The sequence below is a fragment of the Streptopelia decaocto genome (genome assembly GCF_964273445.1).
Source record: "Streptopelia decaocto genome assembly, chromosome: 7".
In the NCBI taxonomy this organism is placed as follows: domain Eukaryota; kingdom Metazoa; phylum Chordata; class Aves; order Columbiformes; family Columbidae; genus Streptopelia; species Streptopelia decaocto.
The window spans coordinates 3,917,961-4,059,542 of record NC_138661.1 but is presented as its reverse complement, the minus strand read 5'-3'; the positions used below and the strand labels follow the sequence as shown (position 1 = coordinate 4,059,542).

General features: G+C 46.0%; 3 protein-coding genes across 8 annotated transcripts in view; 1 reads left to right on the top strand and 2 right to left on the bottom strand.

Annotated features, from left to right (window-relative positions):
• The window catches only part of ATG14 (autophagy related 14), a 22,272-nt gene extending 4,249 nt beyond the window's left edge, over positions 1-18,023 (bottom strand). The window contains exons 1-9 of the mRNA XM_082057650.1: positions 17,776-18,023; positions 11,800-11,862; positions 11,624-11,666; positions 11,127-11,208; positions 6,047-6,284; positions 4,768-4,997; positions 4,226-4,347; positions 3,023-3,109; positions 2,827-2,912 (exon numbers count right to left, since the gene is read on the bottom strand). Coding sequence (XP_081913776.1) covers positions 2,827-2,912; positions 3,023-3,109; positions 4,226-4,347; positions 4,768-4,997; positions 6,047-6,284; positions 11,127-11,208; positions 11,624-11,666; positions 11,800-11,862; positions 17,776-17,993 — 1,169 coding nt within the window. The 5' untranslated portion in view covers positions 17,994-18,023. The remainder of the gene's footprint in view (positions 1-2,826; positions 2,913-3,022; positions 3,110-4,225; positions 4,348-4,767; positions 4,998-6,046; positions 6,285-11,126; positions 11,209-11,623; positions 11,667-11,799; positions 11,863-17,775) is intronic.
• A 4,805-nt stretch (positions 18,024-22,828) lies between these two features.
• Positions 22,829-33,246, bottom strand: TBPL2 (TATA-box binding protein like 2; the record flags this gene model as incomplete). The annotated part of the gene is made up of 7 exons (XM_082059076.1): positions 22,829-23,142; positions 24,585-24,679; positions 26,446-26,613; positions 27,853-27,944; positions 28,619-28,706; positions 29,713-30,119; positions 33,196-33,246. 7 exons carry the CDS (start codon positions 33,244-33,246, stop codon positions 23,063-23,065), a joined length of 981 nt encoding a protein of 326 aa, XP_081915202.1. The 3' UTR covers positions 22,829-23,062.
• Positions 33,247-46,953: 13,707 nt separating this feature from the next.
• Positions 46,954-130,664, top strand: KTN1 (kinectin 1). Of its 6 annotated transcripts, XM_082059359.1 has the most exons (44): positions 46,954-47,041; positions 72,010-72,560; positions 74,128-74,265; positions 76,733-76,900; positions 79,460-79,590; positions 81,500-81,616; positions 84,720-84,860; positions 87,573-87,679; positions 88,879-89,011; positions 89,952-90,039; positions 90,349-90,515; positions 91,539-91,607; positions 93,411-93,448; positions 94,044-94,134; positions 94,447-94,515; positions 94,940-94,977; positions 95,095-95,185; positions 98,466-98,534; positions 99,790-99,824; positions 99,951-100,041; positions 100,927-100,995; positions 101,827-101,864; positions 102,533-102,623; positions 102,788-102,856; positions 104,389-104,426; positions 105,096-105,186; positions 105,291-105,368; positions 106,870-106,907; positions 107,901-107,991; positions 108,075-108,143; positions 108,539-108,576; positions 109,496-109,586; positions 111,575-111,661; positions 113,451-113,540; positions 114,096-114,176; positions 114,685-114,774; positions 114,873-114,965; positions 116,272-116,343; positions 116,782-116,865; positions 117,077-117,160; positions 119,885-119,968; positions 121,220-121,312; positions 129,003-129,126; positions 130,153-130,664. In XM_082059359.1, exons 2-44 carry the CDS (start codon positions 72,044-72,046, stop codon positions 130,155-130,157), a joined length of 4,086 nt encoding a protein of 1,361 aa, XP_081915485.1. In that variant the 5' UTR covers positions 46,954-47,041; positions 72,010-72,043; the 3' UTR covers positions 130,158-130,664. The 6 variants fall into 6 exon arrangements, with proteins under 6 accessions (XP_081915485.1, XP_081915486.1, XP_081915487.1 ...); XM_082059360.1 differs by lacking the exon at positions 91,539-91,607; XM_082059361.1 differs by lacking the exon at positions 102,788-102,856.
• Positions 130,665-141,582: the final 10,918 nt, after the last annotated feature.

The following is a 141,582-nucleotide window of genomic DNA, read 5'->3' as shown; positions in this document are numbered from 1 at the left end:
AATCTCCCTCCTTTAGTTTAAAACCATCACCCCTTGTCCTGTCACAACAGGCCCTGCTAAAACATCTGTCCCCCGTCTGCCAACATGCTCCAGTCAGTTCTGCTTTGAGGGGGGCGATGGGCTGGATCTCCGGAGGTTCTGGCCAAACCCACCGGTGCTGTGACTCTCTGTTACCTGCTGCCACTGCCTGGTGGGAGAAGCAATTGCATCCGCCCCATCCCGCTGCTTTGCACTCAAGTACAGGCAGCCAAAATCCAAAATATCCTTACTGAGTCAAAGCAGGTGGTTTCAGAGGCTGGTGACCCCATGTGAGGTTTTCAGGGAGGTGGTGAAACACAGAGGACTCTGCATAGCAATTAAAGCTTGGTAAAATTATATCTGTCTGAAAACAGTAGCTTATACAAGCAACTCTAAGCCTAGATATCTAAAGGAAAATAAAGAGAGCCGGTTGCTGCAAACCCTGCGGACAGCTGAGAAATTAAACACTCCTCTTTCATAATGCGGAAAGGAATGGGAGCACTGCCTTCTGGCAAAGCGTTCTGCTTAACAAGGCAACCTGAGAAGAGAGTCATCAGGTTTAAGGCCAGAAGGGATCATTAGATCATCCAGAGTGACCTGCTCTATAACAAAGGCCATTAAAAAAGAGCTGAGTGGTGCAGCTGACACACTTGAGGGACAGGATGTCATGCAGAGGGACCTGGACAAGCTGGAGAAGTGGGCCCATGTGAACCTCATGAGGTTCAACAAGGCCAAGTGCAAGGTCCTGCACCTGGGTCAGGGCAGGTCTCAGTATCAGTCCAAGCCGGGGATGAACAGATGGAGAGCAGACCCAGGAGAAGGACTTGGGACTGCTGGGGGTTGAAAGGTTGGACATGAGCCAGCAACATGCACTTGCAGCCCAGAAACCAATTGTATCTTGGGCTGCATCCCCAGCCCCGGGGGCAGCAGGTGGAGGGAGGGGATTCTGCCCCTTTGCCCCGCTCTGGTGAGACCCCCCTGCAGTGCTGGTCCAGCTCTGGGTCCTCAGCACAGGACACACATGGACCTGCTGGAGAGGGGCCAGAGGAGCCACAGGAATGATCCGAGGCTGGAACAGCTCTGCTGGGAGGACAGGCTGAGAGAGTTGGGGTGTTCAGCTGGAGAAGAGAAGCTCCGGGGAGACCTTATTGTGGTCTTTCTGTGCTTAAAAGGGGCCGATAAGAAAGATGGGGACAGACTTTTCAGCGGGGCCTGTTATGATAGGACAAGGGGTGATGGTTCTAAACTAAAGGAGGGAGATTCAGGCTGGACATGAGGAAGAAATTGTTGTCCCTGAGGGTGGTGAGAGCCTGGCCCAGGTTGCCCAGAGAGGTGGTGGCTGAACCATCCCTGGAGACATCCCAGGCCAGGCTGGACGGGGCTCTGAGCAACCTGAGCTGGTGAAGATGTCCCTGCTCATGGCAGGGGGGGCACCGGGGGAGCTGGGAAGGTCCCTTCAACCCAAACTATCCTGCGATTCTATGATTACATTCCAGACGTTCCCCCTGTCCTGAGCCCAGTAACCTCTGCCTGATGAAAATATCCATTCCAGAAATGCATCCAGCCTTGACAGCATAAGCAAACAGAGAACCCCCACTTTCATTCTTGCTTGTAATTAATGTGTTAAACGCATGTGCCTCATTTCAACCTAGCTCAGACTCTTCACTTCCAATGGTGTCTGTAAAGCCATCCAATAGCCTGTATTTTTTCCCCGTGAAGGTGTGGAAATCAAGTCATCTCTCAATCTCACCTCTAGCGAGCTGAGACTGTTTCATACAGACTGAATCTTCTCTGACTCTATCCTGTAACCTCTTTTACTACATGGACCAACTGATGCATTTGAAGCTCTGTAACGTTTGTACAGAGAGACGAGACCCACTGTGGCACCTTTACAGCAGCTGCTTTCCAGGACACAGCTCTTCACTCTCTGGTATTTCCTACACTCTCCTGGTTTGCAGAGAAGCAGCAAAAGCAGATCATTTTTTTCCAAACTGAGCTGTTACAAAGATTTGGCTCCCTGTATCTTTGGGTTGAATCAGTAGGGATGTACTCAAAGAACAGAAGGGAAGTGGTTAGAGACGTGTACGCGAGTCCTGTTTTTTTAAATAAAACTAGATCTGTACATGAGAACAAAGTGGAAAAGTAGGTTTCAGAACATTAATGTGTTTAAGGGGCAATAAAGCACTAGTCAGATTAAACAAATAATTGCAGACTGCCTCAGACACAAGTGACTTGTGACTGGATTATCCCAACAGGAAATCAATATCATTGGCTTTCTTATATTTAAATTGTAAAAAAATATATATATAATTATTAAATCTGGTGCATGTAGCCCACAGGAACTGATGTTCTTTTCATCACGTACTAAGTTAACTGAAAAATTGTCCTTAATCTTAATTTACATATAAATTAAATGTATTTGAAGTGTTGGCTTTGGTCTAGGGTGTTCATTGACTGGAAGTATTTTGGGAAAGGTTTACCCAGTATTTGTTTTAGGGTTGACATTGCTGGATTCTCTTAGGTATTTACATGTTGGCAAGATGCTGGTAGGGTCATATTTGGAGCAGAGTGAGACTGCCTGGCATCATCAGCTACAAAGCTGAGCCTACTAGAAGCACATCACACATCTCTGACATCTAAATTCCTACTCAGGACTCCCTTTTTCTGTCCTCTCCTTGTAAATACCCTGATTTCTGTTGTGCTGAGGGCTCGTTTATAGGTATAGCAGAAGAGATTTCCTCAGAAGTAACAAGACAAATGTGTAGCTTCAAAAGGGTCACAGGAGAGCTGAGGTACCGCTCTTCTTACCTGCCCAAGTTCTCCGTGTCCGGGCTGACCAGGTACATGAGGTTCCTGAGCGTATGCAGCGGGTGCAACAGGTCTAAATTGACGTGCTACCGAGGGGGGGGTAAGAAAAATACACCATCAGTTACAGGAGGAAACCTGCAGGCACAGCTGATACTTTAAAAGCTGTTGAAAGAATCCCAATGCGCATTCCCCCTACCTGAGAGAAGCAAAGGTGAAGGATATTCGCATTCAGCTTCTTCACTGCCCGCATGAACCTGTGTCTGCTGAGATTCTCTCCACAGAACTCGCTGTTGAAACATCAAACCCATGTATATATATATATTTAAAGAAGGCAAAATGCTGTGAAAATACACCTACTGGAGACATCAGCATTATGTGCCCTGGCTTCCTAACAAATCCCAGAGTAAAAATCCTCACAGCGAGCGCTTGTTTAAACTGTACAGCCAGTTTTAGAGTGCTCAAGAGATCAATTTTTCACCCAGCAAGACCATTAGCGTTTCATCGCCGAGCGCTGCTTGCCCCAGTCTCACCGGTTTCAGCAGGACAAGTGATGTAAACTGGAGGAAACTCAAGGATCCACTGTAGCCAACCTACTTCAGCTCTCATTTTACATCTTGCATCACTTCCCATTCCCAACCTTTCCCTTCTGCGGAGACCGAGCGCCCAAATAATAGTAATAAAAAATGCAGAGACCCCACACAACTGTTGTGCCCTCGCTTTGGCAGCCACTACCTTAAACACTTAAAGAATCTCAACAACATAACTAAGACCTTGGAAGACGGAGCAGGTCCAAGCTCCATCAGTTCTACTTCTGCACAGATCCCATCAGCTCCACATAGACATATAAAAATAAAAATCTAACAGTGTTTTTCACCACAAATGGGGTTTGCGCAATACACTCCCAGACGTTTGGTAGCCAGGTGTGTTCTGCATAGGTGTTTTATCCCCAAAAGAATTACACAGCTTTCATGCCACATTATAAGGACTTGTTCTACAGCGCTTGACGTAGCGGAGTTATTCAAGATGACTAAGAGCTGCTGAATTGGGCTGGGATTTTGTAAAGCACAGTAGGGTCTCATAAAATGAAAAGTGCTGTTCATGGACAGTCGTATTTCATTTCTAATTTGAGGACGCTGACTTAAGTCAGTTAGAAAGCTGTTATTTTTAACTGTGATGGTTGGTCTACACTCTCAGGAGGTAAAAAAGGAGGGAGGGACTATAAACTGTGGTCTAAAATCCTACAAGCTCTCTGTCCAAAATTAAACAACACAAAAACCCATGAGCCATCAACCGCCACCACAAAAGCTGTTGCAGGTAATGACTTTGTTCCCAAAACCAAACCAATTTAAGATCAGCCAAAACTGGTCACTGATTCACCTCCTCAGAGACTTGCATTTACTTGCCTGTTGCAGAGCTTCTTGGGAAGATTTACGTCAAGTATGAGAGACAAAGTGTTAACGAGCTGAGTTGCATAGCACAAAGCAGCACTGATGGTATAAGCAGGGTTATTATGTTCCATGTCTGAAAGAAATAAAAACATCATGAAAAGTCTCATTTGAAATGAAGCCTCAGTGGGTGTGTTAATGCGTTACTCAAGTCTACTCTGGAAAATGTCATTTCTAAGTATTGAGAACAGCCTGAATCCAGCAATCATTTACAGTGAAATCTGTCAGAAGTTGGTAGAAAATAGTAATTCTTGGAATTCCTGTTAAAACGACGGCATGTGAACCATGTCAAAACTGTGAATAATTAACTTTATCTATTACACTGCGCTGTGTCCCAGGGAGCGTTTCCTGCAAAAGGGGATTTTCAGTGGACTAATCCCTGTCCTGGTGTTTATTTCTGACTCAGGTTTGTCTGGATGAGAACAAACGGACCAGGCTGCTGCTCCTCAGCATCTTCTGGAGTAACCCAGACATCTAATGCGACCTTGCTCCTTACCTGGCCCTTGCGTCGTCTTCTTCTCTTCCATCCAGTTGTAATACGCTGAATAATCTCCGTTATTAGGAAGGGTTATCCAAGGGCCTGTGATACCGATGCTGGTGTCCCCGTTGTGATCATCGCACACCCATCTCCCCGAGAGATACGTGGTTCTCCTGGCTTCCGCGAGCTTGCTCACAGTGCTCGAGGTCATGGCGTTGTCGCTCTCAGAAGACACGTCTGCAGGATCTCTGTAGCACCCGAAGAAGAACCACGTGTTTTTACAGAAGTTTTAAAATATATAATAGATTATAGCTTGGACAGATTTCATGGAGAGCAAAACTCCTGCAAAACTCCCTGTTCCCAAAACTAGTTTCCTTTCTTCTGAGGTTTTCAATTATCTATTTTAAGAAAGTTTAACATTGGACACACACCTCAGATCTCTCGGTGGGGAGATGCCAGCACCTCCAGATTGTTCTACTCTGGACCTCTATCTTTGGGTGTCCTGGTTTTGTTAAAAACAAGTTTCTCTTTTAGTGAATTTGCCTGTCAGCTAAAGCTTCATATCAGCTGCATTTTCCTGGAGAACCAGACACGTTTTGGTGAACATAGCAATGGAATGCGAACTTATTGATAAGCATGGATGGACATCTCGGGAGAGGGGCAACGAGAAACAAGTGACCGAGAAACTGCCCAACTGTGTATAACATCCCATTCACGTGATACTTCATATAAAAGTGGGAGATCACGAGGATCTCGTCCTTCTTTTCCCTTTGCCTTTTTTTCCTTTCTGCTTATGGCCGACATTAGGAGAGGACCTTGCTAGTCGTCTCTGCGAACCGAGGCCTAGTGAGAGACTGAATCCAGCTCCGGTTGGCTGCAGAGTCCAGTCCAGGACTTTGGCTGCCGGCTCTGCAGTTGCTGAGACTTTCAAGATTGGTTTTGTATATTTTGTATTATTTTCTCTATTCTTATCAGTAGCATTAGTAAAACATTGTTAATTTTTCCAACTCTCTTCTCTCTGTCCTTCTTTCCCTCCCGATCGCCTGTGCTGAGCGGGAAGGGGGAGAGTGGGTGGCAAAAAGGGGAAGGGGGGGGGAGAGGGGGTTAACAATACATCTGCCAGGGTTTTATTGTCACCCCACAATCTAAACCCTCGACACTGGGTCAGACGCTTCGTTTTTGGGAAACATCTTCTTCCCACAGATACTAAGGGAGCCAGAGCATCTGGCTTTGACTTACATGACTCACTTCTGGGTGTCTAAAGCAAAACGAGTCCAAAGGGATAAGCCTCCTGTACCTCATGCTTGTCTTTACTTCTTCAATGGGAAATATGACTGATGTCAGCTCCAGGATATGCGTCCGACGAAGGTTTGCCAGGTGCTCGTACTGGGTTTTCAAGTCGTAGGTTTTTTTCTCCACCAGGTCTCCCAGCTTGCGGTTATGCCTCTGGATCTTCTCTTTCTTCTCCTGATGCCGCTGAGCCCTGCGATAATGCTTCTGGTTCTCCTCTTTAATTCTCAGAAGCCCCTCGGCGTCTGTGAAAACAGCAGCAGATGTTAGTCCTGGAAAAGGAGCCGTGAGGTGCTTGTAGTAAGCCTGAGAAAAGCGTTATTAATCTTTATAGAAAACAAGATCTACAGCAGCTTAAAACACAAAACCCTGCTAAACTCTTAACATTTTCCACCTGACAAGTGGTACAAGTTTCTGATATTTTCTGAAGGTCTCCAAACAGACTGAAATTGGGATTAATCCTTCCCCAGCTATTTTTGGATTTGAAGCTGAAGCCAAGATTTCATAGTTTAATTAAACTTCTGAGGTAATCAGCATGACAGAAATAACTTGACAGTACGCATTTGCGTGGTGCTGGCCAAAAAGACACGCATCGCTTGCGGCCAGAATCCAGTGCAGACAGCATCTTCAGTCACCATTTCTGGCACCACAGCTGCTCTCTGTGTATATTATTTGGGCTTCACACTCAACGTATGTGCTCTTAAAGCGCATGGATCCCAACGGCGCAGACTCCTTGTTACCACATGGGAACGCTGACAATCTCCCTTTCCAGTCACAAAAAGAGAAATGTGCTTATTTGCTGAAGTGCTGCATCTGCCTGAATTTACTCCATGCGTCAGGCACACTGAGGCTTGGAAAAATCTCCTTCAGGAGCATCTGCTGATTCTCCTCTAAAATAATTGACTGCGGTGATGCTCCCATAACCATTTGGTGCTAAGGAGAGCGAGTTAACTATCTCTGTCTTTAAGAAGCATAGGAAAGTATTTCTTCTACACACTCTCCAAATACACGTCTAAAACTTAATGAAGCTCAGTGTGAATGAGAGCCCCCCATTTACGAGTCCCTCACTTTCCATTTTTACGGCTGAAAAGACACAGTGTTAGTCAGGTTCTCTGACAGCATCTCTTTCTTGTAATGAAGACATGGGGTAACTGTCCCTTGGACAGAAAGGAAGTGCTAAGCCCTGACATCGTTTCATTGATATATTTTGATTGCAAGGCACAGATGAGACCAGAGCTACAATAAGAACGCTCAAAGAAGCTGCATTATATACTACTGAAAATCAAGAAAACTTCTATGCAGCTCTAGCTACCTCAAACAACACATTTAGACGGTCAGTATTCCCAACAGAGGTGCACAAAAAGGCTTCGTCCCAAGAATGGGACTCAAGACTGATTCCCATCTGTGGGTCTGTGCAAACTGTCCTGCTAGTCCTGGTCTGACCTGCAGAGCTGGAGCTGCCCAGACCTCAGCTGGTCCGTGCTCTCCCTGAACGGCAGGAATTATTAATTATAAGGCTTCTTACCAGGGCCTGTTGCGATAGGACAAGGGGTGATGGGTTTAAACTAAAGGAGGGAGATTCAGGCCGGACATGAGGAAGAAACTGTTGTCCCTGAGGGTGGTGAGAGTCTGGCCCAGGTTGGCCAGAGAGGTGGTGGATGAACCATCCCTGGAGACATCCCAGGCCAGGCTGGACGGGGCTCTGAGCAACCTGAGCTGGTGAAGATGTCCCTGCTCATGGCAGGGGGGGCACTGGATGAGCTTGGAAGGTCCCTTCAACCCAAACTGTTCTGTGATTCTATGATTCTATTTCTAGTCATCTAACTGATCTGTTGCGATCCACAACGTGTTTGGTAGGAAGGAAGATCTGAAACCTGGGGGATGCAAAGTCCCAAATTAAAGAAGTTGAGAGTAGTTTCCCTGTGCAGAACAGAACTAATAACAGAATCATAGAATTGTTCTGGTTGGAAAATACCTTTAAGATCATTGAGTCCAACTGTTAACTTAGCACTGTCAAGTCCATCTCTAAACTATGTCCCTGAGAACTTTAGTCATGTTTATAAAACAAGTGACCCCCTGCTAGAGTAACTGCAGAAAAATCAGCTTTAATCTGAGTGATACCAAGAACCTTTACGTGCCAGCCAGTAATCCAGTTTCCTTTAAGCACTCCCTGCAACATCAACACAAAAATCAAATAATGCTTGAATTCATATCCCCAAACTCTCCCTTTGCATAAAGAATAAGAGACAGAGGAGGAGTCAAATGTCCATCTGTTCAATTTTCACATTCATCTTGTACTTCAAAGGCTCCATTTTCACAGAGTCAACTCCCTTTTCTGCAGGTCCAACAGCAATTATTTGAGAAGCAGAGAACACTGCACACACATTTCCTCTTTAGCAGTCCCGGTGCAGAAACAACTGTCCTTTTTTTTTGGCATAGCACCTCTGCTTTATGACCCGGTTTATGAGGTGATTACAATTTGTCCCCAGCAGTATTTCAGGACACCATTATGTCCCACACATCTATGCTACCTGACAAATGCAAGCGCAGGCACACCGATCTCTGCCAGACATTTGCAAGATTGTCTCCTTGAATTGTTTTCCACAGACACAGGGCAAACACACACATTTTAAAACCTTATTTTAAGAAGCACCAATTACTGAGTTATCCACTCAACTGCAAAAGCAGGAGACCAAGGTTCTAGAAATTGTTCTTATTTCAGAAAAATGAACTATGCCACATCCAAGAGAAGAGAAAGAGTGAATCAAGTTCCTGATCTACTGGCTACTCACAGCAAAAGTTGATTTGGGGTCTATCTGCAAGGGCAGTTTTGAGGTAACTCAGCTAACAACAATTTGGTTGGGCCACAGGTCAGTTAACAGGTTAAATCTAATCAAGTTGAGTGTGAATCAGAGAAGCTGCAGATAATACACTTTACAGAAGAGCAGGAAAGTGGAAGAACTTCACTCCCCAGTTGGTCCTGACATTTTGCCACCTTCAGAGCTGCTTTTGCAGAAAAGGTGACAAAGTTGCCCAAAGTCTCATTGATTTCTTCTTCTCCTTTCTTCACAGGCTAAAGGCAAAAAGTAGTTATTATCTTCTTCCTAATAATCTTCTACCTACTGAAAAGCTTTTACCTTCCTCTTCTCTAAACCAAACCATTTCTTGACCATTCCTTGTGTGTTATTCCTAATATTCTCTTCCAGACTTTGTCCAGTTGATTTGTACCTTTCTTAAATTGCTCAAACTGGACTCCAGATTTCCACTGAGGTAGCAACAATACTGGGAACAGCAGGATAATTGTTTCCACCTTCAATACAATGCTCATGTAAGTAAAACCCAGAATAAGGTCTGAACCTTTCTGGAGCAGCGTTAGATTCATTTTTTATTTAATTTGTAAATCCCCACATCCTTTCCTGTCCAATCTCACCATCATCCCCCACTTTGGGTTTTGATTATATTTATTTCTCTTTCCTAAACATCGTGCACTCGACTTTGTTCTTTTCAGATGATATTGTCAACTTATCTGTACAATTTTGAATGTGATCCCGCTCTCCACAGAAGTCGTATCATCGTCCACCTTGGCTTCCTCCATCCCACCTTCTATTCTACCACACAATCCATTATGGAAAATGCTGAATAAAACTGGGCCAAGAGCTGGTTTCTGCTGAGCTCCACCTGTCTCAGCTCCTCAGTTTGACAAGTATCACCCCCTTTTGAGCCTTTGCTGTCAACTTCACAGTTATTACACCCAGAGAAAATGTCTTTTCTTGCTTGTGAGCCAGTCTGGGGTAGTGCCCAGTGATAAGGTGTGTTGCATCTTCATCCTCCACTTGACCCCCAGACAAGGGAGTTGATTTGATATGGCCTTTTCTTAACAAAGCGACGCCTGTTTTTCATTTCCTTACCTTCTAACTACCTACAAGGCAGTCAGAGGCTTATAATAGGATGACTGTGTCACCAGTTCTTCCTCTACCCTTGGAAAAAAGATGCTGTTTTCAGCCTGTTTCCTGGGACATCTTCTCTCCTTCATGTGTTCCCAAGTGCTCCACGGACTCCTTCAGCTTCTTCCTTAAGTTCCCTAAGGCGAATCTTGATTTCGAGGCTGTACGATCAACATAATATTTAGCTGGCTGTCATCTTTCCTTAGTCTGCAGCCCTCTCATGATGTAAAATTTAATCTGGCTAAGCAGCTGATCACATTTTCTTCATGCGAGGACGAAGCAAAGAAGGAGCTGAATGCTTCAGACTTCTCTGCACTGTTATTTGCTCTTTCCTATTAGCTAATAGGCTTGCATATTCTCTCATCTTTTTCTTATTATACATTTGTTAACATCCATCCTCCTTATTAGTTGAAAATCATTTCGCATCTCAGCCTTTCTGGTGTTATCACCGCAAGCTTGCGGCTATTCCTTTATAACTATTCCCTGTGCTTCCACTCCTTCTGTGGCTCCTCTTGAATTTCAAGTCATAAAAGCGTTCCTGACAATCAATATGCTTCTGAATATGCTCCCTATTTTTCCTTTGCATGTAGGTTGTCAGGAGTGCTGCATATTCTCTTCTGAGAAATGACCCTATAAATCTCTCGTGCATAAAATATTTAATGAGTTGCAAAACTGAAGCTGCTGAATGGTAACAACTCCCCAGCCTATGCCATATTTCAGTCTTGCTCAAGCAGGAATTTAGAATTTCTAGACAGGTGAGGGTTAAAATTCATCAGTGACATGAAATTTGTAACAGCTGCAGAGCTGTTTGCTCCTCTTTTTTGAGAGGAAGCAATCAGAAACGCTATACTGAATAAGGTCATCTCTAGGGACAAAGCCAGAGTCATCGCCTGCTAAGCATTTAGTTTTAAAGCTGCTGCAAAACCATCTCCATCCAGCTGAATAATGTCTACTGTTCGCTAATTAAAACCCAAGCATAAAAAGGCTAAACTCCACTCACCGATTTGCCTTTGAGCTGATTTAAGAAGTGACGGTTTCGGAAATCCACCATTTTTTAAAACTAACACTCAAATTCGCATCGATTGATTTTTCACTCCAAAGCACAGAGTTTTGCACATTCACAAAAGCACAGGCATTACTCACATCTTGTCATTTCATCATTTTCTTTGCAAATGGTCTGTTTCAGCTGCTCAATCCTCATCTTGCAAGACATTATTTTCCATCTCTGAAAACCAAAAAAAGAACATTCAGCAGCTCTAGGGCACAAACGACTTCAAGCACCCTGACTAATGATTAACAACAAAGCCAGCAGCTTTAGCGCAAAAGTAGCGGGATGCTTTTAATTGCATCAGACGAACAAATAAATATTTCATTTGCCGTTTTGTGCGCAGAATGCCACCAAAAAATTGAATGCTTAGTATAAAGTCAATCAGTATAATAAGTTATTGAGCAAATATCTAGGAAGAAATGAAAAATATTGACGGTTTGGAGCACTCTGCTCGCAGAGCCTATTTCAGTTTTGGTTACAATGGGTTTTTGGGGAAAGCAACACAACGCCTTCAAGGTAGATTTTAATTTTAAACTGTATGATCTAGGAATTCAGAGAGTTTAAAAACCCATGGGGCACATGAACAACTCACCAGCTGATCAGTTATCTCCTTCCCTTCCATGGCCTTCAAAACACTAGAAGAAAAAACATGATTGAAAATTTAATGACTATCTGGACTACATCTGCCTCCAACAATAGCGCATTAGAGAGACTTGTATGTTTCTGAGAGTTCTTATAGTTTATTTTCATTTAATAACTACAACTTACTGTTTTTGGAATTCCCTCTGTTTGGCTTTAAGATGCATCAGCCTTTCTTTCTTGTCTGAAAACCTGGAAGAGATTAGATGGGCTTTATTGATATTTCGCACAACATGGCATTGTAAGTTGTTTGAAAACAATAAAGGGATCGGAGCTTGTGGGAGTCTCTAAACCTCAACTATCTGTCTTAATCTTGGGAAGCAATGGCTAAACATATAAAACTCTTGCAGAATTCTAGAGCATCTGTCTCACAGGAATTGCAACAGAACCTCTAAGCTGAGGAAACATCAGCTTGTCAGAACTTGTAAGCAAATAACTTGCTATTTTGAGAAGACTTATAGCTTAGCAATATCATTATTTTGTGTACAAAGAAAAATAGTACTCTAAAAACCTTTAGTGGCTGGAGAAATTAAAGAACTACCTCACATACCACAGTGAGTCTGAACTGTGTTATTTCACAAGCTGTGATGGTTTGAGCTGGGTCCGCTCTGGCGGTGGGAAACACAGATTTTCACACGCTACACACTGTATTTTCTCCCATTGTGTGTCTCACACTTTATTCATTAATGGGTCCAAACAGGACAGCGCTCTCTCAAGCCTTTTACACGACAGCCAAAGCTTTCTTGTATTTGCAACAGCAATAAGTTGCATTGTCTTCTCTTTATTTCTGAGGCACTTGCGGCTTTCATGAGCCCATGACTCAAGTGTCTGAGTTCAGCTTCACCCGATGTCTCAGGTAAGGGGACTGCAAAGAGCTGACCACTGTTTCAACCCTTTGAACATGCAGCAACCACGTTCTGCTCCCCTCCACGCTCCACAACGCATTGAGAAATACAGCTAAAGTAAGTATGAACAACGCATATTGAGTGTCCTGGTTTTGTTGAAAACAAGTTTCTCTTTTAGTGATTTTGCCTGTCAGCTAAAGCCTTCATATTAACTGCATTTTCCTGGAGAACCAGACACATGTTTTGGTAAACCTAGCAATGGAATGCAAACTTATTGGTAAGCATGGATGGACATCTCGCGAGAGGGGCAACGAGAAACAAGTGACCAAGAAACCGACCAACTGTGTATAACATCCCATTCACGTGATACTTCATATAAAAGTGGGAGATCACGAGGATCTCGTCCCTTTTCCCTTTTCCTTATGGCGACATTAGGAGAGGACCTTGCGAGTCGTCCCTGCGAACTGAGGCCAGTGACAGACTGAATCCAGCTCCGGTTGGCTGCAGAGTCCAGTCCAGGACTTCGGCTGCCGGCTCTGCAGTTGCTGGGACTTTCAAGATTGGTTTTGTATATTTTGTATTATCTTCTCTATTCTTATTAGTAGCATTAGTAAAACATTGTTAATTTTTCCAACTCTCTTCTCTCTGTCCTTCTTTCCCTCCCGATCGCCTGTGCTGAGTGGGAAGGGGGAGAGGGAGGGGCAAAAAGGGGGAAGTGGCGGGGGAGAGGAGGTTAACAATACATCTGCCAGGGTTTTATTGTCACCCCGCTATCTTAACCCTCGACATTGAGAAATTACAATGAAGCATGAAGTGACAAAGCTGACAGAAAGAGCAAACAGCAGAGTCAGCCAAGAGGTTTAGACCAAAAAAAAATAGCAACTGTGCTTTGTCTTCTGCCAGCATATGGCTTCCCAGCTCTCTCTGTGCTTGCCATGTTGCAGCACTGTCCCGCTCTCCGCCTCAACAGTGCATCTTGGGTTAAGTCCATGTATGGAGAAACAATTCACTAATTTCCCTCCAAATCACGTAGAATTGACAATTTCATCCTAACAAAAAAATCTAATATTTCGCATAAAACCCACTAAGTCCTTTATTCCAGGGATATCTAAGCGTTATTTAGAAAAAATTATAAAGTAAGGCTTGACAGGATGGCACCTTGGGCCTCTTTCTGTCTGCTCAACTCTGTGGGTTTGATTTCAGGTGAACCTTTAAAACTCATGTTTTTTCCTTGAATTGCTGCAATCTGAAAGCTTGGGCACTAACCTTGGGTTCAGAAAGTGTGTAATCACCCTTCCAGATGACAGTAGCATTAAAACAACAACAAAACCACCGGCTGCTGCCTTTGTAGCCGACCAAAAACTACCTGTTTTCCTTCCAAAACAAACCAAACGCAGGTGCTTGGTGTAAAAGCCGGAGGCCACGCGTGAGCCGGAGGAATGTGGCGCAACCAGAGCCCGTTCGTTCCTCCTGCATGTCCTCACCCCACCAGTCATCGTGGAAATTGCAAAGAGCACCTTGTACCAGGCTCCTGTTTACCACGGTCACACACACCTACTGTAGCCCTGACCTTTGGCTGCAACCAAAAATAACCTGGCGCAGAAACGCGCCGCCGGGCACCGACACAGGGAGCGGGAGCTGCGGCGCTTTGGCAATCCTTGTTTTCAAAGCCGGGTTGACGGGCACAGAGTCTGACTCAATGCAGCTGCCCAAATCACGTCCGTTGCATCGGCGAAAAGTTGAACGATCTGTCAAGAATCTGAGACTTAATTTTGGGGAGGGAAGACAGAAATATTTGGGAAAGCCCTGTAAAAATTACCGCTCACCACGCGCTTCGGCAACTGCCTCAAACAGCTCCTACAAACTTCTTCAGCAGGTTTCTCCTAAGCAAGCATTTCCATTTCTTTATATAGCCCTAATTTTAATTGCATTGCATAGTATAACTAATTTTTCTCTATGTGTCTACAGCCTCCCAATTTGGAAAAGAAACAACATGTTGGATGAACTATTATAGGAACTCCCATAAAATGTAAACTGAGAGAAGCAGAGAACTCAACATCTCAAGTTATCCATTAAATGCTTCTCTTTCCTCAAGTCTTATCATGTTAAGCTGAGATTTTCTATGGTTACCTGGCTTATTTCCACATGTTCATAATTACAGAGAAGCAACAAGAAAGGAGGAATTCTTAATCTATAGGAATACATTAATGCTGAAGGAGTCGAGGACAGCAACAGATGCAGTCATTACTGTACTTATTCACTATAATAAAACATAATTGCTGCAAAAAGTCACCATTCCTAATCATAACCCCCAGCTTAGAGAAGCCAGACAGGCTTAGACGTCACAATTATTATATTGTCTTTGGCTTTTGCCATCTGCAGATGTGTAAAGCAAAGCAATTTGGGTTGCTTGTAAAATACACGCTGTGAATTTATGCGTATGACAGGCTGGAGTAAAGTCCTGGGAGGAAGAAGAGACCCTGAGTTGGAGTCAACACCAAGATGCCGGCTTAGCTTTCGGATATACAACACATTACTAATGAAAAGAACGTCAGTGATTATTTTACAGAAGGACTTCCGGATTACTCATCCTTAATTGTAGCTGCGCTTCAATAATTAATCTTAACAGCTCCTCAGTCTCTCCCCCTCACAGATGCAGGGTGTGATTTTTGCCAGACGTATGAACGACTTCGATCTTACTGTAGCTATTATAAAAGATTGCACACAAAGTAGTCCAATGAAAAGGAATCTGAAATAAATCTCGCTGCTCGAACGTGAAATTATTTCTCTTCTTATTAGGAAAAATCATGAGGAATTTCTAAAAATAAACCACCATTGGATACAAGGAGTAACACTCGTTCTCTTTACTTTCATAAGAGAGAGAACAATCCTTTTCCCCAACCTGCCACACTTCAAAAAGACAAACAGGAGGCTCAAGCGACCCCACGCGCTTCCACATTCTCAATTACTCGCACCGCGCTTATAACCGAGTCACACAGAAAAGCCCTTGTCACGATCCTGTCGGCCTCCTTGCCGCTCTAAAATTAACCCAGCTACTACTAGAAGGCGTAAAACAAACAAATAAATAACGACGACAGCAAACGCAGCCTGAAATCCCGCCAGTTCACTGCACCTGTCCCCACATGACTTCGCCATGCTGTGCGGTCACCGTCGCAAAAGTCGCTCCCTCTCTCCGCTCACATCGCAAGAAATTCATAGACACCCGCTCGCTGCTTACGGAGAAACGAAGAAAGCCGACCTCTGAAATCACAGGCTCTTTCTCACTTTTGTATCCATCGTTTTAAGTATTACAGAACACGGACAAAATATTTTAAGTACAGTTTAAATAAGTGCTTCCATTATCCTCAAAAGAACAAGAAACCCGAGCTTTACATGGTTCTGCCCCTGCTGCAACCAAGCACGCTTATGTTATTGTGTTATTGTGTTATTCATATATGTTATGCTGTTCCTTTAATTTATTAACGTGAAGTTGCTGTTTCAAGGAAAGTTTCTGAATGGGAGCTGTAGAGGCAGATGGGACCGTGATGTCCAGGCAGAGGGGCACAACAGAAAAAAAAGACAAAAAAGGCAAAAATATGTCCCGCATTCAAAAAACGCAGCATAAATATACTGAATGTCTTCTAGCCATAGATAAATGGGACAGTTAAATCTTAGGAGGGTACAGTGAAAACTGGCAGACTGAAAAGCTGATCTTGTCTTACATGAGAATACACGAGGAAGATATAAAGGGTGGCGGGTTTTTTGTGTGTTTGGGGTTTTTTGTGTGTTTGCTTTGTTTTGTGTTTTGTTTTTCCAACAAGCTGTTGCTTCTGGTACTTTGGCTAAAGCTGCTTCTTTATGGTTTCATTTTTCTGGTGGGTAAAGAAATTCCTTAAGCCTTGGTTAGCAGAGAACGACAGTGGTTCCACTGTAACGAAGACTACAGTTGAACTTCTATAATTAAGCTAGATGTTTACCCAAAATCTTAAGGCTACAAAAGGGGCAGGACGAAAAAAGTTGGTTTTTGTTCCGAACTCCAAACCAAATTTTTTCACGGAAGTTGCGGATAACCCTGAGCAGTCTCACACAAACACAAGTTTTCCATCTATTTTAGAAAGACTAAATACAGTTTGTGGTTCCATGCCACAATCTTTCATGTAAAAAACAAAGAAAACCCATCCAGCGGCAGACTAAGGTCTTAATTTTGCAGGTTGATGCACACGGGCTTGACGTTTTCTGCCCACTCCCACTGATGTTAATGGAATAAAGACACCTCCATCCCCTCGGCTGTTCTCGTGTTTAGCAGAAGGACACAAAGAGCCTTTAGTGCGAGGACCACACGCTGCTCACCGTCCTCCCAAAATAGTTCAAGAAATCACTCCCAACAGCTGCTAACAAAGCTACAAACGAAGAACCACAAACATGGCATCAGCCAGAAATCAGAGTTATTCCGGAGACGGTGCTGGGTGTAGTTTTTTTAGGAGCTGGGATGGACACGTTGTGAACCACAGCTATGGGGGGACGAACTGCATCTGAGTCATATAATGAGAATATTTGCTTATTGGCGTATTGCTCATTCAGCCGCCCTCCCGCAGAGCCAGCGCTTCGCAAAAAGGAGCGTGATTAACTCAAGTGGCGTATTTTTTGTAATTCCAAAATGGGGCTTATGATTAGGACTATTTAAATAGACAAGATTTTAAAAGGTGCTGTTTTCCTGCACCCCTTCCTGATTTTATTTAACGATTTAAAACACAACGCGTGCTGCCGAAAAACAGACAACGCGTTTCAAGTATCCCACCGCACAGCTCCTTTTGCCCTGAACTGTCTGGAGCTTCTACCAAATACATCGAACACGGGTTGACGGCTGCACCTCAGTGAGGGCGTTATATTATTATTAGTATTAGCATGGTTATTGTTAGCATTGTTATTATTAGAAAGGTGCTGTGGGTCCTGCTCAGCCTGTATAGGGTCTGAACAGTCCCAGGACCGTTCCCCAGAACCCCGGTTACCACCCCCCGGCCCGGGGCAGCTGTTGAATGGCGGGGAAGGGGATACAAGGGGCAGGGAAGAGGGGACAAGGGGGGACAAGGGGAAGAAGGGGGACAAACCGTCCCCCCCATCCCGAGAGGAGTGGGGGGAGGGGCAGCCGGCAGCCGCGGTGCGAGGTGAGGCGGAGCGGCCCCCCTGCGGCGGGGCAGGCCCGGGGGAGGGTGTCCCGCTCTCTCGCCTCCCGCCCCATCCCCTCAGGGCCGCTCGGTACCTCTCGGAGTCGCGGCCGTCGAAGAAGACGAAGTCGCCGCTCTGGACGCACTTGGCGCAGGTGAGGCGGCGGCGGGTGGTGTTACAAAGCGGGCACCGCTCCACCGCCACGTACAGCCCTTCGGCGTCCTCCTCGGCGCCCCGCAGAGCCGCCGGCCCGGGCCCGGCCCCGCCGCCCTGCCCGCCGGGCTGGGGCCGGCAGCCGCTGGGAGACGCCATGATGGGCTCCGCGCGCCGCCGGTCACGTGGGACTTTGTGTTGGCGCCGGGCATTGTGGGAAGCGGTGGGAGGGCGGGAAGGAGGCGGCGGGCGGGGTAGCGGTGTCCTCACAGAACCGGAGACCGCTGGAGGTCAGCCGGTCCGACCCACATAACGCAGGGTCACTAGAGCACATCACACAGGTGGGTAGAGGCGGGTTTGAATGTCTCAGAGAAGGAGACTCCACACCCGCTCTGGGCAGCCTGGGCCAGGCTCTGGCACCTCCCAGCAAACAAGTTTCTCCTCATGTTCAGATGGACCCTCCTGTGTTTCAGTCTGTGCCCGTTGCCCCTCACCCTGTCATTGGGCACCACTGAACAGAGTCTGGTCCATCCTCTGACACCCACCCTGAGATATTCACAGTATCACATTATGTTTGGGATTGGAAGGAACCTCAAAAGATCATCCAGTCCAATCCCCCCATGGAGCAGGGACACACAGGTGAGGTCGCACAGGAAGGTGTCCAGGCGGGTTGGAATGTCTGCACAGAAGGAGACTCCACAACCTCCCTGGGCAGCCTGGGCCAGTGCTCTGTCACCCTTACTGAGAAGAAATTTTTCCTCAAATTTAAGTGGAACCTCTTGTGTTCCTGCTTGGTCCCATTACCCCTTGTCCTATCATTGTTTGCCACTGAGAAGAGCCTGGCTCCATCCTCCTGACACTCACCCTTTATATATTTACAAACATTAATAAGGTCACCCCTCAGTCTCCTCTTCTATATTGATCCCATTGATCAGATCCCTCTCAGCTTCTCTTCTCCAGCTCAACAGCCCCAGCTCTCTCTGTCTCCTCACCACAAAGATGCTCCAGACCCCTCATCAGCACCTTTGTGTCCCTCCCATGGACTCTCTCCAGTAATTCCTTGTTCTTAAACTGGGGAGCCCAGAATTAGACTCAGTCATGGCCTTAAAAATAAACATTTTGGTTTTTCTTCTCCCAGCCTCACAGTCTGTCTGCAGCACCCGCTGAAGGAATCTTAGAATCATTTTGATTCAAAAAGACCTTTAAGATCATGCCCAAACATTAACAATCTCAATACGCAGTTGCTAGTGGTATGATGCCTGATCAACAGAAAATGGTGGCTTTTGTCTAGAAAGCTTTTGATAACATTCCACACAAAATTAAAGTCAAATGCTAGCATGTCCACTGGTGTGAAATTTTAGAACCCCTATTACACAGAATATTTAAATGCCTTTTAGCTTTGTAATGCCAAGAACATTTGGAAGTATATTAATGAATATGAACTTCAGCATAGGTAAGACTACATTTATCCACATTCAAGTTGAAATTAATTAGGACAAAAAAAGGAGACCAATAAGGACTTTGTGCTAACAGTACGATACAAACCCAGGGATTAAGCTGGGGTTTTTTTTTGTTCTTTTATTATGAATACAGTGTAGTAAAAAAGAACCTATGGATTCTGTGGAGGAGGGAGGGATGACTCGGGTAAGGAAATTGTGCTGTTTTCTTGCATTTGCAAAAGATCAAAATATGAATTAAGTAAAGGTAGACAGCATCCACTGTTTTGTATTTGGGTTTGTTTGTTTTTTTCTCCCTATACTGCTTCATCCTAGGAAAGGGATGCTCCACCCCACCGAGTCAGAAACAAAAGGTCAGCAATAAGCCACAAGCATCAGCTCCTTTAAAACATTTGCAAACTGACAGGCTTAATTTGGACAAGGTTGTATAAACTAGAGAGGCTCAGCAAAAGGAAAGGTCTTGCACAGAAATTCATATGCCACTTTCCATAAAGGATTATTGACCTCAGACTTACTCAATACTGTTCCTCCTGGACAACTGCACATGTCTCTTCAGACTATGTGTTGCCTCCTGGCCTTGATTTATCTATTCGCTTATGAAGGTACCTGGTGGACTCTCTCCTTAGGGAGAGAAGAGGCACTTTTATAGCGCAAAGGAAGGATTTTAAAAGGCTCCTCCTTTGTGTCTAAGCAAATAGAAAGCATTTTATTTTTATTTTAAGCTTTTCTGAATTAAGCATTTTTCAATATAACTATCCAAGAGGTAACGATGCTTCATTTCTACAAAAAGGACACCTAAAATCAGGGTACCAGTGCCCGTCTCTGAGCACTCATTGTATCAGCCTACTCAGTAGGACACACACAGAATAGAACATACCTGGCTGAGCTGTTAACAGAAAGGTCCACATAGAAGCAGCATCTCTGCAAGAACAGGCAGAAAAGGTACTAAAACCCACAATAAGCAGTGTGGTTGGGTTCTGCTGCCATTCACATGAACATCATGCAGGTCTGTAACCCAGGAGAGGCAGCACTGCAGGGGGTTAGACTAGATGACCTTAAAAAGTAAATTAATTTCAGCTGGAAGGGACAATTCCATGACACCCTGACCAGTGGTGGGGCCCCAGCTGCAATTGTCCTCCCTGCTGTCCCAGAATGGACATCTTGCACCGTAGCCAGGCGATAGCACTGCCACGTGGATTACATATACCTGCCAATCATATTTTTCAATAACACCAAGAACAATTTGTACAAGGGGTAATTGTTGATACATCCTCAAGAGTGACAGGCCGGTTGGTTTCCTCACCCCAGCCTCAAGGTTGGAGCCAGAATCAAGGGTTAAATGGATATGAGATCAGCTTTTACAATATCTTGAAGCCAGTCCTGTGTGCAAGGGTAGAGCAGCAAACACCAGGCAATTAGAAGAGAAACAGAGTTTGCGTAAACCAGAATAACTTAAAACAATACCCCTTAAGAAAACACAAAACACAACAAAAAAAAAAAAACTCCACAAGAGCAAAACACCCCAAAATGTTCCAGTTAAAAAAAATAATCCCAACCTATATTATTTCCCCTTCCTAGTATATCTAAGTGCTACAAAACACTACTGTGACCAGCACTACTAAGGTAGAAGCAAGACTGTCTCTTTTAAGTCAAGAGTTACCATAGCGAACATTATCAGTATCTCAGTGAAAAGGCACAGAGCCCATTTCTTATCTCTAAGACTTAAAAAGCATTAACTTTACTCATGAAATTATGTGGCAAGTTCTCAAGTAAAATGCAATTTCTTGGAGAAGGCTCATCTCAAACTTCTCCCAGCATCCCAGTAAGCACAGGTTGGTTTTCACTTGCTGAAGATTATTGTAACTCAAGCTTATCAGCAATTACACCTACAGCGCAAATAAAAGTCCCACCCGTAGCCATGGAAAGTCTACAGCATTAGAGAACAAACAGAAAAGTAAGCCTGTGTTTAAAATAGATTTGAGTGTGGAAATCCACAGTTTGACTGTGACAAAGAAACTGATAACATAGTTAGGACCAGTTTATCATAAGGAAGCGCATGAAGTTTTTCAAACTTTTTTCCAGAGGAGCAGATAGTTATAAAAGTGCTTGTGAGACATATTACAGACACAGAGGTTGAAATCACATCCTCACTGAATCAGAAATAAACTTGCAACAGCAAAACTAAGCCCAGCAAGACTGTGACACCCTGTTCTAGATGAAGCCATTGCCCAATATTGTGCATTTCCATCCAGGAGAGAGGTGGCTTTTGCCCTGGGTTGAGCTTAAGTCATCTAACAGCAGCCTCTAGTGGCTCAGGGACATTCCTGACACATCTGTCCCCTCTTCAGCAGGGGACAAGGGGAGGACAGCAGACAAATGCCAGCAGCACCATAACCCTGTTCTGGGAGGAAAACAAAACGAAACCCCCAACAACAAACCAACCAAAACAGTAACAAAAAACCCAAACAAAAAAACCCCAACTAACACACAAAAACCCCACACAACCAAAACCAACAACACTCAAACACACCACACACCACCACAAACAACAAAAATAGACACACAAAACACTAAATATCTCCCCCCCCAAAAAACAAAAAAAACCCCAAAACACAACAACCCACAAACAACAACAGCAGAAAACAACCCCCACAAACAGCAAAGAAACAAAACCCCACCCAACAAAACCAGAAAGTTGCTTCCACAGAATCACAGAAGGTACCAGAAGAGTTGAGGGATACTCTTCACACTGTTCCCAGTCACATCACCAGTCTGAGCGCGACACCTTTCACAAAGGAAGCCTTGAGGTCACTCAGATTAAAATAAGTACAAGAACCCTATTGTTTTAGCTCCAACATTACTAAGTTGGGCAGAATTCCGATTAAATAACCTGGATAATCAAGTCTTGAACATCCAAGACTCCTTATATTTTCCTCAAGTGTATTTTAAAGGCAGTTCCTAAGCAGCATATTTTTGTCTGGGCCAAACAACAAACCCCCATCATCTGAGGGGACCTCAGTAACACAAACGGTATAATTTTGTTAAAATCCAATTTAAATTAGGTAACTTGATTAGTTACCCCCTCCACCCACACACATTCTAGGTATGTTCAGAGGCCTTGAATGTCTCCACCATTATATATAAGAGTTTATCCAACTGGTAGGATCAGAGGGATTAAGTTTGTCCTCTACAATGAGTCTTCAGTCTTCAAAACACTGAAATCAGCTCATGCTGGATTTTGTAAGCTATATTGTAGACAAAAATATATTTTGAGTTTCAACATGAAAATACAACACAGCAGGAGCAAGGTTTGGTACACTTAAAATTGGGGTTTGAATAAAGCTGGTTTGAAGTGCAACTTTTCAGGGGAAAACACAAAAGTATTTTGTAATAGAAACCATGTAAGTGCTACCTTAATATACATTCTATTAAAAGTACATTCATTTGGCAACTTTTTTCCAGTTGGACAGAAGTTGTCAGAACTCAAGTGGACTACAAATAATTAATCTGAAAGTAAAAAGAGAACAAACCCACACAGCAAAACAATCAAACCATAACACACACCACACACACAAAACAACAAAAAAAAAAACACAAGCAAAACAACTCCTTACACTTCACAAACTACAGAAAGCATCAGCATTTATAACATTCAGAGCATCATTTACTTAATAATCCACAATGGTACAACTGGGTCCAGGAACACCCATCTCTGTTCCACATGTAATGACACAAACTCACATGTTACTCCAAGTCGCTTTATTGGCCACATTATAATGCTTTCTTGAAACCTTTTAGAATGGGGTAGATGTTCTCAAATGCCTCATAGATTTCAGAACGTTCTTTTGCTCCTAGAAAGACATTTGGGAAAAAAAAAAACAACAAACCAAAGCAAACAAATAAACCAGCCCCCCATCACCAAACAGGTTAATTCTTAACAGTGTTGATAACTGATTGCAACTCAAACTTAATGATAAGATCACAAACCATGAAGAAACACAAGAGCTCAAAAGCAACTTTAAAAGTGAGTTAATATTTTAAGGCAGAATTCCCCTGCCTCACAGGGAACAATTTCCAGCTTGCTTTGCTTTAGGACTAGACCAGCTTTATTCAATCTGTGGAAGCAAACCAGCAGTTGGCTCCTCTTAACCAGTGCAAAACATTGAATCTGAGGAAAAAAGCCACTGAGATAAACCACGGGGTTATCTGCTTAACAGATATCAGCTCTGCCTGTTGATAAACTGGAAAGACAGAAACAAGCCATGAGAGGCATTTATTCCAACAGTGGACGCTAATCTGCAGTTTGATATTTCCCCTCTTCCAGTTCTAAGCAGTTTTTAAAAAAATATAGATATATATATATTTTTCAACTGTCAATGCACATGTGATTTCAAAGCAGCTGAGATCAGGTTTAGTGGGTGATGGGAAGAAGGGCAAGAACTTACCTTAGTCCTGCTGCACTCAAGGGTGTTACAATTAGTGCACCCAAAAATGCAAGTGCAGCCCAGTATGATTTTACTGGACCTAATGAGGTGGGGGGGGGACATATTTAAGCTTTGTACTGCGGGCCCCATTCTTCAGTTATTATTGTAAATCCCTGGCTAAAGGCAGGTGCTTCATCTTTTGCGTCTCAGAGCTGTGTTGTGAATATACATCTAGCATTCAAGTCCTCTGGGAATAAGTACCATTTACCTTTCAATATATCTGAATACAAGTATTTTAAGGAGCTTTACAAAAAGTATTAGGTGCATACGCTCAGGAATTAACATTTTTGATATGGGATCGGAGGTACAGGTATCTGGGCACACTTAGCAAGGCTTTTGTCTCACGAGCATTTTGCCAAACAGTCTAGAACAAGTTCTTAGATCTCCACCCTTTCCTCTAATAATCCCTGCTAAATGTTGTCAGTGAAGCGTTTTAAGAAGTTTGCTTCCTGTCCAAGCAATTTTAAATTGCTTATTGTGATATTCACATTTAAGTGACTGAGGAGTTACTGGCACGTCAGCATCCTGTTGGGATTCTGTACATTGAAAACGCAATGCCATGTGTCAACAAAACAAAAATACTCAAGTTTAACAACATGGAAATCTGTGACACTATATCAAGCAATATGAAAATCTAGTGCAACTATACTAATATTTTTATCTGCAGAAAACAGATTAGCAGCAGTAAGGATAAAAAAAAGAGTGGCTTTACTGTGGCAAGATATCAGTTTAGCTAATGTTCAATTTAAATCCTTTCTTAGAAGATGTGGTAGCACTTAATTACAGATACACAGAGGGACACCACTTACCAGTCAGTACAACTTTTCCAGACACAAAGATAAGCAGCACTATTCTTGGTTTGACCATCCTATAAATAAGGCCAGGAAACAGTTCAGGTTCGTAGCTGTTTCAAAGCAAGCAGGTAAGATTAGTGAAGTGCAATTATCGTTTCAGTGTTGTATGCATAAAGTGCTTTTTAATCATACTAACAATAGAGTAATTAAATGGATTTTTAGCTACCTAACCAGAGAAAGACAGGTCAGGTTTTAGACATCAAGGGAAACCTGGTAATCCCAGCTGGAGCTGGTGGGAGTTCTTCATGCTTATTTATAAATATTTCTGAGCCACATCTGAATCTCATTTTCCAAAGCATCAAAACCATTCTTGTAGCCTTCAAACAATCCTTCTTAGTCTGCAAAGAGCCCATACCAGGAAGCATCTTGTGCAACTAAGACAAGATGACAGCCAAATGAATCTTTAATATATATTCAGTCCCCAAATTAAATGCAAAATATATTAAACACAGTGCTAATAAAAGATACAACTGAATTTAGATTTTTGTCAGTGCCAAAATCTTCCTCCTTTCCTCTGTGCTGGCAATAACTAGTTCTGAACAAGCCCATCGTGCAGGCACAGCTCACCCACTACTCAGCTGCAGGTTTATTGAACTCAATGGCTAATAAGTCATCCAGACAGACAAAACTGAGGTGATATCCCAGGAACAAACCATATTTTCAGTTCTCTATTTTGCAGCTGGAGTCTGGCTTCATGCCCACAGCTTAGAAACCTTTTCCTTGCAGATAGGCAGCTGGTTTGATAGGAGTTAAGAAGCCCACTTAGTATTAAAGGTTCAAAATGAAGCACAGGCATAGACCAGGCTCAAGTAGCTTAGGATCTGCTCCAATTAAACCTGAAGTGTTTAATCAAGGGTGGTTATTTTCCTATTGACACAGTCTGCAGTGAAGAAAAATACCCACTAAGATTTGATATCGCATTTGGAAGTAACAGGAGAGGAGTAAAATTGTGATCACTAACATGCTCAGATTAATGCACATCTCCAGTGCGCATTGCTGACATGCAGCAACAGCGAAGATTGCATGAACTATAAAGAAATAAAATATTTGAGCTTTTTTACAAGATAATATCTTCATTAACCTATTGAACAAATAAACCAGGTGATCCTTGCAGTCTTTCAGCCCTTCATCTTCACCAGATCTAACGTGCATCCAATTTGTCCTAGAAGTGACTGAACACTTGCATAGTATGCTATTGGTTGCAAGAGTTCTATAATTGATATTTATCATAGAATCATACAAAAGTTTGGTTGGAAGGGACCTTCAAAGCTCATCTAGTCCAACCCCCAATGGTTTAGGGATAAATGTAGGAGTAGTTACATTTATCCAGTCCTAAAATTACATTTGGCTCTCTGAAGGCAACCAGGAGGCCGATGCAACCCCCAGTGAAAATGAGTTTGACACCCCTGGTTTATGGTGTCCCTGCAAGGAGAAGACAGTAAATATGACAGTGGAGGGCAGTTTATTCACAATTCACCCTTGAATTGTGTCAGTTGCAGTTTTTAGTGCTGGAAGCTTTGCTGTTTGTTGCTGTACATCATCCTTGCAATTAAAAAAAGGGTCATTTTGGCCTGTGCCCCACTCTGAATAGGAGTTATTGCAGAAGATGAACCTTTATTGTCTTTAACACATGGCATCTGCAGCCACTCTGTGCTTGCTGAACCAGTGAGCACATCTTTTGCTTGATATTCAATATCTAATTATTGTTTTATTTTCTTTTCCCAGACTTGCACAGCCTCAGGATTTGAGTCTTGTTTCCGTCTTACAAAGACACCACTCCAAGTCACAGGGGGTTGTAACTCTGCCTTCCACCTACCTGCTGAACTGCTGGTGAGTGAGAACCAAACCTTCCAGCCAGATGGGGAACCTCACGTCACAGCTCCCAACCATGTTCTGGATCTTGAAGTCCAGGAACTTGGCAGGGAACCCAAGCTTCTGCACCACGCGTGCATATTTTCTGGCTGCAAGCCGTGATTGCTCCTCACTGAAGGAAGAGCAGAAGGGGAAAAGCAGCTTCAATTAGTGCTTTCCTCTGCTGTCAAGCTGGAAGTCAGTTTAGAGCCACCACCATGCTAATCTATCCTCCAGAAAAAGATCTGCTACTGCTCAAAATAGCAAACGTGTCTCCCTAGAACCACTTCACTGAGCTAAAAGGAAAACGACACTTTGTCATTCGCTTTCCTGTGGTCTGTTTGGACACACTGGAACATGTTGCATCACTCAGGAGTTCCCCTCTTCAGAGGTTTCTTTCTCAGTTCCTTACAACAGCTTCTCAAAGCTGATCCAAGAGATGGACCACAAACACCAGTACAATCATCTGGCTAGTTGGGGATGATGGTAGGGGTTGGAGAAGAAGTTTCCTAAGCTGTAAGTTAATGCATTATCTCATTGACACTTCAGAAACACAAAAAACAAGGCAGCTGCTTGGAGAAGAGGAGACTGAGGGGTGAGCTCATTAATGTTTACAGATATATAAAGGGTGAGTGTCAGGAGGATGGAGCCAGGCTCTTCTTGGTGACAACCAATGATAGGACAAGGGGTAATGGGTACAAACTGGAACACAAAAGGTTCCACTTAAATATGAGAAGAAACTTGTTCCCAGTGAGGGTGGCAGAGCCTGGCCCAGGCTGCCCAGGGAGGTTGTGGAGTCTCCTTCTGTGCAGACATTCCAACCCACCTGGACACCTTCCTGTGTAACCTCATCTGGGTGTTCCTGCTCCATGGGGGGATTGCACTGGATGAGCTTTTGAGGTCCCTTCCAATCCCTCACATTCTGTAATTCTGCTGAACTTGGGGGAAAGACCTTCCAAGTACAGAAATAATCTCTGCTTTTCTCCAATTCCCCTTTTCTCTAGCAGCAGATGTACTGACTAGTGAACACAGACACTGAACAGAGACTTGACAGACACAAGTTACATCCCAACTTGCTTTAAAGTCAGTGAGAAATGCAAGTAGCCTCTTAACAATTCCTGGGCATTTTAGCAGCTTTTCCACCAGTGCCCGCTCAGCTCAATCTGTGTTCAGGTACAGAAGCAGACAGTTTGGTAATTACTAAGCTGCCATCATTAAGCTAGACTTTTTCAATACCAGTGCTGCTTTTTTTCTTGCAATTATGACAGCCCTTTGCTAGATAATTTAAACAAGTTTTCCTAACTTGTTTCATAAGAATGTAGGCATAACTGCAAGATCCAGACTTTTAGAGAGAAGGAAAAAACCAACCAACCTTTTAGCTCCTGTGCAGACCATTTTTCCTGAACTGAAGATGAGGGCTGTTGTTCGTGGTTCCCTGATTCTCATGATGACTGCAGCAAACCTCTACAAATTCAAAGGAAGACGTCGCAGTCCAGCTGAGGGATTTAGCCGGTACCGTATCACTGTTCATTCTTTCAAGAATTGTTCACTTTTAAAGCTCAACGCAGCATGCACTTACTTTGTCTAAGTGGGTTTTTTCACCACCCCAAATTATTTTTCACCCCTCCTAGGACAAGGGGGCTTAAGCCTACAGTCACAGGACCACTGCTTTGTCCCTTGTATTTTGCTGAGCAGTCTGAAATCACTTACAGAAACCCAATCTGTTCCCAGTAAGTTTCTACAGTCTAGGTCACTTGCTAGAATTATCATGTAAAAGTCTGAATCCAATAATGTTCTTCAATTCAGGCATGAGTTTTAACCCGCTCAGTGAGGGCTGCTTGAGCCCTTTCAGCTGTAGGCAGCTGGCCACAAGTGGGAGAATTCATCTCCTTCCTTAAATAGCTTAGTAACATCCCATTGCTAGGGTTTTATTCCAAGAAAAATAAATAACATCCTTGTGGTCCCCTGTATTTCTTTTAATGTAAAAGGCCCCAGCTGCAGAATTCTGTGTTTTTCCCCTATGGGCCAAGACATTGCAATTAGAAAAGGGACAAAGCTCATGGTGAGTCTATATGTTAGAACCCAGCAGCACTGAGAAAAGGGGGACACAGGTAAAGCTTTGAGTCTTTAAGACTTACCTTTGGGTTATACTCTGCATTTCTGGCATGCAGAGCTATGTTCTTCAGATCTAGTTTACAAGCCAAGTTTACGGTCGACACTATATTCCTGAGGAATAAGAGAGGAATTCTCTTATTGCAAAAGCAAGTCACTGCAGAGCCCACCCCCAATGTTAATAGCTTAATGTGAAGTCACACTCCAATTAATAATTGCCATCAAATAATTTCCTGCCTACCTCTTTCCCACTCTAGTATTAAGCTACTTTTGGCAAAACTTAAGTAATTCAATACCAAAATTACAGTTTCTCACAGGAGGAGATATAACAAGGTATGAAATTATTAGTCCCCGAATACTAAAGTTTGTGTGTCTTCCAAGAACTACATCACTGAGGTCTTTTACAGCTTTGAATCAAACCATTACCAAGTGTTGACAGAGTTACTATAGCACTTCGAGGTAGGAAAAGGTATTTTATTCTCTACAGGTATCAACTACTCCATAAATGCTCTAGCCTAGACAGGACAGGATCTACCAAGGCCAGGATTACTATCACTTCTTTCCATGCCCCTTTCTCTTGCTCAGTTCAGACTGACATCTGTAAAGCCCTGGAGTCTGCTGTCATCCTTAACATCCTCCTTGCTGGATTAAATCCTCCTTTTCAAGCATTTTTGTCTTTTTGTCCTGCAGACTGAGGTAAGCAGCAGCACATACTGAACATAAATAATTTCTGTCAAACACTTCTCCCATGGGGAGACTTCACCTCCTGTCTCCCAGAAGAGACTTTTCCCCCTTAAGCAGCCAGAGGCATTTCAGATACTCACCCAGAGTATTTATCAAGCTCACTCTCCCCTGTTTTGCTAAGCTGGGTATTGTTCTGTGCCACTTTCTGTTTATATGTTGCACTGATCAGCACAATATCTAGTTGCCTTCTGATATTATCAGTTCATTTGCTCCACCTCTTCTCAAAGAGGAATAGCTGCACCTCTACTTTTTTTTTGAGTGGACTTATTTAAGACCAAACCATGATTGCTACAATCTCCAAATGAGAAGTCAGAACAGTGCTTAAGTGAAACTATGACTATTTCATATGTATAGCATATACAATACGTAAACTTACTGTAACTGAGGAACTATGCCAGAGCTTTCTGACGCAGATGTCACTGGGGTCATCGGAGTCATTGGTGTCAAAGGACACGAGTCAGATGCTTCAGGAGATGGTTGAGTTGCATCTGGGTATGACAAGCTGCTTTCATCCATGCCACTGCTGTCCTCCTTTCTTGGTATTGACTCATCAAGTTCTTCTTGCATTTCACTACCATCTTCGGAGAGATTTTGTTCTTTGTTATCTTGGGTGATATCTGCAAGAAAGCTGAGATCCACAGTGGAGAAGTCTGTAGGAAGCTCTTTGGGCTGGTTAAATTGAGAACTGAACAACACATCTTCAGTTGCTTGAATTGGAAGGTCTACATCGTAAGGGCTCATGGGAGTAAACAGCTGAAGACTGGTGGAGAGGTCATCCTTGAATTAAAAAAAGCATCATTAAGGATCTTGTATTAAAACATTAATTGGGAGACTAAATTAAGATCAATCTTCTATTCACTTAGGAGTTTCAGTCGTCTTTCCCCATACATATTATAGCAAAGGATAGTCTTAAGATTTGAGAGTGTGCCATTTGCTTGTCTATCAGCATATAAAAATCCAGATAGCTTCGAGAGCAGAGATATGCATTTCCCCACCACACTTCAAAGGCGGTCTAGAGTACTCCTGTAATACCACAACCTGGGCAATACTACCAGCAGTGACTGGAGGAACAGCGTTGGCACCTTGCCCTTCACAGCTGTTGCTGTGCCTTAGTTCTGCACATAACCAACATGACTTTTTCCAAGGAATTTTCTGGCTGGCTTCAACTCCCATTCAGTATATTACTATTTCCTCTACTTGCTACCAGGGGACGGTGTCAGTGTTGTGCTGGGTTTATGCAACAGAGGGCAGCAGCTCACAGAATCGTGAAGAGCTTCTTCTTTTCAGCTGCTGGAGGTCACCAGATTAGTTTGAGACACAGTCAGCAAAGCCAGCATCCTTTCCCAGATCAAGCATGCAACATATCTGCAAGTTCTTGCATACTAATGTCCTTCTTTATCAGGTATTTATTATTAAAAACTATAATATTGAGGAGGCAAGAGTCTAGGAAAGGATTTATTCCCTTATGCATTAGGGCTTAAGCCTCTAGTTAGTGGAAATCTTCTTCCAAGAAGTTGGTTTCTGCCAATATCCACCGCAGGTGACAGCCTGGACCAGGTGATCCATACAAGAGGTTTTGTGCTCATTTAAGCATTTTTGGGATTGAGACACAGAGGTACTTGAAAAATCCACGCGCAAAACAGAACAGGGGAAAGCGCACAAGACCGAGACTCTCAAATTGGCAGCGACTTCCCGAGCTCGAGTGGGGTTTCCAGATTGATGCTTTCCAGCCCTGAGCTAGTGCTGCTCTATCTTCTGTGCTAATTAACTCAACGAACACAACCACACACACAGAGATCTCTGCTCCCACTTACTCGGCAGTGTATTTGTCTGTAGGCACTTGGAAAACCCTCACCAAGAGACAAGTCCTCCCAGAGAACCTTCGCTAGCTTGAATACCGACATGATCAGGTCTAGCTTTGAAAGCATCATGAACACCCAGGTTCAAAACTTGCTTCTACAACTGACTTCTAGGTGCAGAGCCCCATACAAGATCATTTAGGGCAGAAGGCTACTGAATAAAACTAAGTACACCGTAACACCTCAGCTCTTCAGGAAACAGGACCCAGAAGCACTAAGCATTGAGAGGTCAGATACAAATGTATTAACAGTTACAAATAACAATAAGCTATGGAATAGCTAAAATATATCTGTTTAAAACAGATATTCTTCCAGTTAGCAACAGCGAAAGGAAGGCACAACCTCTGCAAGGCCTCCAGTGGAGTAAAACTTAGTAGTACAGGAGCTAATTAGGCAGTTTTGTATGAACTGTGATGCAGAGAAGGTGGCACAAAACCAGCCTCATCACTGTGAGCCTGTAGGACTAGTTGCACATCATAGCAGAGGCATCAGAGAATGTAAGAAATACAAAAGAGATGTAAAGCAGACAGTTTGTGGCATAGCTTAAAGAAGGAAACTGATGGAGAAATGGTAGCCTGGAAGCATTAAACAGCTGAAAAAACAAATCAAGAAAAGCATCAGAGGAGTAAAATGCATAAAGGAGACAGGAAGATTTGCTTTCTGTTTCTTTCTCGTCAAGTTTTCACAAAACTGGCCAGGGAAAAATAAAGCCTTTATAGGGTTAAGCGCTGGGGAAGATTGCCTTCTTGTTAGCCAGATGCTCAGAGGCTGTGAAAGGGGGCACAAGACCATGTTTATATCAGGCTGGCTGCCAAGGGCTATTGCTATAGACTCTGGGTTAATTAACTCCACTGAAGGCATCTCCCAGCAGCCCCAGGAAGGAGATTTCACACATAGATCCTGTCTGAGATCACTCCAGTTTGGGGCAGCTCAAGGGGAAACAGCCATTTTCACTCCCACTGCAGAAATCCCTGCAACCCAGGTACACAGAAATCAAAAATCAAATCCAGCTGCTTTAAGCAACAGACTCTTTTTTCCTTTCTGCAGTGGTATCCCACACATTGTTGCTATTATCAAGTGTCCCAGCAAGCCTGAAATACAAAAAGCTCAGCAGCATTTGTAAACCCCTGGTTATACCTCACCACGTTATATACTTTATAGGGCCATATGCAGAGGGCTGTACTGACTGCCACTGGGAAGTCACTGGATTTAAACAGCCTGTGCAAAAATGATTTTCTAAGCTGAAAAGCAGTTTACAAGAGGAGGCACATAAACTGTGTTCCTGTGTAACCTCATCTGGGTGTTCCTGCTCCGGCAGGGGGATTGCACCGGAGGAGCTTCTGAGGTCCTTTCCAATCCCTGACATTCTGCGATTCTGTGTGATTCCCTGGGTGAAGATGATGCCCAGCTGTGGAGTCCAGTCCTCCTCTAGTCCCTCACCCTCTTGCCTCTACAACCACCTCAGCCCAGGATGGCTGTTTCATATAAAAAACCCCAAAGTTTTTGCAAACATTTACCAACCAGCATGAAAAGTTCTGAGCCTCCTGCCCCCCTCAGTGCCAAGGCACTGTAGTACACAGCCTGGCCCTCACAAACACCACTCCATAGCAAGACTTTAGGCACAGCAGCAGATGAGAAAAACCTCCCCCAGCAGAGAGCCCCTCCACGGCTTCTCCATCCTCCCAGCAGCGCTGGACCACTATATCCCAGTATCACCCTACTCAAGGCTGGACTGGAGGTGGCCGCTAGGCTGTCCGGGGGCAGAGAGGAGCCCCGCAGGGCGGCAAAATTAACTGCGCAGCCCGGCTTAACCAAGCTCAGCTCAGGCAGGACTGTGCTAGACTTCAGGCGCGGGCGGGGCGAGGCATTCGCCGCAGCGTTGGTGGTATAGTGGTGAGCATAGCTGCCTTCCAAGCAGTTGACCCGGGTTCGATTCCCGGCCAACGCAGCTCCCAATAGTTTTCTTTTAATTCTACTTTTTAATAATCTCCCCGTCCTACCTGCCCGCCGCAGCGCTCCAGGTACCGCTCCAGCGGCGACACATCGTCCATGGGCACAACCGCCCGCCCGCCCGGGACCCCAAACACCGCCCCCCGGCCCCACTTTAACCCCGAGGGGCAGCACCGGTGCAGGTGCAGCTCATCGGAGAGCAGAGCCTCGCACAGCTGGCTTTTATATACAACGATTTTTACCCTTTTGAGCCTTTTTCCTGCCACGCCGGAGTTTGCTCCATCCTGTGGAAGTGGTAGAGAAATCGGGGTGCTCTCATGCACTTTACATGAGCCTCCAAAAGTAGCCCGCTCCCCTCTGCAGGGCTGGAGATAAATGGGGAGTCAGAGCTGCGACTTTGGCCTTGCAAAGGTAATGCTCCACCTCTAGCCGTTGCTTTTTAGCAAGCAGGTGTATTGTGCCCTTAATTTCTCCCACCTGGTTCATCAAGTGCAATAAGGAGCATCTGGTCCTTTGAGAGGAGCTTCAGTCCAAAGTGATAAACCTCAAATTGCAACGAAATGGCTTCTTCTCAGCTGGGGCAGTGTTGCTAATGCTGCGTATGGGGAGGAAACCATTGTTCCTTTCGTTTGCTGCTGTCCTTCCCTTGCAGATATTTTCCCCAGTGGTGTCTCTGTTTTTGCAGCCTCCTGTGAGCAATGATTTTGTTTAAGGCCATTCTGTTTTCAAAAAAGTCATGTCTTTTGAGACCCCACCTGGAGTTCTGCATCCAGCTCTGGGTCCTCAGCACAGGACACACATGGACCTGCTGGAGAGGGGCCAGAGGAGCCACAGAAATGATGGGATGCTGGAACAGCTCTGCTGGGAGGACAGGCTGAGAGAGTTGGGGTGTTCAGCTGGAGAAGAGAGCTCCGGGGAGACCTTATTGTGGCCTTTCTGGACTTAAAAGGGGCTGATAAGAAAGATGGCGACAGACTTTTGAGCAGGGCCTCTTGCAACAGGACAAGGGGTGATGGGTTTAAACTAAAAGAAGGAGATTCAGGCTGGACATGAGGAAGAAACTGTTGCCCCTGAGGGTGGTGAGAGCCTGGCCCAGGTTGGCCAGAGAGGTGGTGGCTGAACCATCCCTGGAGACATCCCAGGCCAGGCTGGACGGGGCTCTGAGCAACCTGAGCTGGTGAAGATGTCCCTGCTCATGGCAGGGGTGGCACTGGAGGAGTTTGGAAGGTCCCTTTGACCCAAACTATTCTGTGATTCTATGTATGGAGAGTTCAGGTGCGAGGCAGCGCATTCCCAGGAGGGATTTTGTGTTATGCTGCTTATTGATGCTGTGGGAGCATTGTGCTGCCAACACAGCTCAGCTTGGGTGCTGCTTGACTAGATGCCAGCGGTTGCTGTCTGACTTGTTCCTTCTCTCCTGCCCTGTCGCTGTACGGTGACGGATGGATGGCTTTCTGTGAAGGTGCAGCTGAGGACACATCCTTGTCCCTGTGTGGGCTGGTGGATGTGCTGACTGCCATGATGAATGTGATCAATGCGAGATTTGCCTGCAAACAGCTAGATGAGCTGAAGAAACCCTTTGGAAGAAGTTGTCGAAGCCCAAGCACACAGCAGGTCTTTGGGAAGTGCTGCCAGGCGCTTCTTGCTGCCTCAGAGGTGTGAAGGATTAGATTTGTATCCTTTATCCGTGGGGCAGAGTGTGGCTGATGAGCATCCTTCCCTCCTCACCACAGCCTGCTGGGCCGGTTTCGTGGTATTTCTGAGACTCACCTTGCTCTGGCGCTTTGGAGGTGCCAGTTTCCCCCAGCTCCAGAAAAATCCAGCCTGCAGCAGGTTGATTTACATCACACAGCCCATCCTGAGCACCCAGGAGGCGAGTCGAGCAGCAAAGCAAGGAAAGGACTCCCAGAGAGGTTATTACGGAGAGTTACGGCGGCCAGTGGAGCTACCTCAGACCAGTTCAAGACGGTTAAAACTGAAATGTCCTGTTCAGGGCTGGCAGGTGATCGGGGTGGTTGCAGACAGCCCCGTGGCCTCGGCTGCCCTTGCCAGCAAATGGGATGGGTGCTGAGGGCTGTGAGCCCTCACAGGCTCCTTTGTTACATGAATTTTGGTTTGTCCTCGCAGTGCCATTCCCCGGGGACAGGAGGTTCCACTCCCCCAGTGTGTGAACACTATTGCTGTGCTTGCGGTGGGAAGCTGGAGTGTTGTGGTGTCTCCCTGGTGTGGCCCTGCCTGTAGCATCGCAGCCGCACTACCTTGGGTTTCCTCGTCTGATTAGTCCCTCGTTGCACTGCAGAACCCCTTGGAGATGTTCATCCTGCAGCTCCCAGGGACTGACTTGTCTGCTTTTTGTGAACCTGAGATGGAGAGGTCAAACCATGGTGTTTAAGGGAGAAAGGCTACGTCAGAGGTGAACACAAAATATTAATCTCTTAATATTGGTGTTGCTTCTTTCCTTGGATAGGGGTATTCTGGAAATGGCATAGGCACCAACGGGTGTGGTTTTGGGTAAGTCATGAGGTTTGGTGCCTCCTCTGTTAAACGGGCGCAAGATTGTTTACCCGTCTTGAGGCAGAGGAGGAGGGAAGACATTTAGTAAGCGGAGGGATCACCAGAGGAGTCAAGAGCCACGTTGTGTGGGCGATCCAAGCTCTCAGGGTTGCTTTGATGTAGGGAAAAGCTTTTCTAGGTGCTGCCCAAGGGAGGGGAGGCATTGCTGTGCCTCGGGAGGGCTCCTCCTCAAGGCCGGGCATTCCCCTTCTTTTTATTTAACCTTTTTAAAAATTTATTTTTAAAATTCATTTTGTAAAGCAGCAGCCGCCTGGAGCCAGGCCAAGGTGAGTCATGAGCAGGGAAGGAGCCGCGTCCCCGAGCGCAGGAGCCAGTTACGGGGTGATGAATCATCTCGAGTACGTAGTTACTGTGATGATGAATTGTCATGAGTCTTAATTAGCAAATTAGTTCATTTTACTTCGAAAGTTGATGATTTGTACAACAATAAAGTGCTTTGTGCGTTCTTTGTAAGAGTCATTCAATATCAGTCTTCCTTGGATAACTAATTGGAGAAGATAATTCCAGAGCTTCTACTTGCATTCCTGTTGCTTAAACATTCCTGTAGCAGACATTCCTGCATTACCTGGATGCTATAATGTGGTTATGGGGTGGGACTAATCACAGGAGACTTCCACAAACCTGGAAGGGACAAGGAGCAAGTCCGTAAGGAAGCTCTACCTGTTCTATTCCTTAGTGCTCTCACCAGCTGCTTCTCTCCCAGCGTGCTGTAAATGCCTTGCTGCTTGCTTTGAAGTTGGTAAATCTGGTTTGGCTTTATCTTATCTTTTTCAGGAGCTACTTTGAGAATTAAAAGCTTGTGACTGACAACGTTCTGCTTTCTGCTCTCCTGAGCTTTATGCTAAACTTTTGTAGCTGTAATTGTCTCAGAAGAGTGGAGCTTGGCTCAGGTGTAACTTGCATCTCCTGGTGCCCTCGCTGCCTTTGGAGGAGATAGAAGAGAAACTAATAATGGCATTGTGTTCCATGAAAGCAGCAATATATTATGCACAAGATTTGTCCAAATGCAGCACTTTCCAATTATCCCAGGGCTCTATGCTGCTCTATCAACAGCAGAATCCAAGCCTTCTTGTGAAGGTGATTCCTTCTGTCTGATTTAGCCCTGTTTTGGTCCCTGTGCCTTGATTCCTGTCTTTTCAGGGATGTAAATAGAGGGAGGTGCTGAAGGGGACCCCAAAGCGGGGTCAGAGAGAGAACAGTGGGCTCTGCAGAGTGAAGGATGCACGGAGCTGGTGAAGATCACACGAGGCAACTCAGAGGTAGATGCATCGAGTGTCACCATCTCTCTCACATACTTATTTGTCCCATAATGCTCCATTTGAGACGTGATCAACACTTGTCAGTGTCAGTAGATACTGGATTTACTGGCAGGGAAGGAAAGAAACCACCATGATTATTCACTGAGCAGTAGTGAGTAGTTTGACTTTTAATTGTGAATTATTAATAGTATCACCATTAGGTTATGCTGGCGTAAATATGAACAGAAGCAGGTCCGTTAGATTTGATGCTTGGCTTTAACTTGCTCCTGCATAAACCAGGAGTAACCCTCTTACAAAAATGAGGTTACAATGATTTGAAATTGGGCCAGAATCCAGTTGAATTTCCCAGGTTTAGTGGGTGATGGGAAGAAGAGCTGTACCTTCCCACTCATCCCCTTGGGCCATGGTCTCATTTCCCAAGTAGCAAGTGACAGGATAAGAGGAAACGGCCTCAAGTTGTGCCAGGGGGGGTTGAGGTTGGATCTTGGGAACAATTTCTTCCCCAAAGGGCTGTGGGGCATTGGAACAGGCTGCCCAGGGCAGTGCTGGAGTCACCATCCCTGGAGGGTTGAACAGACATGGAGACAAGGTTCTTAGATTTAGTACTAGATTTAGTTTATGGTTGTACTCAATGATCTTAAGGGTCTCTTCCAACCAAAGTGATTCTATGAATCTGTGTGTCCTTCCCTCCATCAAACGATGCAGCCCAGCTTCACACGGTGGTACAGCTGCCTCTTCTTTGTCCCACTTAACCCAGGGATCTCTTATTCCCTGCAAAGGACATTAAAGGGGAATTTGGTGCTTTTTGCAGACTTAAGTGGTCTCTCAGCATTTGTTCTCTAATGCCTGCACCTTCTACACTCGCTGGCAGAGACCAGCACCAGCTCAGCACTCAGCATGTCTTGACTTTGGGACCAGGAAAGAAAGTCGCTTCTGTCAGATGGAAAAGGGGTAAACTGGCTAGAAAAGGGCCCTTTTTTTTGTTGTTGTTTTCTGGCTTTTACAGCACTATTATGTGCACTGAAGGCACTCACTGCCCCCATGACACAGAATTGCTGAGAACCAGACCCAGAGAGGATTGCCAAATCTTCCGTTGAATGCCAGAGGAAGCACTGTAAGTAAAAGCCATCTGTCTCAACGGAAAGGCTGAATGGCGGCTTTAAAACTATACCATTAACTTCATTTCATTTTCCTGTCTGTGCAAAGCAACAAACTGACTAAACGAAGGCATTCTGTTTGCATAGAAATCCACTCTTCCTGGCCCAGCTGGGCTCTGACACCTTGTACTGCGGTGTTGGAGAGAGCACATCGGGCTAGTTATATTTTTCCTTCTGTGTTGCATTTAAAATAAAGCCAGAAAAGAGGGGAGTGGGGGGGTTAAACATTGGCTGCAACCTTAATTGCAGCCCAGCAATTAATGGCTAGAGGTTTTCTTGGACAGCTCCCCCATGACTGTCACACACAAATCTCTGACACCAGGGTTCAGCAGTATCCTTCTGTGCTTTTTGTTAAGTCATCTTTCTCATTTTTGTGCCAAACGGTCTGTCTAAACTGCATTGCATTTAAACGAGGTGAGTGTGCGATGGATCATCTGACTGCTGCTCTTTTCCTCCAAGTTTGGTGACAAATCGCTCCGAAGGCAAACGCTGTGTCTCATACCTTGAACTTACTGCTGCAATTAAATACGGATCCTTTACGCCTTATCTGGAAAATAAGCCGAACAATATAGTAATAGCACGCGTGCATGTTTGCACAGAAAAACAGAGGGGTGTACATACAGCTAATGGACCTCAATTTATTTTGCAGGAGTCACAGTGACGTTGAAGACATGAGCAATGACATTAGGATGTCCAGGACCTTCAGTGCAAGCTCTCCAGGAATTAAAGCACATACTGCGATGCCTTCGCTGCTGTGTCAGCAGAGTTACGTCAGCACTAGGGTTTTACTGGCTTATTGTGTAGGGGAGGACAGCTGGATATTATGCAAATACTATGAGCTAAGGAAGGGTGCTGATCAGTCACTGAAATCCCTGCAAAACCGGGAAAATTGGCGAGATATGACGACTGACACCAGCACGAGTCCGCGGGGTGCACAGCTCGGGGGTTTGTCAGCTCTCGTTACCTCTTCCTCCAATTGACAGCAAGCAAATCAGCGCTCCCGAGTCAACGAGGACCTCAGGAGAAATGGGACTTCTCCAAAAATGCTGCCAGATGCCAGCAGAAGCTCCCACCCCCCCGCCCTGACCTTTTTGTGCTTTTAACATGCGCAATTAACTGTTAACGTGGTCGCGTTCCTGTCACCTCAGCCCTTTGCCCGTGGCCTCCAATGACCGTGGGCAGCGCAGCCGTGACGGAGGCGTCCCTGCCCAGCTCTGCTCCTTGTCAATCCAGCCCGAGATCCCTTTCGGTACAGCCTCATCCCTCCATTTGGATCTGCCTCGTCGTCTTTGCAGTTTTTATTGTTAATTGTTTCCCTTGGACAGGTTACGGCATTAGACTATAGACATGGTGCTTTCTTATGCCATAGCTGTTATGGTCGGTGTATAGAAGTAGAATGCAATTAATTATTCCCATACAATGCAATTGATATGATTATGGAATATTTTTACATATTTTTGGCGTCTGCAAGCTGTGAAAGCAGCTGACTTGTCACAGCGCCCTTCCTTATGAAGGTGTCATTCTCCCCTCCCCACTTATCTGCAACTTGGCAGAAATAATTAAATGCTGTGATTGCTTTGGCCTGCCTTCAGTGGGCATTTACCCAACTCATTAATAGGGGAGCAGCTCCCCTGAGCTCTGTTTCCACTCAGACTGTTTGACAGGGCTCAGGTAAAGTTTCTCAGGTACACTCAGTGATGCTTTCAGGAAAACGAGGAACCCTGATGGGCGTCAGTTCGAGAGGGTCCTAAGTTGGCTGTTCTTTAAAACATGCATGATGTTGCTCAGATCCATTAGGTTTTGTCTATTAACATCAAAGATACTCATATTTATCCCCAGGTATTTTTACAGTCCCCTTTACTCCCACGTTGGTGTGGGCAAAGCTGCTGTCCAAAATAAATGAAGTGTGCAACAACAGGCAGTTTAAAGGCGTTGAGGAATGCAACAGTTTCAGACCTCTTACATCTCACTGGACTCTCACCTAATTTGTTAATGGGTATGTTTTTCCCTGTAGGACAATAATGTTTTTGTCTGTGACATTTTATAAAGGACTCTCTAAACCTCCTTCTGTTCCTTTGGGTAAAATCAGTTGAATTGACTTTTTCTCTGGTGCCTTTCTATTTTCTCTAGAGAATCCGAGTTTGTTCTTAACCCTTTCTGTCCTCCAGGCTTTACAAATAGCATGATAGAAACTCTTAGATGTCTTACAATGCCTTTCCGGACTTAAAAGGGGCTGATGAGAAAGATGGGACAGACTTTTGAGCAGGGCCTCTTGTGACAGGACAAGGGGTGATGGGTTTAAACTAAAGGAGGGAGATTCAGGCCGGAGATGAGGAAGAAATTGTTGTCCCTGAGGGTGGTGAGAGCCTGGCCCAGGTTGGCCAGAGAGGTGGTGGCTGAACCATCCCTGGAGACATCCCAGGCCAGGCTGGACGGGGCTCTGAGCAACCTGAGCTGGTGAAGATGTCCCTGCTCATGGCAGGGGGGGCACTGGGGGAGCTGGGAAGGTCCCTTCAACCCAAACCATTCTGTGATTCTATGATTGTACAAGTCAAGACACAGTGTGGGCAGATGGCAGGGAGAGTCTCGTCACTATCTAAAAAGATGAGCTATATAGGTGAAGAGAAGAATATTTGCTCATTTTAAGGATGAGGAGCTAAACCAGCAACTCACAGAGGGACGTACGGTGAGTTTGTGACACTTGTGGGAATTGTCACTGGATCTCCTGGGGTGCCGGCGATCCGTATGACATCTCCTCAGACCCAAGGATTTACACCATTTCCAAGCCTCCAGCCGCCCTTGGGATGCAGGTTCATGTCAGCACCCGCAGTGGCAAACTCAGGACCGGAGAACGAAGATCCCCTTTGGCGTGACACTCATCACACCAGGCAGGCGGCTGCATCCCTTGTGTAGCCGCAGACAAAATATTTTAGTACTCCCTTGCTCTGCGGTGGCATGAACAGCAGGGATGGTTCCTGCGCTCTGTGATTTATCCAGACAGGCTACAAGCGTGTTTGCCATACATCTCCTTAGAAGTTTGTCACAGCCTGACACACGTTGTTCCCGTGATGCCTCGCAGAGCTCAATCAATGTCCTTCCCCGGCTGCGGGAGGAAAACATGCTGAGCCAGCCTTGCCGGCTGTTTCGGCGCTGGGACACCCTGTTCTCATACTGAAGAGCCCTTGGAGCAGAAGGTCTGTCTGACTTTCCATTTATTTTCTTTCCCTCAGCTCTCACTGCGTATTATTTCTCTCTGCTGCCCATCCTGCTGCATTTCAGCTGAGTTACAGGCCTGTGCTTAGAAGGGGAATTGCCTTCATGCTGCAAGCATGACCTTTTTTCTTCCAAAGGAAAATATCTTCATTTTGTAGGTATTAATGAAGAAAAGCATTAATTTAGAACCTGCTGTAGATGGATGTAGAACAGCATAAATAACAACTAGGTACTGGAATGATGAATGGGAAAAAGGATTTGAACTGTCACTGTGGTACCGCACAGGGAGTGTTTTACAGGAGATGAGCTATTTTCTGCGTAATTTCTTTGTTTGCTTTGCTTAACAATACCCGTCCAATCTTAAACAAATATCACCTTCTGCTACGATGCTGGCAAGGAAGAATATTTGAAACTTGCTTTGCAACAGTTCTCCAATGTGAACTCAAAGCCTGGTTATTATTGCGCTGCTCGGAAAGCTGCTTTTCTGCCCAGCTTCCCTGTGATCCCTTTGGCTGTATCTGATACTGAAGGCTGGAAATCTCCAGATTAGAAATTAAATTCCACCTCTGTGGCCCGGACCTGGTGACCCATTGGAGTCACAGCAAATACCTTTTTGATTTACAGTGAGCTCTTTCCAGCTAAAGGTGTTGCTTTTTGGTCAAGATTGAATTATTTTGGAAAGAAAAAGATAATTAAAGCTGTGCAATATAGCCATAACAATAATTAGTAACTTGAAAATGGGATTATTCCAATTGATGGCCAGCCCTGATCTTGCAAGGATTTAGGTGCTTGGTTTATTTTTGCACGTGTTAGCGCATAGGACAGTCGGAAGGGCTCTGTCTTGAGCTGACGGGGGATTTAGGGTGCTGCTATTTTGGGTATAAACCACAGCGTTTTGGGAGCAGATGTACGTGGCTTGGGCGTCTGGTGTTGGCACAGCAGCCTGGGGAGGGAAAGAAAGGGGTTTCCCCTTGGGATTCCCCATGGGATTTCCATTTCTCATTGCAAATGTGCAAGTTCGGAGCCGTTAGTCCCAGGCCTGTGCTAGAAGGCAGGGACTAAACAGCCTGAAGGGAAACTCTCCTAAGTCCTGATTTAAGTCTGATCGCTCTGGAAACGTCGATCAGATGGGCACTGAATTATCTGGGTGTCTTTAATTGTGCTGCTCACAGTTGCTCCTCCTTTAAAGGTGACAGAATTGAATAGCAGAATCTTAAACCCCATTTTGGGCTTTTCGGTTCTCTGTTATAATGGCAAAATCCAGAAATTGAAGGTGAACGTAGTTTATAAACGTGCATTATTTTTTCAGTGAGCTCTGAAACAGCTCCTAAAAATTCACTTTATTAGCTGGATTTTCAGCAGCACAAAATGTGACCGTGATCATCTTCGCTTAATTAAAAACATACATTGTGATAGCTCATGGATTATGTGGAGACTTGTATTAGCCTGGTGGATTTTTATACTGGTCACATACAACGTCATGGTTCGGATCATTGTTTTTTATTATAAGCTTTTATTATTCTCACAAGAGTTTCCAGCATAACTTCTGCTGACAGATGCTTCTTAGGACAGATGTGGTTTTATTCCCTTACAGTTGGATTGAATCAAACGTCTTTTTCCATGTAGCTCAAGTTTCTGCAGTGGAGTCGTCATAGTTTACTACTCTGAGAAGAAAATTGGAGTCATTTTGGTGACCTTTAACAGAGGCTGAAATCTTTCTGGCACATTGTGTGTGTTATGTATTCATTTCCACTTCTTACCAACTGCAGGAATTCACGCTTATAAATCGTATATATATTTAAAAAGTGAATAAAAAGAGACAGAAAACCCAGCTTTTGGTCATATTTTTGTTTTCCTTTCTGGAAAGAGAAGCTGAATCAGTGAGGTGTTGAAACTTGGAGGTGTTTGTTTCTGGCATTGGTGAGGATGTTTCACGTTCTTATATAAAATGCTAACATTACAATAATCAGCTGCCATGACTTTCAGCCCCACTATGCGACAGCTCGCCTTTCTCTGAACCCACAGATCTGAAAGCTTTTTCCCCGTGATCTGAGAAAGCAAAATTCCTGACAAAACTAATGACTTGGGGCTCCTGCAGCATTTCGAAACCTTTTCTTTTTCCCCATGAGTGGCTGCCTAATGCGACTGGGATTTCAGCAGCTGTTTGCATTATTTCCTCCCTGCAGTTGGGGACATTCAGCATCATTAGCCTGGCTGCCTGATCTGCACAGCAGTTGCTCTCCAGTGAGTTTTCCCACCAGGTTTCTCAGTCCACGCAATTTAGATGGTTTATTGCCTTACACCTTGGGGGCAACGGGACGCAACATACGATTTAAAAGCATTTTCAGGTCCTTGTATCACGCCTTCTGCTGTGATGTTGTGGCAAATGTATAAGATACATGAAGGACCAGAAATTTCTGAGCTGGCAGTAAGTGCTGTGTTCTTCAGAGCAAGCAGTGACCAAGCAGTGGGGCAATCGCCTCTGAGTCCTGGAAGACAGAGGAAAAATTAGAAGCTTCTTTAGCTGTAGCAGCTGGATTTGCACTCTCTTCTCTTCCAGGTTTTCTCTCCCTGTTGGCAGGAGCCCCGGCCCCTGTGGGCAGCACATCCCCCTGTCCGTGGGGCAGCAAATCTGTTCCCATTCCTGGGAATCGGCGATTTGGTTCCAATGCCAGCTCGGCAGCTCTGCTGTGGACAAAAGCAATCAAAATCTCCTACTGTTGAGCCCCGCCACAAGCACCGCAGCTACCTAAATGGTTAATATAAGCAAGATTTGGCATTAAATTTGCACCTTGCAAGTGTGGGGTGCGGACGCAGCCTTTGGCTGGCTCGCGTGCTGCTCTCAGCAGCGTTCCTGTGGGAGCGGAGCGACCGGCCGGGCCGTGCTGAGCCAGAGGAGCTCTGGGATGAAGCAGCAAACGCTGTCTCGCCAGCTGATGGCTGGTCCCACGTCCAGAGCGGCTGCCTCCTGCACATCCCCATGGATGTCACCACCGGCGTGGCCTTGATCTGGGCACTCCTGGCTTTGCATGCAAAGGCACAGCTTCTCTGTCTTGTGCCGCTGCCTTTGTTGGCTCTGGATAGTTTGGAAATCAGAAATAGTGTGGCCAGCAGGACTAAGGGAGTGATCATCCCCCTGTGCTGGGCACTGGGGAGGCCAAACCTCCAGTCCTGGGATCAGTTTTGGGCCCCTCACTACAGGAAAGCCCTTGAGGTGCTGGAGCGAGTTGAGAGAAGGGAACGGAGCTGGTGAGGGGCTGGAGCACAAGTGTGATGGGAGCGGCTGAGGGACCTGGGGGGTTCAGCTGGAGAACAGGAGCTGAGGGGAGACCTTCTGATCTCTGAACTGCCTGAAAGGAGCTTGGAGGGTGGAGGGGTTTTGGTCTCTTCTTCCAAGTCCCAAGTGATGGGACAAGAAGAAACGGCCTCAAGTTGCACCAGGGGAGGTTGAGGTTGTATCTGGGGAACAATTTCTTCCCCAAAGGGCTGTGGGGCATTGGAACAGGCTGCCCAGGGCAGTGCTGGAGTCGCCATCCCTGGAGGGTTGAACAGACACATAAATGAGTTTCTCAGGGACATGGGTTAGTGCCAGGGGTGGGTTAACAGTTGGACTTGGTGATCTCGAGGGTCTTTTCCAACCCAAATGATTCTGTGATTCTACGAAGTGCAGCAGCCTGCAGCTGAGCGACACACACAACTGGTCGAAGAAGGTAATGGTGAGCTCTTAGTGCAGCTTGATGCAAATCCCTCTTTGATACTGAACACTGCAGAGCAGTTGACTTCTCAAAGATGCTTTGGGACAAGTAAACAAATTGTTTGCTATGAGCAACAGGGGGTGGAAGTTAAACCAGAGTCTTCATTACCAGAGGTCTTAAGAAATGATGCGAGGGCGCTCGCAAAGCCCTGGGGTGACACCAGCCACCCCCATTTTTTGCTGGGATAACTCCCTTGTGCTGACTGCCTCCCTGCTGCAGCGCGACCAGCCACTGAGGATGTTGCAGCTGGGCTCGGGGTGCTGGTCCTGACCAGCGCCGGCACTGACTCGCAACCGCTCCTGGTGCCAAAAAACCATGAATTTTCTTGCTCACAGGAGTTTGCTTTTCCCCGTCGACATTTGGGGCGCCAGGAAGCTGAGTTAAAGACAGTCCACAAGTGATGGAGCCCTTGGCGGCTTCTTGCATGGTTTCATTGTCCCCGAATAACTACGTGGCAGAGCATCAATTTTCCTCCCCGTGGGTACCCGCCGATCTGTGGTCAGCCGCTGAGCTCATGCACACACTGTTTGCGACGTTTAAGGTGAAATAAATCTGTCCTGTGAGTGTTTTGGGAAGGATCCACGTGAGAGGGAAGTAAAAGTCAAGGCTTTAAGAAGTCAGAGCTGAAAAAAACAGTTTAAGCTCCCCCCTGATCGCAGACTCTGTGTGATGGAACTGGTGCTTCATGTGCTGGGAACGGGGCTGCTCCGCGCGGCAGATCCAGGCAGTTTTAAGGCAATTTAGGGAAATATAGGGGCAAACCCTGTTTTTGGGCATGGGGATGCGTCCTTCGTGTCCTGGGGAAGGTGTTGGGGTACGCTGTGCCTGCCAGCTCCCGGAATGGGGTGCAGAGGGGTGTGGATGGAGCCGGTGGCACTGGGGGGGTTAATTAGGGAGTGTGGGGGGTCTGGGTGGGTGATCCCTATATTTGGGTGGGGGACCCCTGTGCATGGGGGGTCTAGGCAGTGGGATCCCTGCAGGGTGGTGGTCCCCACGCATGGGTGGGGAGATGCCTGGTGATCCCTGTGTGGGGTCTGGGTGGATGTACCCACGCGGGCGGGAAACACGGGTGGGAGGATCCCTGTGTGTGGGGGGGTTGGGTAGGTGATCTCACCGAATGGGTGGGGGATCCCTGTGTGGGGGAACTCCAGGGGGATGTGATTCCTGTCCGTGGGTGGGGTTTGGGTGGGGAGATCGCTGCGTGGGGGAGGTCTGGGTGTGCGATCCCCATGAATGGATGGGGGACGTCTTGGGAGGTGGGATCCCTGTTCTTGGGTGGGGAGATCCCTGCGTGGGGGAGGTCTAGCGGGGTGTGATCCCTGTTCGTGGGTGGGGTTTGGGTGGGGAGATCCCTTGGGGATCCCTGCGTGGGGGAGGTCTAGGGGGGTGGGATCCCTGTCCGTGGGTGGGGGAGGTCTGGGTGTGTGATCCCCACGGATGGGTGGGGGAGCTCCAGGGGGGTGTGATCCCTGTTCGTGGGTGGGGGAGGTCTGGGTGGCTGATCCCCACATGCAGAAGGGGGATCCCCGCTGGGGGAGCTCCGGAGGGCGATCCCCACGCCCACGGGAGGGGTCTGGCTGGATGTTCCCACACACGCAGGACAACCTGCGTGGGGCAGCTCCGGGTGGGCGATCCCCCCCTTCCGTGGGTATCCGTGTGGGTCACCGCGAGGGGTGGGGGGGTCCTCACGCCTTGGGGGGGGGCTCTGGCATGAGGGGAGGCGGCTGTGGGACCCCTGCGGGCGGGTCGCGGCTGAGGCAGCGGCGGCGTCGCGCCTTTAACGGGCGGGGGGGCCGGCAGACGCGGCGGACGTGCGGTGCCGCCCCCTCCCGCCCTCCTCCCTCCCTTCCTGCCCGCCAGCGCCGCGCAGGCACCGGCTCTGCCGCCGCTCCCTGCGCTCCGCACGGCCCGCTCCGCCTCGGCCCGTCGCGCTTCACGGTGAGTCCCGCTCGGGGAGCGGCCGGCCCGCTGCGCGGGGCCGGTGGCGGGGCCTGCCCGCGGCCTGCGCGCTGAGGGCCGGCGGGCCTAGGCCTCGGCGTGGCCGGGCCGCGGGCGGGCGGCGCCGGCAGGTGGGCGGCGGGGCGGCCCCGGGGCTGCGGCCCGGCCGGCGGGTTCCGGCTGCGCGGTCCCTCCCGAGGCCGGCGGGGAAGGGGGGGGCGAGGGCGGTGGCGGCGCCGCGGGCCCCGCTCCGGGCGGAGAAGCGGGTCCCACCCGTGGCCGTGGGGCGGCTGCGGGCAGTGGGGCTCGGAGCCTTCCAGCGCGTCTCCCTGTAACCTTCCCGAGCCCAAGTTCACCGGTAAAAAGCAGGACCAAAAAAAATATTGTGTCGGTGGTTTTCTGTGGGGCTGTGTTACCTGCACCCCGCCAGAGGCACGAAGCTGCGAAGGGCGGCTGAGTTAAAATAACCCCCAAAATCTGATTTTTTAAAGAATTTCCCGTGGCTTTCAGCCTCCCCGTAACATCAGGTGTGAGCCCAGTGCTGCAGCGGCCTTGCAAAGTCTCATGAAGCTGAAACGCTCTGGCGCGTTTTGTATTCGTGTGCTGGCACTAACTGAATGCAGTAAAATACGCTGCTTTTCCCCATGTTCACCGGGGATGTTTTGGTTTTTTAAATAACCCCTGCCCCTTGGTGTAGCACCTGCGTGGGTTGCATGTGGCTGTGTTAACCCCGGAGGTGTTAATATCCCACCCTGGCTCTACTCCTCCTCTACTCACAGCTTACTCCTTGGCTGGAACCCTTCCCTGGTGTGCAGGTTATTGAGAGGGGAAGAAAAGTTAAGGTGGCAAAGCTCTATCTCTTATCTCAGTTGATGAAGTATTTTAATGAAGTGGTTATTAAGAGTAATGCAGCACAGTGCCTTTTCTGCATTAGGCAATGCCAAACGCCAATTTCTAGTGATGTGCATTTACCTGGCTGCTTTAGACTTCAGTTTATAACCTTTTTTTTTCCCAAAGATTTTGCTGGATATTTGGAGATCACTGTTAGACTCGAAGAAGATCGTTTCTTGCTTTGTGGAAGAGGAGCGGAGCCGATACTCTGCTGTAATTCTTTTTTGTTTAAAATTATTTCTTTTAAAGTATTTTCAGTGCCGCCTCTGTCCAGCAACACACATGGTATTTTGTAGACATAACTGACAGGTTCTGTTTAACATCTCTTTACTTATGACAAGGCAGAAATCCCTCACTGCAAAGTCTGAATTGATTGCTGCGAAAGTTAAATGGGGATTCGGTTCCCACATTCCACCTTCTTTTGAGTATTTTTCTTGCCCGTTCTCTCAGTGGATCACTAACATCCCCCCGTTTGGTTTGGGTTGGAAGCATTTCTCTGCCTTGTGGACCTCTTCCCTCTAACCGCGCTGTAATTTGTGTCCGCGAACAGGCCATGCAACTTGCTTTACCACATATTTTTTCTCTTGCCTCATATGCTGATGCTGCTTTCTGCATGCTGTGATTAAAATAACTTTTGTGTGTAACTGCAGCAGGGAAAGGTTGGGGTTTGGATAGGAACACTAATTCTCTGTTAAGAGTTATTACCAAATACCTTATTTGTTAGTTTTCCTTTTTTACCCCCTCCCCTTATCGAGCCAGTCTCGAGGAGATGCTTTCTGCTCTCAGGAGGAGAAAAGAACACAAAATTAGCTTTTAATTTGGTCCTTTATCCCCCACTGCCATAAGCCCCCTATTCCAGATAACTTAGCTTGCTAACTACTTTGTTTTTGACAGCTTTTGAAGAGAAAGGAAGGACTTGCTCACGCTGGGGTAACGCTGTGGTGTTGTTCGGGTTGGCCACAGAGCAGCTTTCCTTTGCATCAGCTGCTCTCGCTGTTGGAGATGAGATAGTTCTGGCTCAAAAGTGTCTAATCATGGCTTGACCCTCAGTGCTGTAAACCCAGAGTTAACAAAATCCTCCAGAAACTGAAATTGCCTGTCAATTTCAGAAGTGATGACTATAGATGAAATATGTTTTTGGCCAAGACCCTTAAGCATAAGGACACTGGGGGGGGGCAGGGGGGGAGAGGACATGTGTTTTATTTTAAGCATCAAACTTGGTTGCTCCTAATCCCTTCCCCCGCTGCTGCCAAGACACCCACTTCTCACCATTGACTTCTCGAGAGCTTCATCTCCCAAGTTTAGTTCCCTGATCATACCCCAGTTACGTGCCTGAGTAAATAGCGTGAATACCCCCCATGCTGTCCTGGAGGGGTGGGGAAAAAGAACACAGAGCAGCAGGAGGAGAGGAATTCTTCATTCCCTCTTATCTGCTCCAAAAGTCACGGCAGTGAGCGGCTGATACGAACCAAGAGTGGAAGAGAGCCCCCGATCAGGTTTAGTTTGCCCCATTTACAGCACCCATCCGTGCCGTGGATGTCTTTCATAACATAACTGCTTTTAAGGTGAAACTTGGTGAGTTCATTCTTTGTCCCAGTCTCCATGGGAGAGCGTTGGAGAATCTCCTCCAAGTCTTGCTGAATTTCCATCCTTACGATGTTTGTGGCCAGTTCAAATAATTTGCTTTTGTTCTAGTGTTTCCATTAGGTTTAAATGGTTGTTTTCCCTCCCTGATGTAATTAGAGGGAGCAATCGGATCCCCTCTTGACCACTTGTTTTGATAGGTTAAACATGTCAGAGTCTTTAAGTCTCCTCCTGTTGTTGTCTTGTCAATATTCCCAGGGTTTCCTTGTCAGTGAAAAACCTTTCGCCTTACCCTTCAAAATCTTTTTTAATATAAAGGGAATTTTATGCATCTGCATGTGGCTCTTAAGCTTCCTGCTCTGTGTTGGCAAACCAGCAGGATTGGACTGTTTTTTAAAAATGGATATTTTTGGCGGGGCTGCACTAAGCTCTCGAACTCTTTGACATTCCTTGAGTGATTGTTTTAGGCTAATGAGACAGGGAGTTGCCGGGATAAATCTGTCCCAGACAAATCACTTTTGTTAATGACTGTGCATAAACTACAGAGATGACAGATTGCAGAATTACCAGCTCATGACTCTTGGGAATCTGTTTCTCCTCTCATTGTTATACAAGATGTCCAAGCGAGCAAAATACATAATGCCTTTAAAAAAAAAAAATAGTATTTATTTATGTTTTTAGAAATGTAAAAGCTTCCTGTTCTCATGCCTGAACTTCAGCTGGTTGCTGAAGAGGGGGTACTTCTGAGCTCTGAAAACTTTGTATTTCTTGCCAGAACGGAGCCTTGAGGGTAATTTCATACAACGTGGGCTTGTTGGAGCTTTTTTCATGCTGGTTTGGGAACACATTTATCTCTGTTGGTGTGGACACTGCCTGGGAGACTTGGATTCCTGCTTGATGGTGGGGGATATTTCCAGTGGGTCGGGAGTGGGAGCAGCAGCACTAAGGACTGTATGTTGAGCTGGACTTGGCTTCTTAATTGAAGAATTGGTCTTTAGCTGGTGTGGGGAGTCGCAGAGCAGATCCAGGTGCTGCTCCGAGCAGGGAGACACTACACAGGCATCCACAATTCCTCCCATTCTGCTGCGAGAGGGTTTTTTTCCACCCACGTGAGAACTAAAGTAGCATCTGGGCCAGATTCCCTACATTTGAACTCGGCCTCTCTTGGTTGCCACTACTGCCCGTGTGCTGCGGTCTAATGAGATTATATGAGAATGAATAAGTGAATCTTAATAAATGAGCTTATGGGAGCACTGTCAGGTCAACCTAAGCCCTAAATATAGGTACTGGGCAAACTGCGGCTTCGTTCAGTGTCTATCTATACAGCAAAATTAAGCAGAGATCTCCTGGGAATGCATCGATTCTGCAGCCTTGCTGTCTTTTTGACCTGGATGCTCCAGTGTCTTGGTATGAGAAATACCAAAATCCACTCAAATATGGGCATCCTGTATTTGAAGCTTCTTGGGGTGTTGGAAGGGGACGTCACGGCTGTGGAAACTAAATCTGAGGTGCTAAAGAATGCAAATCTTATGATCCTTTTTAATGCTTTCTATTCAACTAAAGGTGATTTTTTTTTTTTTTTTGAGTAAGTCTTTTAGATACTTCGGAAAACAGGGAAAAAGAGAAAAGGTTTCTGTTGCACATATGCATGGGAAAACCTCTGGAAAGCTGCTTCTCTGACTCTTTCTAACACAAACAATATTGTCTCTTCTTATGACTATATAATGCAAATAAATCGTTTGGGAGCTTCAAGCCTTGAATTTTGCTGTGCAGTGTGTTGGAGATGGGAGGATGGACAGGAACTGTAAGGCTTGTGGGGTAATCAGAAGTAAAAGAGTTACTTTTATGGAGCTCTCCTCCTTGTTTTCTGCAATGTTCTTTGGTTTCATTAGTGCTTTGTGGCTGCCCTGCTTATTGAAATTCACAGGTCTAAATTCCTGTTACAGAAGAGAAGTAGTAGATGAAATTCCTTCCCCTTCCCAAGAAGATTTATTTAGAAGAATAGCATTGTTTCTTTTCAAATGAAACCTCATCTTTGCAGATCGCTGAGGCTGCATTATAGCTTGGAGAAAGTGTCTGTAAATTAGTAATATGAGCAAGCTACTCGTTTTCTTGCACTAATAATCCCTATTATAAATAGCAGGGCCCTCTGCTAGCATTAACAGCTCCCTGCTGCTCTCGCTGTGGGGTGTGCAGGATTTTCAGCGGTAGTGAAGTATAGAAAGCAGCACTTCTTGCAGGATTTTGCTCCTTCCCGTTGTTCCCCCTCCCTCCTGGCTCATCCCGCTGTCTGGATCCGCTCGTGCCCGGCAATCCCGCAAATCTTTGCTCTGCTTGAGAACAGCCGGTAGGTCGGTAACCGCTCCCCCGCTGCAGGAAACATCTTTAAGCCCTTTTACGCCGTAAAGTTGCGGAAATAGAGCAAAACTCCTGGTTTCCTTCAAGTTGTGGCTAAATGACTAACTGAGCATTGGGGAGGGCTTTTCTGTCTCGGAAGAGGCGTGTTGATGTTGTTCAGCAAAATACGAGTTCTCGTTTTTGGATTGTACGTATTAATTGAATAACTAACCTTCTTAGCCTGCCTAACTGGTGTCCAGCTCGTCGAGTATGTGTTGAATGACCCAGGGGAAAATAAAGCTTGAGTTCAGAATTACGTGAGTGTCGAAGGCTTGTAAAGCCTGGTATATTTATGCTCATGATTCATGGCGCTTCCAAAAACGATCCAGCTCTCATCCTGCGGAGGGGAAGTACCTCGGTCCAGCGTTATCATCTTGTGTTTAGCTGTGTCACCTGCCAGAGCAATATAAACCGAGCCTGAGTTATTTTGGCCTCCTTATACTTTTCCTTCCAAATCTCACCCTGCCAGGGTTTATTGTAGAAGAAATACTGGCTTAGTTCTGCTTTACACTCTCCCGTATGGGCTGAAAATGGTAAGCAGGGTATTTTATTTCAGGGATGTGACAAATTTTAGTACATCTCATTCCTGTCTGTGATGTGAAAAGGTGTCTTTTGTCTGCCTGCAACCGCACAGGAAGGAAGTTATTGAGTCCAGGAGATAAAAGCGCCGTCTCCTCCCCTGCTCTTCAGCTCAGCTCCCGTCCTGCTTGTAGCAGGGTGGAGCGGAAAATTTTCATGGGAAAATGTGAGTGGATTTGTAATCTATTTGCAAGCGCGTAGCTGTCAAGGAAGATGATGACTAAGCTATTGCACAAGGTGCAGCTCTTCAGGGAGTGTACCAGGATTGGACCGGATCATGACTGACTGATAAGAGAGCCTATAACACCAGTCAGCTGATAATTTTATTATTACCGGTTTAATCTGACCACTGGCTACAGCTACTTTTTTTTTTCCCTGAGCCTATTTGCTATTTAAGTTGAAAAGTCCATACTCGGTGAGTACAAAGGAAAAAGTGCTATTTATTAGAGGAGATGGATGGTTCCTGAGCCTCTGGTGGGGGGTGCTGGGTAACAGGAGTGTTTTAAAGCCGATGGTCCATAGAAAGCGGCGTTTCTTCCTGCTTCCCAAACCGGTTTGAAAGTTCTGGTGGTTAGCACTGCTGTGTCCTCCAGGTCACGTTGCATGGGCACGTCCCACCTTGGCTTTCCTGTAGGCATCACCTTTTTCCTCGCTGTGCACAGACCTAAGTGGGTACGTGGAACCAGTTGCAGCATCTCTTCTGCCCTTTTCCCTTCCAGCTCCAGATGTACTTGGAGAGCAACACCGTGGCTGCCGCAAACTGTACCCAACTGGTCTTTCATGGGGCATCTTCGGATCTGAGAAATGATCTGAGTGCAGCGGTGCTGTGCCAGGAAGGGGCCGTTCCCCTAGGGCTAGATGGGGATTTTTCTACCTCTGTTAACTTGCTGTCTTCTGGGGTGGCCTTGGCACGTCCTTCTCTTGGACCAGGCAGTGTCTGTGGTTCTCAGTGGGGTGCAGGGCTGGGAAGTTGGCAGAAAATGGAGTTTATGGGTGAACGCTGTCGCCCGTGTCACACCTACTGACCTTTGCTTGTGTAAATACTTGTTGGCAGCGTGTCGCTTCAGCTACGATGGGCTGATAAAGCACCATGCTGCTTTTTTCTCTCCTTGTGCTGCCTCATTCTGTATTTCCAGCAGTGGTGGTGGAGGTCCATCAGAGCTTTGCTTCTCCAGGTTCAAAATCTGACTGAGGAGGAGCTGTTTGCCCTGATGTTTGCTGAGAAGTGTCCTCACCGAGCCTGTCCTAGCATAGACAATGAAAACCATTGTCCAGAAGAGAGGCAGAGGTGTCACCCCAGAACCTCTGAAAGCCACCGAGCTGCAGGGAGGATTTATGGAGGTTGCGTTAGGACTTTCCTGGATTCCCTGGGCTTTCCCAGGGCAGCTCGATGGGGGCACCAACAGTCCCCCCTTGTTACCGTCACGTAAGGTCGCTTCCACATCCGCAGCCTGTGCCACCCTACCCCTAGGATTGGGTTGCGTGCTAAATTTAGTAAACCTCTTTACAGCTTAGTGCGCGCATGTGTGTGTACGTAAAACCAGATTTTTTTTTTTGTTTTAAAGTAGCTTTTAATGCGTTAGAGCCTAGCACAAATGCACAGTAAAGCCAGGCTTTCTCTGCATGGGTGGCAGTACCCCAGGCGGAATGGCAGGAGGACCAGGGACGGTGTTTCTCTGCCTGGGTGGACTTGAGTGTGTGGATTTGACGAGGTGTGGAGCACCGTGGGAGGGAGGGAAGGGTGCTGGGGCACAGTTACGACTTGCGTAACGCGGTGTGCAGTTTGAGGCAGCACGTGAGAAGTGCTAGTGAAGGGGTTGGGTTGCAGAAGTTTTATAAAGGCTCGTGAAAATTCTTGGTCAGATATTTCCATTACAAACCTTCCTTTTCAGCCCCCCACTCTCGATCTCCCAGTTTCTACCTCTTTTCTGTGCTATTTGCGTGCCAAAGAAGAATTTACTGGTTTCAGGTTTGGTGTGTATCTATTTCTAAGTAGATTTCTTAATCCCTGTTCCCTGTTCCAGGCTACTGGTGTACACAGAGTTGGAGGCAAGTGAGTTTAGATGTGTGTGGTTGCAGTGAAGATTTTGCTTAATCCTCGCACACTGAAGGAGGAGCAGATTGTGGGACAGTGAAGCAAGGAGAGTGAGAACCCAGAGAAGCATGAGGGAAGTGACCTGAATTACTCTGTGTGTCTGTTGTTGAGCATTTTTAGGCCTTTTTAACAACCTGGCATGTTTTTGAGTTCAGCTCAGCACCGTGCTGATCAGTAAAGCTGAGTGCGTTGGGGCGGGTGTGTGTGAATGTGCTATGGGGCTGTTTTTGCAGGAGAACTCTGGAATGTTGGGTTATTGACTTGAACTCAAAGTTCTGAAAACAGTGAAATGCACATTGGAAGTCACTTCAGGAAGCTCTTACAAGCTTGGTTGTTATGGTCACACAAGTGGGAAAAAGCCAAGAAACCCCTAGAGATGCACATCAAACACATTTTTGGGGGGGATTCTTGTGTGTTATTGTCCAGCTCCCAACAATATGCTGTATATGGAGTTATGCAGGGAACTGAGTTATGGAACTGGGAGCAGTGTGGCTATGGAGTGTTGTGGGGTCTGCTGCTCCTCAGAAACACCATCAAGCCTCAGCATCGCTTACCTGGGGACTCCACAGCCACACAAGGAATGTGGTCAGAGAAAGCTCCTTCACAGCGCGGCCCAGGCGTAATTCAAGTATGTTAAGCAACTCTACAGAGGAGCTGGAGCCTTTTCCCTGATGCCGGAGGGGAGCTTAGTGTCCTACTCTGCATGTTTAGGCAAGATGCAAATCTCACCTTGGAGTCTGCCCGAAATGCTGCACCAGATCCTGAGCGCGTGTGACCTTCTGGAGCTGCCTGCCCGCATCCCGAAGGCTCCGTGCACCAGTGACATTGTGTGTCATTTCTTTACGTGTGAGCACCTTCAGCAGACTGTTAAACAAAGCACAGGGAGGTTAACAAGGTGAGAAGAAACCTTATGGAGAGAAATGTGTGGTGCTACTGTTGAGGAGCGTGTGTCCTCGGTGTGGAAGTTGAAGGATGGTGTCTCGGTGGAGCTGTAGCCGGCAGGTCCCTGTCGTAGGGCAGGAGGTGTTTGGGGTAGAGAATGAGCTGAGCTCTTACTGCTGCCCTTGGTAAATGTGCAGTGGCTTGAAGGAGAGTGGAGAGGGACCTTAACACTATGGGGACTGACTTTTGAGCAGGGCCTGTTGCAATAGGACAAGGGGTGATGGTTTTAAACTAAAGGAGGGAGATTCAGGCTGGACATGAGGAAGAAATTGTTGCCCTGAGGGTGGTGAGAGCCTGGCCCGGGTTGGGCAGAGAGGTGGTGGCTGAACCATCCCTGGAGACATCCCAGGCCAGGCTGGACGGGGCTCTGAGCAACCTGAGCTGGTGAAGATGTCCCTGCTCATGGCAGGGGTGCACTGGGGGAGCTGGGAAGGTCCCCTCAACCCAAACTGTTCTATGACTTCACCTGTCCCAGTAGGGAAATGACCACAGTTCAGCAATTTCTTCAGCTGCATGTTGTGCTTTTAAATTGAATTAAAAGTTGCAACTCGTACACAATTTACACTTCAAAATAGACTGGGGTAAGTTGTACAGTGCCAATGCTGTAAGGATTGCTTCTAAGGCCTCTTTTGTTCCTTATCCACTTAGAAAACTTAGTTTAAAGTTTCAAAGAGTATCAGCAACACCATGTTCTGCAGCTTAAGGGGTCTAGTTCAGATATAGAAGTGCTGTCTTTGTGCCTGTGTGAGAATGTACCCTAGGATGAATGTTGAAGGACAGCTTTGCTATGGAGCAGTCAAACTAAATCATATTTTTTTGTGCAAGTCTTGGCCATGGGAGTCTGTTCAGCCTTTGGCTGGTGTGAATTTGTGCTGGAGCAGAAAGTCGAAATATCAGTGTTGTAGGAAGCCCATCAGCGGCAGAAGCTTCTGTGGTGCAAATTCAGTCTTGAACCTCTCCACATTCCCTGTGTTTGAAGGGATGAGCAAGGTTTTAATCTGGCAATTGATTTTAAATTTAATGTGTAGTCATAATAAGATTCAACCCTGTTTTGCGGGTGTGATTAGGGATTAAAACACATCAATTTCTACTAGTGAAAGAGTGGTAAAGGCTCTAGCATCAGTTAAAACATAATCCCTGCAGTCCTGGGGCTCCGGTTCACCTCTGGCTAAGTGGCATAAATGGCGATTAGGATCTGCTGCCATATGGGCAGGTAAAACAAAACCAGCACCCATGCTCTATAGGGAGGCTGCAGATTCAGCATTGAGCACCTTTGGATTGGTGACCAAGAGCATATTTTTTCCCAGCTTGCAGTCAAGATGCGTTCACAGCCCATAACTACCCATTTCTAATGCCTGCTCAAGCCTGGCTGTTCAGGTTTATGGACGTTTTTGTGTGTTTTCGAACCAGGACTATGGGTGTACAGTACTAAAAGCAAAAATAGGCGCAGTTTACCCAGCTGTGCAGGCTGAATTGGAAGCAATTCCAGCCGGGGAGTCTTGTAATACTCGTACTCCCCAAGTCCCAGTTTAGTAGTTGTGCTGTGCATGTCGATGATAACTCTATTTATGATGCCTATGTCAACTTAGAGGAACTCTGACTTCTATATATTGAGTCTACATTTCTCCTATCGTTTAGCCTAAACTAAAGTTGCCCTTTTAAAACTTTGAGGTTGAGAACTAACTGCATATCCCTGAGTTTTAAACTCTTGGCATATTTGAAAATTTACCACTGTTCTGTAAACTGGGATTGTTTAACTGATGGATGCTTTTTTCTACTATACAGTATGTGGTGAGAAGGGAGAAAAAAGTTGCCTGTTGATTTCATCTGCCTTTCCAGCTGAAGAATTATCAAGACTTAGCCTAACAATGGGGTATAGTAATCTTGTTTCAAATGCTGCTTTCTGATGCTGTTGTTCAGCTTGGTCTGTGCCACATTCACAGTAATTTTAATGCAACAGTCACATTTTCTTTCCCTTTAGAGAAAACTGAAATCACTCAACTGCTTAAACATAATGTGTGCACTAAACAGTGCCTTAAAGCTTCAGGTAGTTAGAGGAAACCACATGGAAGCATCTAGATCTAATAAGATTCACAATCACTTAGGAGTTTTGGTTTCTGTCTATGAGTTAACAACTCTCCTTTAACTTGCAGTTTGTTTCCAAGGCAGGTTAATCTCATTTTCCTCTAGGAATTCAATTAGATGAGAGCATCCTTCTGCTGTTGGCTTCTCCTTTTGTCCATTGCTGATTAACAATTGGATCATTGAGTCACCGAGAGGTTAACGAAACACTTTTTTGTCAGTGGTCCAATCTCTTTGTATGGTTGTGTCGAACAGCAGACTGAACAGAAATAATGGGAAAATCTTGTTTGTGGAATGACCAGGGTTGTCATTTTGCAATACCAGAGTAAAGACCTGCTTAAGCTTCAGGCTTCTGGCTGTGCACGAGGCGGCTGATTACAAATCCCTCTGCAAGAACATGAAATATTAGTTTCTCCGCATCTTTTGCGCTTAACGGTGTTGGAGCTGGGGAGATATGAATGATTACAGTCCGTTCAGCAGTAGCTTCCCATTTAGTATTTAAAATGGTTTTGTTACGATGAGTCTTCTGGGGTTTGGCATTGGGAAAAGACTGAATTGTAGCCCTTAATTATGGAGTGTGGACAATTGCAGCCGGACAGACAGGCAGTGGTCCAGCTCCGCTCTTAGCGAGCGATGCTTTTGTGCTGTGCCATCCCCCTGCACAAATGACCGTAGCAGGCTGTTGCTAGATTGATTGGTTTTGATCTCTTTATAGGGAAGAGGTTTGAAAGCTGTAATTTCAGGTTTATCACAGCAGTCCTTCAGGCTTCTGCCCTGTTGCCTTGTGCAAATGTTACCATAGCTGCCCCAAAGAGCTTCCTATGGCATTAAAAAGCGGCTATGACATCCATTTGTACTGGGGCACCAGTGGCTTGGCTTGTGTAGATGCTGTGGCAAAATGGAATCATAGAACCGTTTTGGTTGAAAAAGCCATTTAAGGTCATCAAGTCCAACCATTAACCCAGCATTGCCAAGTCCACCTCTAACCCATGTCCCTCAGAACCTCATCTCTGAGTCTGTTCAACCCCTCCAGGGATGGTGGCTCCACCACTGCCCTGGGCAGCCTGTTCCAATGCCCAACAGCCCAATAATTGCAAGGAAAGCTTTGGAGGAGCAGAGTTTTGCCGGTAACGCGCCCCCTGTCCGTGTGCAAGTGATGGAGAGCATTGAGGAGTCCAGGGGAGTTCAGCTTGGGAAGGTGCAAGATGGGTTTCTGCTCTGGGCTGGGACTTCCAGATGCCACAACTTCACTTTAGTTTTGTCTCCCGGGAGCTACCGAGCCTCCGTGGTGGCTGCTGTACACATGGCATTGCGTTCTCCTATTGGGGATGTTAAAAATACACGCTACAATTTTCCCTTTCCACATACCAAAATATATTAATATGCTGCTGCTTTGATTAGTCATTTCCTCTTCCTTTGTTCCTTTCACAACAGGGTAAAGGACTGTGGGCACATACTTCAGGAAAATCTTGTATGGTTAAGAAGTCTGCTAAATAGATTCTTCTGGGTTAAAACCTGTCTTTGTTGGCAGAAGATGACTTCTGTTCTCAATCTGTTAAATAGACATTTAAAAATAAGTCTGGATAAATCACCTTTATGGTATTCATACTAAGAATATCTTTGCCTGATTTATTTTTGCAGGGGAAACAAGTTCTAATATGACCAAGGTTAATACTCCTACTGCAGAACAAGTAGTAGATTTAAAACTTCCTTGTGTGGCTGGAGAAATTCAAGTGAGTAGGCTCAAATGTCATCTGGCCAATGTGGTTAGAGGCAAAGTTGAGTAGAAATTTGGAGAATCCAGCAGTAAATTAAGACCTACCTTTTCATAGGTATGTGTGGACTTCGGAAATATCTCTCCTAAACAAAACGTCATCCTCATTAGCAGTCCCAACAGACACCTTCCACTAGACCAGGTTGCTCGGAGCCCTGTCCAACCTGGCCTGAGGTGTCTCCAGGGATGGGGCATCCACAGCTTCTCTGGGCAGCCTGTTCCAGGGCCTCACCACCTTCATGGGGAAGAATTTCTTCCTTGTATCTGAGCTAAATCTCCCCTCTTTCAGTTTAAAACCATCACCCCTTGTCCTGTCACTACAAGCCCTTGTAAAAAGTCTCTCTCCAGCTTTCCCATAGGTCCCCTTTAGGTATTGGAAGGCTGCTATAAGATCTCCTGGAGCCTTTTCTTCTCCAGGCTGAATACCCTCAGCTCTCAGCCTGTCCTCACATCAGATCTGTTCCATCCCTCTGATCATCTTTGTGGCCTCCTCTGGACTCACTCCAACAGGTCCATGTCCCTCTCATGCTGGTGGCCGCAGAGCTGGACCAGCACTGCAGGGGGTCTCACCAGAGCAGAGCAGAAGGGCAGAATCGCCCTGCTGGTGACCTGCTGGTCAGTCTTCTTCTGAAGCAGCCCAGGATATGGTTGGCTTTCTGGGCTGTGAGTGCACGTTTCTGGGTCGTGTTGAGCTTCTCATCAACCAACAGCCCCAAGTCCTTCTCCTTAGGGCTGCTGTCAATCCATTCTCCCAGGTAACCAGGCCTCATTTTTCCTTATGGAGAGGGACGTAATTTTCCCTGGACTTCTTTTTGTAACCAATGTACCTATAGAAGCTTTTCTTCTTGCTCTTGATGTCCCTGGCTGTATTCTATCAACATGTTAGCTTTTCTAACCTGATCACTGGCTGCTTGGACAATATCTCTGTATTCCTCCCAGCCTACCTGTCCTTGCTTCTACCTTCTGCAGGCTTCTTTCTTGTGTTTGCGATTGTCCAGGAGCTCCTTGTTCATCCATGCAGGCCTCCTGGAGGTGATGGTCGAATATCAACAAGCTTCCTTGGGCCCCTCTTCCCTCCAGGGCTTTATTCCATGGTACTCTACCAAGCAGACCCCAGAAGAGGCCAAAGGCTGCTCTCCTGAAGTTCAGGGTGGTGAGTTTGCTCTGCACCCTCCTTGCTGCCCTGAGGATCTTGAACGCCACCATTTCATGGTCACTGCAGCCAAGGCTGCCCTTGAGCTTCGCATTCCCCACCAGCCCCTCCTTGTTGATGAGAACAAGGTCTGGCGTAGCGCCTCTCCTCATTGGTTCCTCTGTCACTTGGAGAAGAAATTTATTATCAACGCATTCCAGGAACCTCCTGGATTGCTCACGCAATGCTGTATTATCCCTCCAACAGATACTGGCACAGTTGAAGTCCCTCATGAAGACCAGGGCTTGTGAACATGAGGCTGCTCCTCTCTGTCTATGGAGGGCCTCATCCATTTGGTCTTCCTGGTTGCGTGGCCTGTGGCAGACCCCCATTATAGTGTCATCTGTCCCTGCCCTCCCTTTAATCCTGCCTGATAAGCTCTCTGTTGGTTCCTCATCCATCCCCAGGTGAGGCTCCCTGCTGGATCTCCAAGGACCACTCCAGGTGGTCGCTGACGTAGAGGGTGACACCCTCCTCTTCATCTCCCCTGCCTGTCCTTCCTTAAGAGCCTGTGCCCTTCCATTCCAATGCTGCAGTTGTAGGAGCCATCCCACCATGTCTCTGTGATGCCAGTAAGATCTCAGCCCTGCAGGTGTGCACACATCTCCAGCTCCTCTGGTTTATTCCCCATGCTACGTGCGTTTGCATGGAGGCGTTTAAGTTGAGCTCCCAGTGAAGCAGAGTTACTCGCTGGAGTGGCTGGAACTCCTTTGTGCTGCTTTTCACGTCCTCCCCTGCTGACCTATGATTCTGCTCCAGGCTCTGGGCATCTATTGCTGGCAGTGGCATCAAACTGGTAGGAATGGGATGGGTTGAGGTTCCCCTCCCCTTAGTTTGAATCCTTCTTCACCAGCTTGGCAAGCCTGTGACCGAAGATGAGCTTTCTCTTCTCTGAGAGATGGACCCAATCAGCTACAAGCAGACCAGGTTCCTCAAAGCCAGTCCCGTGATCTAAGTGGCCAGAGCCCTGTCTGTGGCACCAGTCCTGTTGCCATTTGTTGATTTGCCAGATTTGACTGGCCCTTTCCTTCCCTTTGACTGGGAGGATTGATGAGAAAACTACCTGTCCTCCAGAGTCCCTCACTGCTGCTCCAGGGCTCTGTAACCCTTCTTGATGTTCCTCAGGCTGCTCCTGGCTGTGTCCCTGGTGCCCATGTGGAACAAGATCGGTGGATAACAGTACAAGGTTTGGTGGTATCTCGGTGACATCTCTAATGTGAGCCCCTGGTAAGCGCACACCTGTCTATAGAGTACATCAGGTTGGCAAATGGTGGCTCTGGACCTCTTGGAACTGTGGTTGGACATCAGGAAAAGGTTCGTCACCCAGAGGTGCTGGACACTGAACAGGCTCCCCAGGGAGGTGTCACGGCCCCAAGCCTGACAGTGTTCAAGAAGAGACTGAACAATGCCCTCAGACACATGATATGAATTTTGGGGTTGTCCTGTGCAGGGACAGGAGTTGGACTCGATCCTTGTGGGTCCCTTCCAACTCAGAATATTCTGTGATTCTTGGAAGAGTCCCTGCTGCTGTCACCCATCGCCTTTCCTCAGTTGTGCTGGTTGTTCTACAGGGAGCAGGTCGAGCCTTCTTACTCTGCTCCATCGTCTCTCCCGATGTGACGGCTCTTTCCTCTTCAGTTTGCAGAGCGGTGAAGCGGTTCTGTAAGGGCACCTCAGGCCTCGGGGGAAGTCTCTTGGGTCTTTTCCTTGACTATTTGCAGCTCTTGTATATATAAACTTTTTTTTTTTAAATGAGCGTTAGCCTCCCAATACTCAGATGCCATTCATACTTTCACAGCAATCTGCAAAGGCAAAAAATAAAAAGGCTGAACTGCAGCCTTTTCCTCTTTTGTTTCTGTCTCCCCTTATTTTACATTTAGTTTTAAAACTATAAACAAAATACATAATATAGGAATATATGTTTAAGTAGTTATATTTACTATATACATTGGGGAAGGGAAGATGCTTCATTCTAGCTGTTTTGCCTTTGCAGATTGCTGTGAAAGTATGGGAGGAATCCGAGTGCTGAGAAGCTGCTGCTTGTACCTGCTTTCCTCTGTCTTTCTGTGCTTGTGGAGACTGAATTGGATGTAAAGACAAGAAAAGGCTGTAGCAGCCCCAAATTTCTCAAGAGATTATCTTAATTTATTTTTTACATGGAATTTGGGGCTGTGCCTCATTTGTCACCAGAGGGGGGTCAACTGTGTAATTGTCGCGGGTGCTGTAGAGCTTGTTTTAATCAAGTTAAAGTAATACATGCATGGCAAAGGTAGGTGCAGAAACCTCAGAGTAAATATACTTAAACTAGGGTAAATTTCCTCTGTGGCAGAGAAGGATTAAGCCGTGTTGGGGTCTGACAGCCCGATACCCTCGCAGGCGAGCCCCTTCACCTGCCGCGTTTTGGCAGAGCCAGGTTTGGGAGTGACGCTGCGTGTGGTTCTGTCCGCAGAGATGGAGCTGGGGACAAGGTGGGTGACGAATGGCTTTGTGACCCCAGCCGAAGGACGTGCGAGTGCTTGTGCTGGTTATGCCAAAACCCTGTGCCCTAGGAAAAGGCGGCGTCGTGGTTAAAAAACCCAAACCCCGAGCAAACCCGGGGGGGTGTGCAGAGCTCTGCGCCGGAGCTCTTGTACCGGATCTGCCCCCGGTTTTGGGGGATGGCAGCTGTGCTCTGAGCCTTTCCGTGGGTCCAAGGTGAAGATTATACTGTGAATATATATTCACACAATAGACCACACCAGATGTCAAAAGGCCTTTGTTGAGGTGCATAGTGACTTTAAAGTTGTGTTAGTGGCTGTTGTGTGTCATAAACCTGAGCTGCTGTGGACTGTCACATCAACCTGGCTTGTACAAACCTCTGTTAACTTTGCAGACAGCTAATTGGAATAATAAGGCATGGCCTGATTCCTCTGTCCCGTCCAGGTGCTGAGCACAAGCATGGTTCAGATGCAGTCGTGCGTGTTTAATGCTTCTGCCTGGCTGACCTGAGAGTCCTGGCTTAAATCTGCACTTGGTTTGTGCTCCCGGATGGGTTCGTATTGCAGGAGACCCTTCGATTCTTGAAAACTACACAACATGTAGAATTGCTGCTCGGACCGGTGACCTAAACTCAGCTTTGGCCATTAATCTGCTGTTTTGTCTCTTAGTATGGAATCCTGCATTAATCTGGCCTTGGCAAAACCCCAAGTTCCAGCATTGCCTGCAAAGCCTGACCTAACGAGTTAATAAATGTTGGGTTGATTGCGGTGTACAGTTACATCTTGAGCAAGCCTGCGAAACCCACGCGTTGCAGTGCAGCTGGGCGCCGCTGCCGTGAGAATAGCGCAGGTCGCTTTTAATCAAGTTGGTATGTTGAGACTATTAAAAATGTAAACTTAATTCTTTTCTAAAACATGGTTTAAAAGCTACAGCTGCTGCATTGGCTGGGTTTGTCGGCTCTATCTGGCAGCTTTGGAGGAGAGAGACTTTGCTGCCCAGCTTGCAGCTCTGAGCAGCTGTACCGACGTCTTCCCTTGCCTTAACGTCAGAATTGTTCACGCCGGTGCGTTTGTATGGCTACTTGTGCAGCCCTTTTTGCTGTTGAATTGTGCCTTCTGATGGAAGGCACGCGATGGAAAGGAGCAGATGTAACGGGGCATCTTCGGGCCATTCGGAGCTGCGACCTTGGCCTTGGGACGTGAGCAAAAACCGCAAGTTGAGAAAACAGACATCTATGTCGAACCTTTCATTTAGATTTTGCTGCTCTTTCGTCCTTTCTGAGAGTCTGTGAGGAAAACGCAGTGAGTTTTGTGGTGTGTTTTTGCTTCGTATTTTGAGAAGTATCACTTCCCAGTGGTGATTGAAGAGCAAATGTTGGATCTGGTCTCTGCTTGCAAGGAGAGCAGGGAAGGGGAAACACTTGCCCCAAAAACCATGAGCTTGCTGCTCGGGTGTTTAAATGCCTCTCAAATAGTTGCCGGTGGTGTGGGCAGAGCGTGTCTGTACACGAGCATGTGAAGGAAGGAGCCGAGGAAGCCTCAGGGACTCCCTGGAAATAGCGATGAGAAGATGCGGACTTGGTGAGTAACGCTGAGAGCCCTCTTGGGGCACAGCCCTCTCCTGTTGGATGAAAGAAGCGTTCGATGCTTTACAGGCACTTGGGAAGAAGGTAGTGTAAAGATAAATTATCTTCTGATTTTATAGATAATAGACGTGTGCGTTAGAAGTTAGTGATTTTTGAGGAAAAACTTGCAGTTTCTGGAGTCCATTTGGCCCTAGGTTGGTTTCCTGTGCTACCGATGTGTGCCAGTTTATCCCAAATAGCATAAATACTGCAAGAAACATATTGACTTCCTAAGATTTTTTCAGTCCTGAACAATATCGGTGTCTTTGTGCTTTGGTGAAGCCCACGGGTTGCTGCTCTGTGCAGTTTTCGGGTATTTGGCCAAGCTGCTGGGCAGGAGTGTGATTTTTTTTCCAGCCCATTCCTTGCTCCGTGCGTGATTTTATCCCCCAGGTAAATGGTGAGGTTGCTCGCTCCGCTTTCACTGATGCTAAATCCAGCTCTGGGCTTTATCCTGCGGCTCAGGTGGTTTCAGGGTGGCAGGTCCTGGATCCCTGCCCTGCCTTAGCTTGTGTGGACTTGCCTGGCTGCAGTGGAAACCTCCAAAATTCTCCTTGCAAACCCTTGCAGGAGGTACCTGGGCGCTTGGACAAGAGCATGGTCATTATCAGATAGCGGTGGCAAGGTCTTGTAGCAGTCTTGCATTCCTAGCTTGCTCTCGGCACCAGGTGTTGGCTCTAAAGATGTGTTAAAAAGCCCTAAAAGTAAAGGCTTTTGTTAAGCAAAGCTACTCTTTTATTTCTGGATTTTAATAAGCAGCGTCTGTGTTAACTAACATCAAGCGACTGTGAGCAGACAGAGCCCAACAGATGGTACAAACAGCGGCACGTTTGGAATGGAAAATATTTACCTAGAGGGTATTTGAAGCGCTGAGATTGTGCTCTGCAAATGGCTTAATTGTATCAGCGTAATCAAGTGAAGAAGAGCAAGATTTATTGACAAGTCTCATTCTCCTCCTGCTGTTAGCGGTTTGGAGGGGGTGTCAAGCACTGCTGAGCAGGTCTCCTTCCCAGAGAAGAGAAACTTTAATATGTGAGTGGCTCAGTCTGTAATTTCGAGTGTCTAGAGCTTTCTTCCATTGCTACATAAATCATGCTGTCAGGGCGAGTGTTCTTAAATAAAGAAACGTGGAGCTTGAACTGCCGTTTATTAAGCTTCCCCCCAGTCTTAGTTCTGAGTGGGCTCCTGTAAACAGGGCACGGAAATATAGCTGGAAGAGTGGAGTTCAAACAGAATCTGAAAAAAATGGGTCAAAACTGGCAGAGCTATTTAGACTTTTAGCTTTTCTAGGGGGTGGGTGCTTCATCGCACACCTTAGTTGTGCAAACTTAAGTGACTTGTAAGAAGACTGCGTGTGATTTTACTGGAAGCCCTGCCTTCTTCCTTACATAGGTGGCAGGTGAAATTTATATATAATATCTTATTTTCTGTTTCCAGGTGTCCTCAGCTCCTTGCTGGTATTCACTGGGCAGAGGGGTTTTCTTTGGGAATGGGTTACACTTGCCTGGGGAGGCTGAGGAGGACGTGGGGTCATTGCAAGGGCCATGGAGATGTGTTGTTTTTTCAGTGACGTATGCGGCTGCTTTTGTAAAACAAAACACAACAAAAAACCAAAAAAACTCCCCCCCCAAACCAACCAAAGTTGTAACTCTACAGTTTTTTCTTATCCTGTTGCAATATTGATGTTAAAGGAGCTGCCTTCAGGTTTTTCTGGCAGCGTCTTCCTAAAGCTCGAGCCCAGCTGTGCTTCAGTTATTTAATGCTCGTGAACAAAGTCACAGGGTTGCTCCTGCTGTGTGGATGAGGAATAGGCACAGGATGGCTGAACATCTTGTTTAATATCCTATTTTACCTCTGGCAGGTCTGGGTTTAGTTGCCTCATCGAGCCTGAGTTTTTGAGCATCGTCTCTCGAAGAGCTCTGGGGGAAGATACTCAGCGTGTTGCTGTGTGCGGAGTAAGGGAACAATACTGTGATCTGTTTGAGGGATTTATTGAATACAGATACTCCTCTGAGACCTCTTGCTGGGTTCCTAGTGGCTGTTGAATGCGAGGGCTTGCTTTTAGTCTGTTTGCAAGCTTCTCAAAATCCCAGGGAAAATACCTCAAGTAAAGAAGCTGTTGCCTTAGCTAAATCATATGTGGTGTCTCCTAAACTGCATAGTATTAAAAATTCGCCACCGTGGTACCTATATTTCCCTTGCCTTAATGTTAGTTTTTCAAAGAGGCACAGATCCCTGGGGATCATGTGTATCTAGGGACCCAAGCATCTATAGAAGCTGTGCTTTAATGTACTGGGGCGACACTACAAGTGACTCAATAGCCAGATGGAGCTATAATTTATTTCTGTTTTCTCAAGTAAGCTAATCTCCTGGATCTAAACTGAATGAATACCCTGTGAAATGTTGGTATCTGTGCAGGGTGAAATTTGAGATTTAAATGCAAAAAGCAAAGGGTGTGTTACAAAACCCCCGGCAGCGTTAACTAGCAGAGGCAGTCAGGTGCAAGCAATAGCGCTGGAGTTCAGAAATAGTTATTTTCTGTGGCATGGGCTCTGTTTAGGGGAACAAAAGTGCAATTCTTTTGTTAAACGCAGGATGGGAACAGTAACCGAGTCTGTGTGCAGGCCGGGACAGATGCGGTTTGTTCCCCTTTTTCAGAATGACTAAAGGGATGTTGTGAGTTCTTGAATTTACAAATGTGACGGGAGCGTGTCTGCAAGTGGGGAGCCTGGCACGGGCTCTGAGAAACGTGCCTGATAAATATTGGGTTAAATATGAAATACAGATGAAAGGTGAGTATTTAACCCAACACTTTGAGATTTAAAACTAGCCGCAGTGTCCGTGTGTCTTGTTGGCAATAGCGAGGGGGTGCGTACGTGCAATTTCTGCCGGGTGTGCCTTGCCTGGGGGTTGCAGCTCTGAGCGGGTCGAGAGCTGGTGCAGCTGCCCCCAAAGTTGTCCATGGGGAGGGATGTGAGTGATAAATCCCCTCGCCAGCCCTTCTGGATAGGGGAAATAATATTTTCATGAGGATCTCTCACATTTCCATAGTTAACAGGAACAGGAGGAATTGTAAAGCTAAATCCTGATGAGCAGTTAAGCTGGTATGTGAAGGTGTTTTTAAGTTAATGCAGCATTCACTTTTTTCCTAGTTTAATAGGAGCTTCTTTGTCCTGTTGCATTGTGTATGGCATAGGATTTTTTTTCCCCTCTATACATTATTACTGTTCTTTCTTAGCTTGTCAATGTAATAAGGAAGTATAAACAGGAATGGAGAAACTTGTTCAGTAATTACAGATTGTCAGGGGAGAACTGGAAACTGTGTTTGAGCCAAAAGACTGTCTATTTACCCCAAGGATGCCACTTCTATAGTCATCTTGACAAGGGGTGGATGGCGAAGGATGTCATCTTGTCATTCTGCACACAAGCCGGCAGCGATGGTATTCAGAAGGGATTTTTAAATGCCCTTGCTTATGCAGGGCTGAGATTGAAAATTAAAGTAAAAGCATCAGAGCAGAGCTCATTCCTGGGTGTGCTTAATCAATTCTAGTTACATACTTTTTTTTTTTTTTTGGAACCCTGCTTCGATGTGAAAGGCTGGATTTGTGTATGTGAAATGTCCCACTGGACTTTGGAGCAGAAATCTGCATGCCTACGGTCACAGTGTTTGTGGTAGAAATGTTCCTTTGGCTCGAGTTCTGCTTCACCCTGATGAGCAATAGAGAGACGGGTGCAGTGACTGTGGCTGTGCAGGCTCTGAAGCACCTGATTGCAAAGCTGGCACACCTGGGGTGCATTAGGAACAATGTGAGCAGCAGGTTGAGGGAGGTTGTTCCTCCTCTTCTTTGCCCTGGTGAGGCCACATCTGGAGTTGTGTGTCCAGTTCTGGGCTCCCCAGTTTAAGAAGGACAAGGAATTACTGGAGAGAGTCCATGGGAGGGACACAAAGATGCTGAGGGGTCTGGAGCATCTTTGTGATGAGGAGACACTGAGAGAGCTGGGGCTGTTCAGCTGGAGAGGAGAAGCTGAGAGGGATCTGATCAATGGGATCAATATCTCAGGGTGGGTGTCAGAGGATGGACCAGACTCTGTTCAGTGGTGCCCAGCGCCAGGGTGAGGGGCAACGGGCACAGACTGAAACACAGGAGGGTCCATGTGAACATGAGGAGAAACTTGTTTGCTGGGAGGTGCCAGAGCCCGGCCCAGGCTGCCCAGAGCGGGTGTGGAGTCTCCTTCTCTGAGACATTCAAACCCCCTGGACCCACCTGTGTGATCTGCTCTGTGACCCTGCGTGAGCAGGGGGGTTGGACTGGGGGATCTCCAGAGGTCCCTTCAACCCAACCAGTTTGTGATTCGCTGGATCTGGTGCAGGGTGTAAATGCTTCTGGTGCAGAAGTGGATTAATGCCGGGAGGGGAGGGCCGGGTGGTGGATGGGGCTTGGCAGAGCTGCCAGTGCTGAGATCAGAGCTCGTCTTCTCCAGTACGCATTCCCCACTCGGATCAGCTGTTATAATTATATATTTACGGCTCCTACTGAAAGCATTTGAATGCATCTGGCCTCTCTTGTCTCAAAGCAACAATTGTTTTCTGCTTATACTTAGTCTTGCCTTGACCATCGCACCTCCTGACACTTGATGTCTCGAACCTTTGCTGCGTTTGTTTTGCCGAGCGCATGGTTTGACCTGAGCATGTGCTGTTGGGTGCTGGGAAATGTGGTGCAGGTTGGGGCTGGGCTGAAGCAACTGGCTGGATTTTCGGCCAGCTGGGTGCCTGTGGATCACAGAGGCAGAGGGGGATGTTCTGTGCTCGTTGTGGTTTGGTATTGTAATTGCTGCAGTAATGTGATCAACTTCATTACACTCGTGAAAAAATCTGCTTAATTACATATTTACTTTGGGGATTAACTTCTCCCGTAAGCATTCAATATTGACTTTGGCCAAGACATGTTCTCAAGATCTGCTTCCTTCAAGAGGTGACTAATATTAGATCATATAGTGCAGGAAGCTGGTTTTATCAAGAAGCTGTAGTTAATCATTTTGAAAGCTCCAGCTTAGTTTAAAGCATCTGTGTTTTTTCTCCCCTTCCTCCCATCTCTCTCAACCCTTCTGAAACTTTCTGTGCTGGACATAATTCGACAGCCAAGAAAATAAACACAAACTGGGAGAAAACTTAATGTTAAGACAGCTGACGAATAATCAGTGTATTGAAATATTAGCCTTTTATTTGGATAGCTTAATAGCCAAATTAGAGTTCCCACTCCTTGCTTTCTGTGCTGCTCAATGCGCTGTACAAATAAATTATCACAGTAGCTCCTCTCTGTCCAGAAACTATTGCATGTCACAACTCTTCTCTCTTGAGCTTAAGCCAGGCTCTAAACTCAGCTCTCACCAATGTGAGTTTACGATTAGCAGCTTCTGGCACAGCCAGGAGTTGAGATAGAACTTTAAATGTAATATTATCAGGTATTTAATGAGTAATCCCTTGCCCAGAAGCAAGGAGAATGTGTCCCCTCCCTTCACTGTGCAGCTTCTACATGGGCTTTCTTCCTTGTGCCTTCAGTATACACATATATTTTTCTTTTTCTAACCGATGTTTTAAGGTGTGGGGCAGTTCTCCCTACCATTTTGGGGGTTATTTCACTTAAATCTGTGTGAAACTCTCATCCTCGAGCTGGTTGAGGAGAAGCAGAAGGGCAGACTGATGTGTAACTAACTGTGCCCGCAGTCTTGGATGGAGAAAAATATAGTTGAAGCATGTGCTTTTTAAACTGAGTTGGTGAATTAGGAATCACACTTGCCTTAATTACAGCATTGATTGTGTTTTTTAAATGATTGGTGCTTTTTTTTCCCCTTGGAACAAAGAGTCTGGAGAAGATTTGAATTCTTCCTCGGTTTGTAGTGATGCAATGGGAAAATCTGGCTTGTTTTGGTCCCAAAATTAGGTTTATAGCTTCATTTTGACCTTTTTTAGCTCTGTGATTGCTGCTTATTAAAAAATAATAATTTCTTGGGGCATCAGTATTGTTTTCCTCAAATCACCGTGGATTATCTGCCCCGGCAGTGCTACACACTTGCATGCACAGTATAAGTAATAGATCTTCCTATGTCTTTTTCTGTAAGTCTGTGGAGTTTTCATGAGTTTAAAGCTGAGTTTTAGACGTCAAAAAGCAGTTTTGAAAACACCTGATTTACAGAATCACAGAGAATCCCAGAATGTCAGGGATTGGAAGGGACCTCGAACGCTCATCCAGTGCAATCCCCCCATGGAGCAGGAACACCCAGATGAGGTTACACAGGAAGGTGTCCAGGCGGGTTGGAATGTCTGCAGAGAAGGAGACTCCACAACCTCCCTGGGCAGCCTGGGCCAGGCTCTGCCACCCTCACTGGGAAGAATTTTCTTTTCATATTTAAGTGGAACCTCTTGTGTTCCAGTTTGAACCCATTACCCCTTGTCCTATCACTGGTTGTCACCGAGAAGAGCCTGGCTCCATCCTCCTGACACTCCCCCTTTCCATATTGATCCCCATGAATGAGTCCCCCCTCAGTCTCCTCTTGTCCAGCTCCAGAGCCCCAGCTCCCTCAGCCTTTCCTCACACGGGAGATGCTCCACTCCCTGCAGCATCTTGGTGGCTGCGCTGGACTCTCTGCAGCAGTTCCCTGTCCTGCTGGAACTGAGGGGCCACAACTGGACACAAGATTCCAGGTGTGGTCTCAGTTTGAACCCATCACCCTTTGTCCTACCATTGGTTGTCACCGAGAAGAGCCTGGCTCCATCCTCCTGACACTCACCCTTTATATATCTGTCTTTCTGGTTGATTAAAACTTAGGGTTCCTTCCCCTCATTCCGCTTCTGCAGCTGTTGTCAATCTGGGCACAAAAGGAAGTTGAAATCGAAACTCCCACTTGCCAAGATAAAAATCTTAATTCGTTATGTTTGATTTATGGCAATAAAAAAAGAGAAGCGTTGCTCTGCATTATTTCACAGCCTCTGAAAATGCTGACTGATGTATTTCTGAAATTAAAAGCTTTAACTTGATGAAATTTGCTTAGGAAGGGAGAATGAGAAAGATGAAGAGAAGTGAGGAGCAGAACTGATCTCTTTGAGATCATCGGTCTTGCAAACCGCAGTTTCTTTCTATCCAGGGTAACAACTTAGAAGCAAATGGTAAATAATTTCTATTGATATAGTTTGGTAATTTTATTAAAAGCTATTTTAAGGCTTCTCTAAAACAATGACAAATCTTCTTCTGTTATTATAATTGGTGGGGGGAATAATAGTGAGGAAAACCTGTTCAAAAATCTGATTTTTCTTTTTCTTTCCCCCCCATAGGTTTTCTTAAAAAATATTGCTAAGAAGCAGCACAATGGAGTTTTACGAGTCTACCTACTTTATCATCCTTGTTCCTTCTGTGGTTATTACAGTCATCTTCCTCTTCTTTTGGCTTTTCATGAAAGAGACTTTATACGATGAAGTCCTCGCCAAACAGAAAAGGGACGTCAAATTTCCACCTACCAAGACCGATAAAAAGAAAACTGAGAAGAAGAAGAACAAGAAGAAAGAAGCTCAGAACGGGAACATCCACGAGTCCGACTCTGAAAGTTCCCCTCGGGACTTTAAGCTCTCGGATGCCCTGGGTACAGATGAAGATCACGTCATTGCCGTCCCTGTTCCCGAAGTGTCTGCTGGCGTTAGGGAACGGAAGAAGAAGGAGAAGAAGCATAAGGCCGTTCAAGATGATCACGTAACTAGGGATTCGGAAGGATCCAAGTCTTCAGGCAAGAAAGTAGATCCAGTCCCTGTTACAAAACAGCCCACTCCACCATCCGAATCAGCACCAGCTAAGAAGAAGCCTGGGCAGAAGAAGCAGAAAAATGGAATGGGTATCTGATGTTGCATATGCTTCTTGCACAGAACGCCAGAACCGTGTTCTGCTTTTTGCAAGGCCACAGAGTGTCTCTCTCCCAACTGTTCTGCCTGATCTCTATGGGGCAAAACTCACTTCTAACCTTTTTCCTTTTGAGGAGCTGTTGCTTTTCTCCCCACTGTTTTTCATCCGGCAGCAATGCTCTGGTTTTCCTCCTCCCCTCCTTGCTTTCTTCTACTAAAGATTGTTGAGGGAAACAGTAGCTCGTATCTTTGCTTTGCTCTATGGTTTGACTACTCTGCTCTCAGCTATCAACATTTTGATTATCTGAAAGAAATCATTAAATGTTTGCGGTGCGCATTCTGACGTCAAACCATGACAAAGTGGAGTCCTAAAAGCGGTTGCCCTGATAAGAAAGGGCATCTAGGGAAACTTCGTAGCGGAGTGTGCAAAATAAATCACTGTTGAAGTGCGGGTTTAATGTACGGAGAGGTATTTGGTGGCTGATTGATGAGAAGAAGCACTTACAGCTGCTTCCCACCTGCTACACCTCTAAAACTGAATGGAACTGATGGTAAAAGACTGGTCCAGGTATTGTAAATGAAACATCCAACCTAGACAGATTGAAAGCTGTAGTCAGAATTACCTGCGACTGTCTTGGCTGTATCCTCAGCAGGAGTCGACATGTCTCAGTGTATTTGCTGACTATGAATAGAATGTAAGAAAGAATAAATACACCCGGTTTCAGAAATAAGCGAAAACCAAGTTACTTGCAGATCACCCATTTGAGATGCAGGTGTAACAGGTTTGCTACAGGGAGTGAGGAAAAAGAGCGACATTGCTGCTTGATGTGGTGTATTTTCTTTTTCTGAAAAAAGGGAGAAAAAAGACCCACCCGCTACCAACACAAAAAGCATCAAATCTTGTTTGTGGGTGTTCTCCACAAATCTCTGTGGCGTGGTTCAAATGTGGTCTGCAAGCACTGTTCTGAGGGCAGCCAGAACAAACTCTTATCCTTGATTACAGGAGCTGACACCACAACCCCGTATCGTGTGTGTCGACTCTGACAAGAATATCATAGAGCACAGGCTGTCCAGAAAGATAAAAAACATTCTCACTAGAAACAACATTTATAAAGAACAATTCCCTAATGTGAAACGCTTCTTTTCTGCTTCTCACAGTCCCAGTAGCTATTGGGGGTGTGTGTGTAAAATACCCGAGTGGGTTCACGGGGGGAAATAAAACACTTCCTGCAAATGAGAAACTAATGGGGTAAGGCGTGCTGTCTGCTCTGTTGCAGTCAAACCTGGATTGGATTTGTTAAACTGGTATTTGCATTGCTGTGTTCTGCTTGCAGATAAGGTTCCTGTTTGTCCAAACACGGGGTGCTGTGGCTCTTGACTCTGCTCAACCTTTCTGTTGCTTTGGGGTCACGTCTGATACGGGGGGTGTGTTTGGATAACTTTGTTCTGATTTGAAATACATGGGTTTCTCTTTCCTGCGAGTGGACTTTGGTTGTTACAGATCTAAAAGTGGTGATATGAATATACAGAAAAGCATATTGTCTTAATTGTCTGTTACAGATGATCAAGATACTAAGACTGATTCTGTTGTATCTCCTACCAAAAAGCAAGATCAAGTGCTGCTCCACCAGGAGATAAAGCAAGAAAACGTATCGGGAAAGAAGAAAGTCTCTGCAAAGAAGCAGAAAGTTGATAATGGTGAGAATACAGAGTGTGACTTATTAGTTCAGATAAACCTGACTATTAAACCTTTTTGACATCCATACTTCAGTCCCTCATCCTTTGGAAAAAGAAACTCATAGAAGAATAACTCTTTTAATTTGAAAAAGCAGGAATTCCGGGTCGGAAAGGTTGTTCAGCCTGAGGTACTGTTTAATTTTATGAATATCTGGTAGCACTGAACATGGGAGGACGCTGTGAACCTTTCTGAACGCTTTTGGATCCAAGCATCCACACTTGAATTGAGGAGTAACATGTTGACTTAGAGCCTGCTCAGCTTATACTCGAAGTTGCTGTGAGCAAGGCACGTCTGGGACGGGCACAGTCATCTGCCCCAAGCAAGACTGCAGGTTTTTTAGCCAGTTGCTTTGACCACGTTCCTCTCTTATTGTCCTTTTGTTAGCTCGTCGTTGTTCCAACATCAACCGCTCATCTTTGCTGTCAAGGCTTTTACTGTTCGTCATCCCTCGTTCTCTGCCAAGATGCTGTTTCTTGTCTCTTGGCTCAGTCTGCCTCTGTGTTTGTTCCTTTTATTTTTAATCTTTTTTTTTTTCAATTTTTACAATGAGTGTCATTGTGCCTGTGGCTTTTGGGCAGAGTGTGACCGTGAAGTTCTGTGAGGCCACCTTGTTAGCTTCTCCAAACTCTTTACTGGGACAGCTACGAAGGAGTTTGCTGCTGGTGTTCTGCTTCAGGATTAGACAATGTCGGTCGCTGTTCCCTTTATCTTTTGGTCAAGTCATCAGGGTTTAGATCAGTTGTGGGGTCTGGTCAGACCAGGGTGGGGTTTGTGGTCATATAGGGTCCCTGTGCGTTATAACAACTGGAAAGCTTTCAAATTCTTTTTGAAAGAAACCTACTCCTGAGGAACCAAGGGTGTGATCACCTTTTGTGGACACGCTTGTGCTTTTCCTGATGTACTTCATGGACCACAAACTTGTCTGTGTGTGGCTAATGCTCAAATAAGCATCATTATCAGCTAAGCTGTCAGCGTTACACAGGAATAGCTCATGCATTATTTCAATGCAAGCTGTTTTCTTTTCAAGATACCTCTTCTAAATGACAGAGAGAAATTAGCTGCAGTGGGCATCTGGGTTACCAAGACAGTACTTTGGGAATTTCAGATGTTACTGATGCTGTGAAATGTGATATTAAATAGATTTTGAAAGGAGGGGAATAAAATGAGGAGGGGAAGGTAATATGGAGAGGAAGGGAGGAGGTGAGGATGGTAACTGGATTGGGTGGTGGATATTTCTGCTACACAAGATCTCACTTTTGAGTGTACCTGCAGGTGTCTGCTGACTGCTTAAGTGGAAAGACGCTAGCAGGTGACACAGAAGGTCCATCTGGCCTGTTTTGCTCCTTAACAGCAGCTGGAATATAAAAGTCTTTTCTAACCAGCTCTCTGGCTGCATATTTCAGGCAGCGTGAGGTTTAGATGGGATATTAGGAACAATTTCTTCCCCAAAGGGCTGTGGGGCGTTGGAACAGGCTGCCCAGGGCAGTGGTGGAGTCACCATCCCTGGAGGGGTTTGAAAGATGTGGAGATGAGGTTCTTTAGGGACATGGGTTAGACGTGGCCTTGGCAGCGTTAACGGTTGGACTCGATGATTTTGAAGCTCTTTTCCAACCGCAATCATTCTACGAGCAGTGGCTGAGAAGCTGGGCAAGCAGCAAATCCAGCTCTGTCCCTGGCTGTATCTGTCCCCGCTCTGTCGCTCTTCCTCTCCCCGCTTTTGTCTTGGCAGTGCAGGCTGACAAGTTGTTTGGGCAGAGACTGATCCTCCCCACGCTGGCACAGCGCTGTGAGAATGGAGACCTGAGGTCGGTCGGTACCTCTGGGTATCTCTCTGAATATTAACGATGCCTAAAGCCCACTCTGACAGATGAGAGATCTTCATTAAGTGCTGTTGAGTCTGCATGTGAAATAAGCTTGATTGCTGTCCCTCCCGCAAGCTCTACTTAAATGGTTTAGTTCATTGGTGATGTAATCTAAGCGAAAATGCTGGCAGGGGAGTACCAGCTTTTAACAGAAGATAGACAAAAGTCTTTACTATGCTCATAGTTCAATGATGCTGAATTATTTCATGTGCGACCGCAAGTAAACCAGTCTCATTGATGCCATGTGCAACTTTCTTGTTAAAGTGAAATCAAAGTCAAAACATAAGGTTGTTCTCTGCTACTTTTTAAAATGGTAAAAGGCAATTTTGGAAATAGAAATTTAATTGAAGCTATCAAATTACTGTGCATTAGAGACCTTTATTTAATGAACTTGCCTGAAGAGATTTAATGAGTTAAGGATAATAGTAATTGAGAGTATTACTAACTAGCTATTGAGGTTAGAGAAGCTTTAATCCAACTCTCTAATATGTTACATACCTTCTCTGAAAATGTTGATGTTAATTATTACAAAGCTCTAACCCGTCCTGTGGATGTCTGATTTCAGTTTTGGTGGATGAGCCTCTCATTCAATCAACTACTTACATTCCTTTGATGGATAATTCTGATGGTGGCACTTTGGAAAAGCGAGAAGCGGTTGAAGTAGCAAAACACAACGTGAATGAGGGGATCCAGAGGAGCAGTGGCAAGAAACAGAAGAATGAAACCGATAAAGGTAAGAAACTGATAATGCCATCTGTCTCTGCTGTAGCCTGCCTGGAAACCTGAACAGGGGAAGCATGCTGTGTGTGTCAGGAAGGGGAATCCTCCCTTATTTGTTAGGAAGAAGTGATTTGAGGAAAACATTTGTGGCTGCAGGACACAGTTCTTGTCTGTTCTCGTTTCTCCCATCTTTGGCACTGTTGAAAGGGTTTTGCACTATCCAAATCCTTTTAACGCTGACTGTAGGCTTTTGTGTCCTCACAGTGAGCGAACAGGCGGTCGCAGACCACACAGATGCACACGAGCTAGTGCTGGTTTTACACGACATCGTTCGGGCATCAGTTCAGTGATGGACTCTGGAGCTTCGATCATGGGCTGTTGAGTCTGCTCAAGACAGGGAGGGCAGCTCTAGGGCTGTTGGTGGAGGCAGCTCGGGCTGATCGGCCTGTGTGTATCTCCGAGTGCAGCACACAGTTACCTGAAGCAAATTGCTGGTGGAGATAGTCCGGCAGTTTCCAGCAAAACTTTGAGTTTTCATTTTTAATGCAGTTGGAACTGGTTGGGATACAGGGGAGCTTCCTTCATGCTCTCTCATGGAGGCCTGGGGTGATTCATGAGCATTGTGTCTCACCCTGAAACTTTAAACAGGCCACTGACCCGCTCAAAGTGTGCCAGGCTTAGAATCATAGAATCGTTTTGGTTGGAAGAGACCCTTGAGTACAGCCATAACCGAAATCTAGCACTAACCCATGTCCCTAAGAACCTCATCTATACATCTTTTAAACCCCTCCAGGGATGGTGACTCCACCACGGCCCTGGGCAGCCTGTTCCAATTCCCGACAGCCCTTTCCGGGAAGAAATTGTTCCTAATATCCCATCTAAACGTTCCCTGGCGCAACTTGAGGCAATTTCCTCTTGTCATTGCTAATTACTTGGCAAAAGAGACCAACACCCTCCATGCTACAACCTCCTTTCGGGTAGTTGTAGGCAGCGATGTGAGACCCTCACATTTGCGGGCAGCCAGGGAGGAGAAGCCAAGTGACTGTTTGAGCGGTGACTCCCCGCTCAGGTTTGGGCTGGCTTTCCAACATTGCCTGCCTGGTCATTCACTGCACTTCTCCAAACGTCTCTTTTAGCCTTGTTTTCTATAATGCTCACTTGAAAGCTTTGTGGCATCCGTATGGGCTTCCCTGAGGCTCCCATTGTGCTTCTGGCTCAACGGCTGCGCGTTACTGCCCCGCAGCATCGCGGCCTCTCACGTGCGCCCGTCCCTTCTCATTTCCTTAGCGAGCTGTCACCTTCTGTATCAGCTTCTAATTCTCCTGTGTCAGCTGGGATTTGCCCTCCCGATATAGAAATCTTCCCGTATTCTCAGTGTAAGCTGCTCTGGTGCAAGGACAAGGTCTTGCTCTCCGCCAGGCCAGGCTGCTCTAGACTCCCGGCTAAACCGGGCTGTGGTCTCAGGATTTTTGGCATATTCCTGGGACCAGCGTCATGGATGATGTCAGTGCAGCCATGATGTGATATGAAGTCTGTGGCCAAGCGTAAGTTTGATTTAGGATTAGGAGAGAGTATGCCAGAATTTCTCAGTGCTTTCCTCTGCCTCCCTGGGCTTTGTTATTCAGTGATTTGTTGTTATGCTCAGTAACTTCTCTTAGGGGCTTAGTATCACCAGCACTTCTTTTTCATATTTTGGAGAGGCTTGGGTTGTGTGGCTTGGTTTTAATGGTGTGTTTAGCATCTGTGGTGAGAGACTTCGACCCTTCTTTGTGAGCTTTGGTAACCAAGCGTCACTTTTAAGCTTTTCCTTTTTTTTTTCCCCCTAATATCCCTTCACATACTTTTGTGCACTGCTGAATATTTGGCAGAGATATTGGATACCTCGCTCTTGTGCTTCCATTTACTTAAGTTAGGGGGCCACCTAATGACCTACTCATGTGCAGCCTGTTTTTTATGAAGAAATGCTTTTTTTTTGTTTATATAAGATCATTGAGTTGTGTTTGCTTATTTCAGTCTTTTTAAACACTGACTGATTTATCTTTCTACTGCTGGACTTCTGCAGCAGTTCATTTCCAAACTTAGATTTGAAGGGATATTCTTCTGCTTTCCATATATTGTAATCAGAACTGTGCCAGCTCTTAAACTTGTTACCTTGTCGTTTGCATGTTGCTTGTGGAGCCAGGTTGTCCTTTAAATGGAGAGCTCAGCTTGAATTGCTGTCATAATACACTAGGAAAGACTCTTGATGTTTTCACATTCATGCTATTTATTTTCCCCCTCAAAAATCTGTGTTATGCTTTGTCTTCTTGCTAGCAACACTATAAACGTTACCAACTGTACAAACAAAAGTGGTGGGATTTTTTTCCCCAAACTGTGAGCTGGCAGATTGTTATCGGATTTAAATCGGGGATATGTTGTTTTTTGCTGAATGTTCACGACCTCTTGCTTCTTGGCATATCAGACTGGAATGAAATATAATGCATAATGATACCCCATCACATGCTGTTTCAAGGCAAAAGAAATAATTCTGTCTGGAGTCCAAAGTAAATATATTCTCCCTTCTGTGTTGCAGAGAATGCTGAAGTAAAATTTAAAGACTTTGTAATGGCCATGAAGAATATGATCTTCACTGAAGATGAAGCTCGTTGCGTGGTGGAGGTTTTAAAGGAAAAATCTGGTGCAATTCATGATGTCTTGCAAAAGGTGAATGACGGGGGGGTGATGTGGGAGAGAAGACTATTAAATAAGTAGAAATTAGGAGAGATGCTGTCGAATTAGCTATATCAATATTCTGTTGCGGTTTCTGTGTTCTATGTTTGGAAGACTCTTTTTTTTTCAGCTGCTCTGTGCTTGCTTTGCATGCAGAAAGTGATTGTCAGCATCTGCGTGCTGCCATCTGCCATCCCATGGGCCGGCGAGACGGGCTGATGGCTTTTGACCGCTCGTAAAGAGCAGACATAACCATGGAGAATACGGTATATAACGCAGGGCTGCAGCTGGTGGATGTGTCAGCGTGGGTGATAAACTATAGCAGACATTGGGAAAACGATGCTGTGGCTGCGCGCACAACCAGCTAATTCGGTGTTTTGCAAGTCTCTACGTCTTGTAAATCTGTACATTTTACTCTGCTAACTTCTTTGTAGGATTGTAGGACAATTCTGATTTGGAAGGGACATCAGGATCTGTAGTTGAACCTCTTACTCAAAGCAGGGCCAGCTCTGAGGTCAACCCAGCTCTGGCTTGAGACCTTGAGGGGCTGAGATTGCACAGCCTCTCTGGGCAACCCCTTCTTTTATAATTTTTGCACTAAATCAGGAGAGAACGGCGACCACCGGTATCTGCTCCTCCCTCCTGTGACTCATTACAGTTGTCATTTAGTGCTTGTCACATCCTGTTTTGTCACATTTGAAGTCTTGCAATTCTGAATTCTTCCGCAGATACGATACCAGGACAGAAACGCAGAACTGGGTATGTGTCAATTCAGTTAACGTAGTGTAGTAGCGTATCACGTAATTAGGGTTGGAAGGGGCATCAGGAGGTTGTGCAGTCCAACCACCTGCTCAGAACAGGGTCAGCGGTGAATTTGGAGCAAGTTGCTCAGGGATTTGTCCTGTTGTGCCTTGAAAACCTAAGGACGGAGACTTCACTGCCTCTCTGGGCCCTTATTTCAGTGCTTGACTGAAAACCATGTAGTAATACACTTGTAATGTTGCCCCTTGTTTTATTCAGAACATCAGCCAGCTTGCTTGCTCGACTTTTTTTAGGAATATTTTGTTTTAAAGGTAAATATCAAGGATGAAAGTGGGTTTCTAGGTTTGTAAAAAAAACCAAAAAAGTAAGTTTCTGTAGATGGAAATGTGATTATTCTCCTATCATTAGCTCATGCAAGACATTGACAATGTGTTTTATGTGTGTATGCGGTACAATACTGTTAAGGGAGAACTTCTAAACAAATTTGGAGCAGGTTTATGGGGCTGACACTCCACTTTGCTGCTTCAGTTATCAGACTCGAGTGAAGTCTGAGAGCAAATTTTAGGTTTCCCCTTTCCCACAGTTATTTCATTTTAGGAGCAGTGTGCGAACGGCGGGACCGTGGGGATGGTTCTTCTAGTTCTGTTCCCTGTAGTATCTCAAACTTTGTGTGTCTGTGTGCCAGCAGAAACGTAATCGTGAGGTATTTCAAGAGATTGTTTGTAGTTATAATGTGAGCTGTGTTGTACGTTCTTTGAGTGTGGGTTGGACCAGGTGATCTTGGAGTCCCTTCTAATCTCAATTATTGAGTGATTCAGCATCTCTGCGTCTTTTCCCCTTATTTCTCTTAATGGCCGTTCTTTCTTTTCCCCAGTGCCACTTCTTCCAGCACAGAAGCACCTAAAGAGCCCATTTATTCTCTTAATTGGTTTCAGTGCATTTCGAAATGCGTTTCCTTGGCTAATGAAATCGGTGCTGCAGGATCCATTAGCAGCAGAACTGGGTACTGGTGGTGCCACGTACACCGCACAGACGGAAGATTTGGGGCCGTTTCTTCCTCTCAGGCTTACTCTGCTGCCTGCTAGTGTGCTGTGCAAGTTCTTCTGGCATGTATGATCATTTGTATGTATTTTTTCTTCAGGCTAGCAAGGCTGAGTCAGCTGCAGCCGCCCATCAGCTACAAGACAAAGAGAAGATGCTCGCTGCGATGAAGGAGGAGGCAGCCGTTGCGAAGGAGCAGTGCAAGCAGCTTACCCAGGTACGTATGGAGAGGTTGAGATGTATAGAGCTGTGGGAGAGGAGCCGGAGCTTGTAGGATGAGCAGCCAGCAAATGCTGGTTTACTGAGCTTAATATAAATTGAAAAGTGGAATCTTTTTCTATTGGGAAAGCTTACTGAGACACTGTTTGGTTTTATGATGCCATTAATGTATTTATGCAGAGTTATTTTCCAGTAGTTTTTCCACAGTTCATTTACTGAGACTTAAGCCGAGACTGTTTTTCCTTTCAAAAGTCTACTTTAAAAACACTTCCTTCATGAGTGTAATATGGTTTTGTGGATGCAAATATTAACTTTTTCTGCATCATAGTTTTAATTTGGTAGCATTCACATGCTTGTGTGCTTCTAGGCACAACAATCATCAGTTTTCTTCAAGAAGGAAGGAACAAAGTGCTCTGATTGCTTTAGACTTAGAGGGATGCTGATGCACCGCTGTCAAAAGTAGTTTATGAAACTTAAGGTTTTAATAAAGGTTTTGGAGGAAAACAGTTATGGTAGAAGAAATGATGAGGTGGATATGGAGTGAATTGGAGACTCTTCTAAAGGAGGATTTTTATCTTTTGGCTGGTTTGGAAGCCTGGAGGCTTTAGGCTCAGGGACAGAAGTTGGGCACAAAAAGGTAGGAGAAAAGTTACCAGAGAACATGGGTTTTGGGAGCCTTGGCAGGTGAAGTGGGAAGAAGGGAGCAGACACAGGTAGGTCTATATTTGCAGGTGGGATCAAGAGGTTTGGGAGAGTCAGTGTGGAACTGTAGGGAAAAAAGACTTGTGTTTGTGGGGGAAAAAGAGACTCTGGCTCAGGATTGCAGGATGAGAGGGGAGAGGTATCTGCTGGTGAAGAGCAGAGGGAGTGTATGAAGGTGCTGATGTGATTGGGGGAAAAAAGATCTGCGAAGTGGTGCTTGTGGAGACAAGGTGGGAGCTGCAGAGAAAGAGGGGCCATAGGGGGTTTTTTCCATTCTGGATTGGGGAGGGAAGGGAGAAGGAGGAATAAATGGGTGTTCCTGAAAGCTCAGAGAAAAAAATGGGTAAAAGCAAAGTTGCTGCAGTGCTAAAGTATCAGGATAAACAAGAGAAAAAGCTCTTATCTTGTAATTAACATGTTTTGCTGAAAATGCTGCCAAAAGCTATGGAGGGACTTTGAGGTGCAGAGATGTTCCTTCAGGGACATTCATCACACACAGAATCCCAGAATGTCAGGGGCTGGAAGGGACCTGGAAAGCTCATCCAGTGCAATCCCCCCATGGAGCAGGAACACCCAGATGAGGTTACACAGGAAGGTGTCCAGGCAGGTTGGAATGTCTGCAGAGAAGGAGACTCCACAACCTCCCTGGGCAGCCTGGGCCAGTTTTCTGATACCCTCACTGAGAAGAAGTTTCTTCTCAAGTTTAAGTGGAACCTCTTGTGTTCCCGTTTGTACCCATTGTCCCTTGTCCTGTCATTGGTTGTCACCGAGAAGAGCCTGGCTCCATCCTCCTGACACTCACCCTTTATATATCTGTAAACGTTAATGAGGTCACCCCTCAGTCTCCTCTTTCCCAAGCTGGAGACCCAGCTCCCTCAGCCTTGGATGATAACTGGAGAGGATTAATGAAAGCAAGAGGTGCCTGACGAAGGTATTTGGCAAAACACAAGCTAGGTGCGAGTTAATCATCCCAGGATCTCTGGTGTGGCCTTGGCTGGGTTAGTGAGGGCTGCACGTGAGTGGTGGAGCTGACAGAGGGGTAGAAACAAACCAGAACATGTCCTGATGCCCTTATTTTTGTTGCATCTTAGCAGGTGCAGATATAACTTGGAGAAGGCTTTGTGACAAGCCGTTTACACCGTATTTGCAGAAGTGGCTTAAAACTTTTGGTGTGACAGGTTCCTAAGGGCCTCTGTGAACGTGGGCTTGAACTTGTCAGTGCTCTGAAGAGATGGAGGGTATTCATGCTAATAATTTAGAACACTTAAATTATATGTCAAAGCTCCCTGGCACTGTAAGGAGCTGTGTAGCTGGAGACACCTGAAGCTTGGATGGTACAAATACCTTATTCTGCGATGGGGGCTTGTTGAAAGCTGCACTTAGTATTTTTGCTTACTACAGCAAGCACATTTATATTGCAGAGGAGCAGCTCTGTGTATTTCTCAGGCGTCTGGCTTGAATTACTAGCTAATAAATGATTAATCTAAATAGCAATGTGTATTTTCATTTGAAAGCTATAATGTGGTGCCATGCTGGTGGCATTCAGGGCTTCCCTGGCTGTTGCTGGGTACTAATAACCCATCTTCTCTGGCAAAACCATTGGCTTTGCAACCTGTTACAAAGCAGTTATTTGCTCTGAAATGCCTTGTAGTTTTGCCACAGTTCTTTACCTGCGTTCTTCCATTTTGCTGAACTTGGGATGAAAATGTAAGCCCTGCCCTGTGTGGAATCTGTGGTTTTAATTGTTAGGACTCTGTGTAATTTGGCCAAACTCTACAGCAATGAGACTCCAGCTCTTCTGAGACAACAGAAGATCAGTGTTTAAATTGGAAAACCTTTTTTTTTTTTAAAAAGAAAAAATGTGAAATTATCCCCATTTCCCGCAACTGCTCCTCATAAGACTCGTGCTCCAGGCCCCTCGCCAGCCTCGTCACCCTCCTCTGCCTCTCTCCAGTACCTCAGTTTTGCATTCAAGAAACTGAAAGATAAGTCAAGGTTTTCTACAATTATAAATACACTATTGCAAACATCAATGGTGTGTGGAATTTTATAATCCTGAAGTAAAATCAGTGTTTGTGCCAAGTGCTTTCTATGGGATTCTAAAGAATGTGGCTGTATAGTATAAGTATTGTGGCAATAGCCAACAGACTGGATCTAAAAACCTGTAAATAAGCCATCAGTTTGTTTTTGACCGTGATTAGGTTCATAAGGTCATGGGATGATTCAATCCTAAATCTTCATATAGGTGCTGGAAGTCTGGTCAGGTCAAATGCTGTAATTTCTCCGAGCGAAGATTGAAGCTGACTTTGGTTTGATGCACACTTGCTACATATTTAGTTATTTCTAGAAAAGACTGGTAGTTGACTTCTTTCCCTTTTCCCTTTCGCTTCCCACCCAAGGAGCTGGTTGCGGAAAAGGAGAGGAACGGTTTGCTCACGGCGAAAATGCGGGAGCGCATCAACGCGCTGGAAAAGGAGCACGGCACTTTCCAGAGTAAAATACACGTCAGCTACCAAGAATCTCAGCAGATGAAGATAAAGGTAAAGGCTTCACCAGAACGGTTTGAGTTGGAGTTTGTGCACAAGCAGATCAACGCTAAGAAGTCATTGCTTTAGCCAGGGTGCAGTGTTTGTTGTTTGCTCACACAGAAATGGGATTTGCTGGTTGCTCTGAGTCTGGGTGGGATGGGAAACTCTGGCTGTTTTCTGGCTTGAAGGAAGCACGAGGTGTTTTCACAGGCAATTCTGCTCTAGTCTGTCAAAGACTTGTGCTACACAGCCTGTATCTGTTCCTAATTACTTTTCCTTTGTGGTATTCTGCTGAAATGTCATCCAATTAAAGCGTAAAATCTAATTGAAATAGCTTCATAGAGCTACTAATGCTAATGATCATTTACCAGCTGATAAATCTCTTTTAAAAATTACAGTGCAGAGTGACAACATAATGTAATATGCAAAAAATATCATTATCTGGGAGAGTGCTTTGCTGAAAATATTTGAAGGGCAGACACTTCCATTAAGACCCTTGTTGTTTTTCTCCCCAAGTTGTGATGTAGTGGGGTAACCTCAGAAGAGTTTCTTCATCAGTTTAAAAAGTTTGACTTAAAGTTTGCTAAGGAAAATGACCTGTCTTATACCAACTTGAGTGGTGCTTAAATTTGACATTCTAGTATTTTTCCTATATAAATGTCATGGCATCAAGCCCAGCATGTGAACTTCCCAGGTTTAATGCTGTATCTTCTGCCTTGGCACTTTGGAGAGTAGCATCTCTGCAGTTTTGGAGGAGAACTACGTTCTCCAAAGCGGAGATAATTTCCTTTGAACCTCTAACAAGAGGGTCTCAGATCACAGAATCCCAGAATGTCAGGGATTGGAAGGAACCTGGAAAGCTCATCCAGTGCAATCCCCCCATGGAGCAGGAACACCCAGATGAGGTTACACAGGAAGGTGTCCAGGCGGGTTGGAATGTCTGCACAGAAGGAGACTCCACAACCCCCCTGGGCAGCCTGGGCCAGGCTCTGCCACCCTCACCGGGAACAAGTTTCTTCTCAGATTTAAGTGGAACCTCCTGTGTTCCCGTTTGTACCCATTGCCCCTTGTCCTGTCACTGGTTGTCACCAAGAAGAGCCTGGCTCCATCCTCCTGACACTCCCCCTTTCCATATTGATCCCCAGGAATGAGTCCCCCCTCAGTCTCCTCTTGTCCAGCTCCAGAGCCCCAGCTCCCTCAGCCTTTCCTCACACAGGAGATGCTCCACTCCCTGCAGCATCTTGGTGGCTGCGCTGGACTCTCTCCAGCAGTTCCCTGTCCTGCTGGAACTGAGGGGCCACAACTGGACACAAGATTCCAGGTGTGGTCTCCCCAGGGCAGAGCAGAGGGGCAGGAGAACCTCTCTGACCTACTGACCACCCCCTTCTAACCCACCCCAGGTACCATTGGCTTCCTGGCCACAAGGGCCCAGTGCTGGCTCGTGGTCACCCTGCTGTCCCCAGGACCCCCAGGTCCCTTTCCCCTACACTGCTCTCGATGATGACTCTCAGATGCTGGTGTCACGGGCAAAGCTGGAGAAAGGATGCACAGAGGAGCCTGTGCGCTGGTTCTGCTCCCTCTGCTGATGTGTTGTAGCACTGCAGAGAAGCCAAAACGTCTGTCAAAGCTGATACGGGGCTTGTGGCCCTGCCTCTGTTGGGATTTCAGCATTAAAAACAAAAAGGGGAGGGGAAGAAAACTCCCCAGATGCACCAAGACCAGCTTGTGATGTGTATTGGTGACTGCCCTGCTGTGGTTGTTACGCAAGCATTTGTTTGGATTTTTTTATATACAAAACTCCTCTTTGGCGAGTCAGTCCTTTGATGAAACTGGGTCTTGGAAACAGGGGCAGACAAATGTCCAAAGTGGCACTGGTAGAGGAAGAAAGCGTTACAGCTGTATGTGCTGGAGGGTTTTCAAAGCTGGTTGTTGGGCTGCAAGAGCAGCTATGCTGCCATCTGCATATGCAGAGTCAGTTTTTCCTTTGAATCCCATCTTTTGATTTTGTTTGCATTATTCCAAAGCAACCTTGGCTTAGCAAGGCTTCTTTCTGCCTCAGTTTGGAACCACGTTAAAAATGCAATCAAAGCATATTATTGCATCCAATGCAATCAGAGCATATTATTGCATCCAGTGCGATCAGAGCATATTAAGCATCTATTTCATAATCTCAAATTCAGGGTATTAGATGAGGACTAACCTTTTGCAGTTTACACTCTCTAATCTGTGTATTGTTAGTTATTTTATACTTTCTCTGCTTTGTTTAAAGGCTTTATAAACTTCTAATGTTAATCCACAGTGTATTTAATTTATTTCCTGTTGGAAGCGTGATCTAATGATACCCAGTTATTGACAGGTATCTAAATTATTCAGCTGAGCAATCAGCATCCTAAGTACTATGTAAGTACTAAGTACTATCCTTATGTACTATTTAAAAACAAAAGATTGCCTTGATACACAGGTTGATATGCTGGTATAAAAGGAAACAGATGCTTTTATTCAGGCAAGAGGGTCTAAGTTGCATAGTATAATTTAAGACTGGGTATGTGAGGAAGGAGGTAAAGCTGCCCCTCTCCAAAAAAAATCAACTTAAGTTTCATTTATTTAAGCTAATGTTATACCTACTGCTTTTTGGGGGTGTGTGGGTGGTTTTTTGTGTGTGTTTTCTTTTGGTATTGCTTCTTAGTTTAATCTTTTTTTGAATTGCTTTTTTTCCCCTGTCAGTTCCAGCAACTCCGTGAGCAGATGGAGGCAGAAATAAGTCACCTGAAGCAGGAAAACGGGATCCTGAGAGATGCTGTCAGTACTTCTACCAACCAAATGGAGAGCAAGTATGTCAGAAGCTACTCGGAGCTCTGTGTGTTTTCAGCCTTCCCTGTTTCGGCTTCTGCTCTTGTTTCTGTCTCCTTGGCTGTCTCTAAATTTGTGGTTCAATTAGAAACACGGTTATTTTGGGTGGGGGACGTAGCTATTTGTATTTTGCATTGAGCCAAGGTTTTCAAAACATATTATTATCTCTTATCAATTTGATAGCTGAGCTTTTAGAGTGCGGGCGCTGAGGCTTTAACAGAAGGAAGCGCAGAAGTGAGCAGCCACGGTTGGTGGTTTTTGGCAGGGTACGTGTCCATTCCCCTGGGGTTTTAGGAGAGGTGCTGATGCTGGGAGGACAACAGCTCCAAAGTTATAAATTAGTCTTCCAATAAGAAAAACAATCAATACCCTGCAGTTAACGGTACCGCTGGAGTGGCACTTGGATTTATCTGCCTGCTGAGTAGGCTGATATAACGAGTGCTCAGAGAAGGGCACTGATAACCTGATTTTAGGTGTCCTAATGAAGCATCGTTATCTCTTGGATGGTTATCTTGAATAATCCTTAATTCAGACCAACTTAGAAAGCATTTTATTTTTATCTTATTTGCTTAGACACAAAGGAGGAGCCTTTTAGAATTCTTCCCTTAAGCTATACAAATGCATCTTCTCTCCCTAAGGAGAGAGTGCACCAGGTACCTTCATAAGCGAATAGATAAGTCAAGGCCAGGAGGCAACATATAGTCTGAATAGATGTGTGCAGTCAGTCCAGGAGGAACAGTCTTTGAGTAGGTCTGAGATCAATAATCCTTTATGGAAAGAGGAATATGAATTTCTATGCAAGACCTTTGCTTTTGCTGAGCCTCTCTAGTTTATACAACCCTGTCCAAATCATGCCTGTCAGCTTGCAAATGTTTTAAAGGAGCTGATGCTTGAGGCGTATTGCTGACCTTTTGTTTCTGACTCGGCGGGGTGTAGCTGCTTTGCTGATGGCCAAGAGTACCTGACCCTCATCCTTTTCCTAGAATGAAGCAGTGTGGGGGGGAGTGGGGAAAAGAAAACCAAAAACCAACAACAAACAAACCCAAAACACCCAATACAACCCTCTGGCTGCAAATATAGGACTTAGTGTTAATATTTGAGTAGCTGTTGTTTCAGCCTATGCTTCTTGGGGAAAAAACAAACAAACAAAAACCCAAACTGTGTAAATGTGTATTTTTAGGCAGTCGGCTGAACTGAACAAGCTGCGCCAGGATTACGCCAGGTTGGTGAACGAGCTGGGAGAGAAGAGCAGCAAGTTGCAGCAGGAGGAGCTGCAGAAGAAGAACGCGGAGCAGGCGGTTGCTCAGCTCAAGGTGATTTGGGTTTTCTCTGCCTGTCCAGTCACGCGTGAGGGTCATTTCAGCCGTGTCCCTGGCCACTAAGTCTCTCTGACTTCTTCAGATGTGCAAGTATCTATTTTCAGATAGGCTGAGCCAGCCTATGGGCTTGTTTATTGTTTTTGTTTGGTACTTGGGGTTTTGAGTGATTGCAAACCAGTCTATGAAGTGACACTTACTCTTCCAGGTAAATATGTTTATAAAAGCTTAACTGGTGATGTTGAACTTTGTTTACTATGAACTTACAGTTCCAGCAAGATCTGATATTGGCGTAATTCATCTAGATGGCATTGTCCTTGTTTGATTATTTTTTTTTTAAATGATGTAGATATCTTTACGATTTTAAATAGACCTATTTTTTTGAAGCATCCGGCTTCCGGATGCATCTCTTTCCTTTTCTTTGGAAGAAAAGGTCTTCTGTATTAATACTTTTGTTTTTTCCAGAAGAAACATGGTGTTTTCAGGTGAGAACACCAATGCAGATCTCATTACTTTTTTCATATTTGCAATTAAGTCTTAGGTACCAGAAGTTCTCCCAGTCTCTAGCCCTTGCAGGTTGGTATCTGGAGTGGAGACATGTTCTCATTACTAGATGCAGATTTTTTGTGATGCTTGGTTAGTCTGGCTTCTAGTGTTAATTCTGAACTTGCAGGGCAAAGATGCTACACTTCCATATTACAGAAACCATCCTGTTAAGAGCCCATGACAAAATCTAGTTCACAATTTGCCTTTCAAATTAATAAGCTAAACCACTCTAGGAGGCGGATTACAGGGCTCTCTGATGTGCCTTAATGGAAGCAAGAAACAACTTTACTTCATTGCCTTATGTTTTGGTGATAGCACTGAAGAGATGCACTGTGAATGTTTCAAAAATAAAGGTTAGATGTCTTTTCACTGACTCTCTCGTACTGTGAAGGTCCAGCAGCAGGAAGCAGAGAGAAGATGGGAAGAAATCCAGGCTTATCTCAGGAAAAGAACAGCAGAACACGAAGCAGCGCAGCAAGGCACGTATTACAACATTCCCATATAATGCTTAGTGCAGTGATTTGGCTGTTGCTATTTGTTTTTTTTCAAAAAAAAAAGAAGCGTTATCAAATAAATGGCTTAAACAAAGCTCAGGTGAAGTCATTATGGCTTCAGCACCCTGGGGAAATAATATGTTGTGATACCAGTTAGTCTGAGTGCTGATGAGAGAGCTGAACCTTGCTTGCTGGAATGAGGCTTCTAATCAGCCTCCCTGTTTACAGTGAAAGTTATTTCCCCAAAAGTGAAATATTTACTTCTGAATTAAAACCCTGACATTTCTGCTACAGATGTGCAGAATAAGCTTGTGGCCAAAGACAATGAAATCCAGAGCTTGCACAGTAAACTTACTGATACAATGGTGTCAAAACAGCAGCTGGAGCAGAGGATGCTGCAGTTAATGGAGGCTGAACAAAAGAGAGCTTCTGCGGAGGACTCCATGCAAATGCAGGTGCAGGTACTATTGCTCAAGTATCTTAAGAATTTGGGTTTTTTCCTCCTACTTGGTGCCAACATAAACACAGTAATGTCCCTGCAATGCTGCTTTTGTAAAGGTTTCCCGCTGAAAAAAGGATGAGGAAACTGTGTGCCAGTCTGTCATCTGGCAACTGAAATTCTGTGTCCGGTTCTGGGCTCCCCAGTTTAAGAAGGACAAGGAATTACTGGAGAGAGTCCATGGGAGGGACACAAAGATGCTGAGGGGTCTGGAGCATCTTCGTGATGAGGAGACACTGAGAGAGCTGGGGCTGTTCAGCTGGAGAAGAGAAGCTGAGAGGGATCTGATCAATGGGATCAATATCTCAGGGTGGGTGTCAGAGGATGGACCAGACTCTGTTCAGTGGTGCCCAGCGCCAGGGTGAGGGGCAACGGGCACAGACTGAAACACAGGAGGCTCCATCTGAACATGAGCAGAAACTTGTTTGCTGGGAGGTGCCAGAGCCTGGCTGATCTCCAGAGGTCCCTTCAACCCCAACCACTCTGTGATTCTGTAATTTATGAAGCGAGACCTTGTGTGTGATGCTGTGAGGAGATCTGGGGCCACCTCAGACCTGGGAAGCGCTTTGGGCAAGTCAGGAAAACGTGCTGACCGAGGCAATGTCCCAAGCTGTGGATTGATCCTGTGGCCTGGGGAACACCCTGGAAGAGCAGCCACGTACCTTCGTTGGTGTGAGCTCTTCTGGAGTGATCTCCTGGCATGCAGTGGTGACAGGCAGTGTGGACACAGCTCTTGAGGGTGTCAGGGAAACCAAATGGCGTAGAGTGGGGCAGGGAATATTTGTCTCTTGATACAGAACAGGTTCTTGTGCTTCTACTCAAACTGGTTGATCTTAGTGGGGAGACAAATAGCATCTTTGAAAAGTGTCTGACATGTAAATGCTAAACTGTTCTTACTAACGTAATCATGGCTAAGAGCTAATCCTAGCACAAGTTGACTAGCTGCACATCTCAGCTTGCTTTTCTTTCTGTCCTCTCTTACAAGGAGCTGATAGAGCAGAATGATGCTTTGAATGCTCAGCTTCAGAAGTTTCATTCACAAATGGCAGCCCAGGTACAGCATCTTCTCAGACTTTCTTTTGTAGCCTTGAATTGTGAACTTCCATTAAAAATCAGTTGTGGGGTGGTTTTTTTGGTAGCTGGATATGAGATGTAATGCTGAAAGCAAAGATTTGTTAGCATCCTCTTTTCTAATGTTTCTCAAACTGGTTTGAAGTTTGAACTTCTGCTGTCTGTTTGGGGGAAAAATCCACTTACTTTCTTCTGTGGTGGCTTTCATTTGTAACCAAAGGGTAGCATACACTTTGAATGTTTGTTTTCTGTAGCTTTGCATGTGTCCAATTCTGTCTTGTGGTTCTTTGGTCTTTTTGCAGTCCTGTGAACTGTCTGATCCTGTTTTTCTCTTGGGTTGAGAAACAACGTCTTACAGTAGCTCTCATATAAAGCTGTTTGCTCATTGCAGTGGTGATTGCTGTGAGGAATGAAAACTCATAAAAACACCAAAACAAAACCACTGAAAACCCACTGAACCTGCACAATGCCTTTCTCCGTTCTTTCAGTGTCTGAAATTTTAGTTTGACTAGTTTGTTTGAGAAATTATTTCTGTTGTAAACACGATGTAAAACCTCAGTCACCGAAGTTGTTTCTGTGTAGAACTGGGTCACAGAAATAAGCTCAGACAGGCCGTCCCTTCTGTGGGTACAAATGGAGGCTGTTGGGTCCTGCTTTTTATCATGGACGTGCTTGATGTAGTTCAAGATCAGGTCGAAAAGGTATCGCCTGGCTTTGTTTGAACAGTTTGGTGCTGTAACCCTTTAGGTGGGAAGAGTCGCAAAGAAAGCGCCACTCTGGATTTACAGCATCTTCATGACCTGCTCCTCTTACCCCAGTTCTTTAAAAGGGCTTTGAAAAGAAATCCCCAGGGAAATGTCCCTTATTTTGCTCTGGGTTACACAAGGAGGCTGATGGAAGGAGGCGTGTGCTTTCCTCGCTGGCCATGAAAACCCAGGGTCATTTTTCCACCATGGCCAGTGGGTGTGAAAATAGCACTTTGGGGAAGTGAGGATGGACTGGAGACCCCTTGGGACATGGGGGTTGATGAAACTGTTTAAGGACACCCTCTGGGACTGGAACTATTCCTTTTTTGTCCTCTCTGATGCTGTTCCCTATGCTCTGATCTGGATAAGGCACTCTAGGAGTTGCTGTTGGGTCCAATGGGCCCAGGCTCTGCAAGATCCTGGATTTTGAGGGAGGGTAAGGCTGGGTAAGGAGAGAGACCCATGTATGTGAAGCACAAATGAGTAGGGATGTTCTGCCACAGCTGCTACCAAACTGGATGTGAAATAGTCTGCAGATGTCCCTGGAGGCCTTGATAACCAATGTGGCGGGTCTCTCCTGCCCCATTGTGGGTGATCACGTAGGAACAGGCTTTTTCCAGGGTGCAAAAATGCCTCTTGCTGATTTTATGCTGCTGTTTCTGTTACTAACACAAGTCCTGATGCACTGTGCAAGGGTTTGGTGGTTGGTTTTTTGTTTTAAATTGAGTGGTTGGTCAGAGAATGTCCTGTAAAGCACTTAATCCTTGGGAGACAAGTGCTGGTGATCCTCGTGGCTTGTTTGAATCTGGTAAAGAGCAAATCAGATGGTTTATTTTTCCCTTAGTACAAAGCAGAAGGGATATGGGTATGTGCTGGTATTCCTCCAATGTTCCTTAGCCAGGAAATAGTTGGAATTGTCCTGTGCCAGTTTAAAATAACTATACAAATCTTACAAATGCTATTCCTGGCTCACTGTAGATGAGCATTCTTTGATTTGCTTTACTTTCAGCTGTTTCTTTTTGTTCTTTTTCCTTCTGCAGACCTCGGCTTCGGTCCTGGCAGAAGAACTACACAAAGTGTGAGCATTTGTTTCCTCTGATGTTTGGGAGCTGTTACCGGCTTTTAACTCGTGCCACCTTTCCTCCATGCACGTGTTTCGCATACGGGAGGGATCGGTGAAGGAAACGTTGCTGTCCCTGCTTTTAACTTTTCACTGAGATTGACTTAGGAGCTGGGAAACGGCTTCCTGTGGCTTTCCCTTCCTTGTCTGGACTTAGGTTTGGAGTCTGTACGTGTCTCTATATGCGACACGGAAGGAGCGTCTTTCTTGTTACAGCTGCCTATGTGCAGGAATCCGCGCAGGAATGTGCATGACCATGAAGAACTGTTAATATTTGGGCTTATATGACCGTGCCACGAGATTTCTCCCTTTGGGAGTTGGGGTGATTGTTGCGTTTCAGAGCTAGGGAATGTCTCAAATTTTTTGGCAAGCAAACAGCATTTAAAATGGATGGGAAAGCTTTGGGACTCAAAGTGTGCTGTCAGCAGGATTTAGGGCAGGAGTTGGACTGGAGGGCCAGTGTGTGTTTTGTGTTTAGCCTGGTGCTTCATGTGCCGCTTGCATCCAAGACCTTTTAGTACGACTGAAATGTCATCATTTCTCATTTGCGCAGGATTGCGGAAAAGGACAAACAGATAAAGCAGATGGAGGACTCATTAAGCAATGAACATGCCAACTTAACCAGCAAGGAAGAAGAGCTCAAGGTATAATAGAAACTTGTGTAAATGCAGCTGGTACAGGGAGAGGCTCCCTGGCTGCATGTACAAAATGAAGCTGCTGCTTTTGGGTCTAGAAGCAGCTCTTTCAGCTACAAGTCTGCTGATCTATTTGCCCTTCTAGGCCAGGGCAATGCTTTGCTGGGAAACTGTTGATAGGAAACCTTGGTGTTTTTCCTTGCTGTTACCTTTAGAGTCCTTCAAAAAGTAACCTGAAATACTTTGCACTGGAGAGTGAACTTAATGGAAATACTGCCTCTGTGCAAGATGCAAATATATTTATTTTTCTCCTTCCTTCAGGTCTTGCAGAATATGAACCTGTCCCTGAAATCAGAAGTACAGAAGTTACAGGCTCTGACAAATGAACAGGTGACATAATTGTTTCATGAAATATTTAATTCTATTCCCTTCCCACTATCTATTCCGTCATAAATGCAAATGCAGATCCATTGGCTTTAAGTGAGCTTAAGCACATTAAAGAAGTGAGATGCTGTCCCTCGGTTACAGCTATGCGGCCTGTTCATTACAGAGGTGGAAATAAAGTGTCTAATTAGAGATAATTCTAGTTGTCAAATGAATCTCTGAGATCTTCCATTTGTGTAACTGCATGCTTGCCTGGTATATATTGCTTTTTGTAAAGTGCATGGAGACAAGCTTACCCCTTCTACTCTTGTTGGTGAGTCATGTGCTGAGACGCCAAATGACTTGTTGTAGCTTTCTAATATTGTGGAATGAAAGGTTGATTGAATCATGTGATGTCTCCTAAGTCTGTGTTAATCCTCTTTATATCTAGGCTGCTGCTGCACATGAGCTGGAAAGGATACAGAAAAGGTAAATAGCTCTGGGATTTGATAAACAATGTTTGTCAGTCTTTTTTGTTGTTTTGAAATGATGCTTTTTGTAAGACTTGGATTGGAAAGTGTATTTGACTGTTCTGCTCTGTCTCAGCATTCACATCAAAGATGACAAAATAAGAAGTCTTGAAGATCAGCTTCGAGAAGAACTTGCTCAGATTTCAAACACAAAAGACGAATTCAAGGTAAGATACAAAATAGCTATTCTTGTGCTTGTTTACACTAAGTTTTCGAGACTTGGGAGGTTTTGGAGTGGTTCACACAACTGAGTGTTCATTTGTAAAGTAGAACCTACTTCTGGGTGGTAAGATCAATCACAGTATTCTGTTTGCAAGGGAAGAGCAGTGTGGGATGTCACAGCAGTGGCAACAGACTGTGCAGCAGAGTAAGAGGTGGGGGTAACACAGGTTAAGCGCGGTGTCTGCACTTGTGAAGAGCGAGGTCTTTGAGATCTGGAAGAAGAGGTAGTTTAGTAAAAGCTATTGTGATTCTTGCCTGCATTTCACCTTCTAATACCACTTCCAAGGCCTTGGAGTGAGCCTTTTCTTGGGTTATCTTGCTGTCAGGTCTTGTTTTCTCTTTTTTTTTTTTTTTCTGTCAAAGTAGATGTAAAAATATTTATTTTTCTCCTGCCAGCTTCCCAATTGTTTCTCATAAGGCTGCAGTTAAATTGCCAGAGCCTTCTGTGCTGAGGTCTGGGGTCTGCACAGCACAGCTGCCCCTTGTTTCTAGACGGTGTATGCAGAGAGCAGTTTAACTCCTCCTTACCCTCTGCCACTTCAGGCTTTTTATTGTGTACTTTAGCTGTTGGGAATAGACCTGCTTACTGAGAAGGGAATTTACTCCATCTTTTTAACTCCTTTAAAGTCTGTATTGGGTGCTGCTGTTCTTCTGTTGTTCCTGGTGAAAATCTGTCTGAATCTCAGAATGTCAGAGGCAGCGTGGTTTGGAGGGGCAGCCATGCCTTGTGGGTCTCTTGGAGCCCTTTGAAGGTGTCAGCAAGCACGTAGTAAACTTGATTCACATGTTAAAGCAGCATTGCAAAGAAAGACCTGGGAGTTCTGGTTGACAACAGGTTGACCATGAGCCAGCAATGTGCCCTTGTGGCCAAGAAGGCCGAGGGTACCTGGGGTGCATTAGGAAAAGTGGGACCAGCAGGTCAAGGGAGGTTGTTCTGCCCCTCTGCTCTGGTGAGGCCACATCTGGAGTTGTGTGTCCAGTTCTGGGCTCCCCTATTTAAGGACAAGGAATTACTGGGGAGAGTCCATGGAAGGGACACAAAGATGCTGAGGGGTCTGGAGCATCTTTGTGATGAGGAGACACTGAGAGAGCTGGGGCTGTTGAGCTGGAGAAGAGAAGCTGAGAGGGATCTGATCAATGGGATCAATATCTCAGGGTGGGTGTCAGAGGATGGACCAGACTCTGTTCAGTGGTGCCCAGCGCCAGGGTGAGGGGCAACGGGCACAGACTGAAACACAGGAGGCTCCATCTGAACATGAGGAGAAACTTGTTTGCTGGGAGGTGCCAGAGCCTGGCCCAGGCTGCCCAGAGCGGGTGTGGAGTCTCCTTCTCTGAGACATTCAAACCCCCTGGACCCACCTGTGTGATCTGCTCTGTGACCCTGCGTGAGCATGGGGGTTGGACTGGGGGATCTCCAGAGGTCCCTTCAACCCCAACCATTCTGTGATTCTGTAATTTATGAAGCGAGACCTTGTGTGTGATGCTGTGAGGAGATCTGGGGCCACCTCAGACCTGGGAAGCGCTTTGGGCAAGTCAGGAAAACGTGCTGACCGAGGCAATGTCCCAAGCTGTGGATTGATCCTGTGGCCTGGGGAACACCCTGGAAGAGCAGCTGTGTACCTTCATTGGTGTGAGCTCTTCTGGACTGATCTCCTGGCATGCAGTGGTGACAGGCAGTGTGGACACGGCTCTTGAGGGTGTCAGGGAAACCAAATGGCGTAGAGTGGGGCAGGGAATATTTGTCTCTTGATACAGAACAGGTTCTTGTGCTTCTACTCAAACTGGTTGATCTTAGTGGGGAGACAAATAGCATCTTTGAAAAGTGTCTGACATGTAAATGCTAAACTGTTCTTGTAAATGCTAAACGGTTGACGTGACCCTGTGTGATCTGCTCTGGTGACCCTGCGTTAGCAGGTGGGTTGGACTGGATGATCTCCAGAGGTCCCTTCAACCCCAACCACTCAGTGAGATTCTGTGAAGTGGTACTTTCAAAGAGAATTTGATGAGAGTCCCTTGCAAGGCTCTGTAGTTCCTCTAAGCTGTCAGAGAATGAGAGAAGTTTGCTCAGTTGATACAACAGGAAACAAAGTCCAACGTAAGTTGATTTTTGTGATAAAGCTGTTGACTGATTCTTCAGTGAGGTGGGTGCATAAACAATCTGGGGAGTGCATTGAGGTTGAGGTTTGAGTAAGTCTGTGACTCCCAAGCTAGTGACATTCTCAGGGCTTTCAGCATGGGGGAATGTTTTAAAATGGCAGGTGAATGGTGGAAATGAATCCCAGGAGGGAATAAATCTGAACTTCCTTAGAGTGATGGTTTCTGCAGTAACTGTTAGCTGGGAAAACAACTGAAATTAGCTGTGCTGAGTAATGCAGAAATCAGCAAGGGCAATTCTAGCAGTTCTTGGGAAGTGAACAGGGAACTGAACACATATTGTCATCATCGTGATACTGTGGAAATCCACAGAATACTCTCAGCATGAATCTCGTGTCCCCTTCTGGTCTTTCCTTCCTCCTGTCTTTGATCCCAAACAGAAGCCAGACCAGCTCTGTACCAAATGTTTCCACCTGAGGAAGTGCTCCTTTTTTTCCCATGCACACAAAAGAAAAAAGCCAGTTTCAATCCAGAGCAATTATTTTAATATTCACCACTGCTCTGCCTTCCTGCTTGTATTGTCTTTGTAAGGCTTTGGGTCTGAAGCACAGATCACATGTCCTGCTTCTTACTTTTGTAAAACACCTACCAGGTCTTCAAAGACACTTTGTAAACCAAAAAGCAGTAATCGAGGAGGATTTTAAAATATGTATGAGGAATCCAGACAGCATAAAGAGGGAAATATCCAGAGAGCATAAAGGCAGCTGAAGAGAACTGGAGAGGTGATCCTGCACCATGTGCTTTTTAAGAAGCGGTGACCAAATCTTGACATGATGTTGATGCTGCTTTAGGAAGAAAATGCAGTTTCTCTTGCGTCTCACACTTGTTACTGTCTGATCCTCTGCCAGGGAATAAGGATGGTAACAGCTGAATTTTTCATGGGAACATACAGACAAAAGTATTAATACAGAAAAGCAAGAAAGAAGGGGAAAGACTTTTTGTAGTCTTGTAGCTTCCAAAGAGCTCACTGGAACGACTTCTGTGCTATTTAGTTACCTCATGGCCAAAATGAAAATGCTGTAGTTGGAGTTTGCAGTTCTGAACTGATAAAATGTTTAAATTTCCTTCCAGGTTCTCAAGGAGCAGAACACAGCTCTGCAAGCAGAAGTTCAGAAGCTGCAGTCTCTCCTGTCTGAGCAGGTATAGCTGGTGGTTGCTGAGGTTGTTTCAAATATCTTCTGTTCTTCTTAACTTGAGTGTTTTTTTCTTAAGCTGCTCCCAGGCTGAGCTGGTTGGTGTCAAAACCTGTTGCTTTTTAGGTGTTTTCCATGGAGGGTTCAAGTAAGGCAGTTGTGTCTGTCCTTTAGACCTAGTCAGGAGTGTGCAGACAAAATGTGGATTTTCTTCCCTTGAAGAACGCTGGCTTAACACAAGCAAGAACTTAAAACTGGGAGAGATTGCAGAAATATCAGCAATTTTCTGGAATAAATCCCATGACCAACCAACCTTTCTAGGGGAGGGGGCTCTTACTGGACTGTGGGGAGAACAAAGTGAGATCTTTTCTTCCATCCTGGAATGAATGTAGTAACCAAAGAACAGACTTAAGGAACGGGAAGGCTATTTGCATCGTGATGTCTTTTGTCCCTCCTCTATTTTGCCCGTGGCACAGCTGCTGCAGCCTGTCTGATGCTGCAGGTTCAAAGCTGCTGAGTTGCTCAGCCCCATCTCCTCCGCGAGTGTTGCTTTGGAGAGGGAGCTCTTTTGAACACCCCCGGCTTCGTACCCTTGTGGAATGAGAAAACTTCCTGAAATGCTGGAAAAAAGACTTGCAGGACAGGAAACTTATTTCCTTTGCTGTACTGGTGTCTGCTCATCAACATCTCCCTGTCTGGAGCGGCTTCCTTTTTTCTGGTGGAGAACCAGATCTGCAGCCTTATTCCCCTGGGTCTGGCTGATTTAGTGTCCTATCCGAAAAGTGATTTTGCTTGGTAGCTGGCGTATGTGGTCTCTCACAATGTGGTGGTGTTGAGAAATCATAAATGCTCCAAGTGAGCCTCGAGTGGAGCTTGTGGTTTCAGTAAATGCTCAAAAGAGTCCCATTTTTCAGATAGTGAGCTGGCTGGTATATGGATTATATGCCACATGGTGCTTGGCGTGTTTGACAGTCCGTAGGATCACTGGGATCCTGTGTCCTACAGCATCTGGTCACCAGAACTCCTGTAGTCCACCAGTATAAAATCATAGAGGCATTTGGGCTGGATCTGTACCTCCCCTAAAAGAGTGATGTCTTTCCAGCATCAACATTAGACAGACATGCCATGAGGACATTCTGCCCCTATTTTATTTTCCTTTCTGGCTAGTGTTCTGGTTAAGTTGATGCTCTTCAGTTATTTGCTTAAAAAATCCTAAACCATTATTGATCCAACTATTGATCACCCGATTGTGTTTTTTATAGGCGAACAAAGACGTGTTAGAGCAGATGGAAAGAAGGTAAGAAACTTTCTTCTTTTGAATCAGAAGCTAAAATATCCAGGTTTTTTTGTGAGCATGGTTATTGTTGATAACTAAACTCCCTTCAAAGGTTAACTCTTTTTCCTAATACTCTTGATTTCTCAGTGTGAGAGAGAGAGATGATAAAATCAAGACAGTTGAAGAGCTGCTTGAGGCAGGACTCATACAGGTGGCTAATAAAGAGGAGGAGCTGAAGGTAAAATATCTCATTATTCTTTATGGCAAAGTAGCAATTAAGTATCCTTGTGCAAAGTGTATGTTTGAGTGCTCATAGTGCAGTTTGAGATCGTTCCCTTTGAATAGGAAAAGCATCTTGGGAAGACAAGGTTAAAACCTTTTTGGTAAGATAGACTAAGCGTGAGCATTGATGGTGTACAGTAAGTGCTTAGAGCAGATTTTACTAGGATTTTTACCGCGTGTCTTTTGGAATAAAGTGAGTACATCTCCAGAGCTTGATGTTTGGCCTAATCTGCAACAAATCAGTCTTTAGGAAAAGGTGTTTTGTAAAAACTTGGCAGTATGGGGCTCTTGCATCTCTTTGTGTACTTGGTAATCAGAAGGACTGAGTGGATCATAAACTAGTAACACTTCTGGGGTGATGCTAAAGGTCCTTCCTGTTGTGCTTTTAAAGAAGCTAACGATGAGTGATCTGGAAAGGCAATACAAATATTCCTCTCTGTTTTCAGCTGGGGTTTGCTGGAAACTCTGTCCTGGGTGTAGCCAAGACCACGCTCACTTTCTTAATGTCCCTAAATTCCAGGTGCATCGCTGAGACCCCTGTGCTGGGGTGGGGTTGCGCACTGTGAAACTGTCCCATTACTAAACAGCCAAAGATGTGAGCACATTGCCTTGATGTTTCCCTGGATTCCAGCTTCCTGTATATAGATTGAAGTCCACTCCAAATTGTCTCTAATGAATAATTAGTCCATTGAATACTTTGGCTCCAACTGCTGCAGGGAGGGGGTCTCTTTCAGACTTTCAAATTCTTTCACTTGTTCTAAACAAAATGACTTTCTCATCAAGCTTAACACTTTTTCCCCAACAAATGAGTCTTTCATTATCTGTGTATTTGCTTTCAAAGGCACTGCGAACGGAGAATTCATCCTTGAGAAAAGAACTTCAAAGCCTGCAAATTCAGCAATCGGAGCAGGTAGTACTTTTCATCTAAAACTTTTATTACACCTAAGCTAACTCTAAAAGAATCTTGCTGTAGTTGCAAAAGTCAAGGGAAAAAGGTGAAGATGTCTTTTGAAGCCTGTTGGCAAAGCATCCTGTTTTCTTCCAACATCGGTTTCGAAGCTGATAATCCTGTTGAATAAATCCTTTGCAGAAGTGTCAGAAATGTGGCAGACGTCAAGGTTCCAATCAGTTCTGGGTTGATTTGAGTTTGCCATGTACCAAAATGGCTGTGGGTTGCTTTTTTCCAGCAAGCGCGGCTGGTAGGCAGCTCATTCTGCATCAGCTTCATTCTGATTCATTCCCACTTGGGCAGGTGTGACTTAGTCTCCTTTGTTTATTTCTCTGTTCAGTGACACTGTCACAGCATTATTGTTTTTGCTGTGCGCTCGGTGCCTTTCCTTGACATCCAGCTCTGCTTGGACAGCACAGGACACCACTTAGTTTCTAGGAAATCATTTATGGGAGACGAGCAGCACAATATCTGTGCAGACATGGGCGGTAGTGCCAATAGGTAAAGGTTTAGCTGATCAGACGCTGGTCCTGCACCTCAGCCTCTCCTGGTAAAGATGGTGTGGGTTTGCTTTTGCTTTCCTGGAACTTGCAGCACACCTGGTATTATCAGGTTGCCAGGAACTTGAGACCAACAGCAGCTTTCTCAGGAGCAGCCAGATGGATAAAAACTTCAGGCTCTTGCATAGTTTCCCCAGTGCCAAAGAGCTCAAGCTCTCTGCTCCTCACCCCTCAACGCTTGCAGATTGTTTTTCTCTTCTCTTTTCCTAAGTTGAAGCTCTGTTTTGAACAGGTTTCCTTCCAATCACTGGTGGAAGAACTCCAGAAAGTGTAAGTTACTGCACAGTTTAATTTCTGATCCTTACTTCTGTCTGTCTGTATTCCATGATTACAAGTATTTTGCTGGAATGATTTGCTTTTAACTGGGTGAGAGGTGAATGTGTGTGTCAGGAAGCTTTATCGCTTTGGAAGCACATCAAGTCAGATCAATACCTTTTAGAAAATCCAGTTGCTTCTCTGGTAAGCAATTAATTTCATAAGCCTAACTTTGACTAGACAAGGAATTGCACTGAATTGTCAGAAAATTTTTATTCGTAAACACTCTAAAAGGAATGAGCTTATTTACTCTATGTATGTATTGGAGGTTGATAAATGCTTTGCTGGAATGTCCAGCGAAGGATAAAGTTAAGTGTGTGTCATTCCAGGGATTATTGATACCTTAATTTGTGTTTTTAGACAGTAATAGTATCTATTTAGCATATGAACTCCTGGTATATAGAGCCAGCTTGTTCTGCACTATTGCCACTCTTATTCCTCCTACTTCTCCTGCTTGTGCTGTCTGGATTTGGGGTTGTAGTGAGAGGTGGCACCCGCAATAGTGAGAGGTCCCACTATGGATGCCAGAGCCTGGCGATGCGAGAGCAGAATCAAAATGTGGGTATTTGCCCCAGTTGCGCATTTGTTCAGCCAGCTAATGTTGTTCTTTTGATCTTTTTAAGGATCCATGAGAAGGATGGAAAAATCAAATCAGTGGAAGAACTCCTACAAGCTGAAATCCTTAAAGTAGCAAGCAAGGAGAAGACTGTGCAGGTATTTATCTCTGCGATATCTACCTTTCTTTTTCTGTGTCTGTGCCTCTGACTATCATTTATTTGTTACTGCATGGCATTCTACAGTGATGAATATGTAGCATCCATTTTTGTGGTGTTTTTGTGTTTCCATTGTCCAATCCTGTCTGTTTTGTCATTGAAAAGGCTTTGACACAGGAAATAGAGGCTCTGAAAGAAGAAGTAGGAAATTCCCAGCATGAGATGGAAAAACAGGTAAAGTAACTGTAGTGCCAGAAGCGTGACCCAGCCTTGGCTGTGCTGCTCCCTCATTTCTGTTCTAGTTTTTCTTTCACTGGTGAATGTCATTGGGTAAGGGAAGTTTTTAATGGTAGAGCTACACTGATAAAGCTGTAAATATGTAGTATAAATACTGCTGTCCTTCAGAAATCACAGTCCTCTAGATGCCCAAGCTTTTTGGACTTTTAGCGTGAAATTGGACAAGAATTGCTATAACTTCAAGCATTGTAGCACTAGCTCTGGCTGGGCATATTGCATACTCTCCCTGTAGTAAACACGAAACCCTGGGACATCCTGTGCTGACACCTCTGAAGTCTCAAGTGCTAAAGGTGCTTCTCCTTTTGTTGGCCATTGTGTGTTGCTTTAACAATATTCCTGGCCAAAATACTATCTGGTTTCCAGGTAAACCTAAGACTGTTTTCTTTCCAGTGTCCAAAGAAAGCGTGTCTTGGCAGAGTAAGTTTTACTCTAGCCACCAGGAATGCAGAAATGGAGGAGTATTGGCTTTTTTGGCACGCCTGGTGTTTTGTGTCCCAAACAGTGGGACCCCACGTTTCCTTAGGGAGCCCATTCTGCAGGCAGCTGGATCCATCGCGCTGTCAGGAAGTTTGCTTGCTTGGTTGTGCGGGTTGTATTTTTTGGTCTGTACTTCGTTCGGTTTTTCTAGCTACATTCCAACATGTCACCTCCTTTTCTACTTGCCTTAGTGTTAAAGTTTTGTCCTTTTTAGGCAAAGCATCACAGAATGTGTTTCCATCTCGGGCTTTTTCTCCCAAACTCCCAGGAACTGGAGGAATTGGGTGTTTTTTCCTTCCCTGGAGGTGACACAGAGCCCAGAACAAAATGCAGTTTAGAGTTGCCATCTCTGGAAAGCTGCAGATTCCTGCTCCAAAGGTGGTGTAAACACAGCTTTTTGCATCCTGCAAGTGGAACAGAGGTTTTTGGCAACGTGGAAGCTCCTTCGGTGTTGGGGTAGAGGACTAACTAAGCTGTTTGGACAGCCAGTACCTACACAGCCTGTCAGGCTTCTATACGAACTTCAAAGGGAATATTCTCACTAAATTTGTCTCTTCAATCCACGTTCAGCTGTAGAATGAGAATTTAAGGGAGCACCGAGGTTGCAGTGAGCACTAAAAAGCCCTTCCTTGCACAAATATCTAAATGACCTGGGTTGGCAGCTCTGGTGTGAGCTGCAGTTGGTGGTGAGATGGTTCTCATCAGTGTCTGCTTCTTTGGTGCTGAGCTGGGCCTGCGTGTGTTCCCATTTGCACTGTTTTCCACTCTAGAAGTTGCGTTTTAAATGTGGAGAAAGTAAATAGTGGAGACATTTGGCTTCTCACTTATATTCTCACAAAAAAGGCGTGTTTATGCTGATGTATCTGTAACAAATAGCGCCTATTTTAGTAACGTCTAATGTTTTATTTGCCGTATTTCACCTTAGAGCAGTTTATAGAATTTATGTGTCTGTTCTATGTGCACTGAATTGAAGTGCTGATTATTTTCTTTAGGTGTCGATCACATCACAAGTCAAAGAACTTCAGACTCTGTAAGTACAGTTGGTAACATGTGTTATCTGCCCTGTGCACTGCTGGTCTCCCTGCCCCAGTCTGTTTTCAGTTAGAATATTCTTGCCTGGTGTCTGCACTTTGCACAAAGTGAGCCAGGCCTTTAATGCTGGTCTTGGTGGATGTGTCTCCTTGTAAAATACCCGGTTGTGTCTGAGGCGGCCAACAAGGCGAAGTGCTGCGTGGCTTTATGAGCCCCAGTTAACCTGCAAAGGGTGAAATTCAAGTCAGGAGGGAAGGACCTAAGCAAGGGACTGTGGCAAACTTACCTTGGTAATATCTGTGGTGTAGCTGGGTGGATAAGTGAGAATTGGGTTGTCATGATCATCAGTCCCTTGTGTTCCTAGCTGGGGAGGAGGGAGGAATTATTTTTAGATGAGGAAAGCACACGTGTATGAAATCCCTGCAATATATGTCAGTTCAGAATTTGTCTGATTTCGCTTAACGAGCAGTACCATTGATCAAGGGCGTCTCCTGCTAATCCAGACTGAAGTGGAAGTGTTCATGCATTGATTTTTAGCGGGTGAATTGTTTGTGCCTTTGATCACATAGACTGCTTTTGTTTGTTGGGTGCTGCAAAGCACAGGATGACTTTTTTTTTCCAGATGGATAAAAGACAAAGGGTTTATGCTGTGTGTTTAATGGTACAGGTTGAAGGGGAAGGAAAAGCAGGTGAAAACAATGGAGGCCTTATTGGAAGAGAAGGAGAAAGAGATTGTTAAGAAAGGAGAATGGCTGCAGGTAACCTTCCTGAGTATTCTAAAGGGGAATAAATTCTGTTGCAGTATTTCTGGCTGTGGAAAAGTTACGTTTACACGTCTAAACTTGCTTTTTTTCCCCCATAGGGTCAGAAAGATACAATCGCACAATTAACCAGTAAAGTTCAGGAGTTGGAACAACAGAACCTACAGCAGCTTCAACAGGTATGTCCTGCAGAATGGATGTGCTTTGGGAGTGCTGCTTGGTTGAGCTGGAAGATGTTGGTTTTGTCCTGTACCTTTTGTAAAGGGTTTGCATTGACTTCGACCTACAGAGATGTTTAAAATCCTACTTGACTGAACTGGTAGTCTGGTAGAGAGCCTGCTAGTTCAGCTGTGCTCATCCAAAAGTTTTACAAAATAACAAGTTGTCGAGGGTTAAGATTGTGGGGTGACAATAAAACCCTGGCAGATGTATTGTTAACCCCCTCTTCCCCCCAACTTCCCCCTTTTGCCCCTCCCTCTCCCCCTTCCCACTCAGCACAGGCGATCGGGAGGGAAAGAAGGACAGAGAGAAGAGAGTTGGAAAAATTAACAATGTTTTACTAATGCTACTGATAAGAATAGAGAAAATAATACAAAATATACAAAACCAATCTTGAAAGTCTCAGCAACTGCAGAGCCAGCAGCCAAAGTCCTGGACTGGACTCTGCAGCAAACCGGAGCTGGATTCAGTCTCTCACTGGCCTCAGTTCGCAGGGACGACTAGCAAGGTCCTCTCCTAATGTCGGCCATAAACAGAAGGGAAAAAGCAAAGGCAAAGGGAAAAGGGACGAGATCCTCGTGCTCTCCCACTTTTATATGAAGTATCACGTGAATGGGATGTTATACACAGTTGGTCAGTTTCTTGGTCACCGGTTTCTCGTTGCCCCTCTGGCGAGATGTCCATCCATGCTTATCAATAAGTTTGCATTCCATTGCTAGGTTTACCCAAACATGTATCTGGTTCTCCAGGAAAATGCAGCTGATATGAAGCTTTAGCTGACAGGCAAATTCACTAAAAGAGAAACTTGTTTTTAACAAAACCAGGACACAAGTTCTGAGAGTTTTTCTTTAATCTGGATGATACTGTCCTTGATGAGGAGCTTTAGCAGTCTGAAAACTTGGAAGCTCATAGACAGAGTCATGGAGAAACTCCCTTTGTAACAGAATGCAGCGGCTCCTCTTGAAGCGCTCAGGCTTCGCTGTGATTCCTTCCTGCCTTTACCTGCTGTGGAAGCTGTAGCTGGTCAAAATATTTTGGCTTTTGATTTCCTGCATTGGACTTTAAAATGCAGGACTGGACATCCTTGAAGCCTTAATGGAAGAATTTTTCCAATACGAGGGTACTCTAGTTGAGTTTGGCTTTTTGTCAATGATAAATCAGGGAAACTGAGTTGCATTCGTATTTGGGGTGAATGTCTAGACAGGCGTTCATCCCAGGGGAAGGTGGCCTCGAGAGAAATTGGCCGGTGTGAAGTTTGGGCTGCTTGGCGTAAGCTGCGCTTCCAAAATCCATTTTATGTTTAGATATTCTTGGAGCAACGTGTGGTGCAAAATTGCTGCTATTTCTTTGGCTAATGTCTCGCAACCTGGGTGGTGCCCCCGCTCCTGCAGCGACTTGCTGTTAAGTGGAAAGCTTTACCGTGCCATCAAAAATGAGCTTGGCAATCGCTTTGTTTTTCAGGTACCTGCCGCATCCCAAGTCCAGGACCTGGAGAGCCTGTGAGTACGCTTAGTAGCAGTTTCTCAAGCACCTGCTGTTAATAGGCATTCACTTTAGCTGAAATTGGAATGTATGAATTGGTTTCAAGACTTTTATGGGCTTTGCTAAAAGAAGCCGTTGGACGCGCGTCCGCAGCCGCGTGTAATCGCAGCGCTCGCACGCTTTGCGACACTGGGTGATCACCCAGGGCTCTACTAACTAGTGGAACTGCTGCTACTTCATGCGTCTGCTGGTAATTTCTCCTTCTGTTTAGCATGTTTAGAAGAATGTGGATTTAAGTGGCTGCGGCTGAGTCAAAAAAGCAATGAACAGTTTGCCGTTTTCAGGCTGAGATGCAACAGCCAATTCTCCTGTTTTATGGAGAAACGCTGCCAGACTCTGTTTTGACTCTACTTTCGTCTGGCTGCTTGAAGTCAGAGGAAGGTTGTACGAGACTGTGCCAAAAAGGGCTTTGTCTTCAATGCGGCTCTTGTCACGTGCTGCCCTCCCAGCAGAGCTCCTCTAGAGCCAGTTCGTGGTATCTCAGGCAGCTTCACCTTTCATAGCATCACAGAATGATTTGGGTTGGAAGGGACCTTCAAAGGTCACCCTTGGGACACTGTCCCTGGCACTGTCACAGCTCGCAGTGTTTGCTCAGGTGATCAGTGGCTCCTCTCCTGCTTCTGTTCCGAGTGCTGTTGAGATCAGCTACGACTAAATGCGTCTGCTGATTGACATGTGAAATAACTAGTGAAATAACTAACTTCAGGCCAGTTATTAGCAGGTGAGTGTTTGCAATATGTCGTTGCAGCTGGCTTTATTTTTGCTAGTTTTCTTCATTTAGAGCCATAGTGCAGTAGTTTCCTCCCCATGTGACTGATGATTGTATATAGCATGCTAAACTTAGTTGTTTTCTGCTGCTGAAAACACTGTCCCAGCTAGAGTGTGCGTCCCTTTTTCACATAAATTCTTACTTTAACCCTTTTTTCTTATTTTCTAAACTCTCTCTGTAGGTTGAAAGGGCAAGAAGAACAAATGAAGAAATTGAAAGCTGTGGTGGAAGAAAAAGAGAGAGAAATTGCAAGCCAAGTTAAACTACTACAGGTAAACTTTTGATAGTAACATCCTATTGTAAGGAGTGTATGTATTGTGTGTACATGTATATGTATGTATTTTTCTTTCAACAGGATGTGCAAAAGGAAAATGAATCTTTTAAAGTTCAAATTCAAGAGCTAAAGCAGGAGAGCTGCAAACAGGTACAGCTTCCAGTTGCGGTGTTACTGAGTGAAGTCAAAGCGGGTGGTGGTAGCTTGTATGGATGGTGTGGAAAACCAGTAGTTGTGTTGGCTGTGCCAGCCCAGGGACAGCTGCAGGGCTGAATTCCACTCAGACAGCTTTTCTGTTGTCTGTCTGTTCCTGCTTCCCTTTATTTGCAGCTCTTTCCTATACCTACTGTGGTCTTGTCTGGCTTTCCACCCCTGTTTTTACACACTGTATCACAGCCAGAGGAGGCTGGACAGGACTCCTCAAAGGCCAAGAGTGCAGCTCCTTAATGTTGCAGCAACACCTGGTTAACAAGGCAAATCGCAGCCTCTGCATCGCTCTGTGTCACTGATCTGCTCCTAAGGACTTTGATCTGTTTTATTTGTAGGCATCTCTGGCTACCCAAAGCGAGGAGCTTCTGCAAGTGTGAGTACTGCCAGAAGTTAAATGCGATAGATAAGCGCTTCGTTTCACTTATTGCTCAGGAAATTTAAGAGGAAATAAATTCCAAATATACAATATCAGCGTGTGAGAGATGGCCAGTAAAAAGTAATCTTCAATGAAACTTGAACACAGATACTCTGCTCATGCTAATAAGTCAGCTGCAGTCTTCTGCAGACAGAGCTTGCAGTATGTTGTGCCCACAATGGAACCAAACTGTGATTGATTTAATTTTGAATGCATGCCAGCCCAGTTGTGCGTCTGAAGAGTTAAATGTTTGTGTTTCAAGCAGAAGTGACAGGCATTTTTCTTGGAACTTCAGCTTAGTAGAGGGTTGTTTGTATTATAAAATCATCTGGTGGAAATCTTTTCCTAGGGAGAAATCTCAGGGGTAAAAGTGTGTTATAATGTAGAGCTGAAGTGCACTGAAGAACTATTAGAAGCTAATGCCATACCATCTTATACTGTGCTACACAAATTGCTACTGTCATGCATTTTTGACTGGCTGAATTATTTTTCTTTTAAGTTAAATGACTTATAAATTGTGGACTAGGTGCTTGTAGAGAAAGAAGCTCTTATCCAGCAGGCTGTGCCTGTTTTGTGCTGGTGTACCAGCGTGGGCTGGCTGATTTATCCTCGTCTAATGTGTTGCCTTTCCGTGGCCTTGATAAATGTGTGCAGATGACTGTTGTAGGCAAACAACAGCTTTACAATGGGCTTTGCTCTGGCAGCCTGTGGTTCACAGAGCAGTGGGAAGCAAGCGGTGCTGCCAAGTCACTGAGAGCAGCTTTTCAAAGCGAGTGTTGCTGGAAAGGAAATTAGTGTATGTGAAAGGGTGTTAGTGCTTCCCTTGGAATTTCTTTGACGCCCTCTGACTTGTTTATGGTTCTTTTTGCTAATGCAGGGTTGCAGGGAAAGAGGAGGAAATCGCCAGTCTCCAAAACGAGCTTGCCTCGCAGAGAAATGCTTTTGAGCAACAGAGGAAAAAGAACAACGTAAGGAAATTCTCCCCCTCTGCACCCTACCAAAAAAAAATATCCCCGAACCCACCCAAAACAACCAAACCTGTGTTCACAACACTCCTTGCTGACTTGGGCATTCTGCTACGAAGATGTTTCTGACCGTTGTCTGCTGCATTGTGTCCCCTGGACACTCTTCTCCTCTTCTCGTGGGAGTGACTGAGCTTTGCTGCTCCAGGTTTCCGGAGCTTTTTGACAAGTCGCTGATTTGATGAGAGGGAGGAGACTTGCTGGGTGACACAACTCGTAGCACCGTTTTCAGACTTGGGTTCAGAAACATGGCCTTTGCCCCGGGGAGAAGAAGGGATTTGGGGAGGGAGGATGGAGGGGGCTGTGCTCTGAGTTGTGGTCCTTCTGTGGGGACATGGGAGGAGGCTTTACCTTCAGGAATCTTAGGTCTGGCTCTTCCTAGTCCTGACAGTGACTAATCCTGATCTGGTGAAGGAGGTGAGGGACGGTGAGCCTTCCTTTGCAGCAGATACAGCATGGGTTGTTTGTGGGTGGAAGTAAAGGTTGTATCTTCCATCACAGTGCTGTGAAGTTACCTCCTTGGAACGCATTACCTCTGCAGGGCAAGACAGTGGCATCTTTTAAGCTATATGGAATAAAGCTGTTAAAATACAGGCTTTTTAGCTTGCCTGTCTCTCCTTGACAGCCTGTAAAACCCAATGAATACCATACTATAAACTTTATTGCCTGAAAGTGGGGTAATATAAGGAAGATGCACAAGGAAAATACTGAGAATGTGAACTTTTGAGCAAGTAGTGTTGCTGAAGAGCTGAAATAAAGTAGAGGGAAAGTGTGTGGTTATTTTCAGAAGACAGGTGAGCTGGAAAGGTAGAACATGTGTGCCTGTTTCCTGGGGAACTGCAAGATCTAAATACCCTTGGTGGTGCTGGGGGCAGATTGTGCCTGTAGGCCCCAGCTTTCCACATCGTGACTTTATCCAATCTTGTTTTTATACACCCTGTGAAACAACCCTTAGGACAGCAGGCAAATGGAGGCCGTAGAGTAAAACTAGCGTAGGTCCACACTAGCATTTGGATGCCGCTTTGTGTGGTGAATTAAAAAAAACCCAACAAAATACAGTCTTTTAAAAACACCCCTTTGCTAAAGATTGCTCTGAAGGTTGAAAATAAAATTAATCTAAATCCTAAGCACCGTAATCTCCTCCTTGCAAGGCCCAACATCCTTCCTAGATAAGAGCTGCGAGGCTCTTTTTATAGAGCTCCCGGCCTCCTAACGGAGCTTGTGTGTTGGCGTCTTGTGGAGTACACGTTTGATGACCTCGCCAAGAAAGATGCAGGAGCATGGGATGGGGATGGTTCTGTGCCATTTGGGGTGTGCTTGCCACTGGTGAAACCCCAGAACCCTCCCACTGGGTTTTTTGGGGGTACAGCAGAGAGAGCTGCGTGGATAAACGCTACAAATTGATGCCTTGAGCTTTGTGGCTTCTAAAATCAGCCCTGGCGTAGCAGGTTTGGGCTGAGGCTCAAGGATTTATGCAGCTAAACCTGGTTGCGAGATCAGGGGCATAAATGTGCGCACACCTCCCTGTGTCCTCGGGGCCGTGCTGGGTTCTGCAACGCGACCTGCCTAACACTCTGTGTAATCTGTGGTTCGGTGTCTGTGTTCCTCACTACTTCTGGAAACTTCCCTCTTTTCTTCTCACAAGTGCAGTCAAAGTGTGGGCGACACGCTCTGCAGTAACACTTGGATCAGTTTTGGATACGGGGGCAGGTTGGGCAAAAATTGGCGTTCTTTTGATTTCCCCTTTTCATTCGGACTCTTGGAACATCACACTTGTTTTTTTGCTAGTGTACGTCACCCGGCAAAAATCACCTTGCGTTAACCAGCATTTAAATGCGAATGGTGGAATGTAATGCAAAATATCTCTCTGAAGTAAAAGCGGAAACAGTTTGAATATTGGCTGAACTGAAATCATTCTTTCTAAAAACGATTAGGACCTTCGGAAGAAAAACTGGAAAGCAATGGAAGCATTGGCATCAACAGAAAAAATGCTGCAGGACAAAGTGAACAAGACTGCCAAGGTTGTAATGTTAACTGCTGGAAGCGATGCGTTAAGCTAGAAGCAGATCTGCAGCTGTTTTTTTTAAATGAAATGGAGGCATTTAACTTTTACTGCAATTTAAATATAGTCTGTTCTGAGTGATCATTCATATACTCACCTCTGCTTCTTCCTGTTGTCTTTAGGTTTCTTTTTTTGATCTTTAGTTTGTGGGCATGCTCTTATTTTTTTAAATATCTGTTTGCATAATTGTTAGAGCTGTTGTGAATCGTGTTTTCTTTGTGGAGAGCTCTAGAATAAAAGCTGTGCTGGTGAGCAACCTGCTTTCATCTACTGGGCTTTCACCGTGCTCCGATAAATTTGTTGGATCCGTGAAGAACTCAGGCTAAATTATGATTTAAAAACCTGGGAGCTTCTCAGTAAAGTGGTCACCGCAGTGTGAATTTTCTCCTTGAAAACATAACAAGCTCGCCAGTCAGAGCCAATGTTCAAAATGATACGGGGCACCGATCGCTCTGAAAGGCGATACGAGCCTGATTTGGCGTTAATTGTCATGATGCAGATTTCAAAAAGAGAAAAAGCATCGAAATAAAACCCCAAGTCGGGTGGGCAGAAGCAGAGGAGCTCAAGCTTGGAATTGTGCGTCTGTGTTGTGGCGACGTCTCCGCTCTTTGCTCGGCCCTGCGGTCGGAGCAGCCGCGTACCCGCTTTAGCTGTGTGCCAACGCTTTCCCTTGCGGTTGGGAAACTCGGTCCAACAGCCGTTTGCCACTTCTCGGTGGTTCCTAATTTGCTGAGAATTAACGTGCTTGACGCAGCTTCACAGCCCAGTGTCTCCTGTCTGTTTCTGTCTCTGCATCCCGACCTCCTAATGCCACCGATCTCTTGCAGCAGAGGAACTCGAAGCAGCGACGCGCAGTAATGCTGATGTCAAAGAGGAAAAAACCCAATAATTAAATATTAGCAAAGGAATTTTTGCTGAAAACTACCTTCTGTGCTGGGTTTCAGGCTTTCTGCATTTAACCTTATACAGGAGCTTGAGTGTCGTACGCCTGAATTAAACCGATCTGCCACAAGCACAGTGAGCAAATGTCCTGCGGCTGCTACGCTTCTAATGTTAAATAAATGGAACGGTGGGTCCGTGGGGCCCTGTGTATTTATATTTGCAGAACAATGACAAAGAAAACCTGGAGATTATCACACAGCTCTAATAATTATTTCCCACTGCATCCAGGCTTGGGGAAGGAGGGTGTACAGGTGTCCCTCATAAGCATTTAATATTGAGAAGATACAGTCTTGCTTTCTTGGCCTGGTTCAAATGTGCATTAACACAAAGTTGCCTGTTGACTTTAATTCTCTGGTTTTGATGTCGTGATGTTGATTTATGGTGATTTTTCCCCCCCCCTAAAATTATGTGAAATAAGCATGGATTTTAAATTTTGTTAAACATTGACCCACCTTGTTTCTGATATCGCTGCATTTGAGGGGCAGGGCTGGTGTGATCTGTGGATGCAGTTACTCAGCTCAGTGTAGTTCGTGTTGTGTTGTGAACAAGTGAACGATGGTGTAATTTCTGTACAAACAGGCTAGATTGGAGGAGAACTTAATGAAAATAAAAGCTTAAAAGCATGAACAAAGGTGAAGGCCAAATTCTGAAGCAATTCACTGTCAACTTTTGAAGCAATTTACTGGCAATTGTAGAGCCTTTCTCACTTAAAAAAAGACTTTCTGGGCTAAGTAAATTACTCTGGCTGTTGCCAGGTCTGCGGAGCGTGTTGCCCAATTTCATGTGAGCCTTTTCTCTCGGTTTAGGAGAAGCAGCAGTATTTGGAAGCTGCCGAGGTGGAGACGCGCCAACTACTCCAGAAGCTGTTCCCTAAAGTCTCTTTTCCTTCCAACGTGGTAAGAGAAGGGGCTTCTCTACCCTCCTGTTGGGAGCTCAGGTCCTGCTGTGCTGCCTTTGTCCACAGTCCCTTCTGCCCCAGGGTTTTTACAGTGGGACTCGTGTCTTCTGCTGGTGGTACCTGCGCTTGGCACCAGCAAAGATGCAAAGCTGCAGGTGGTTACTTCAAGAAAAGTGTTAAAACAATTAAAAATTATCATGCATTATGTGCCTCTATGCCAGTTAAAGCGATTCAGGAGGGTTTGTTTTGTTCCCAGAGTCCCAAGTGACTTCAAGTTTTATTCTTGGTGGCTTTGGGTTGTTTGCAAGGGTAGCGCGCTGGGTTTGTGTGGTTTGGATTGTGGGAATGATGTGCAGAGGGGCTGGAAAAACGTCGTCCGCGTTTGACCTGTAACACTTAGAGGTTTTGAAAATTCATGCTTAAAAATATTCTCAAATGTGCTAAAGTCTGTCTAACTAGAAACAGTCTTTAAGCCTGCAGTTGGGAGGAAAACATCCTGAAAATTCACGTATTAAAGGTATTCTCGGCTTTAACCCAATGCTTTTCCCAACAGAGTCACAGCGAATGGTTATGTGGGTTTGAAAAGATGGCTAAAGAATACTTGAGAGAGGCTTCGGGATCCGAAGATGTCAAGGTAGGCACGAACAGTGGGCAGCTTTCTTGGGTATTCATAGGGTATTTTCCAGGGTAAATCTTGCAAATTGTGCTCTGGATTGTGAAGTTCAAATCAGTGAACAAGAGAATAGTTTTATGGATACTTGCGTCTTGTAAATCAGAAATGTATTTGTGTCATTGAAAAGGATCTTGAGGAATTCTGTGAAATTCAAAATCCCAGGGCCCTTTTGCAAGTGATTAGTTTGGTTTTAGGTAACTCGGAGCTGCTGCAGTAACTCATGTAAAGCTCACATTTGAGTATTGAGAGCTGTAGGTAAATGCGGCACTTGCTGTTATGTCTTTGTATAAGCTGGAAAGCAAGACCTGTAACTTGGTTGTTGAAATAAGATAAAGAATAGAACTCTAGACCACACTTTTACCAAGAAACGTTGGACCAAACGATCCTTATGGTCCCTTCCAACCTGGTATTCTATGAACTCAAATCCATCAGTTGAGACGTGACTCTTCTCGCTTTTCTCCTCTGCTAGGCTATGGAGCAGAAGCTGAAGGAGGCTGAGGAGATGCACGTCCTGCTGCAGCTGGAGTGTGAGAAATACAAATCGGTCCTGGCCGAGACGGTAAGCGGGATGCCGCGTCGCCTGTGCCGTGTAACGTTGCTGGCCGCCTTTATTCTGCTGCCAGCTTTCCAACCTTGCCAACCCTGCTCTCTTCTTAGGAAGGGATTTTGCAAAGGCTACAGAGGAGTGTGGAAGAGGAAGAAAGCAAATGGAAGATAAAAGTTGAAGAATCGCAGAAGGAACTTAAACAGGTATTTGTGATTTGCTTTAGTTTTTGTGGCAGCTCGGCAGTTTCTGCTTGAAGTCGCAAAGGGTGTTTGCAGAGGCTGGTGTGGAACATCCCCGGCCGCCTGGTTTGATGTGTGTGACCAGTGGGTGAAAAAGGTGAGGTCTGCAACCAGTACAATAGCAATGACCCCTCCTTGTAAAAATAGGGTTTTTTTGTGCTTTGATACTCAGTTTCATGCTAAGAGTGATTTATTTTATTTTAATTTTTGAGGAAGATATTTCCATTTTAAAAAACCCTAAAAAGTGGAGGGATTGTCGATGTCTTTAAATTTGTGTGGCTGTTCCTGTTGCCGTGTTTAGAGCAGCAAGAACAAATGACCAGCACAGGTAGAAGGTATTTGGCTGTTACAGCCAGTCTGTGTCACAATCCTTTGCAGGTGATGCAGGAGGCAGCCGAATAACACGTAGTAATATTAATACTGGCAGGATAGGAAGCCAAAGATTCAGGAATGTACATGTGTCCCATTAATGTGCTTACATTTTTTGATCCTGGAAACTCAGACTGTATTTCTCTCAAGCACCTGTTTGTTTCAAAGTCTGTTTGTGAACAGATGTAGACTCTTTGTGCTAAAATTTAAGTATCATATAAAACCAGTTTTTGGAAGCTGTTAAAATAGTGCTTAATCCATTACGGCTAACTAATTACACTTGAAATCAGCTGCAAAGCTTTCCTTTTCAGGAAGGCTCTGTTGCTAGCAAAAATGGGAAGAAAAAAGCCTTTTATGTTTCTTTCCTAATCTACAATTAAAGTAGGTCAAACTGTTTTGTGTTTTTTTTTTCCAAATAAATTATTTCTAAAGTATTTCTGCTTAGTAAATTTGAGTGCCAGAGTATGAGCCTGGAGCAAACAGATTTATAAACGTCTTGTTTGAGGGGCTTATAAAAGGCTGTCAGATCGTGAACTATAGATGTGCTACCATCTGCTGCGCTTACTCAGCCTCTAATAAGGCTGAATCCGCTGGGTTTGGCTGCGTATAGTAGATGGATCTTCCCCTGTCCAGGAAAGATATTTCCCCTGCTGTGGCTAATGGACAGCTGGCTTAGTCCTTATATTCCAAATCTTGCAGGCTCTAAATATGCCAGCGAGAAAGTTGTTCTTGTGGAGACTAAGTATATTGAATTATTTGAGCGAGCATCTTACTTGAGTCAGTCACTGTGATTTCATCCTTAATACTTCTAAATCGTAGAAGCAAGACTGTGTGTAGATGGAGAGTTTGTTGTAGACCAACCCAACTAAACAATTCTATTTATCTTTCTTGGACACTGCAGATGCGTTCTTCGGTCGTTTCTTTGGAGCACGAGGTGGAGAGGTTAAAGGAAGAAATCAAAGAAGTTGAAACTGTACGTGCAATTGTTTTTCTCTTGAAAGCTTTCTGTTGCTTAAAACATGATTTAGGCTTATGCTCTAAGTCTAAACTTCCTAAGACTTCTCTACAAGTAGTGTAGCTTGTGCTGCCCTTCAAAAATCCTTTGGCCAGTGGTTTTTTGAAGCTGGGTACTGGATATTGTCCTGTTTTTTATTCTGTACTCACCCACTGGGGCTCTTTCCTTTGAGACTGAGCAGTTTACTCCTTGTTGATGATCTTGGGCTTGATTCTTTTCTTCTTGTTATCTTTTAGAAATGTTGCAGTTTAAATCTGTGCTGGGCAATCAGTGGATTTTAAATGCTCTCTAAATGTCAGGGAGTATTTGATAGAAACTATTAGCTAATAATAAGAAAATGATACTACACTAAGACGTTGAAAACATCTGTTTTTAACTCTGTTTTTCTGTTTCTAGCTTAAAAAAGAGAGAGAACATTTGGAAAGTGAACTAGAAAAGGCAGAAATAGAACGATCTACTTATGTTTCAGAAGTCAGAGAGGTAAACATAATTGACCAAATTATTTTTTTATTTTGTTTGGTGTTTTTTGCTTGGTTACAAGTTGGCTGGCAAACTAATCTAATGCTTAGCCCCTGTGGCTGAGGAGTTGATGTGCTTGTGACCTGAGGGTAGAGCGCCACACTGATAACTGAGCAGAAGAAAAGTGGGCATCCTAAGGAGACAAATCTTAAAACTCTAAACTTCATTTCAGCTCAAAGATCTCTTGACTGAATTGCAGAAAAAACTTGATGATTCATATTCTGAAGCAGTAAGACAGAATGAAGAGTTAAATTTGGTAAGAAGCTTGTTCTCCGCTGGGCCCAAACTAGGCTCCCAGCATACTTATTGAAGCGGAGACTTATTTCAAATCCTGTCTGTTCTGCTAACCTCTTCAGCTTGATATTTTTGTCCGTTGCAATCATTTATGTAGTCTGACTTTTACAATTTGTCTCTTTCTCTGCTCCTAACAATAGCATGTCTGGTTCTGAAGACTTTTTCCAAAGTCTGTAAGACTTTCATCCCTGAAACTTCTTGAGAATCGATGTTTTACAGTGCAGACATACCCAACAGCAAATACAATGTGTCAGAGTCACAGAACGTCAGGGATTGGAAGGGCCCTGGAAAGCTCATCCAGTGCAATCCCCCCATGGAGCAGGAACACCCAGATGAGGTTACACAGGAAGGTGTCCAGGCGGGTTGGAATGTCTGCACAGAAGGAGACTCCACAACCTCCCTGGGCAGCCTGGGCCAGGCTCTGCCACCCTCACTGAGGAGTTTCTTCTCAAATTTAAGTGAACACAGGAGGTTCCCAGTTTGAACCCCTTACCCCTTGTCCTATCATTGGTTGTCACCGAGAAGAGCCTGGCTCCATCCTCCTGACACTCCCCCTTTCCATATTGATCCCCAGGAATGAGTCCCCCCTCAGTGTCCTCTTGTCCAGCTCCAGAGCCCCAGCTCCCTCAGCCTTTCCTCACACGGGAGATGCTCCACTCCCTTCAGCATCTTGGTGGCTGCGCTGGCCTCTCTCCAGCAGTTCCCTGTCCTGCTGGAACTGAGGGGCCACAACTGGACACAATATTCCAGGTGTGGTCTCCCCAGGGCAGAGCAGAGGGGCAGGAGAACCTCTCTGACCTACTGACCACCCCCCTTCTAATCCACCCCAGGTACCATTGGCTTCCTGGCCACAAGGGCCCAGTGCTGGCTCATGGTCACTCTGCTGTCCCCAGGACCCCCAGGTCCCTTTCCCCTATGCTGCTCTCTAACAGGTCATTCCCCAACTTATACTGGAACCTGGTTTTCCAGTTTTCCTTTCGCTTCTCATTTGTTTCAGTCTATTTTTTTAAGGCTGCAGGAGCAGTTGGATCCTTCCTCTGCTTGCGTTTGAATGGTGCTCTCCTGCTTTTTGAGCCCTAATTGAGGAAGATTTGTCTCTGTCACCATGTCTTTGGGTTTTAGAGTAGTTGATGGGATGGTCTGTCACTGCAGACTGAGCTGCTGATCTCATCAGGGTACTGCTGCTAATGTAACTGGGTTAAAACAGTCAGTTTAAACAAAAATCACCACAATAATAATCTGCTTAAGTTTTATAGAATACTTGGCAAGTCTAGTACAGCATCGATTAGCATCCCGCCTCAGCAACCAAAGCCTTGTGTTTTGAAAGCGAGGGAAGTGGGAATTGAATGCGAATCTTGGAGTTAATCAGTGAACACCAACCTCTTGAATATAAGAGGCAACAATCTATTATGTCTGTAACAACAAAAGCTTAAAAAGCTGAGCTCCCTGCGAGGGCCACTTGACTCTGCAGTGGGATGATGCTGTGCTGGTGGGAGCATGAGGGGTGGTAAACAACTACCTGCATGTAAATGGCTCAGGAATGCTGTCCAGTATATATCTGTGTTTTTTGCGGTAGGCAGGAGGCTGGGGAATAGAAATGATGGGATTTCAGAATTTATTTTCCCCTAATTTATGAGGCGAGCAAGGAGAAAAGCTGAAACTGCGGAAGAGCTCGAGCGCTTCCTTAAAATGTAGAAAAAACAGCATCCACCTATCCAGGTGCTCCAAAGGGGGAAACCTTCCAAAGGGGAGACACATATAATGCAGAGGTTTGGAATCGGGGAGAATTCAGGGCTCTGAGTAGCCTATTGTTCGCTGCTTTAATCCCCTGCTGGCTCCCAAGAAGATTGACAGCAGGAATAGTGAACATTAGCACAGTGCACTTCAGAGGCACAAATTCAACAAAATTGGCACTCGAGCTTCTTGTTAGCTCTCTGATTTGAGGCTCAAGCCTCAAGTGCTGTGGCTGGTTCTGTATGTTGTGTTGAAGAGCAATTGAAATCTTCTTTGAAAAAAATGTTGCTATCCTTTGGAAGGCTGTAGTTTAAGGGCAGCCAGTACCAAGTATTCATCCCTCTTCACTGAAATAGTTTCGCTTTTTGGATTGAATCTTAAACACAATCGACAACTTAATATACCCCTGTCAGCGATTCATGCCTTGATGTGACATTAACAGATTGGTTAAGTCAACAAAGTTGTAGTAAGTGGTGCTTTATTAAGATGACAAGTAGAGCTTTTTGGTTTATTCAGCAGTAAAGTGACTGTTTAGCCTGAATTGGGAAGATGACAATCTACATTTTTTGCATATTTACTGTGAATTATGTTGAAGTCTTGGCTGACTTACATGATAAGAGCACTGGAGAGGCTTATATACTGTCAGTATTGCTAATATTCCTACTGGCAATATAGTGTAAAAGTTGAAACCAGCTGTAATGAAGCTGATGCCAACTATGTCCTTTCTTCTGTAGTTTCCATTCTTTACGTTTATCTTTACAGATGGAGTCTCTCTTCCTTCACTGTCCTTGTAAACCTCATCGTACATGTTGACTAATCCAGTGTGTGCAATAATTGTTAGTAATCCTACTCCCTTTGCAATCAGTGTGCACTGGGTTAATCTGTGGGACAGACAGATGAAATCTCTGTGCGTGTGTGAGGGAAACTGGTTTTCTTTGTTACTGTTTTGCAGCTGAAAACACAGCTAAACGAAACACTAACAAAACTCAAAGTGGATCAGAACGAGAGACAGAAGGTGGCTGGTGACTTGCCCAAGGTGAGCAGAGACCTTTAAGAGTTGCAGATTTAAATGTTATCGAAATCCTCGAGATCTGTGGTCTTGCAGTGCTGGAAAATGTGCTGATTTGAGCAGACTGGTGCCTGGTGGGGTGTCCTGCTCCACTCGCTGGTTCCCCAGATGACGGGGACTGTGTGTGTAAGAGCTCGTGCAAGACACCTGCGTGTCTGTTGAAATGATAAAAATGCAGCAAACAGCTCTGCTTAATCATCCTTCTTGAAAGCCTCTTGTCCGTGATAATTTTATGCCAGTGGAAACGAGTGGCAATTGGGGGCTGACAGATAATTATTTAAAGAAACCCAGCCTAACAAAAAGCCCACACTACAGCCTGAAGCTTTTAAATCCAGTCTCGAATGGCACAGTGGATTACAAGTTGCTTTACAAGCTGTCTGCACGTTTTTGTGTGGTTACAAATCGGCTATAACCCAGGAGACTGCAAATCTTTAGAGTCAGCTCCACGCAAAGTCGATGAGCTGGGCAGGAGGGTTTCCTCTGCTCTTCCCCAACAGCCGCTCCTGCAAGATGGATTGGGCTGGGAAATGTTTAAGCATGAGAGGTCTCAGTGCTGCCTGTCACCCCAAAAATGAACTTCTCATGGGAGAGCTGATAAATGGAGACAAGAATAGGCTGCAGAGCGGCTGAGCTGGGGCTCCGGACTGTGTAACAGCGTGTTCCATCTGTGTCATTAAAGAAATTGGGCTGAATTCTTGCAGTACTGGAGTGGGGAGAGCTGTTGGTGGGGCGGCCAGGGACAGATGATCACAAAAACACTTCTAGGAGGTTAGAAGCTAAAGGAGACCTGCTGAAATAAGCTGTTCAAAATTATTTTGCTCGGGACAATTATATTGGATGTTGACATACATAGTGAGCTGTGCTGATGTCCCTGGTTCGTGGTGTATTCTATATAAATGCAGATCGGTGATTAGGCTTTTGGAGACCTGCCTGGGCTGCTATTCTTGCATGAAAAATTTGCTGCACAATTTTTACCTAATAACTTGACACAAGACTATTAAAGCTTCCCCGCAGAATTGCTTTCAAATGCAGGCAGTCTGACATGCACCATGCTGATTGTAAGGAGACATGTCAATCTTGGCAAATGTGTTGGTCCCCTGAGCAAATCTGGCATAAAACAGATTTCCTCCTGAACAGTGATTTTCTGTGTCTCTAGTGCTCTCGGAAAGATGGGGGTTTGCAGCTCAACCTTTGCTAATTGTTGTTTCTCCCTTGCAGGCCCAGGAGTCTTTGGCATCTCTGGAGAGAGAAATTGGAAAAGTTGTTGGGGATGCCAATGTTATAGAAAACAGCGACGTTTGTACAGAGTCGGTGAGTGTTTCTTTTGAGCCCATGCTATGCCAAATATCATGAAAACTCTGAACTTTGGGAAGTGAGGTCCAGCACAGGAACAGAATGTGTGCTGCTGATGGTAAATTAAGGCTTAATGAAAATTTCTGTCTTAAAACTTGTCAGGGTGATGTCCTGGAGCTGTATCCCAGGGATGCTGATATCTCTTTAAGCCTCAGGAGTTCCACTGTCATCTGCATCTTGACCTCTTTCTTATAGCTCAAATTTGCAAGGATGGAAGGGAAGAGATGCTGGACATGAGATCTGGGCTTCCAAAGGGTTGTTGGCTTGGGTTGAAGTGAGAAGAATCTGGGGAAGATCCCCAGACTTGTTCCTTCAAGAAGAGAAGCTGAAAATAAATCTGCAGGATACTAAATGAGCTTAAAATATTAACTGTTGGGTTGGCACTTGCTGACAACTCTAATGTCAAAGACAGAAGACAGTCTACTGTGCCTGTAACACTAAGGCAGGGGATGGCTTTTGAAAGAATGCTGGCCGCTCTGGTCCTCTGGGCAAAAACCTGTCCTTGGCTACTGGTAGGTGCCCAAATTAATCTTCAGCTGCTCCTGGAGATTTGTGCTGACCTAGAAGTGGTCCAGCAGTAAAATAATCTTATTAGCTTGAGCTTCAATAAGCAACGGACTTGAGCCTCGTGCTGGGGGTGGGCAGCTCTCCAGGTCGATGGTGGTTTAATATCCCCCAGGAAGGATGTTGCAGTTGCAGGGTCTGGAAAGGGGTGGACTATGTCTGGGGTGGCCTGTTGTTATGCTTGCAGGTGACTTGCCTGAGTGGTTGATGAACTGCTGGTGTAGCTGGTCTGCCAAGTACTGGCCCTAAAAAGACACCACATGTGCAAGTGATTGAGTTGTGGCGTTGTAACTGGGCTTCTCCCCCTCTGGAAATGAGAGCTTTCACACCAGCTTCAAAGTAACTTCAGAACAGCTTTCCAGAAGGTGGTTGGGCAGGAGAAGCCTGAAGCAGATGCCTTCCCAGCATGTTTTACACAGCTAAGCAGTGTTGATGGAACTCATTACCCATTTTCTTCTGATAGATGGGGTGGAAGGAAATGCTGTTGTTTGAGGGGCAAAGGAGCACTAGCTGATAGGACAAATCACAACCCTCGACTTCAATAGGGCCAACTTTGGCCTTTTCAAGCAATTGTAGGGGAAATCCTATGGGACAGGCTACTTGAAGGTAAAGGGGTCCAAGGTGGTTGGTTAGCATTCAAGAACTGCTTCTTCCAAGCTTGAGATCAGAGCATCCTGACACGTAGGAAGTCAAGGGAGCCAGGAGACCTGTGTGGTTAAACAGGGAGCTGCTGGGTAAGCTCAAGTGGAAGAGAAGAGTTTATAGATCATGGAAGGAGGGGCTGGCCACTTGGGAGAATATAAGGCTGTTGTCAGAGGGTATAGGGAGGTAACTAGGAAAGCTAAGGCTGTCTTAGAATTAAACCTGGTGAGAGGGGTCAAAGGCAGCAGAAAGAGCTTTTTCAAATACGTGGCAGATAAAACTAACACCAGAGGCAGTGTAGGCCCACTGAACGAGGTGGGTGCCCTGGTGACAGAAGATACAGAGAAGGCAGAGTTACTGAATGCCTTCTTTGTCTCTGTCTACTCTGCCGGAGGCTGTCCTGAGGAGCCCCGTACCGCTGAGGCCCCAGAGGAGGGCAGGACAATGGAGGAGTTTGCCTGGGTTGATGAGGACTGGGTTAGGGAGCAATTAAATAGTCTGGACATCCATAAATCTATGGGTCCGCATGGGATGCACCTGCAGGTGCTGAGGGAGCTGGCTGAAGTCATTGCTGGACCGCTCTCCATCATCTTTGCCAAGTCTTGGGAAGTGGGAGAGGTGCCTGAGGACTGGAGGAAAGCAAATGTCACTCCAGTCTTCAAAAAGGGCAGGAAGGAGGGCCCAGGTAACTATAGATGGGTCAGTTTCACCTCCATCCCTGGAAAGGTGATGGAACAAATTATCCTTGATATGCTTTGAGATGGCACCAAGGATAAGAGGGTCATTAGGAGCAGTCAGCATGGCTTCCCCAAGGGGAAGTTGTGCTTGACCAACCTCATAGCCTTTTATGAGGATATAACAAGGTGGATAGATGATGGTAGAGCAGTGGATGTGGTCTATCTTGATTTCAGTAAAGCATTTGACACAGTCTCCCACAGCATCCTCACAGCTGAACTGAGGATGAGTGGGTAGTGAGGTGGACTGTGAACTCCCTGAAGGGAAGAAGCCAGAGAGTCATGGTCAATGGGGCAGAGTCCAGTTGAGGTTGTATCTAGTGCAGTGCCTCAGGGGGCAGTGCTGGGGCTGGTATTATTTAATATATTCATCAATGACTTGGATGAGGGAATAGAGTGACTGTCAGCAAGATTGCTGGTGACACCAAGCTGGGAGGAGTGACTGACGTGCCAGAGGCTGTGCTGCCATCAGAGACCTGGACAGGCTGGAGAGTTGGGCAGGGAAAAATTTAATGAAATGTAACAAGGGAAAGTGTAGAGTCTTGAATCTGGGCAGGAACAACCCCAGGTTCCCGTGTAAATTGGGGAATGACCTGTTGGAGAGCAGGGTAGGGGAAAGGGACCTGGGGGTCCTGGGGACAGCAGGATGACCATGAGCCAGCACTGGGCCCTTGTGGCCAGGAAGCCAATGGTACCTGGGGTGGGCTAGAAGGGGGTGGTCAGTAGGTCAGAGAGGTTCTCCTGCCCCTCTGCTCTGCCCTGGGGAGACCACACCTGGAATCTTGTGTCCAGTTGTGGCCCCTGAGTTCCAGCAGGACAGGGAACTGCTGGAGAGAGTCCAGCGCAGCCCCCAAGATGCTGAAGGGAGTGGAGCATCTCCCGTGTGAGGAAAGGCTGAGGGAGCTGGGGCTCTGGAGCTGGACAAGAGGAGACTGAGGGGTGACTCATTCACGGGGATCAGTATGGAAAGGGGAGTGTCAGGAGGATGGAGCCAGGCTCTTCTCGGTGACAACCAATGACAGAACAAGAGGTAATGGGTTCGAACTGGAACACAAGAGGTTCCACTGAAATATGAGAAGAAACTTGTTCCTGGTGAGGGTGGCAGAGCCCGGCCCAGGCTGCCCAGGGAGGTTGTGGAGTCTCCTTCTCTGCAGACATTCCAACCCGCCTGGACACCTTCCTGTGTAACCTCATCTGGGTGTTCCTGCTCCATGGGGGGATTGCACTGGATGAGCTTTCCAGGTCCCTTCCAACCCCTGACTTTCTGTGACTCTGTGTGGAATAATTTATATCGACTCCTTTTAGCTGCTGAAAGTAAGTATCTTGATCAGCTGCGAGAGGAAGCTCGGAGTCCTCTGAGGAGTGCTGCAGGAAAGCTTTTGCCTTCGTAGTCGTTAGCAGGAACAAAATGGCTTTTGCAGAGCGATTGCCGGTGGATGCTGATCGACCCTTGTGCTGTGGGCTCATCAGAGGGACGGTGGCTCTGCTGAACCCTCTGCTCTGTTGCCAGCAGGTGTGACAGTGACAGTTGGGTGCTCTGTGTCCCTGTCTGCAGCAGGATGGAGCTAAAAAAAAAGCCCTTTTTCAAACCAGTGCCACACTCCTTGCCCCCGTGATGTCTTTACAGCTTATCCAAGTGGTATGTCAGAACAGCATTGCCATCAGTGATGGTATTTTGTGTTTGGTGGCACTGGTGAGCCCTCCTGAGCCGGGTGTCATTCGATGTGCCCTGAGGTGGCCCCAATAAGCTAGTTTGATTTAATTGCTTTAGCCTTAATTTGCATAACACCCCTGGCTCGTGCATTGCTCACTGTGATTGTGTGGGCACGTTGTGGAACCATAACCAGGTTTCCTCTAGAATATCCATCGCTTTATTCAGAAGAGGAGTGTGGAAAACCAGTCCTAATAATCCTGTAATTAAGCCTTCATTAGTAAAAATATGTTAATTGTCTCAACAGTTCTCCTGACAGGCAGCCATTGGCAGAGACTGGAATTAGAACACTATCATCTTCCCCAAGCCCTTTTTGCTGCTTTCCTTTTCTGAGAAGAAGAAGAAAAAGGCTGTCTCCCCAGAAGCCTAAAAACCCAGCTTAAAATAGCTCTCAGATTAAAAAAGAAAGTCTTCCAGCCACTTCCACCTAGCAACAGTCTCTCTCTTTTTAAGAAGGACTCGAAAACACATGCTCAAAAATGAGCATATTTGTTCCTTCTGGGTACTGAAACTAACCCACAAAATTGAGAAATGATGCTTGCGTAAAACCCTCAAACGCATTCTATGTGTTTTCTTTATACTGCTTTTCTATTTTAAAAAACAGACCATTTGGTTTTTCTAATCAGCTTCCTTGTCACTTATGGGACTAGACGATGACTGAAGGGTACCTTTTAGTATGCTTTAAAGAAGTCATTTATATTCAGCAGCTCGCTCAGCCAATAAACTTATTTTGAGGCTTATATGAAATCTAATGTGCTTTCCCCCTCAAATCTCAGTGTAAAACACTCCGTCACTGAACATGCTGTACATGTAAAGCATGGTGGAGGGGAATGTGTCAGTTCGGTGCCTGTCTTAGCTACCAGCTCTGTGATCGCAGGGCTCCCACTACCATCCTCTTCCTCTCTTCATCCTCGTATCCCAAAACAAGTCTTTGTCTTGAGTCAGAGTGTGGGGCTGGGGCACAGCAACAGCTGCATAAGGCGACCTTGAACTTCTGGGTTAGCAGAAGCTGCTGCATAGAACCATAGAATCATTTTGTTGGAACAAACCTTTAAGATTATAGAATCCAACCGTTAACCTGGCATTGTCAAATCCACCTCTACCCCATGTCCCTGAGAACCTCATTTCTGTCTTTTAAACCCCTCCAGGGATGGTGACTCCAGCACTGCCCTGGGCAGCCTGTTCCAATGCCCCACAGCCCTTTGGGGAAGAAATTGTTCCCACATCCAACCTCAACCTCCCCTGGCGCAACTTGAGGCCGTTTCCTCTGCTCCTGGCGCTTGTTCCTGGGGAGCAGAGCCCGACCCCCCCTGGCTCCAAGCTCCTTTCAGGCAGTTCAGAGATCAGAAGGTCTCCCCTCAGCTCCTGTTCTCCAGCTGAACCCCCCAGGTCCCTCAGCCGCTCCCATCACACTTGTGCTCCAGCCCCTCACCAGCTCCATTCCCTTCTCTCAACTCGCTCCAGCACCTCAAGGCCTTTCTTGGTGTGAGGGGCCCAAAACTGCCCCCCAGGAGTTGTGGTTTGGCCTCCCCAGGTCCCAGCACAGGGACGGTCACTGCCCTGGGCCTGCTGGCCACACCAGTGCTGGTACCAGCCAGGGTGCCGGTGGCCTTTTTGGCCACCTGTGCACACGCTGACTCATGTTCAGCCACTGTCAACCAACTCCCCCAGGTCCTTTTCCACTGGGCAGCTTTCCAGCTGCTCTTCTGTGAGCTTGTAGCATTGCAGCCTGTGTGGCTGCGTTGAGCCCAAATCCATTGGGAGCTGGTCAGGGTTGGCCCCAGGAGGGTTGGGGATGTGTCTATAATTCATGAGTAAATGCTGCTTGAGATCAGCGAAGCCACAAAACAGAGGGAGAAGCAGCAAATCAGGGAGAGAAGAATTCCCAGGGCTGAGGGTGAACCAAAAGGCTCCTTCGTTGCCCCTGTTTGTGATGGGCTCTGTGCTAATGCACAGGAACTCGCACCCAGCGCTGTTGGTCAGCGCTGCGATTCATTCATTTGCTGGGATGCTAATTGCTGTGCCTTTCCCCTTCCATCAATCCACGTGAGATTGCGAAGCCAATTCTCAATCTTGGCAGACCTGATTTTCTACTTTAATAAAATAGGTTAAGGCTATGCTAATACAGATTCCCAATGATTTTTTTTTTACAGTAGAAAAATGTTTACCGGTTGCACTCAAGAGCTTTGCAATATATATATTGCTTTGTTCTCTTGCCTGAGCCCAGAGTAGTTTCTGTAATGGTGCAGGTGGTTGAGTTTGATTTACTGTTCTCTCCACGTTACAGCAAGTCTAGCGGCATTTTCAGCCAGATGGGAGCTGGAAAAGTGGCCCTCTCTGAACTCACTCTAATTCCCCTGAAACCCCAGGGAGACATTTGCAACAGCATTACACATCGGTCTCACTCTGGTAGTAAAACTGCGTTTGGTTGGAGCGGAGTTGGAGGACGCTGAGCACTTGCAAACACCTCTGTGCTCATGGTGAGAACTGGGTACTTCTGTCCTGCTGACACCAGGGCGGATTTGCTTATTTTTGGCTGTTAAATTGCGAGGGGAAAGCTCTCCCGACAGGTTACCCACACGTCTGCCGTACGAGGTGAATGGGGAGCAGTACTGTGTGTTTGGGATGTGGAGTTCTCTGTGTGTCTCTGGAGGAGCTAATCAATAAAGATAATAAAGCAGGGATTACAGTGCTGTTAGCTCAGTGAGACTGACTGAGAAGGAGGGCAGGCAGGAGGGGAAGAGACTGAGTTGTGACACTTCCGTATTAATAAACTCTTGAGCTCCTTAAAAAAGAAAAAAGGCACTTATTTTTGTTTTAAAAATGCAAGCTCAGTGTTTTCATTTTGGAGCAAGAAACCAGTTTTCTAGCTCTTGGTAGCTTTCTTTTTTCTGTTTGTTTTCTTTTCCCATTTCCCTGTGTTGACTGGTTCTTAGGGGGCTTTGTGATGTCCTCATCCCAATCTGGGTGCCGCTGGCAAGTGGGAATTTCCCAGGGGCTCGGAGCAGAACCAGGGACAGGAACACAGCAGCATGTGTCCTGAGCCTCAGCGAGAGCCCCAGTGCTGCGGAGTGGGTGAGGAACCACAGAATCACAGGATGTCAGGGATTAGAAGGGACCTGGAAAGCTTATCCAGTGCAATCCCCCCATGGAGCAGGAACACCCAGATGAGGTTACACAGGAAGGTGTCCAGGCGGGTTGGAATGTCTGCACAGAAGGAGACTCCACAACCTCCCTGGGCAGCCTGGGCCAGGCTCTGCCACCCTCCCCAGGAACAAGTTTCTTCTCAAATTTAAGTGGAACCTCCTGTGTCCCAGTTTGCACCCATTGCCCCTTGTCCTATCACTGGTTGTCACTGAGAAGAGCCTGGCTCCATCCTCCTGACACTCACCCTTTACATATTTATAACCATGAATGTGGTCAGGAAAGGTGTGTATCCAGCTGTTTCGGTTGGTTTCACAGCTGGAGCTGCCTTGTGCGTGGGTATTACCTACCACTGAGGACACCATCCCACAGATCCTCATACAGACCAAGTCCTTGGTGGTCCAGCAGCCTTGTTGTTCCAGCTGCAGGGTCAGGAGACATCCCTCCCTGTGCTTAGCGGAATAAAGAACCTGCTCTTGCGTGTGAGGGGTTTCAGCCAGGCTTGGTGACGAGGGGTGATGATTTCTGAGGCTGGATGAGCTGTGGTTCCAAGTGCAATTCCTGGAAGCAGCGAGTGAGGGGAGTCCCGAGGGTGAGAGCTGAGATTGGGGGGCCAGCGATGCTCTTGTCAGTGTTTGGCCTGTGCAGGTTATTCCCTGGAATGGGAAACAGCTTCTTGACTTTGAACCGTGTTCTCTTTAAACGTGGCCATAACCCTCTGACTTACAAGAATTGTTCCCATCTGCACAAGGACTCGCAGCCTTATATGGAGGATCTAATTCTAGGCTTTTGTGGTAATTAGATTGCAAATGAGCTTTTAATGATTCTTTTTTTCTTCTTCTTCTCCTTCCAGGAATTGACTGATAAAAGACTAAATGTGGCGGTGAATCTTAACCAGGATGTAGGTCATCTCAAGAAGCTGCTCGTGTCAGTAAGCCAAATGCTGTCAAAGGGAAGAGAACACTACCAGCTAGTAGGTGGGTGCAACTGGTGGCCGTCCAGTTGAACTGGGTGGCCGTCAGGAAGGACACTGCTCTGTGATGGTGGGACCGTGTTCAGATATAACCACTGAGGTGTCAATCTGAGTGTTTCTCTGTGTAATTCATTAAAAGCTTCTAATAGGAACTGGATTTGTCCCTCTTGGGATCCACGCTTCGGTTAGCTGGGTCTAATCTCACATCCCTGTGTCCCTTTCTGGGCACGTAACTCTGTCCTTCCCTTCCACGTTTTGCCACTTTGTTTCCCAAAGCTTTGTTCTCCCCCTGCCCGTGCCTTGTTTCCTTCCTTTTAGTTACATGGGTAAAATGTCTGCACTTCCATGCTCTGATTGCTTTGGGATGGAGGATTTCGAGTACCCCACGGAGCTGGCAGCAGCGCCTTGCTGCGGTCATGGGGATATGAGTATCTGAAGCGTCAGTCTGGCGTGAACTCTTTATCCAATTACAGACACGCGAACAAAGCTTTTATTTTATTATATGGCCTTTGTGGTTGACTGCATCATGCTGGTAAACTTCTTAAACAGCCCAACGTTAGCTAATGGTTGGATAAGCTTGAGACTAAACTTCCTTGGGAAGCTGATGCAGCTCATAAGGTGGGTTGGGAATTGTTTGGGTTGGGAGGAGCGGAGCCTCAAAGTGTCAGAACTCCTGCTTGTCTACTGAGGATGGGGACTTGCTCTTTTTTTTCCCCCAAATTTAGGTATTTCTCCCACTTCTATAATACAGCAAAGCTGGTCTTAAGAGTGGTGACAGTGGGATGAGCCCAGTCTCTTAGGACAGGCTTAGTGGATGTGGGAGGAAGGTGTAGGCTGTGCCTTGGCCTCTGCTCTGGGCGCCTGTTCCCGCTCAGCCTCCACCACCCGGCTTGTTCCTCTGAGCTTCATTACGGGCCGATGTTAACGAAGCTGCCGATGTTAACGAAGCTGCTGGCACGGGGCGGATTTGCTTGACCGCTGCCCTTCAGCAACTACTCGCCTGACGTGATGTTTTGTGTTTCTTTTGCAGAATGAAGTCACGGGGGATTCGTTAATTTGAGGATAGCAGAAGGCATTGTATTATATTTTGCCAAATTAAAGCCTTATTTATGTTTTCACCCTTTCTACTTCGTCAGAAACACTGAACAGAGTTTTGTCTTTTCTAATCCTTGTTAGACTACTGAATTAAAGAAAAAACTCTGTAGACACCTCCAGAGTTTAGTTTTATAATAAAAACAAACCTGTTTGGATAATTAGACCTTTACATTCCTGGAGAGACAGTAAACACATAATCTTTTATCTTATTTTGCTTAATAAAACTTGTTCAGAAAACTCCACCATGTTAAAGTCACCAGTGGGATATAACATTTTAATACTGATGTTGTACACTGTTTTACTTAATTACATTTTTGGGATTAGCTGCCTCTGACTTCAACCTCAAGTAAACACTCCTTTTTTTTTTTTTGTTTTTCTTTTTTTTTGGTTGCTAATGTAATCAGTTTTTGTAATGGTGTCAGCAAATAAAGGGATGCTATTATTCAAGATGTTCCTGCTCTCTTCTTTTAACTGGATGTGGATGGCTCAGGTGATACTTCCACCTCTCCCCTCCCTAAAATGAGCATCAGGCTGCACTTGGTGTATTTGTTTTTGGATAGAGAAAAGCATGAGAAGAGGCAAACTGGGGTGTTTGCAAAGTTCAGAGCAAGTCTTCCTTTTAAAGAAAAGGCACTAAAAAATAGAAGAAGTTCACCATGTGAATTCTGGTTCCATGTCATCAGTGAGCAGAATGGTGAGGAATGGTTAGAAACACAGGAAGGTGTGGCAAAACCAGCTTTTGTGGGTGTGCAGAGCATCTGTTCGCCTCTGGGATGGGAGTCTGTGGTGGGAGGAATTTTGGGGAGGTTTGGATGGTCTAGGAACAAATTTGGGGAGGGTCTTTGGGACAGGGGTTGTTGTGGTGAGGTTTTCTCCTCTGCTTTGGGTTTTTAAGTGTGTCTTGGAGGGACCCTGTGAGAGGGTGAGATGTTGCTGAGCTCTCAATAACACTTGAGGACGTGATTATCCCAGGGAAGGCAACAAAACAGTTGGGGGGCAAAGTGGATTGATTGTAGCGGTAAAATGGTTTGAACTGCTCATTTGGAGCTTTTCGCTCTTCTGCCTTTGTGGGATATTTGTTAATATTTTGGTCCTTTGTCACCCTCCTTGACCAGGCGGGTGGTGAAGAGAAGAAGTTTCTTCCTCCCATGGGCTCAGTGGTTTCCTGGATGATGCAAGTGCTGCTGAGAGCTGTGAAAGAGCTCGGAAGAGGGAGAGAAAACTGAAGAACGTGTCTGTCTTCACGGGAGCCACCCTTGGCTTTCTGCTGTAACCGCTGAACCGTCGTGTTTCTTGGAGACGGTATTTCATTGAGTAAAACCCAAATGCATTCAGTCTACCTGATTTACTGAAGTAGAAAGTGTTTCTAGTGCCCCCTGCAATGGGATCGAAGGAAAACCTGAGCCCTGGAGGGTCTCAGTGCTTGCCCAGGTTATGGGTGGATTCTGGTCCTTTGGCAGATTTCTAAGCGCCTGTTTTTTTGGGTAAGCAGCAGCTTAATGGATCTGTGTAGGTTGACTGTTCAGCAACCATTAGTGAACACAAGCTGCAGCGATGGTGGTTAGTGCTGGGGGTGTTGTGGTGTGTTGTGGGGTTGCTCTGCTGGCAGTTGTGCCCATCTGCAGAGTCCCCATGGCCCCCCCAGCTGGGAGGGCTCCTCTTTGGAGCTCTGACACACATGGTTGTGGGGGCAGGTGCTGCTTGTGGTGGTCATGTGGGAGAGCAGACCTGAGTTTCTGCTCTTGGATCTGCTTTCTAGTGTGTAGCAAGTGCAACCTTCATGATGGCCCATCCCTGGAGACATCCCAGGCCAGGCTGGATGGGGCTCTGAGCAACCTGAGCTGGTGAAGATGTCCCTGCTCATGGTGAGCACTGGATGGGCTTTGAAGATCCCTTCAACCCAAACTATGGTTCCTCTGGATCAGATAACTCTCCTTTGGCTCCTTCATGTCTTGGATGTGGTTTTGGCTCCTCTCCCCTGATGGAGCGATGGACACCAGGGAATCTTCACAAGGAGCTGTTTGCCATCCTCCTTGGGCTCACCAGGTAACAATTCTCCCAGTATCTGTGGGTAACTGGTCTAGGGGTGCTCAGAGCTTGTCTTGCCACATGTTGCTGGTTGGAGAGCATGCGAAGGTGGGTACCAGTAACTCCCTCCATCTTGGGCCTCCTGCCCTGTGTTCAGGTGGGGCAGTTTCTTTAAGAGCCTGGAGAAGCTGGTGGAGACACACAGGAACCAAGCGGAGTGGGTTTGATCCACCCGTATCTATCCCCAGTGTGGTACCACGAGGGCAGAGCAGCCTGGGGAGCTGTGGTGGTTCATCCTGCCTCCCTCCAGCTGCTCGGCTGGCGCTTGGCACAGGCAACGTCCCAGTGAAAACTGGGCTCTGCAGGTAAATTCATGTCCCTTTTTCCTCAAAAAGGCGGTTTTTCAAGTGATGATGATGCTTCATCTGAGCAAAGAGCTTTCCTGGAAGGCACAGCAGTGGCTGGAGAGCCTCTGGGTGCAGCTGTTGGAGAAGGGAACGTGGTGTGAGCGTGGAGTCCTGGTCGTGGCTTTAGGCTCTTCACTTAGTTGGCCTAAGCTGCAGAGCAGGGGGTGAAGCGGCTGCTGCAGGGCTTAGTCTAAAAGAGGGAAGATTTGCAGCATCATTCCCCTTTCTCTCTTGGCAGAAATCCTCCCAGGAGAGGATGCGAGACCTTTCATTTTGAAATTTTAAGTGCAGGTTTTTGTTTTGCTTTAGGAGATGTACAGAGGTGTTAAAGGCAGCTGCGAAAAGATATCCCTGAAAAGCCCAGCTGAGCAAACCTTAATCCCCTCTCTGGAGGGTGAAGAGAGGGCAGGATGGCTAATAGAAGCAGTGGGAAGGGCGATGGATGCTGTTCCATCTCAGTGCCCTCTCCAGCCCCTGATAAAACGCATCTCCTTGCAGTCGCCTCCCTGGTTTGGAAGGCTTAATTTTGACGCTGTGGTCGCTGAGAAATTCCTCCTGCTCTGAGCATCTGCTGAGATAAACCGTAGAGACAAAATGTGTGTGTGGGAAGCCGATTCATCGGTGCGAAGGTAGAGCTGGTACCCGGCGTGTTTCCCAGCCCACCAGAACCCCGGGTGCTGCGCAGAGCTCCAGCGCTCGGTTTGCAGCCGGGTCCGGAGCTGCAGCCGCTCGGTCTCTGCCCGCGCTAGAGGGAGACAATGGCTAATGGATACCGAGACGCTTTTCTTGGAAAAAGCCCAACGTTCAGATGCCAGCAATGGATTTTTTTTTTAATTGCAAGGCTGGGGTGATTTGCGCCAGAAGCTCTGCGCCATAAGCTCGATGCGTTGCTGAGCGTTTCCACTGTCGAGTGTTGCTGAGCCCAACTCACGTGCAAACCCGGCTTTGCTTTCTGTTTATCAGCCCCTTCCAAACGGGGAATGCAGGGGAAGGCTCAGCCTGTTTGCTCTCGCTGAAGTTGTGCTGCCTGTTCTTCATCCCTGCGCACGAACCTCCCACCCTTTCCCAGCTGGATCCAGCAGACGTGAGCGGTCGGTTGTTCATCCTGTAGCTGCTGTTGGGTTTTCTCAGGCAATGACTCACTCAGCTATTTATTATTGTGATTAAAAAAGAAATCACGTGCAACTTTATTTCAACCGCGAATAATTAAAATGATTTGGCCATCAAACTCCTTTGCAATGACACAGCTGTGTTTTCTCCCCAGGGCTGCTGGTGGCCTGTGCTACTGTGGTCCCCATGTCCCCCTTGCACCGTGTGTGACCTCGATGCTTTGCTGCAGCGGCTGAGAATTTCCTTGAGTCATTTGTTGGTCACTGAGGCTCTTCCCAGGCTGGTTTTGGCAGAGCTCTGCCGTTTGCATTGGACAGTGCGGTTATCATAGAATCACAGAACAGTTTGGGTTGAAGGGACCTTCAAAGCCCATCCAGTGCCCCCCCTGCCATGAGCAGGGACATCTTCACCAGCTCAGGTTGCTCAGAGCCCCGTCCAGCCTGGCCTGGGATGTCTCCAGGGATGGTTCATCCACCACCTCTCTGGCCAACCTGGGCCAGGCTCTCACCACCCTCAGGGACAACAATTTCTTCCTCATGTCTGGCCTGAATCTCCCTCCTTTAGTTTAAAACCACCACCCCTTGTCCTATCACAACAGGCTCTGCTCAAAATTCTGTCCCCCATTTCTTATCGGCCCCTTTTAAGCACAGAAAGGCCACAATAATGTCTCCCCAGAGCTTCTCCTCTCCAGCTGAACACCCCAACTCTCTCAGCCTGTCCTCCCAGCAGAGCTGTTCCAGCATCACATCATTTCTGTGGCTCCTCTGGCCCCTCTCCAACACACACACTGGGGAGCCCTTCTGCAGATCCTGGTGGAAGCTGTGAGCGGGGAGAGCTGCTGCTGGCCAGGTGGGACTTTCTAAGGGAGCATCCAGAAGGTGAGAAACACCACTTCTACCTGCTTTGTTGGCTTCAGTATTTTGGCTAAACTTAGCCAGGATGCAGTCGGGAGGCAATCCGGCTCGCAGGTAGGTGTGGACATCACTCAGGAGCTTCTCTTCCTTACCTGGACCCTTTGATGTACTCAAAACTATTTGGTTAAATGTAATCTTCCAGCAAACCCTTCTCTGCATGTGCCCCGGCTGTAGAGGAAGGGTCTGGGGGGCGGTGGAGAGAGCGTCTGGTCCATGATCTGGGATGAGATGTCTCCAAAAGCTTTACAATGAAATGGAGAAAGCTTGAGTGCTGGAGAAGGAGCACTTCTCTTGGATCTCCTTTTGGAGACCTTGCTCTGACGAGTCTCCATGGATCCCATGTCAGGCCTGGCTGGGATCCCCCTCCGCAGCGTCCTGGGGTGGCTGCGTGGAGTGATGGGTGAGGGATGCTACTTGGGATGGTTTGGCCAAGTGTCTTCAGTGAGGGGCGGTTTGAGTGGGTTTTTAAACTTTTTTTTACTCTCTTTAAACTTTTTTCATCATGGGGGACATCTTTTCTCCCAGACTTGCTTACAATAAGCCTGGACTAGCTTACTGATGGTACAAATTATGCTCGTTTTGCTGAGAGCCCTGTCTGTTGCAGGGAGAGGACAAGGCCTCAGCCGGTTTGAACTTCATCTGGATGTTCTGCTCCATGAGGTGCCACCAGAGCAAATGTGTCAGGAAAAGCCATGAGGAGATTCCTTTCTCTACACAAGGGACCAGGAGTGCGGGACGACCCATGGAGGTGCCAGGACATGCTCAGGTGATTGCTGGGGAGGCCACCCATGGTGTGTCCCCTTCCAAAACCCACCTCTCCTTGTTCCCAGCGACCAGCCCTTCCCCACACCCAAACGCACGGTGTCAAACCACTGACAAAACCCTCACGAGGGCAGATGGGAATTGCTTTGCCCTGAAACTCTGTCTTCCCAAAAACGTGTTTTCTTCTTTTTTTTTTTTTCAAGAGGAAAAAAAAGGCAGAATCACAGAGTCACAGAAAGTCAGGGGTTGGAAGGGACCTGGAAAGCTCATCCAGTGCAATCCCCCCATGGAGCAGGAACACCCAGATGAGGTTACACAGGAAGGTGTCCAGGCGGGTTGGAATGTCTGCAGAGAAGGAGACTCCACAACCTCCCTGGGCAGCCTGGGCCAGTGTTCTGATACCCTCACTGGGAAGAAGTTTCTTCTCATATTTAAGTGGAACCTCTTGTGTTCCAGGTTGAACCCATTGCCCCTTGTCCTATCACTGGTTGTCACCAAGAAGGGCCTGGCTCCATCCTCCTGACACTCACCCTTTATATATCTGTAAACATGAATGAGGTCCCCCCTCAGTCTCCTCTTGTCCAGCTCCAGAGCCCCAGCTCCCTCAGCCTTTCCTCACACGGGAGATGCTCCACTCCCTGCAGCATCTTGGTGGCTGCGCTGGACTCTCTCCAGCAGTTCCCTGTCCTGCTGGAACTGAGGGGCCACAACTGGACACAAGATTCCAGGTGTGGTCTCCCCAGGGCAGAGCAGAGGGGCAGGAGAACCTCTCTGACCTACTGACCACCCCCTTCTAATCCGTCCCAGGACCAAAGACCTCACCATTCTCTTGTTTTACTCTTAGTGAGGGTCTTTTAAAGAAAAGTCAATTGAAAGCCATTGTAAATTAAAAATCACTCTTCCAAAAAAAGCTAAATCTCCCCTAACCCTTCAAAAAAAGGCAATTATTGTTTTTCTGTTAGCAGATGAGGAATGTTTTTCCCCTGTATGATGGTTTTTTTAGGAAAGAAAACCAAATGCCTCCCTTCCGAAATACCTGCTGTGATGATTTATAACAGCTCATGAACAGTTTTGCTGAAGAACCGAAGCTCTACAGCAATGAGCATTTTGCTTTCCAAGCCCATCTCCAGCCCACACCGAGACGAGGGATGTCCTGGTGCCACCAGCCTTTGCCGAGCAGCTCCTGCTTGTGTCAGGGCTAGCAGTGGCTTTGGGACACTTCACTTCAGGAAGAACTGGTGGTTCTGTGGTGGATCAGGTGGGATATGACCCAGATTTGTACAAAAGACTTTCTCTTTCATTTTTCCCTCCTCTCCCCTCTCTCCTCCTCCTCCTCTCCCCTCTCTCCTCTTCCTCCTCTCCTCTCCCCTCTCTCCTCCTCCTCCTCTTCCCTCTCTCCTCCTCCTCCTCCTCTTCCCTCTCTCCTCCTCCTCCTCCTCTTCCCTCTCTCCTCCTCCTCCTCCTCCTCTTCCCTCTCTCCTCCTCCTCCTCCTCTTCCCTCTCTCCCCCTCCTCCTCCTCTTCCCTCTCTCCCCCTCCTCCTCCTCTTCCCTCTCTCCCCCTCCTCCTCCTCTTCCCTCTCTCCTCCTCCTCCTCCTCTTCCCTCTCTCCTCCTCCTCCTCCTCTTCCCTCTCTCCTCCTCCTCCTCCTCTTCCCTCTCTCCTCCTCCTCCTCCTCTTCCCTCTCTCCTCCTCCTCCTATTTTATTCTACTTTCTTTCTTTTATGTTATTTTACTTTTTTATTTCGTGTAGCATCTGTCTGGGAAGGTGCTGAGGTCCCTACTCCAGGGGAGCCTGTTCTGATGTCCCCTGTGCTGGTGCCAGGTGCCGGTGGTGCCTTCAGCTGGTGCATCCCCAGCGCGACCCGCACGTGGCTCCTCTGCCTGTTCTCGGCTTCCTGCGGGAACGCTTCTATTCTTGGAGCAGTTGCACCTAAAAATACATCTTTGAGTTCCTGGGGAAGCTGACTCTGCATCGTTGAGGAGCTAATTAAACTGGGGGGAAACAGACTTTTGAGCAGCGCCTGTTCCATGTTGCTGAACATTATTATTACTTTTTTCCCTTTTTGCAGTGATCCATGTTGTTCTTGCTGTGCAGGGAGAAGGACCAGACGTTTACTTTTCCTCTGCAGGAAGGGCAGGTTCACATATTTGCTTTTGTGCAGCTTTGACCCCCCAAGCCCCTAAACTGCAGCCCCAGCCCCGCTGCAACCACCACACGACCCTGTGAGCAGCGTTGGCCGCAGAGCCCGCGATGCTCAGCTGGACAAGGGATGGGGGCTCAGCAAACAGCTGAGGCTGTAATAAATTGCATCCTGTTAACTTCTAGAGACCTGGAGTTATATTCAGCTCAAGTGTGCTGAAAGGTCCCGGTGGGCTTTTGCTCTCCAGTCTGGCCACCAACAATTTTTTATATTGACAAAATCACCATCAAATACAGCCAAGGGTCCTGTTTATAGAATGATAGAATCATTTTGGTTGGAAGAAACCCTCAAGATCATCAAGTCCAACCATTAACCCAACCCTGGCACTAACCCATGTCCCTGAGAACCTCATCTCTCTTCAACCCCTCCAGGGATGGTGACTCCAGCACTGCCCTGGGCAGCCTGTTCCAATGCCCAACAACCCTTTCTGGGAAGAAATTGTTCCCAGTATCCAATCTGAACCTTCCCTGGTGCAACTTGAGGCCATTTCCTCTCATCCTGTAACTTCTCACTTGGGAGAAGAGATCGATCCCCTCCATGTTCCAACCTCCTTTCAGGCCATTGTGGAGAGTGAGAAGGTCTCCCTTGAGCCTCCTTTTTGTTGTGGGACCAAAAGCCATGAGGTGGATGGAAACCTGGTGAGTTTCCTGGGCTTTTACCCTTGTGATATTCTTGTTCAAGTAAAATGCCCATCAGCTCCTCAACCAGGCTTAAAGCACAGAGGACAAATAGTCCAAGACCATTTCAAAGCTTATTTTCAGAGCCAACTGTGTTAATGCTGCCTGGGGCCATCCTTGAAGATCTCATTTCTTGCTTAAGCAAATAAACTTGTCCTAATCCAACCCTATTGAAAACAACCTGAGCTGCACAAGGCATTGGGATATAATTCTTTAAAATATTTCAGGAGTGGAGGGAGTGGGTTTGTATCAGCAATGCCAGTCCTGGCAGGTCATTATTGATTCAATTGGCTCAGGAAGCACAACAGCCGAAATTATGGGTGTTGTTTCCCATACAGCATCCTTGACATGTTTTGCTGGATCTTCAGCAAGTTTGAATGGGGCAAGCAGCCCTCAAACAGTTGTTAGATGTGGCAAAACAAAGAGTTTGCCTGGTTCTATGTCCTTTATCCCTGGTTTTATGAAGGTGTGTACAGCTGGACTGTGACTCCAGAACAATAAGTTGTCTCCTATAGGGTGTTTGTCCTAAATCCCCAGCTCGGGCTCCTGTGATAGTCTTGGATTAAGGAGACTCTGCAACCTGCTGGTGGCATCTGTCCCCGTTCCCAACCCAACAAGGCATTTTGTTACTGTGAGCTTCACGTTTCCCCAGCTAAAATAAGGAGAAGCTGATACCTCTTCTCTCTCCAAGTGCTTTTGAAACCTGATGAGGAAAAACAGCAAGAGCGACTGGTTGTTAGTGCAGGGGGTGAACCCAGCTCCTCTCTTTAATAAGTGTTTTTAGGGGAAAAGCCTAAAGATGTGACTTTTGGGGAAGGCAAACTTCTGTGTGTGTGTGTATATCTATGCATAACATACATATTTTATTTGTTGTGTATATTTTATATACATGCATGCACACACCCCACCTCTTCTCTCTCTCTGCTTTGCTGGGGAGGGCACTTGGGTTCAGTGCTGATTTTGGGGGGCCGTGGGGTTGGTGCGTCGCTTTGCCACCGTGTCCCCAAGTGATGTGCAGCAAAGTCCTCTCGGTCTGGCTCTCTGCCCACTTGATGAGAAGTGTCTCATTAAGAGCTTTGTAGCACACAGGTGTGTTTTAAACACATATATACATGTTGCTGCTAGTTTGGGGGCTGGAGGGGCTGTACAGGCAGAAAGACAAGCCATCCTGAGTTTTCCTTGCTCTTAGATTCCTGTTGTTGCCGGTCAGGGTGACTTCATCATAAATCTTGTGGTGTTTGATAGTTTTTGGCAAGTTTCTGTTTGCAGGGTTGTGTAATGAGTGTCTCAGCTCCTTTTGGAAGCTTGAAGCAATTTAATCCCCTAGAGGTGGGTAAAGGGGCAAATCCTACGGGACTGAGATCGGGAGAGGGTCCCAGCGTGGCTGTGTTGAACACGTCTTGTGGCAGCTGGGGCTCTGATCTGCTATATCTGTACACATACATAATATACATACAGATGCATCATCTGTGAGACCCCCCTGCAGTGCTGGTCCAGCTCTGGGTCCTCAGCACAGGACACACATGGACCTGCTGGAGAGGGGCCAGAGGAGCCACAGGAATGACCCGAGGCTGGAACAGCTCTGCTGGGAGGACAGGCTGAGAGAGTTGGGGTGTTCAGCTGGAGAAGAGAAGCTCCGGGGAGACCTTATTGTGGCCTTTCTGGATTTAAAAGGGGTCAATAAGAAATGGGGGCCAGACTTTTTAGCAGGGCTTATTGTGATAGGACAAGGGGTGATGGTTTTAAACTAAAGCAGGGAGATTCAGGCTGGACATGAGGAAGAAATTGTTGGCGCTGAGGGTGGTGAGAGCCTGGCCCAGGTTGGCCAGAGAGGTGGTGGCTGAACCATCCCTGGAGACATCCCAGGCCAGGCTGGACGGGGCTGTGAGCAACCTGAGCTGGTGAAGATGTCCCTGCTCATGGCAGGGGGGGCACTGGGGGAGCTGGGAAGGTCCCTGCAACCCAAACTGTTTTATAATATATATTGGCAGGCTCCAAGCCCGACAGTGTTCAAGAAGAGACTGGACAACATCCTCAGACACATTGTGGGGTGTCCTGTGCAGGGACAGGAGTTGGACTCATTGACTTCTGTGGGTCCCTTCCAACTCAGGACATTCTATGACTCTATTTTATATATGTATACATATATATATATATTTATTTATATGTATACAATCCATAAGCTAGGATCACTAGTTCCTAATTTACAATGAACATTGCCGAAGGGCAGCTAAATCCGAGTATGATTTTTTTTCTTACCTTTTTGCTCAAGATCCGTGTTACAGCTCATCTTTTACTACATAAAGCCATATTTCAGGACCAGCCTTTGCTGTTGCCTTGGCTTTCCGTGGCCAGCAATACGCCGCTATACCAGCGGCCAGCATTAACACGAGGGCTACTCTTAATTACGGGAGCTGCTGTTTGTCTCCACAGCTCTGTTTGCTGCTGACAACAGCCAGCTCGGGAGGGGGGGTCTCTTGTTAATAAGCTGCGTGTGTGCTGCAGCAGTGATATGTTGATGTATTTTTCATAAATATTCTCTTTTAAAGGGCCACATATGTATTCTGTGCTAATCCGCTCATTACAAAATTGCAGGGCAGCTCGTGAGGTCCGTAAGCGTGTGCCTTGCAAAGCTGGTTTTCGTATTCATCACTGGTGTGTTAGATCTTGTACTTCCTGAAGGGGAGAGATGATGAGAGTAATAAAGACTCGCTGTGCTAATTATTGTCATCCTTGAAGTTTAGAGGATGGAGGTGCACCGCCTCAATTAAGAAAAACGGGGAGCGATAACCCAGTAATAGAAAACCTTTTTCATTAATCGGTCCCTCTGGAAATGGGAGGCTCCTCCTCTGCTTCTCCGTGTCCCCCATCGCCAAATGCCTTTGTTAGGATGGAATAATAGCGAGAAAAAGGGGGGTTAAGCACTGGGGACAAGCAGTGGGAGTGGGGTGATGGTGGGGAGCCCCCAGCAAAGGGTTGTGCTTGGCAGGAACCCTTCCCGCGATGGGCATCACGCCGGGCTGGGATGGATGCAGTGACAAGTACATAGGGCCGCACCATTTGGTGTCTAAGCTGGAGCAGAGCGAGAGCCACATGTCAACGTAGCAAACCTGAAGTTATCAGGATGGAAAGGCACATTATTCCCTTCTGGTGTTTGCCTTGTTCTCCCACTCGGATCACATGGACTTTAATTTTGTTAAGAACCTGCTTAAAATATTCTGTTACCGTTTGCTCACCAGCTGCATAATAAACGCACTGTGTACAT

What these genes read in the sequence shown, in the direction of transcription:
- KTN1 (XM_082059359.1), top strand. Translation starts at nt 72,044, where the DNA reads ATGGAGTTTTACGAGTCTACCTACTTTATCATCCTTGTTCCTTCTGTG. An exon ending in CTGGAAAGGATACAGAAAAG is followed by an intron (nt 94,978 to 95,094) that starts GTAAATAGCTCT and finishes GCTCTGTCTCAG; the next exon opens with CATTCACATCAAAGATGACA. An exon ending in CGGGATCCGAAGATGTCAAG is followed by an intron (nt 114,177 to 114,684) that starts GTAGGCACGAAC and finishes CTCCTCTGCTAG; the next exon opens with GCTATGGAGCAGAAGCTGAA.